General features: G+C 31.1%; 1 protein-coding gene and 1 long non-coding RNA gene across 4 annotated transcripts; both read right to left on the bottom strand.

Annotated features, from left to right (window-relative positions):
• Positions 1 to 14,522: 14,522 nt before the first annotated feature.
• On the bottom strand, positions 14,523 to 89,178 carry LOC121118162 (solute carrier family 4 member 11). 3 transcript variants are annotated; one of them, XR_005864356.2, is made up of 16 exons: positions 88,775 to 89,178; positions 59,121 to 59,161; positions 52,927 to 53,131; positions 52,771 to 52,855; positions 52,138 to 52,261; positions 51,005 to 51,088; positions 41,834 to 42,161; positions 40,771 to 40,884; positions 40,505 to 40,711; positions 40,228 to 40,450; positions 22,759 to 22,865; positions 22,520 to 22,688; positions 21,704 to 21,877; positions 15,893 to 16,117; positions 15,293 to 15,593; positions 14,523 to 14,930 (listed from the first exon to the last, which is right to left on the bottom strand). XR_005864356.2 is itself a non-coding variant. In XM_040712712.2 (15 exons), exons 1-15 carry the CDS (start codon positions 88,965 to 88,967, stop codon positions 15,386 to 15,388), a joined length of 2,487 nt encoding a protein of 828 aa, XP_040568646.1. In that variant the 5' UTR covers positions 88,968 to 89,178; the 3' UTR covers positions 14,523 to 15,385. The 3 variants fall into 3 exon arrangements, 1 of the variants encoding a protein (XP_040568646.1); XR_005864355.2 differs by having other exon boundaries at positions 15,324 to 15,593; XM_040712712.2 differs by having other exon boundaries at positions 14,523 to 15,593.
• LOC139905499 (uncharacterized) lies at positions 44,070 to 44,822 on the bottom strand. The gene is made up of 2 exons (XR_011780301.1): positions 44,562 to 44,822; positions 44,070 to 44,505 (listed from the first exon to the last, which is right to left on the bottom strand). It is a non-coding gene; the product is annotated as an uncharacterized lncRNA (long non-coding RNA).
• Positions 89,179 to 135,043: the final 45,865 nt, after the last annotated feature.

The raw sequence follows: 135,043 nt of genomic DNA, 5'->3' as shown, positions 1-135,043 counted from the left end.
TTTACATATTATATTTGTTTCATTATAAAATAAAGTTGAATTAAAATTATGTGTTAAGTTTTCAATAAAAAAGATAAATTTTTAGTAGTTTAAAAGGGGTAAGTTATGACTTATGAGTATAGTTGATAATATTGTAGAGAAAAACGCGTGCAAGGAGGAGGGGGAAAAAAGACATATGGTATCATTGTTTAAAATACTGATGTGATTATCATCTGCCTGCTTTATTATGATTTTTGAGGGTATAACGAACGTATTTATTAGCAAAATGTTTAATGAAGATATACTACGTATAATTGACTTCGACGTTTTTCATCCGTTACAGTAGATTTGAAAACGTCACACTCCATGAAATAGTAATTTATTGTGAACCTTATTCTCAGAATAATAGCTAATGAAACGACAAAGTAGAGTATTTGAAATATATTTGAAGCTCAAAGTTTAAAAAAGAAGGCTTTAACTAAATATAATCTACATACTAAAAAATAAACCATTAAACATTTAAGTTAAATATACAAAATTAAACAATTAAAATCATATAACTATTAATAATAATAAATTATAAATACAGAATATTGAAATAATAGATTGATCCAGATAATTTTTTCTTGTTTTAACATCGGAATTCAGTTAAATATGTCATAACTTTAGGTTGCAATACACAAGCGAGACGTGGAGTTTAATCAAAAAAATAATCACCCTTCTTCTTCATGTGGAAGTTGCTATATACAATTGTGCACAGGATAGATATATCTCTACCGATGAGATCTAACTAATTATTAATAATAAAGTAAATGTCAAAATCATAAAATTAGACAATAAATATACAAATAAAAAAATTTTATAAATAAATTCATTGTACAGATTTAGAGCAAAAGCTAATTATGTGGTAATGTCCGGCGATATTACTCCCTATTAAGAGCATCAAAAAAGATTTTCCCCCGTTATTTAGGTATGCTTATATAACAACATACTATTATCATGATGGATATACACAATTGTTAATTATAATGCAACACCCAATGTAACTACCCTCGTTGTTGTGACCATTTAAACAGTTGTTTTGCCTTTTATGAGTTTTCTGAACACCACTTCTTGGAGCCCATCAACCATAGCTAAGCCTTTAGTGATAAAAAAGTAATATTTATTGACTATGTAATATTGGAAAACCTAATTATCATACCCAAGTCTTAAAGCGAAGTAAGTAGTCTCAGACAAACTAGTTGCAAACCATCCAAAGCTACTACCCCCGTTGTTGTGACCATTTAAGCAGTTGAATTTTGCCCTTTACTGAGTTGTGTATCATAATTCTTGATATGTTTAGCTAAAATAGAATCATATTTTATGGTTAGATTTAAAAAAAAATTGAATACTTACTGTGAGATAGTACAAAATTCAGAGTTCCATTTCGATATTCGTAAATACTTTTTACTGATAACTTGATCATCATTTGGTGTGGATGACTCAAAACATTTTTATATGTATTTCTATATATGACATCAGTACCAACATCCTCCATTAATTTAATGATGGTTCCTCGGGAACCAATATGTTTACCTTTGTATTTCTCCATACATTTTTTGAACGTAGATGATTAGCAATGGATAAGGTTATATTACATGCAATAAGCATCGTTGTGAGATCAAAGTTAAAGTCTGACTTGATGTATTCATCGTCAAATTGATTTTATAGATGAATATCCATACTCTTGTTATGAGATGAGGATAATGAGTGGAGTGTAATTCTAGACAGGGGACTAAAGGCACATTTATATCGACAAATCCGACAAACCATCTGTTTCTCATCCGGTAAGTATTTTCCAAATTCCTGGGCCTCCATTTTCATAAATCCAGACAGAAGGCGACGTCATTTTGGGGATTTTATTCAGTTCTCTATCGACTATCACCATCTCATATTATATTAATATTGAATAATAAAGGCGGGAATGATAACGTTCATGATTGATAGAAGAAGATGTATATTATTTAATCAATGATGCCATAAGTAATTCTTCTTTTCTCCTCGTACGCTTTTCTATTCTTACCAAAATTATCACCCTTACTTATGAGTAAACAGATGGTTTGTCGGATTTGTCGAAATAAATGTGCCTTTCGTCTCCTATCTAGAATTACACGCCACTCATTATTCTCATCTCATATCAAGAGAATGGATATTCATTTAAAAAATCAGGTTAATGATGAATACATCAAGTCAGACTTTAACTCTGATCTCACAACGATGATTATTGCATGTAATATAACCTTATCCATTGCTAATCATCTACGTTCGAAAAATTTATGGAGAAATACACGATTAAACCTATCCCTTCCCGAGGAACCATCATTAAATTAATGGAGGATGTTGTTACTGATGTCATTTATAGAAATACATATAAAAATGTTTTGAGTCATCCACACCAAATGACGATCAAGTTATCAGTAAAAAGTATAAAATATTTACTAATTTCGAAATGAAACTCTGAATTATGTACTATCTAACAGTAAGTATTCAATCTTTTTTTAAATCTAACCCTAAAATATGATTCTATTTTAGCTAAACATATCAAGAATTATGATACACAACTCATTAAATAGTAAAAACAACTGCTTAAATGGTCACAACAACGGGGGTAGTAGCTTTGGATGGTTCGCAACTAGTTTGTCTGAGACTAGTTTCTTCACTTAAAGACTTGGGTATGATCATTAGGTTTTCCAATATTATATAGTCAATAAATATTACTTCTTTATCACTTAAGGCTTAGCTATGGTTGATAGGCTCCAAGAAATGGTGTTCAGAAAACTCATAAAAGGCAAAAACAACTGCTTAAATGGTCACAACAACGGGGGTAGTTGCATTGGGTGTAGCATTATAATTACCAATTGTGTATATATGTTGTTATATAAGCATAAATAGCGGAGAAAAAAATCTTTTTTGATGCTCTTAATAAGGAGTAATATCGCCGGACATTACTACATAATTAGCTTTTGCTCTAAATCTTACGATGTCATGTTAGAAAACTACAATAAGTCAAGAATGGTTGCCTGAATTGTCTTATCAGTTAAATTTGACTGCATGGATTAACTTTTCTTTTTTTAGATAAATATGAAATAAATGAAAGTGGGATTCTAAAAACTGTTTGGAAGATTGGAAGAAGATATGGATTGAAATCTAACATTATTTTATGATTTACTTTCCATTTATAAATAATTATTAAAATATCATCGGTAGAAATATATCTATCCTGTGCACAATTGTATATGCAACTTGCACATAAGGAAAAAAGTTGATAATCTTTTTGATTAAACTCCACGTCTGGCTTGTATTTTGCAACCTCAAGTTATGACATATTGAACTGAATTCCGATGTTAGAACAAGAAGATATTATTTGGATCAATCTATTATTTCAATATTCTGTATTTATAATTTATTGTTATTATTAGTTATATGATTATAATTGTTTAATTTTGTATATTTAACTTAAATGAATGATGGTTTATTTTTTAGTATGTAGATTATATTTAATTAAAGCCTTCCTTTTTAAACCTGGAACTTCAAACATATTTCGAAATACTCTACTTTGTCGTTTCATTAGCTATTTTTCTGAGAATATGGTTCATAATAAATTACTATTTCATGGAGTGTGACGTTTCCAAATCTACTGTAACGGATAAAAATCGTCTAAGTCAATTATATGTTATATCTTTATTAAACATTTTGCTAATAAATACTTTCGTTACACCCTCAAAAATCATAATAAAGCAGGCAGCTGATAAATACTGATGTGATTATCACTTATGAGCTGTTAAAGTTTCTATTTACTGCATATACTTTATTAATATGAAAAATGATAAATCCATTTGCACTCTAGTAAAAAAAAGCGCACGCCAAAAGAAGATATCGTTCCATACTCATTTCAGTGTTCCCTGGATAAATGATAACTGAACTTTAAGAATCCAAGGTAATTTATTTGTTTGCCTCTTCGATTTGGCCTATTGAATAGTACGAACTCCTTCCACTCTATTTTACCACTGTCTCTTCATTTTTACGATAATATCTTGGTGCGTATCAACGAATACACCATTTTAACTACACTTAGCTAGACTTGGAAATTTGGCAGTCTTTTATTTTTATAGGGAGTATGTACATTTGTTTTTACATTTAAATGAGTGTTGATTTTATTACACTTAACCCAATTTTATGGAATCTTTTATCTGATCAAATACTAATAGTGGTGGCAAAAGTAAGAGCTAAATGAAGCTTTGATTGCAATATATTAGATAAATTAGTATTTGAAGTCAAAGAATAGTTTAGGTCAGTGGCTCCCAATGCGGAGGTCTCAAAACACAACGGAAGAACCATAAGACGATTTCTAAACAAGAAGGATATAATTTAAATTGCGGCACAAACCTTAAATACATAATTATAAATGTACATATTTTTATTATTTATTTTATTTTAACTTTATTAGTGGCTGTAATAGTGCTGCCTAGTCCTTTATATGAAGATCCCCTGGAACTGGGAGGTGTAGGCTGATTCAATTGTTGGTTAGCATTTGATTGATGTAGTGGAGGAGCAAACTCTTTGATAATTTTGGAGGACGCATAGACATAATCAAAGAGCTTGAATTAACGTTTTGAAGATTTCCCGTCTTTACGGACGGATTCTGAATCAATCGATCATATTGTTGACCAAGGAGTAGAGTTTGGAATCGATGCAATGTCTCTATTTAAGCTTTTGTAACATCCTCTCTATCATAATGAAAACGTTTCTTTTGATGGTTGAGTATTCTTTTGACTTGACCTGGAGTTTGGATTAGTTTCAGAATATATCAGATGGATTTTACTTTTTGTACTTTTTTGACTGCAATTGTTTAACCTCTTTCTTCACATTTGAAGTCTCCACCTTTGACAATTTAAAGTCTTCTTGCAATGTGCATTTTTTTTCTTTCAGGGGTAGTGTTTCATCGTTCTTGGAGAACATGTCACAATCAACACCACAACTAATATTAAATATATGAACTTGTAGACTTTCTACAACTTGAGGGATCATTTCACTCGAATATAGATACTCCACTGCCAATAAAGTTTTAATAGTTTTGTGGATCTCCCCGTTCAAAAACCTTTCTGTTCGCTTAGAAAGTATATTTATTGTATTTAAATGCTGGATGTGTATAAATTTAAAAGTGGAACAGATCCTTTCTTTAGCAACTTTCATGAAGTCCAAGTAATTCATTACGGAGATCTCTTTCATAACAGTTTTGGCTGAAATGGTTGCTCCAGATGCAATATGTTTTTGGATTGAACTTGTATTTTCTTAGCAAGGCTTAACCCAATTTTGGAGCAATACTAGATTCTTTTAAAAATTGTGATAGGATGTATCAGCTGGCGATGGACAAGAGTCCACGGCATACTTGACACAATTTTAAGGTAGTTTCTTGACTGTTTAATAGTTTTACTAGTTGTTGAAATTTTACAGTGGACATTAATATATCCAGTCTTATCAATTAATCAAAATCCCTGTGTACCCCTTTGTCCAATCAATAAAATTTGAATTTTGAAATTTGATTTTTTGAGATTAATTAACCTACAGAATTAGTCGATGACACATTCAGTAATACAGGTGGGCGCGTCTAAAACTGAACACTCCTTATAATTTTATGCCATGCACATATTCGGGATTTTATTGAATTGAAACCGGTTCATTCTCCGAGGTAAGGGTCTTGGCTAGTTATAACATTGAAACAACAGCCGATAATATGGAGAGACGTCGAGTCAGAATTTTGGAGCTTTCAGCGCGGGGAAAAACTCCCACTTAAATTGCCAAGGTTCTAAACTGCAGCTGCACCACCATTTACAGCGTGGTAGCCAAAGGGACTCCTGAGGCGACCACAAGATCTAAGTCGAGGCTTCGAAGGTCGGACAAAATGGTTGCTGCCGTGAAAAAGTCGGTCGAGGACAAGAGAGACAAGGTCCCTGTCAGCGGCCTCTCCAGGGAGTTCAACGTCAGCAGAAGGGCCATGGACCAGCTTTTTGATAAATATTTGACCTTAAGGTCTACAAGAGAACCCCAACCTGTAGACTAGGAAAAACACTTTGCAAGGTCAAAGATTCTTCTCAATAAGCTCTGACGGAGTCTCCCGGTACCAGGGATGATGACTTGGTGCATGTGGGTAAGGAACGGTACTTTTCCAACCTCCAAGTCCTGGCTGGTGTTGCGTCCGACGGTCACAAATGTGATCTCATCTTCTTGGAGGACCACGACAGGCTTAACTCCGAGACGTACTACCAATACTTGAAGGACAAAGTGTTCCCTTGGCACAGAGCTACTTACGTGGACAGGTGGTGGTGGCACCAGGACGGTGCCAGCTGCCACACTAGCAACTTTACCCAAGAGTTCCTTCCGATCGAGACTCTAGCCTTTTTCGATCGAAATTCTTGGCCACCTCACTTGCTTGATTTTTCGCCGTCTTCGCAGTGTTTCGGCATTTAAAGGGGTGCTGTCCAATACAAGTCCAAGGACTATCTGAAGTCTGCCCTCAAGAATGCCTGAGTCAACCTCAACCAGAGCTTCATTGCCAAGTCATGCAGCAAGTTCAGGTCCAGGCTGGAGTTGGTAGTGGAGAACATGTGTGGCCATATTGAATAGACATGTGTATAAGACTCTTATCTTTCATGTTAAATAAATTAATTCGTCGACCACTTTAAAAATTACAGAATTATTTAACTATTTTTAAAAATTTCAGAGTTTTAGACGCGCACACATGTATAATTTGAAATCTATAGAAGGTCAAAAATAAAGTTTAATTACTGAATATTTGATGCTTTTGATATTTATGGCCCAAATAAGGACAAACCATAATTTTAGTCAGAACTCTTTCCTCACATGTAGAGAGCTGTGACTCGATCTTTGCTGATGATTTTAACTTACTTCTTAAGAATGATGACTCCTTAGCATAGGGATAAGGTGCCGCAGCACTCAGGATTATGATGTTGAAAAAGAAGATTATCGACTGTGCAGATTTTTTAAATAACAAGGATCATACATCCTCAACCAAGACAAAGAAAAATAAAATAGTGACATCAAGGCTGAACATGTGCCTCTTTCGGAGCAATGGGGGATGCAAACCATAGAAGATTGATATTCTTCCAAACTTTATCATTGAATATAAATAAATTCTTATCGAATTTGCAAATAAGAATGAGAGGAGACACAATAAAAGATGGATTCTGAATAGAAAGAATCAATCTTGAGAAATTGTTTGCGTATCAAGTAGTGACAGGAGCACTGGAGGTATCAGGATACCTATCAGATAACCCTAATTACTATTTCTGCAACTAAGAAAGAGATACAGCGTCACATCTTTTGTGGGAGTGCCCAGTTTTAAAACTCGTTTAATCTACTCTTGAAGAGTTGGTAAAGGAACACTTCAGAGATGCAGGGATCGTGAAAATTCAATTCTGCATCTACGTCATGAAAGCATCTAGCTCCAAGCTTGATCGTAGCATGATAAATATTTTAAGAAGCTATATTAGCATTTTAAATACAATTAAGCTTAAGTCTTGAATATTTTAATTAAGATTTGTTTGTGTTTTATATGTTTGTTTTTTATTACTCTATTGTAGCATTATGTATTATGTTTTCAGTATTTCAAAATCTTGAAATGAAATAAATTCTGGTTATCAAAAAAAACCTACGGAATTACCCCTTTGTTTGCTCGCCGAAAACGGAGATTCACTCAAGAAGGAAATTGTAGAGGCAGATGGAGGCATGGATGAGGACCTCCATGCAGACAAGACTGTAGAAGCAGCAGTAAGTTTAAATGAGGTCACAATAGTGGATACTGAAGTTACTACAGATGATGTTGCTGATGAACACACTGATGACTTTCCCACGTTGGAAACCTAATTTGGGATTTGATTCTGCTGAGTGAAAGGGGTCTTTAAATTCTCAAATCACGTTTTCATATTTTTTTGTTAATTTCTAAAGTAATTATATACTTGTGACGGCACTCAATTCAGCAAATTAGAATGCATAATATATGCAACGCACCTACCCCTTCCACCACCATGGTTTAGTCAACTAAAACGAATTCAACTTGGTATTTTACAACATCACTCTATATTTTTATATCTATGTTACTAACACATACTTTCGTGGGGAAGTATATTTCGTCGTAATTAAGGATAAATTCTTTATTAAATTACAAAATGTCTAAATGACTCCTAAACGTAGTTAATCACTAAAAACACCCTTTTAAAGACAAACTATGAAGAGAATGTCCCCAAACTTGTAACATACAAATTCCTAAAATTACAATAAATGACCATAACATATTTAAAATGTTATGGTCAAAAGCTTTTATTAAAAGTGCTGTTGTTCTTAAACTGTGAACAATAAAAAGGAATGATCATCCATTTAAATAAAACGTAGGTTTAAAAGTTCCCTGTTGTACATTTTTGTACTTTTATACATCACAAATAATTTTTGAAAAAATATTTTTTTTTAAACAAAAATTTATGAAGTGAAGAAAATTAAATTTTAATTGACTTTGTTAGACATTTGCAGCATGAGAGAAAAAAAAAGCCTAAAATTTTACAAATTATATAACAAAACCCTAAAGTATATGTTGTCCGTCAAAATAGAAGCAACCCAGAAGAATTGTTTAAACAACAACAAATTATCGTCAATTTATATCAACAAACTGTTATTATTTACCCGTTGGGTGTGTCTCAAATTACACTTAAAATATCCAAAAGTGATCATCGCCATATAAGAATGATAAATTAAAGGATTTTTAAAGGAGTAAAAATTCTACGGTATTTTAATCCAGAATTAAAAATTTGAATACTTAGCCTACAATTGACTCAAGCATGTCCATTAAATATTTGAATGTCCTTATGGATATATGAAGAAAGAAAAAATCATTGGGATTTTCTCCTTTTGTTATTTTTGTTTAAGATTGTTTCTATGTTGACACACCACATTTGCATTTTAAACAACATAAATTATATACTTAAAAACATAAAATAACTTTTAAGTTCCATAATAAAAACTAGATTATAAAAGGTAAAACTTTTGAAACCGGCAAACCTCATCCGTTCATGGCATCGAATATACTAACTACTTGTTTTGTGGGTATGCTGATGTAACATTATAGCAATAACTACTAACACTTACTAACTCGTTCGTTGTATACGTTAAACAGTTTTCAGTTTGACACAATATCGTTTAAAAATATATTACAGTAAGCTACGCATCGTCGGACACATCTAAGAGGTGTTTATGTTCCTATATTTTATATATTTTTATATAGAGCGTTATATTTAAGATTTTTTTAAATAAACACATTGATAAATATGTTAGTAAGAAGTTTTGTATCAAAAAAAAATTCATTAAAATATCGAATAAATAGGTTATTAAAGATTTAAAAACACTATCAAATAATAACCAAAATTAATAAATTCGGACAAGTTTCAAATCAAAGATTTTAATTTAGGACGTTTTTCGAATCATGTTTCTTAATTTCAAACACCATGAAATACCAAAAATATAGAAGATAAATATACATAGGAGTTCAAATGCTGGTTGAATATTTATCTCTTGGGTGGATAAAATTCAAAATACAACGTACCTACTCTTGTACGCAGGGAAATCCATGAGATGAAGGATCTCATAATATTTTATGAGAACGAATAGGGGGAGGAATAGACACACGGTACATAAAAGAAGAATCATCACTCCTCCTTTTTTCCTATTAATAACACTGTCCAACAGCAAAACTGTTACAAAAACAGTATATGCTCTATTCTATAGAATTTGATCCCTTGATTGCAAATTTGGCCTTATTTTTTCTCTCATAGCCTCGTGGCCTTCGGAAAAATGCCAAACAATTTTTGTTATTTTTGGCTATTTTTAAGGCTCAAAGCTGTAAGTAAAGTAGGTGCTTTTAGCTTCAAGACAAATAGATTCAAAAAGTATAAAAGTATTGAATTTGATAGCTGAAAGTATAAACTTTAATTTTTAAAAAGAGCCTCTCCAAAAACACTCTATATCGTCGGCAATGTAAGATAAGGCCAGGACAATATTTCAAAGAAAAAACTCATTTTTGAATTGATCTCATAGTAAAAGTCCATAAGTATTCGTATGACCCAACTACAAGATATAGAAACATAGACAGAGAAGAAGAAATAGATTGAAACAAAGACAGAGAAAAAGAAAGAGGATTTGCTCCGAGGATACCCTTGAATGTCCGTTTTTGGAATCCCTTACTCACTACGGGTATGCAACGAGTCCTCTTGTGTCCATGAAGCTTGAAATAATTTATTTATACAGTTTGAGACATGAGGCTTTATTCTATAACAAATTGTATAATCTATTTTTTCTTTTTCTCTCTTTGTTTCTATATCATTTATTTTTTTCTCTCTCGGTTTCTATCTCTTGTACTTGGGGCATAGGAATATTTATGGACTTTTGTTATGAAATCAATTCAAAAATGAGTTATATCCTTGAAATATTGTCGAGGCCTTATCTCAAACTGACAAAAATATAAAGCGTTTTTGGAGAGGCTCATTTTTTTAAATCTAAGTTCATATTTTCAGCTATCTAATGAAATACATTTAAACTTTTTGAATCTATTCGTCCTGAAGCTATGTGCCTCTAAATAAAAAATACCTATTTTCCACTTTAAACAAAGATAATTCGAGTTAAACGTATGATGCAGACATTTTAAAGATGGTTTTAAAATTTTTTAACATTCTGCTTTACAATATATTCATATAATTTATGCCTATCTTCAACACTGAGTGCTTAAAACAGCTTTGAACCTTAAAAATAGCCAAAAATAACAAAAAAGTTATGGCTTTTTTCTGAAGGCCACGAGGCTATGAGAGAAGAAATAAGACCATATTTGGAATCAGGGGATCAAACTGTACTAAGTGGAGCATATGTTGTTCTTGTGCATAAAAAGAGTGTGATTTTGTTGGATAGTGTAATTCATATAATTTATAAAGGATCACGTCTGTGTTTCCAACTCCGTCTCAGGAAAGAATATAATGGACCCAGTTATGCGATATGATATAATTTATTCCATGGATACCTCCAATATTCGATTCTCTGTTAAATCTCTACCCGGATTTCAACTCTAGCCATGTATGTATGGAGTCTTTAGAAGTCCGAGTTGCTTCACTTCAACTCATGGAACCTCGAGTAGTAATCAAGTTTGCAAAGATGTGCTATAATTATCGTGTTTTGTTTGGCCTTATCGTCACCTCAAGAAAGTTCATTTCCAACATGATCCTATATTTCATTAAGACTCTGATAAATTGTTGGGTCAATTAAGAAGATGAATTGTCTCCAACTCTAAATCCTTCATTCACATCAACAATCAAGAGTTATCATTTATATTCCGATAGATGATGTTGATGTTATAGCCTTTCACATTCTTTGGTTTCATTTATCAATATTAATTATTTATTTCAACATCACTATCTGCTTTAGACATCTTTGTATTACCGTTCTACAAAATTCAAGTTAAGCTCTTTTTAGAGAAAGGCTTCATTCACTAACTTAAAAGATCCATATTCGATTTATTAATAAGCAAGGAAGTCAATGGACTTCCTCACACCTCAATAACTTCAATTTATTTAAGAATACAAAAAGAAACTGAGCTCCTACAGGATTAAGTAACTAATAAATTACAATTTGCTACTCCCTAATTGCTAAATTCAGTTTCTCATTGATTCAATGATTAAAGATTGTTTCCATATTGTCTAATTTATTGTTCTATTAATCAATTAATTTAATATTATAAAATACAATTCATAAAGTAATTAATTTTTGTTCTTAATTGATTAATTAGTTCAAATACATCGCCTTGATTGCGTAATAAACCATTAGAAAAGGTGGAGCATAATATTGGCTAAAGATTCTTCTATCGCCATCTCACATTTTTTCCTCAATGAAAGGGATTCATCCAAATGACTTCAAGATTCAACTCCCACATTGACAATGCTTCAAGTGGAATAGTTGCGTTAATCCAGTTAGACTTAATGTTAAGGGATCCAAAACAATTATTTATGTTTGAAAACGAAATGTTGATAATTTCCCAAGTGATGAGTAGGAGTGAAGTGCCTCGAACTCTGAGATACTCCATATGATCCTTGGACAGTTCTAATTCGGAGAGAGATTTAACTGTCAATCAAATATGTATTGGAGGTATCTATGGGATATATGACATTATCTAGCCGAAGTGGATCCGTTATATTCCTTCCCAAGACGGAGTTGGATGCACGGATATAAACATGATCCCTTTTATTAATTATTAATTTACCGTACGTCTCTTCCTCCTCTCCTTCTTTCTGATCAACAGCTATTTGAATGATTTTCTCTTCGGTATCTAGCTATTTATTTGGCTATTTAGTGAGCTATTTGTTATTTTATTCAATTCAATACACTGTCTGGTAATATGAATTTGTCAATTATTTGGTTCATAGTATCAGACAGCGATTATTTCGCATAAAATATGACAAAATTCCACCAAATAAATAAAATACAAATGTCAAAACTCCTATTGAGCTCGAACATGTGAATTTTGTTCTAATATAACCAAATGGAGAAAAAGTATATTCATATTACCACAAACCATAAAATATAGAAGTGTTGAATTTTAACAACAAATAATTAAAACCTCAAACTTTAAACTTTTGTTTCTCAAAAACTATAGCATCAATCGATTCGAAATTTTACAAGATTATTCAAAAAGGTGTGATGATTCCATAACGATCTCTTTTGATATCCTTGGTTGAAGTACTTAATAATTGTTGTGACTTTACCGTTAAGTGTCTTACAATTTGAAATGTCAGACGATGCGTAACTTATCCTATATGTATTACAAAGAATTATATTATTTTTAATTGATTGTTTTTTCCAATAATGTTTATATTCTTAGCAATAAAAATAGCTTACATGACGGTGGTCTCGACCATTTCTATTATTTTATCCACATTATCGACAATTGCCCTTCCAGAAGATAATTAATCTTGGACAGTAACAGAATATCCATTAATTTTAAAATTTTGTTTTCCTTTAATGTTTATCTCTTTATCAAACAAAACAGTGCTCACATGACAGTCAGACTAAACGATTTCCATTATTTTATCCACATTTTCGACAATTGGCCTTGCATATTTGACATAAAAATTACCCGAACAATTCGACGAAACCAATTTATTGTCTGTTACATTATTCAGACACCCTTCACATGTTCAGCCACCTGGCTTGCGTTTTACCCTTTATCGAAGAAAAACTATAAAATATGGCAAACTTTCTTTTTACTGGTGTCTTTGACTCAAACTTTAACTAATCTGAATTAACAATCACAAAGCTGTATAATAAGTTTTTAGTACGAAATGTTATCGTTCTAACGATCACAAAAATACAAGGTACTAACACCCCTCTATTGGTTAAATAGTTGATTTCTGATTACTACATACCTATAGAGTACTAAATAGGCGTTTTAAGCGAAATCATTTAAGGGTTAAATATCATTTTGAAATCCGTAAATCATTTTGATCATGTTGCTCTTGTGATTTTGTTGTTTTTAAAGATTGACAAAACAAATTGGAACAGAGTAAGCGTGTGTTAGATGTGTTATATGTATATTTATATGATAATATATTTAAATAAATAACTATTTTATAATAATCTTCATTACTAAAATAATTCAGCATTCTTAATTATCCGAGATATATTTTATAGTACTATATGTTAATATTAATTAATTATAGAAGTAGAAGATATGAATTATATGTTTCTCTGTTTTTAAACTACTATGTATTTTGTCAAATATAGAATTTGCACTTTTTTCAGAACTTTATTTTCAAATAATCTAAAAAAGTAGGGAGTTTTAAATAGAAGTTATTTTATCTAGCCATATCTATGTAGAATTTAATTTTAACTTTTTTTTTTTTGGTTATCTTTTTCAAAAGCTCTTAAATTGTTCTATGGGGCTGTTTATAAAAAAAAAATATGTAATAGATTCTATATAGGACCGATTTTAGGGAAACGGGGCTAGGCACCAATTGCACTAGGCCCTGCGCTATGTAAAATTTTAAATATATACCTACAGCGAAAAAAATTTCTTTCAAAAATGCAAGAAATAATTAAAAAAGAACGTCATTCAATGAACTATGTAGAAAATTTATTAAAAAAGGCCATAAAAAATATTGATCTTTCAAATAAGGTCAATAGGGAAAAAAAGCTAGACGCGTATTAATTGTCTATAAAAGTGAATTAATTTTTATAAAAGGGCATAAAAAATTTTCACCATCTAAAAAAGGTCAATAGGGGAAAAGGCTAGACGCTTATTTATTTTCTATAAAAGTTTGATATTTTTGAAAAAGGACACAAAAGATTGACCTTCAAAAAGGTCAATAAGAAAAAAAAACCAAGATCCATTATTAGTTTTCTAAAAAAGTATTTTTTTTAAAGCCATAAAAATGGAACTTTTAAAAAAGGGAAATTGGAAATAAAGAAAGACTCTTAATTTATTAACTAAAAAAGAAAAATTATTTTATTACAAGTCCAATTATAATTAACGACATAATGAAAAAAGCTTTTCCCTAAATGCCGCTCGATCTAAAATCGGTCCTCGTTCTACTTTTTGATAAATATTTTCCTCATCATTTGAAAAGTCATCAAAATTTGGGCGTGTGAAGAGACGTAAAATAATCTGTAAAATATAAATGGGTATCATATTTCCTGTCAGATCTGGGAACTCGTTTTTCTGTTATTTAACATTTGTCTTCTTTTCCCCCACTATTCACAATTTTGAAATTAATATTATGTTGTTAAATATAACTCTAAGTCTGTAATTTTTTCATTTCTTATATATTTCCTCCATTGACTTTGTTTGATTTTAATTTTCATTCTTCTTCCTAATGACGGAATTTAACATAGTGAGACATAATTAGAGTAACTTTGAAATTATTCTGGGGACAATTGTTTAAGAGAATCTGCATATTATCACGATCTTTAAACCTGAATAATTATGAGGCTTTGTGACGACGAGAGTTTACTATTTATGCAAGGAAAAATACTACAGAGGTTTTTTGGTTTTTTTTGAAAGACGTCAAACACTAACGAGATACTAAATATTTATTTTTTTTCAACTTTTTCAAAAATGTGAAATTTTCTCGTAATTTTGTTTATTTTTTAAATGAAAAAAATGTAACATTTTGCAGATTATAATTTACAGAATCATTATAAAATTTAGTCCCAAAACGAGTATCAAAATTACAAGAATCATAGCACTCTAAGTGAAAATCCACCTTATTAAATCGAAAAAAAAAAAAATTGGTCAATCTCATAATTGAGATTAGAATGGCGAAGGTCATTGATGCTCTCCATCCAGTACTTGAAGATATTTGCGATCGATAAAACGTGTTGTTATTAATTGTCGAATTGGCAAAAGACAAAGAAGGAATATGGGAAATATAATTTTGATATAAGGCCAGGATGTAAAGCCGAAAATGGAAAGGATCCCGAGTTGACATACTTGTATTGCGGTGAATTGATGGATCTTTCGCTGAGGAACTCTCCTATAAAATAAAAATGGATAATTAATCACTATGCAATGGAGTAACAACAAGTAAGGCTTTAGTGCTATTCAATAAATTTTGAGAGCTCCCTTGTTCACTACCCCATTTGACTAATCCCTCTCATTTTTTTTCAATCAATGATTGTTTTCCCGCCTTTGCTCAATCGGACGTTCATCTTTATTATTTTCCAGAAAAAAAGGAAAAATTCTTTAAAGTTGAATGAGCAAAGTATATACTTTTTTGTGTACCTAAATTCCTGAGCGCCCCTCTCCCCACTGATGAATTGTTGCAAGGCTTACCGTATGTAATGATTGGGTGGATAGGCCGTCTGCTCCATAAAGAGAAGAGTGAATCTTTCAAAGAGTTGATTTCCATTCAAGGCGGTTACAGCCAAATATAAGAAGAGTCCATCAAGCACAGGGACAGGAATGAGCCGGAGATAGTCCCCAAGGAAGAAAATGGACAATCCAATAAGTAAATTTGCCACCAGACTTGTAATACGTGTTTCGCGAACTTTAACTATTCTAAGAAATAAAAGGAGAGCAGACTATAATTTTTAATCAAGTAAATTATGCAAAGAGATAATTTTAGAAAACGAACAACAACGTTCATTTTTTATGTTAACGAAAAAAACACATGATATTGCAAAAAAAAAAAAAAAAAAAAAAAAAAAAAAAATATTTCAATTAAGTAATTTGGAATCTGTTTTAATGTGGGTTGTACATTTGAATATGCTTGGAATGTTGCTTACAAAAAAAAAAGATTGTTGATAATTGGAAGTATATTTGTTTGTTGTCTTGTTTTATAAAAATTGATTATTTATTTTTACAATTCAAATAGAAATCAACTTTTAAGTAATACAGGGTTGATCTCATCTATTTTCAATCCGGAATGATACTAGTGCAAAACCTCGAACAAAGCAAGGTAAGACGGTTGGAAAGGACAAAGAAGCTTCTTAATTTTTTCAAGGCCAACAAAATTTTGGGCAAAGTTTTCCTCTTTTCTGTAAAAAAAAATTTCACCGTTGATGCCCCAGTGAATAAGCAAAACAGCCGCTACATCACAACCCAACATCAACACAATGTCTCAGCTTCAGTGGCCAGCACAGGCAAAGTATGCCATCCCGTTTTTGTGGAGAGGAAGTAGCAGCTCAATGTAGATACTTCTGTGTAAGAAAGTACTACTATGGGCTAGAGAAAAGTTCGACGACAACTTTAAGTTCACTTAAAACGGAGCTCCATGTCATCGCGCTTTAAGATCCATGTCTTCCTCAGAGACAACTTTGCGGACTTTCGAGGGCTCAACATGTGGTCGTCCTCCTCTCCAGACGCTAATTCCTTAAACTACTCTATATAGGGGCGGCTTGAGGAGAGGGTATATGCTACTCCTCAAAGGAATTTCTAGTGTCCAGAGGCTTCCATCAAGAGGCAGTAGACAAATCTCGAGTTTGACTAAATCCCTACGTCTTTATGCGTCCAATTAGGCAATTATTAGAGATGGGGCTCTTATATTGAATAAAAGTTGCACTTCGATTGAATAATCTAAGGAATTAAAGTATGGGCTCTACGGTGGCTAAAAATCCTTTGCCCAGAAGTGCATGTTGCCCTGGAGCCCCTCTTGGGGTTTCTTTGGGGGTGTGGGCAGGTTCCCTATTTTGTTTTTGTTTTTCAGGCTGTATCCTAATGACAACCACCCGGGAGTCATGGCCTTCGCTTTAAATGCAACCATATTCAAATTAATCACTGAAGCAGGGCATTGGGTGAAGTGAGACATATCTTCTCTGCTACATCCCCCAATGTCAATATTCAATCATACTGCCTGTTAATCAACAGGATCAACAGTAAAGGTTCCCTTGAGGTGGTTCATGATATTTTTGTTTGTTCTTTTGTTCTGTCAACAGAGGCAACAATTTTATACATAATCTTTATGCGATTGAAAATATAGTCTATTATTTGTAGTTCACCTCCAATTATTGATATATCTAGATATTCCTTTCTAAATATTCATCATTGTGCTTATATTAAGACCAAAAGTTTTTTTGTGTTTTCGTTTTAATTAAGTTTTTTTACTAGTATCTTCAGCTACATTATTGACAGATTGTAAATGTTTGAATGCATACTAATAAAGGGCATTACAAAAAAAGAAAGAAGGTGCCCATTTAAAGTAAGGTCTAGTTTTAGTATGAGGTTGCAATAATATATTAGCTTTAGACACAAAACATAACATATCATTATGTTGATGAGGGGAGGCAACATATTTGTTTTCAACTGGTCACATCATTCTACAAATAACCAATTATTCATCTATGAAAGTTGTGGTCACCAATCTATTTAAAAAGTCTATGATTAAATTTTTAATAATGTACGATCAATTAGTATTGACGACTGTTTGTTATTATGCTGCAGAAATATGCCTCATTGGTCTATGGACTTTTCACTATTGTCCGTATCGTTTTTCGTGGTTTATGTGGAGTATGATTTCATAGTTATATCTTGCCTCTTTGTCCGAGACTCCACCAAAAATTGACTTAAACACTCAAACACAAATGCTATTGTGAAGAATGAGGCATAATTTTACATTGTCCGATACTCCATAACAAATCGACCAGTTATCTTAAACTCTTACTAAAATTAGCGAAAAAATTTAAAACAACATTGAAGAGTTTTGAAAAGTCAAAATTATTTTTCTATTACATTTTCTATACATACCACATTCCTTTTAAAATTAGTGATCACTTTAAATTGTACATATATTAGCGTTCTGTTTCGAACCGTAAACCAATTTGTTCCACTATTGTCTAGCAGAAAATAGCATAGGATAGTTTAAAAAAAAGACATTCTGGTTAATGTGTAAATATAATAAATTGGCTGAAAAGACCCGGGCTCAACAAAGAAAACATTTTTTTTCGTTCAAAATTAGCATTTTTAATATTATTATTACATAGGTATTTTTTTTAGGGTATAATATTTGAAGCAGAGTCCACAAAATACTTTTCAAGCCATTGCTTAGCTTAAATTAAATTTTCCTTATCAAGAACCAGTGTAAAGTTAAACACACTTTTACTTATTGATCCATTGTTATTAAAATAACAAAAGTAGCGTCTCAGTTAGCACAATAATTCAAAAACTAAATAAACAGATTGTCATTGAATTTTGACAGCTGTCTTTTGAAGCTTGGCACTAGCTGAAAAATGAGGCGAATTAAAAAAAAAACATACATGTTTGAGGTCTGGTACTTTTCAGTCCAGTTGTTATAAAGACCTTGAGTGATTTTTATTATCGTTTCTGCTTTCTTTTTTTTTTTTTTTTTCATTTTTCATAGAATTATAATTTTTGAGAACAAAAATTTGTTTCAAGTATAGAGTGTATATAAATGCGTAATAGTTGTTAGGCAATAAAAAAAAACTCCTTAAGAGAGTTTTAGTGGCTATTAAATGATAATTATTTTTATCACTATTATGTCTATTACTTCTGTAATGAAAGACAATAAAAAAAATAGATGAATAAATATTATTCTACTCTTGGACTGTGATATGCTTATATAGTGCGTTAACATAAAAACAATCTTGAATAGAAGAAAATTCAAATTTATGGTCTTACCTATATACATCCCATTGTTTAAAAGACATATTATTTGATTCAATAGCAGTTTTTTCTTGAAATTTGTGGGATGAGTTATGATAATAGTAATGGGACGATTCACCTCCCCCCCCCCCCAAAAAAAAAAAATAATAATAATATTTAAAAAAAAATGTCATGCCGATTCTGATGCAATTCCAGCAAAAATTCTATATTCCGATTCTTAAAAATTTTAAATAGTAATAATAAAATACAATTTTGCTATCAAGGAGATCAACAGGATTATTTTAGGGGGGAGGAGCTTAATTTTGAAATAAAAAAAAATTTCAAAAGCCCTTGGCTATTCTTAAAAAAAAAAATTTCTGGGAAAAAAATTCAAAAATACACATCTGTTAAAAAAAATTTCGAATAACTATTCTTTTAGAACAAGTTCTCAAATATCCTGAACTGTTCTCAAAGATAATTTTTTCGGAAGAAGATTTCAAAAATAAAATTATTAATATAAAATTTTTAGAAATAAAAGTTCCAATATTAAATTTTTGGGAGAAAAATTTTAAAAATAGTTTGTTGCTGAAAAGCTATGGATTTTCGAATTATTTTTCTAAAAAAATTAATTTTTTGTATTTATTTTTTTTCAAATTAAAGACATAACTTAAGAACAAAAAAACAAGTGGCCAGTAAAGGCGAAGTCTGCCCTTCTATTTTTGTGAAAAGGAAGGAGCGGTTCAATGCAGATGCTTAGCTCAAAATTCTGGATAAGAAAGTGCAATTTTGGGCTAGAGAAAAGTTCGGGGAAAACTTTGATTTCACTTAAAACGGAGCTCTGTGTCATTTAACCGCTTAGACCAGCTGTAATGTGTAGTATATGGATGATATTTAAACAAAATCACGGTCCATCCAAAAATATGCAAAATTTCAAAACTGTAAGGTCGTTGAGCTACCTTTGTTTGTTCATAAAACTTGTTCAAAATTTGTTAATCGTATTTTTGATCAGAAGGAAAGCATTTGAACACTCACTCTTTTACCTTTTCACAAAAAGCGATTTTATTGGCACCCTAATAATTAAGGTAGTTGGAATACTGAGCTAGGCGTTACTATACTAAGACAAAAATATCCTAGGCCTATGTATTTTGTTGCCATGTGTCTATTCGCTTGACTCGCATGATACGTCATGGCTATTTCATATTTTTTTATTTTTGGTAAATAAACGAATTAATAAGTTATACTGTACTTATGCTCCGTTTTCAAAAGGACAGGAATACAATTTCTTGTTGATCCCTCGTTGCATATATAATGGATATATTTGCCATTTTATTATTTCTAGGAATACACAAATACTAATGTATAACTACACTTTTTATAAAATATTACTCAGCAATATTTTAATACAGTATCCAATGTAGGATTTTAATACTAAAAAAAAATATATGTGTAATTCATTTTAATAATTGTGAAGACATAATATCACAGAGATAGTCTAGGAGTACTTAAAAAATAAAAAGCAGAAGTTATGATTGCCTTATTTGGCTAACAATCAGATGGTATGATTGATTTATTTGGCTAATCATTAGATGGATTCTGGCCTTATTTCTGTTTTCTCAGGTAGAACATGTTGCGTGATGCAACAAAGGTCACGCCATTATGTTGCCAAATGGGCTAAATACAGCCCACCCTGTACTAATCGAACTAATTTTTTACTAGCTACGGCCTAACATACCTGTTGAGCCATGATTACACTCAAAATTTTAGTACTACTTAAGGTTAATAGAAATACATGGTTATACCATGATACTTTTTCCACTGATTCTTTACTTCCAACAGGCTTTTAAAAAATGACGTCAAAGAATATATACAGTTACTGTTAATCATATAATTTGTAATATTACATGATTATATAAGGTAACAATATACTGTTGTTATAATCTTTGCCGTCAAAATCCGGTTGTCTTGCCCAGCAGTCGGTACAGTACATCAAATAGAAAATTATAGCAAGCCCCATTAAATAACGGTCTAACCCAAGATTAATAAAAAACAAACGTTATGCTATCATCTAATCCGGCTTGCCGGAATTTCAATTTAATGTACCCTGACTAACTGCTAGGCAAAAAAGACAGATTTTGGCGTTATAGTGTATAACAGTGGTACTCTATTAGTAACAGTACAGGAAGGCACTCTTGGTGACAATTATACTCGATGATGTCACTCTTAAAAAGTGTGGGGGAAATCAAATATCCGTTGGAAAAGAGTTAAGGTATAACATTGTTTTTCTATTGATCTTGGTCTAGCCTACTATTTCTATTAACCTTGGTACTACTCTTTATTCAACAAAAATAAGGAACTCATTCTTCAATTATATTTAGAGCTCTGTTTCTTTTAACGAGATAATTAGTCATCAAGAAAAATATACGTAAATACAAGACATAGCTATGATTGTATTAGAGAAAAAAACTCTCCAGGTCTCAAAACAACAACAAAATAGCTTCTATACACGCAATATCCATTTCTTCATGCATACATATGTTTCTAACTTACATATCATAGACGTGGCCCTCTTCAACGTGTTCCTGAACATCTGCAAGGGATCGGACGTGAAGAGGTGAGTGAGGTAAAACAGCATGCATCCATGGTAGACAAAAAATTGAGAAAGGAATGTTTAGCACACCAATGACGAATAGATCCCAATGATAGGATGTCCCCTTAACCAATCTATATGAGGTCGAATTATGAAAGTAAATTAGGTTTGTTATATGCATGATCAATAATTATAACTTGAGATCGATAATTTTGAGCCGAACATTTTCGCTGCCTTTAATTTTGCCGCCTATATTTTCGGCACTGGTAATTTTGCCTTGGGGAGATTTTGCTGCATGGCATATTCACTGACTTTTTATATAATCTGTTCGAACTTTACTGTTGTATTTTTATAATTATCACTATTGATGAGACATTCCTGTTGGTCAGCTCATATGAACTTTTTATAATTATAAAGCTTCAATATTTGTCGTAGTAATAATTTGATATCAACATTACGTGGTATTTTATGTAGCTCTTGCATTTTGGGATATTTGAAATCCAAAAAAATGATAGATTGACTGAATGAATACAATTCAAAATCTAAGAAGAACATAGCTGACTATAAAATATATTAATGCATGATAAGTCAGTTATATTGATATATTTTTTCCTTTATTTTCTTCTTCTCATAGCTGATTAATTTGATAGAGATTTAAGTTCAATCCGATAATATAAAAAGGCGGCGAATGTGTCATGCAGCAAAATCTCCTCGGTACACAATTACCAACGGCGAAAATGTTCATGGCAAAATTACCTAAAACCATTATAACTCACTTATTATCCGGATTATTAACAATAGAAGCTGTAATATTCTGATCCATAAAAAATAGAAGGGAGAGAGGAAATCCGAGGCTGGAGGCAGTTAGAATTAAGTTGAGAGTAATGTTGCTCCAATTTGGAGTAACAAAAGCCTCAGAGAGGTTTATCAACTTAAATGGCGCCACTAATAAAATAACAATCAATGAAGAACAAAAAACTGACACTTCAAAAATGGGATTTCCCTCTAAACTTACTTTTTACATCACGAAAGAAATGTGAGCCAACAAAGCTGAAACAAATCACTGCCACGGGTAAGGCATAGTCTGTCAGGACTTCCCTCTTTCCAGCTTGTAAATAGGGCCTATAAAGAAAATAAAAAAAGGTATGATTATAAGACATAAATAATAAAGTATTGTACATATATCAGGGTAAAACAACTTTATAAATTGTTGTGTTGTATGTTCCACGCTATACAACTAACCCATAATAATATAATTAATTGCAATAATCATCATAATTCTTATACCATGAGTCGTTTTTTCTATTTATTTCTTTGCTCTTTTTTTAACAATCCATTACTTATTTTTAGAGCTGTAAATTCTAAGCTTTTATTAGGGCGACAGATTTTTTTGTTGTTGGCATCCCAAACTATTGTCTGTCTTTATTTTTGAAAGATGCTATCATCATTTTTTCATTCTTGACGAGAAAAAATTTAAATATAAAGCATAACTTTGAGTGTTTGTGCTTATACCCGGAGGTCAATTGAAACCTCAAAACATACTAATTCAATAATTAATGAAGGTTGAAATAATTAATAACACAAAACGAATCTGAGATTTCTAGCTTACGTAGAAGTTGAGAAAAGGAAACTTGAACAAAAAGGCTAATTAATGTATCCATTATTATCTATCTTTGGCGTATATTGTTATAAAAATGCTTCATAAAATAAATAAATATGAACTTAAATATAAGCAAAGTATTCTCCATTCCCTAATGTAACTTTAAATGTAGAAGTTTCTCCTCTTTATAGTAGTAGTTCATTTTTTACCCTCAAAATCATATACCATGCAGCTGATCTTAACAAGGGTCTTAGTTCAGGTGTACCATATGTCTGTCTCTTCCATTCTCCTCGGGCTCTATAACGCCGCTATCTTTATTGTATCATGCAAACTTTCTCAGACAAAAAATAAAAATAAAATAACAACTGCAATTTATCTCATATGTACTTCCAGACTTTCACTGACATATTATTTCTTCACAATTTTAAAAATGAATTTGCAGGTGCGTTCCCAGGACTGAATAATAAATATATATATATGTTGTTGTTTTTTTCTTTGGGGGAGGTTAGGTTTTTAGAATTTAAAAAAAATTGCTCTGGAGCATAATTTGATCGAATTACCTGTATAAAACAACTCACTAATTCGTTTATTTTTCAAAAAGAATAAATTATGAAATCAAGTCAGATGAGGGTATTTTTGTGTTAGCAAAGTAACACCCTGATGTATATTAATATAAATATTCAGCTATCTTATTATTTCTACTTCAAAAAGAAATTTTGGCTATCCTATAGTAATATTATAATACAGTATCGAATATTACTAATAATGTAGGAATTTAATATTATGAAATATATACGCGTATATGTAATTAACTTTAAAAATTGTGGATAAATAACATAACAATGATAGTTTGGTAGTACTTCAGCGATAAATAGCAGTGGGTATGTTCAAATTATTTGGTTAACTACCAGATGATTTCACCCCTTTTTTCTGTTCCTTTTTCAAACAAGATTGCGTGATACCTTAAAGATAACGAGTGATATAGAATGAAGCATTATCAATCTCATTCCAACTCTCTCATTTTTCATATTCATCGTTGGGGTAAATTCATAATAAGAATGCCTTAAAAATATTATTCGATACTTCAATAATTAAATCCGAAATTAGTCAATAACACCGAAGCTAATAAAGTACTTTCACAGAAAAAATATAATCATACCAATTATGTGATAAATTAAGCATTTACATAGAATTAGTATTGTGTCAATACGTATTCATTCGGTCCAGTTCCTTTAACTGTCTGAGCTTGGAATTTTTCATAAAAACGTCGAAGGTTTATTAAGGCAAATAAGATATATGAGATATGTATTACGATCATCGCACACATCTTGCAAAATAATATTTCTATTTACATTATAACAAAAGTAGGTTTGACCGAGGTTGCTCGGGACATTAAGAAACTAAAATTTGTTATGAACTCTTCTTCTTCCTATAAAACAAAAAATAATCACCCTAAAGTCTTAAGAATTATTATTGCTGCATGTTGGTATGTAACTTTGCACACTTTTTTTAAAAGGAGATTTTAAGGTATAGACAAAGGTACTAGAAATACAAGATTAGACCATAGCGCTTCTCCGTTTGATGTTTGACGTCCACAACACTTTTTAATGGTGACATGAAAGAGTACAACTATTACAAAGAGTAGGCATATATCGCCTTCCTAGACTGTTATTTTTAGAATACCGCTGTTATACTCTAAAGCGTCAAAATCTGTCGGTTTACCCCATAAGTCGGTACGGTAGATCAAATTGAAAATTCTTTGGGAAGCGCGATGACATGATGGTCTGATCTTGTATTTGCATTAAACTTGGGTTTAATGAAAAAAAAAATCTAACGCTGACCGTTGATCTGTCGTCTGCTCAACTTTCATATTATTGTCAAAAATCCTTTTCTTTATTCTCTCATCTTATTTTTCTTCTCTAATCCTTGTAATCTCCATTTAAAAAAGTGTGCAAAGATATATACCAACATGAAGCAAGAATAATTCTTAAAATTGTATTGTCATGTTTTTTTCTTTGTTTTTTGTTTTATATGAAGTAGTCGTTTGTTTTACAAAAATTCGTTTTGAAAAGAATGCTATTTAAGGACCGCTATAGACTTGAATTATTTTAATTTATTTTGTTATATAACAAAATAAGAAAAACACGCTTGATGACATCGAGAGGGATCCATTTTTCTTCTTTAAGGACTGACAAGTGTAACTGTACTGGATCAGACCAGACTGGACCGGGGTTCTTGGTCCTAAATAAGGACCAAAGCAATACTACATAGATTTGATCACAAATACGACACACAAGGGATATTATAAGGAAACTTCAGACCCAACGAAGTTACAGAGTGTTAAACCCTACATCATTTGTGTCAATAAAAATAATTTTTCTTAATGGGACTTAAAAAAATCTTATTGTTAAAAGACAAATCTTTTATTTAATATATTTATATTTTATCATTTTCTTTTTCTTTTTTACAGATTAACTGAAGGAGATGTCAAGTCATCTCCTTTTTCTCAGTTCTTTTTCCTGTTCTTCCCTTTATTTTTTCGAAAGCATTCATGATTTTTTTTTGTTGAGACATTACAATTAAATGTTAATTAAATAAGGGGGCCTCTCCCTTATATATATATATATATCAAACTTTGACACGACGAAGGAACTCGAAATTATGACAATTTATTTCTTTTCTCTAAAACACGTTACGTACACACATACTTATAAGAAAACATTCTTATAAGTTTTTCAGTTCCATTAATTTATTATAACAAAACTTTAAAAAAAAAAGGATTTTCTTTGCTACTTCTTTTTCAGAATTGAATTAATTTATGTACATTCTAAGAATCAATTGTCTAGAAAGGTGGGATGGGGAGGGGGGGGGGTCTAAGACCAGAAAACAATGTTTTCAGAATATCTTTTTATTTAACTTTATTGTTCATTTAAGGAACTTCAAGCTTGTAGGTTAAAATGATAAAATATATTATTGGATTAAAATACATATTTATGAGTATAATATGGGTTTCGGTTGTAAGTTTAAGAGTGGGCAATAATTAATAACAAGTGATAAAAATCCAAAAAATAAAGAAATTAACAATGTGGGAGAGAAGGAATAATGCCGTTTCATCAAATCAGGTTTAATTAGCTGCGACAAAGGAGGAAGGAGAAAAGCATATAAACAAGGACATTTGTTATAATTACTGCGATGTCTATCCTCAACCTGCAACAAATCTTCAGGGTTACGTTCCGTCTTTTATGAGTACAAACGAATGTTAAATGAGGTTTTGAATAGAATTAAGTATACTAGGAATAGATGTTCACTACTCAGGAATTAAATAATAATTACAACTGCTAAGGGAAAGGAAATTCATTCTTCAGATTACCAATTCCAAAAAAACGGGACATCTAAAAAATAAGCAGAATTTCATCATTGTTATAAACCCAAAGAATTATATTACTAGGGATGTGCAAATTATGCAAATCCTCATGAGCATTCACTTCAAATAAAAAGCTTATGTTAGTTATCTTCAAGATATTAGTGTTCTTATTAATCATTTCCCTTTTTTTGAAAATTCTATAGCATTAGCGAGTATTGAGCATTATTCTTTATTTTGTGATTTTTTTTAGTAGATATGTCGAGTGTTGTGTTAGTCCATATTTATGAGGGAAGACTGTAGTCCGGACTATTTCAGTCTTGTTCTGGTATTACATATCAGTCCTAAACTTATAAAGTTCGGTCCTTGATGACGTCACTTAACTTATTTCTTTTTTAATCAGTTCTTGTGCTAACAGTTCGAAAGACCGACAGTCTTAAGGTATCATACGACCAATCATAACAAGGTACTGGACTGACCCCTCCAGATAGACTACTATAAAGTAAGTCTATCAAAGTTTCCATCATATACTTTTCGTTTTAATTTTCACTCACAAAGATTTAGACAATTTTCCTTATCTTTGTTCATCACATCTCAAATTATTGATTTCATTTACAATGTCACTTAGAGCTTGAAAAGAACAATAGAGCTGTGCAAAAGGGTTTTCTGATAAATAATTATTCTTTGATTAGATATTAAACCTTATAACTCTTTAACTTTATTACGTACTCTAATTTTGCATTCCTATTTTGGGTTTTTTGACCAAAAAAAAAAAAAGAAGTTTTAGTGTACTCTGCGATTTTGTATTACTGTATAAAGGGTTTCCGGATAACTGAGTATACTTCGTCAAATAAGTTAATAAAAGTGATAAAATATTAAAATATATTAATATTTTTGGAACTTTTATTAACCCTAACTCTTTAAGATATTTAAGTACTTTAATTTTGTATTGCTAATTCAGGATTTTTGACAAATAACAAGGTTAGAGTCTTTTAGTGTACTCTACAATTTTCTATTATTGGAAAAAATTGAGGGGAGGGGGGAATCAATTTAAGTGAAAATGTGTTCCCTTCCACCAAGGCCAAACTAATAGACGTATGTTCCTTAAAAAAATCATTTAGGTTCTTAAGGATCCAGTAACGGTTCTGCTAACTGATTTTTTTTTGCCTCCAAGGGCATGGCGGCCTTTAAATGATTTTTTTATCGATTCACCAATATATCTTAGGGCAGGTGGGTATTTTGGATAGTAGACGGGTCCTTCGATACTCAAGGATGCATTATTCGAATAATTTAACCTGCCTCAGGGACAAGCAGCTCATATACACATCCCGTGAGGGGGGTGTATTGTAGCATATTAGAAGATGTTATTTATGCTTTTGCGCCAGTGCAGTAAAAACTGAACCTGTACAATTTGAGGGCCGGGGTTTATTTTGGGATATTAGGAGGGTTCCTAGATGTTCAAGGAAGCGTCTGTGAGACTGCAAGTTCGGTGTCTGACAGAAGAGATCATAACAAATTTTAATTTCATAAAGTCCCTGGCAATGCCGGACAACCCTACTCTATTCCCTAATAAAAAAGGTACAGATAAAGATACAGCAACATGCCGAGAGAATAATGCTTAAAACTCCCGGGCGTAACGTTGGGCATACCTACTCTAGTTTTGTTTTTTTAGAGTTCAAGTTGTTTTTATAATCAATTAAAGCCTTCTTTATTGAATATGTGGCTTTTAAATAGAAATAGAGTCATAATGAAGAACGACTTCTGGAAAATATTGTTCTCATGCCAAAAATAAAAAAAAATATATCCCACTTCATTTTTTTTTTATATTCCATTTGGAAGATTCTTCCACTGTCAGACCTAAGTCAGAGAGGTTTATTTAGATATCACTATAGTAAACGTATGCCAAAAAAAAAAAAAAGGAAATAAAATAAAATCCAAGTGTTAAAAAAAATACCTTTTTAATGAAGAGTTTGAAGTAAAAATAAATAAATACAATAATGTAAGCATTATACAGAGTAAAAATTGAATTATTAATCTACATTCAACGCAACCTAACCAGCTTATTTTATGAAAATTCCTTAAAAGATATTAAAAAATAAATTGACCAAAATCAATCAAAATTGACCTTTTTTAAATTGAAATGTAAGGTATACACTATAACTTCAGCTAGGATATAAAGCACTTGAAGAAAAAATAAAAAAGATAATAGCTTCTAACAGAGGTCCTTTTCTTTACTCGATTTTTTTATGTAGTTATATATCTTTTTTATTAATTGTTATAAAGATAAAGTAATAAATAATTCATTTTTCAAATGTTGATATGGTTGTATCAACTTGTTATTGACTTTGATTTTCATCTAAATAAGTCTTTCATGACGAAATATTGACGGAATCGTAGTTATATTCTAAAAACTTAATTTTTAAAAAACTATGAAGGTTGAAAGTTTTAATGTTCATTTTCGTGCTCTTCAGCTTAAATATCAACAATAATAAATGTGGTTTGAGTCTGCGCTTTTGCATGGTGTAATTATCGAATGCAAAAGTTAACTGAAGAAAATCTTTCTAAAATCTGGATTTGTTGACAAAATAAAGCAAATTTTATAAATTAATTATGATTAATATAAAACTGCAGTAATTACGTCAAATTATCCTTATAAAATTGTATGATTCTTTCAATACAAATAACTCAATTTTGATATTTTCGCTGTTTATTTATTAAAGCATTCGAGCTCTTTATTTTTACTCATTTTGGCCATGAAAATAGATCAAAAATTCATAGTCTGCTAATTAACTTAAATCTAATTTTCCACAACAATAAAATAAGATATGTTGTTTAATAAATATTACATCTGTTTGTATAAAATAAATTATTCCTTTAAAACCTATTCATAAAAAAATCAAAGAATTACCAGGTACGAAAATACCAAAGTTTGATTTATTCAATGTATAGATATAAGTTGGACGTCATCCATATAATATGATTTTTAAGTATGTATGTGTAAAATAAAACTTTAAATGTGTACTATCGTTATGAAACAAGAATAAAACTTTTCTGATTTATAAAACTGGTTTTATTGCCTTTTGGAAAAAAGAAGATATGTAGTTGCACTCTTTTTGATAATCCACTAATAATTATAGTGTTCATCAATTAAATTTTAATTATTTATACTGATACACCCTGGATTCTAGATAAAAAATGATACAAATGTAGATATTTCTTTTGTCATTCCTGAATGACAAACTCATTAAACATTCCTTTTTCCAAATGAATGATGTTCATTGATTGATTAAGAGGATCATATGGAAGGAGAAACGTACATATATATATATACAAGAAACGTGACATTTTATTAAAGATGAAGAGATCTTAACAAGGTTATGAAGCACGCCCATTATGAGTTTATGATGAATTATTTTAGACATGCATGTGGATATGGGGCAGGAGCACTCTAGTTAACGTTGCTTCTATTTGTTCGTTGTCGAATTTGATATAGTTCAAAGTTGTGCTTATTAAATTATTAGCCTTCTATTACTTTATTAGCTATTAATTGGTAAATATAAATGGATTGATAACATATAAAAGTGAGATGGTTGTCCTGTTATAAAAAGAGACAATCTTGTAAGCCTTCGTTTTTAATTAATTTATTGTCAAAAGTTTTTTAATTATGTAAGATGAAAAAAGGGATAAAAATTCAAAGTTGATAATAATCAAGACTTTACAATTATTGTGCGTCATTATATAATGTAATCTTTAACTAAATTCAAGAAAAAGGGAAAATCCTTATTCATTTTAAATGATCTTATTGTACTTACAGCCCAATATTTCATAGACATATTTGATTGAGTTATAGCTTTCTTTTCTAATTTTTGATATGAGTTAATATATTCAATATTTTTAACTATTGTAAAGTTCCTTTATTTAATTTAAGAGACTTATTTTTAAACGTAATTCATTCATGTATCATTAAGTTATCGTGGAGATTAATTTCGTCTACTTTGAGGAGTAGAACACACTAACAAATTTCAAATAATTAATTTTCAATAAAACAACTATTAAGAAAGAGACAACAAGGAGAAAATACTTTCAATATTTTAATTATTTTACGTGGATTGGACAGCAAAAATACAAACACTTCAAAAAGTCTCACATTTAAAAGACTGAAATTGAAATCGTGAATGTTAAGAGTCGTGCAATCCAATTTTAAAAAAATTACATAATGCAGATCTTGAACAATTCTATTGTGACCATTTTTTTAGCTTAAATTAATAGCATAGATAATACCTAATAGCATATTAATTTTCAATATCACCTTTATGGGACTCAATCCTCCCACAGAGTATTTATATTTAGTTAATAAAGTAATGCAATATCTTGCATAAACGATTTCGGAGTTGTTAATATTCATTTTACAGTCAAATTATGGTTTTAGCATTTGCAAAGTAAATTGAAATACAAGGTTAGACCATCATTGAATCGGGCTTGCTAGAATTTTCAATTTGATGTACCGTTCCGACTGCTGGGCAAGAAAATAGATTTTGACGTCATAAAGTATATCAATGGTTTATTAACAGCATATCATAGTTAGAGTATGTAATCTGACGTCAATATTTAAAATTAGGAAAATTGCTCTAGAGAAAATTGCCGGTATTTAGTTCATACTTCTTGATGAATAATAACACATTATAAATTTGCTTAATATTATTTATGAAAATATCTAAACATATTTGTTTTTTTCCATCCCCCAAGGGAGTGCCTTCAAGTTTGAGTAATGTTATTGCAATATATGAGGAGGAAGGGGGGTGGAATAAATAGGTGAATACCACTTAAAATATAGTTGAATAATCCCTGCCATCGGTTTGGTCAGTGTCTCCGTGGTAGTATGGGATTATTAAAAACCCACTTTCAATTCATCCAAAGAATCCCTCTAATAACACAAACTAGTTCAAAGCCCTCAGGTTGGCTGGGATTTCGGGAGTACAGTGGGATAGTTAAAAATAAACCCCAATACATCAGAACCCTTCTGATATCAAAAATAGTTCCAAGCCCCCGGGTTGCGCGAGGAACTTGAGGGTATTAGAGGTTTATTCAAAAAAAATATTTGGATTAGTTTCGACACAACTTGAGTTTAAACATAATAAATATCGCGCAAACTTTCGTATAATTATATTAAATAAAGTTAATTTAACAGGACTTTCCGTGGACCCTGTAGATGGATAATATCGTATTTAATTCTTTTTTAGATATGGAGTACTTTTAACGTTGATATTTGTAACTTTTATTGATAGGATTTAATTAAAAAATGGCACACCTAAAAGTGTCAAGTGTTTACCACAAATAGTTATACTAGTCCTGTAATAGTTTAAAAATGATCCAATATTTGTGGTATTCTGAATATTTTAGCGAACACAACTCTAAAATTATTGCAAATTCATTTGTATTATTTGACTTGTTTTTAGTTTATTATAGTGTTTTCTAATAAATTTTTACAAATTGATATATGAAACTGTAAATTGAGAATAAAAAATGTATATCCAGGGTTGATCTTATGTAGTGGTACACATTTAATTATTTTCAATAGTAAAATTAAGTCGAGAGGTTTCTGACAACATTTATTAAACAAAATTATATGAAAATAGTGCTTGGCATAACGTTTATTGAATATGTGAGCCCTCAGCTCTAATAATGTCCTAAATACAAGGCCTAAATCCCTTGTAGACTTGAGCTTGGTCCACTCCTTCTTGATGGAAGCTTCTAGCGACTTGAGTAGCACATAACCTCTCCTCCAGACGCAGCTAGATAGAGTAATACAAAAGATTTGCGTCTTGAGAGATGAACAGACATGTTTTGATGTCCCAAAGTTCGATGTAAGCATTTGCATGGAGTTGATCCTTCCTCTTCACAAAAATTGCCGGGCAGACTTCACTAGTACTGGACACTTGATTCTTTGTTATAAAGTTATGTCTCACTGAAGCTTAACCATTGTCTGGATGTTCGGTTGTGATGTTGCGGTTGTTCTGCTTATTCCCAATGAGTCTCAATAGTAAATAAAATGTATAACTTTGCCGGAATTTTTTTGCCCTTGAAAAAACTTAGAATGTTCGTTCTATGATCTATCCAACCGTCTCAGCTTGCTCTGTTCAGAGATAAAATGATTTGTTATCCTACTCCGTATTTTGCACCAATATCATTCCAGAATGAATATACTAAAATGTGTACCACCAGATAATATCAACTCTGTATTATTTTTTTGTAACTAGCCCTGGTGGGTAGTGGTTTTATTAACGACCGTCGAGGCATGAGTCTGATTCATTGAAGTTAGTTTGAGAACAGTAACACATAAACAAGCTAGAATTATTTTTCACAAGATAAAATATTGATTATATTTGTAGTCTTCAACGAATGATCCTTAATTTCTAACAACAAATTATCAATTTTTTTTCATGCCCACAGATTTTGACCCGTCAATTTTCATCAAATTATGTATAAATACTTAACAACGACAACAAATTCTTTTAAAAACAAACATATAAGCCTTTCAGATAATTAAAATGTAGATATTTGAACCACACAAGTGTTAAAAAGCAGAAAAAATATTATTTCCATATTTAAAACTTCCTTACTGTAAAAAAATATGTTACTCATCAGGGGCGTGTAATGATCCAAATTTTAATTTTTGGAAAAATAATTCAATAGACTATAGCTATTAACAAAAAATTAAATTTCTTAGAAAAAAATTTATAGTTATTCCCAGAAAATTAATTTATTTGAAAAAAAATAAAACAAAAATTGAGTTTTTTCCAAAAAAAATCATGAAAAATCCACAGATATTTCCTAAATTTCAATTTTTTATATTTAAATTTCATTTTAGAATTTTTTTTCCAATAAAGATTTCAAAAATATACTGATTTTTTTGGAAAAATTTAATTTGGTCGAAATAAATTACAGGCCTTCCAGCCCAAATCCCTGCGGACGCCATTTTTACTAGATTTAATTATTCTTAAAACCTGATTGAACATGCTTGTGCACACATAAAAGACGGAGAGTACCCTTGGGGCTTTGATATTGCACTGAGATTTAAATTGAGGATCGACATAGGTGTAATTCTTGCCAAAGTCCTTGTTCATTTCCTTCTGCCCCTCCTTCCTTTTTTTTAAATATTCTTTTAATTACTGAGATCGAGTTGCACTGATTAAGTATAAGTAAACATTATATCATTACATTTACTCCATCTGACTTAGGAATCTTCTTTGAAGTCCATATACAACCAGGGCGCGTACCTACGCACAATGAGTTCAAGTGGATAATTTATACCGAATGCGTTGTTCATTGAGCTACGTTGTTCCCTGACATTTATCCTATTTAAACAGTTCTATGGATCCTCAATAGGTTAAGTTAGATCGGCAATTTGCAACACACCAAATGGGTTAGTAAGAGTTATGTGTTTACAGAAATTGCGGATCATTCATGGAAGAAAACAAATTTAATTCACAAATAATTTTGAGAAAAGTCATTCTAGCTTCCTTTTGTGTTGACTAAGATCATTTTTATAAATAGTTTTAAAACTTATATTCAGTAAAAAAAAATGTTGTATTGTTCTTTTGACGTATGTCTTATGTTTAAACAATAAACTAAGAAACATTCGTTATTATCATTCCTTGTACATCAGAGTGAAATGATAAATCAAAAAAACAAAATTTTAGTTTATTTCTTATTTGTTCATTCAAAGAGCAAGGCCCCCCCCCCCTCTTCACGTCATATCTTTGACCCGTAGGCACACATACACACAAAGGAAAGGACATTTTCATTATATGCACAAGTTGTTGTTTATTTTTGTTGTTACAAGACACTAACATTATAATGCTTGTTCTTCTTGTTTTGGCATAAGGACACAATTGATAGAAATGGAAAGGGAGAAAAAGGCTCTTCATTATATAAATATAATCATTTTATAAATGTTGTTATTGTAGGATCACTACACATGTTTGTACACTTTTAGTTTGTCTAACTTAGTTTGTTATTACAACGGTTATTTTTATTTTCTTTTTTATATTTTCTACGAGGAAAATATCTAGTTCTCTAACTTAGGTACATTTGTGAAATGAACATAATAATAAGAGAGGTAAACTAATACTTCCTAGTGATAGTTGCCAATCTGCATTACTAGGGTTGTAGAGTATGCAAAGTGAAATCGTGGACTTAATTTAAAATCAATCCAAATTACTTAAGGGGTAAATATAATAAAATACTAGTTGCGTGATTAAAAGTAAGGTCTATTAATAAACAATAAAAACAAACTTTTAAAAATCAATTTTTGTCAGCATGTATGCGAAACGGCAAAAGATATCTGACTTGCTCCACCCCTAAGTGAATGTTCAGGAGATCAAGAATGTCACAAGGGACTCCGGAGTCTTGTTTAGAAGATTAAAAGCATGGTGACTTCAGTTCAGATCCTTAAAAGGTCCCCAAGTAGTGATATTCGACATAAAACCGGAATCGTGGAAGATGTGTACACTGCAATCATCAGAACTGCGCCAAAGTCAATGTGACAGGTTGCCAAGGCTATGAATATCAGTGATGATGTATGTAAACGATTTGGGGAGGCCTTATATGTACAATGACATCAGCAACCCACCCGGGTCAAGAGACGCCAGAAATTGTCGACTTGATCAGAGCATAAAAGCCGGTTTGGCCACCTTCCTCCCCCCCCTCTTTCGACTATGCCATTTAGTGTGTAGTCTAGAAGAGAGCCAGTGCTACCCCACAATGAAATTTGGATAATCTCAAGAATATGTCAAAAATGTCTGAGGTCTTCACCAAGAAGTGCTGTAGCGCATTTAGGCCAAGGTTGGCCGCCATTCTAGCAGTCTAAATATCATTTTGAAAAATAGAAGGATATATCAATAAAGAAGTCGCTGATGAAGCCTCAATGTCGTACTTCCTTTCATTCTTGTAAAAAAAAATCCCATTTGTTCGTTATCAAAAAGTCCGAGATTATACCTCGCACACTGTAAATAATAAGCCTTTTCAGTATGTAAAAAAAAAGATATCGAAAATTAACATGGTTTGAGAAGAGAGTAGCTTAGCTGTCATGATGTTTCATTAAATTACCTACAAGAATCTGTGAGATAAATAAATAAACAGAGGTCTCACTTTGGATCAAGTAAGAACATAAAATAGAATTACTCCGATGTCGATTATCAATTTTAATCCGATTTATTTTTTATTATCTTTACATCATACATGTAACTAGATATATAGATAGATGTTTACAAAACGTAAAATAATATTATATGAATTGCTAGGAGGAATTGCGTTATATTAACATGAATAAGCATTTTAGCTTAAAATAAGACTGCCTAGCCAAGACTTACACCTAATAGAATCAAACATTTTAATAAAACGAGCACATAAATAAACAATCCCATACTAAATATTTTCAAACATACTAATCAAACCATTGGTATCATTCGATGAAAGATTGGATACCTCCGAACAATTATTTTCAAACTATTAATGTATTTAGTTGAACCTGACCAATCGTATTTGACAAAGTCAATAGTATTATCCTAGGGATCACTAGCAAATCTAGGGTAGTTTTAAAGAAAAAACAACATATCTAGCTGCAAATGGAAAAAATATTACTTTCAATTTTTCTCTGTGAATTCTCTGTGAAAAAGGACTTACACTCTACGTTATTCATGAGCACGCATACTCGTGGTTATACTTTATTCTTAGATGTTCTCTTCTTAAGAATTAAAAAAGAATGAAAACAGCTTTAGAAATTAGAAAACACGGTAAAGGATGACAAATACAACATCAACAATCGAACACTAAAAATGCTAAGGATTTACAACTTAATGTATTACTTTCACACTGAAGAGGTTTAAATTTTCAGCACTGTTTGCAGCGTATACGGATAAAGCATGGAAAATTGTAGGAACTATGTAACATAAAATTTGTATTGGTGAGGTCATTTTGCTTCTTTTATGTTTTTTGTTTTACATACCAGCTGTTTTTACGTAACATATTTGTACTACTCACCAGCATAACAGGAAATTATCTGGTTTTTAGATTTTCTTTATTTTTAAATATGTTGTACCCCTTATTATAAAAACTATCCTGCCAAAATTTGAAGTCATTACGATGAGGCGATCCCGAGTTATCGATGTTTTCTTTTAAGGCCCCATTTTCCAAATATGGGCTGGTTCACATAAGGATCAAAAAACGAATTTGGTAATATTTGGAGAAGTATACGTAGAAAAAAAACAAAAATTGCCATCTGTGATCATTTTTTTGACGTAGAATCCAAAAAAATACTTTAGAACCCCGATAATTGAAGGCATTACCTTCCAAAATTACTATTTATGTTTCACTGACCACACACCCCCTCTGCGGTCCATATTTTAAAACACCCCCAATTTAAAAAAAAAATGAAAAAATTATTTTCTATAAACTAAAAATTAACTATATGGAAAGTTTGATGTCTGGGAAATGTCTATTAAATGCTAAATTAACCATTTTAAAACAAGTTAAAAACTACTCAAAATTTTCCCTTCAAAAGATTAAATTGAAGTAATTTATGCAAAATTGGGAAAGAAAAATTATCCGCTTCAAATTAAATTTGCGTGAAATTATATGTTGAAGTTGTATTAAATGATAAAAATCATTTGTCATAACAATAAAGTCACAAACATTAAAACTTTGAACAAAATAAACACCATTTTTCAACATTTTTCTCATTATCTTTCTTGGAGATGGAGTAGCTACGTGCAGACTCCTTTGAGTCTGGAACGTCAATGATTTTTAATATAGAGTCCATTAGTATCAAGCATACATCAACACATTGGGGGCAATAATATTTTTTGATAGACCTTTTGGGGGTTAGAACTTGACTTTAATGTCAATGTCTGAGTTATTTTTCTTTAAAACCAAGCAGAGTCAAAAGTAACTGTCGTGCATAACTTCAGCATACGATCCAACAGTGATCTCATCCAAGCAGAATGCAACTTTAAATTCATGAATACAGGCAAAACTCTTTATCATCACTACACTGTTTTGCCCCAACTTTATCAACACTTAGTGCAATGAACTGGTGTTAAGATCTGATTCCAGCATCATCTATTCTGTCTTAACGATCTGCATACAGATTTCACCATTATGCCCTTTCAATCTTAGGTACATACTTAAACATAATACTGGGAATTCTATCTTGACAAAATTCAAACATTTCTTCTGCAGATAGAATTTGGTTGGTGTATGCCTGTTTAAACTTTCTGCAGCAGTAAGGCGTTTGACAGATCCGCCCAACCCATGAGAAGTAGCAACGAAATTCCAGTTAGCTTCAATACTAAAATCCCTTTCAAATTAACATAGGTGGTAAAGCATCTTCCTATCTTTGTATTGCCCTGTACAACCATCATTAAACAAATTCAATAACTGCAAACCAGGTTGTCTCACGTTCAAATCTTTCAAGGTGACATCGATGATTTTATATATAAAATCAGTTGTGCAAGTAGATTTTTGAGTTTCAATGACTCAACAAGAAGTTTTATGTTCTGGTGGTAGGTGCAAACACATATTGAATATGTTCCACTAACTTCTAGTAAAATATACCATTTGAGTCTCAATATGCCAAATTTTGAATAACCAATCTCAATCTCAGGATGTTCTTTTTAAAAAACTGAAACAATTCTTTCATGCTACTTAGAACCAATTTTTTTTTGTTTTTGAACATTTTATAATGAATTTCAGGGAATATTTGATAAAACTTTACACAAATTGAGCATTTATTTCCTTCCATTATTGTTGTATGCTCTTCTAGATAGCAGATAAGGTACTGATTTCTTGGAGCTAAATGAAAAATATACTGTATAAATGAATTAAAGTATTATAACTGCAATCCATGTAACTCATCCAACACCATTCGTATATGAATCTTGATTTATACTGACTGATAGAACCTAACTACTGGAACTTGATATTATTATAAATTCATATTAAATATTATAGAATAAATATAAATAATATAAAACTGATAAGAATATGAATATCTGACTATTTCTGAATGTAATAAATATAAAATATAGTAATTCCCTTAAACAGTAATTTATTCATACCTATTTTCCCCCAAGTAGATGATTTTATTTCGAAACGTTACAGAAATTACTTGTTTTTGTCTCAGAAAATAATTTTTCTTAACTAGATTTCACCCTGAACTAAAATAATTAATTCTATATCAAATAAATATATCCCAAACACCAAACTTTCTATTTAGTTAGTTTTGAGTATATAAAAAGTAAATTTGAGATTTCTTTTTTTTAAATTGGGATGTTTTGAGATACGGACGGCAGAGGAGGGTGCGGTCACTGAAACAGAAATAGTAATTTTTGAAGGTAAAGCCTTCATTTATGGTTGTTCTAATGTTTTTCATTATTATTCTACATCAAAAAATGATCATACATCGCAATTTTTATTTTTTTCTACGAGTACTTCCCAAAATATTTCCAAATTAGCCATATGAACCAGTCCATATTTAAGAAATGGACCTTAACATCAATAACTCGGAAACACCTCATCGTAATGACTTCAAATTTTGGCAGGGAAGTTTTTACAATCAGGGATAAAACATATCTAAAAATGAAGAAAATCGGAGATACTTGGTGTAAGGCCTTGGCTGATTTGACATAGAATGAATCATTCCTTTAGAGTAATATGATATTCTTATTATTTAATCCGTACTGGGAAGTACTTGTTATTTATTTCTAGAAACATAATGTAGCCTGCTACCCCTATTTTGACGTAAAGGAACCATTAAGGTGAAAAATCAAAGTTAATGATAACTGATGTAGCAAAACATTGCAACACAAAAAATAGTATTCCTCAAGCTTAGTTACAATTCCTAGTATATATACTTAATACAAAAATCATCGGTCTCAATTAATATCTAGTCTATACCGCCCTTTATAATTTTTGCTGATGTCGTGTGTGATTCAAAATTATAAACATAATATAATAAAATAATATATATTTATATAATAAATCAGGATAGAGGAGAAAATTGGTCCATAGATTGACACCAGAAAAAAATGGCGGATATATTTAAACCTTTAAATTTCGGTCTACAATCTGAGATCGCAGTCTGGATCCAAAAATAACTTAATACCAAACTGAAACAAGTTTCAACACTAATATTTATTACCAAAAATAATAATATATAAAAATCAAAGTATCAAAAATATCAAGAACCATTTTCTTAATGGTCTGCTCTGCTGTGTATTTAATGGTTTTTTAGCAACACCCGAGTTAGTTTTTTTACTTCTATATGTTTCTTCTAACTGAACAAAGTCCTTTTAAGTAAGATTTAAAATTCGAGGGAAAAAAACAAATCATAATCTATAGATAAATAAATTAACTGAGATGGAAAGATTTTTTTATTATTACACATTTTGCCTCGAGATGTGGGATCAAACTTTCTCATGCATATATTTTATCGAGGATTTTTCAAAATAAAAATCCCTACTTACGTTTTATTGAAATTGTAGAGTGTAACTGCTAGCCAAAGTGTCCCAAACATTAAGAGAAGAAAGAGTATGGACACCTCTCTTTGACAGATGGATGGACCAACGCCGTCGCCACTTAATTGTGACGGTACACTAGAATTCAATAAAATTGAAGTCATGTTTCCATTGCTAATCGGGGAATGATCATCCACCTTGCATGCTGGAGAAAAGTAATATTCTTGAAAATCTGTTAAAGAGAAAAATAGTAAAAAGATATATTTATAATGCAATTTGTGTCTACTTTTGACTGCATCTCCAAGAGCGTCCTTTGTAAAAGCCACACAGATAAAGAGAGAGAAAATCTCTTCTGTAGATCGAGTGGAGTAACGCATGAGTTTTGAGGCATTGACAAAGGAGTAAAGAATGAGATAAAGGGAGTTAAAGAGACCTACAAAGCAGTAGAGTGTTCGAAAGTCAAAGCCACTCTCTTCGGCCACCAAATATATAACTATGGAATTAAACAGACATGATTGAGGAATAACACAGTTAGAGTTAAGTTAGACTTACTTTTTGTATAAAGAGCAACTGGAGCTGTTGTCATTACGACAAGAAGAGGTTGACCCGAAATAAGAGCGTAGATAACCCCTCCTAAGGCTTGGCTCACAACCACTCCAGTGACTCCTAGGGGGAAAAAAAATCATAACAATGATAAGTTAATTTCGAATCTTTTCTATTCCAAGGGTACTTGACGCGCTGATTATCAATCAGTTATTATTTTTTTCATATCAAATGATCCAAATTAATTTTTTGATTATTTTTACCCTTTTTGTAGGTTTGACATAACTTTTGAGTAAGATTTTTTCAAATCCACATAAAATGTAGTGCATTTTTAAAAAATTTCTTGTTGCTTTCAAATATGTATTTATATTGTATATGTAATCATCCAATCATGAGAAAATGCAATTTAATGTTTAAAAACCACCTTATTTTAGGGTTATGTTTGAAAAGAAAACCACCTCGGGTTTTTAATTGTTTTTACTATAAAGGAACTTTTTTGAAGTATATTTAATACGAGTTTCATTTAAAAAAAAGTAATTGGTTGACGAAGGTCTAGTTGAGCTGTAATATTGAATGGTTTTCAATTTTTTTGAGGAAAAATCAAGACGAATTTATAAAAAAAAAATAATTACAGATTCGTGTACGAATAGAATTGAATACGGAATTCAAATGATATAGAAAAATGACAACATTGTTTAGTCATGTCATCTTTGAAAATAAAGTTTTTTTAACTAATCTAATGATAATGTAGTAAAAAAAAACCCTAAACATAATTTGTAAAATGAGAAAGCAAGTTTCATATCGATAAATCACAATTTTAAGAGTTTGCATTTTATTGACTCTCTTTACTTATATATTTCATAGATGGACTTTCATACTGTCTAAAAATACATGAAACATTTTGCAAAAATAAACAATGAATGGCATTTGCTTCTAGATTTATGAGGGAATCTCTCTCTCTCTCTCTTAAGCTCAAATACTGGGAGAAAGAAATAGCAAAGACAAATACATTTTTTGACATTGGCTTTTATATAAATTTTACCTTTATAATATTATCTAAAGAACGTCTTACCAATAAGCCCGTGCGTATTTGCGTCATTCAGTACCCCAAATGCAATGGCCGGAAGGATGCATGCAAAAAATAGAAAAATAATACTGGACACGGTTTTGGACAAAGTTTTCTCTCCAACAAAGCCATCCTTAAAATCTGATAAATAAAAAGGAATACGCGTAGTCAAATCCTGTACAAGGCCACTTCCAAAATAGAACCATTTGCGACGACGCTCACAGGAAATATCTGTTGCTGGAAAAGGCTCAAAGTTATTTGTCTTGGACTGTCGGGCTCCAAGATCCCGAGCCTGATTTGCAATGAGTGTTTTGAATATCTTTTCATTCGGTGCCTAAATTCAGAATAGAAGCATTAAAAAGTCAGGTTGTTCAACAAAGTATGGGCATGCGAAAAAGACATCAGACCAATTTCAATCGTATTTTTTGATCATTTTATGAAGTTTTATTGCAAAAATCAATTCACTTACCCAAAATATTAGATTCTTGGATTTCATTTGATATATAGAACATAAACAAAAAAAGAAATACAATCAGAATGGTGGATAAATAAGTTTACATTTGTTTTAGCTTCAGCGCCAGGAAAAACTAAGATTTTTTATCCTATTGATGCAGTAATCCCTAACTTCATCACTGAGGCCGTGTGCTTGGTCTTGATGAGAGTCCTAATTTTGCTGCTCTTATTACCAATGCAAACCCCCCAGATCATTTTGCTTGTTGTAGACATTTTTCATAAGGAAAAAATTATCCGATTTCAAGTGTGATTTAAGTCTTTCAAAAGTAGTAGATGAGGCTCCTGTCGGAATTATGAAGTAAATGTGAACGTGAGGGTCTTTAAATTCCCTTTAGTTACTTTCTGCTAGCTTTATTTACGATTTACATTCTTCTTCTTGGTGTACTAGGCGGACTTAATAGCCGGTTCTTATGAAAGGCCTTCCTGACTTCAACATGGTTGGTCTACCACACTAAGACTTCTCCTTAAAGTTGTCCCATTGACCAAACGATTTATGACTCAACATACACTAGACTTAAGAGGCTTGAATTATATTGTATATGGTCAGGTTGACACTGACTAAAATGCCATTGCAAGCTTTTTGTTCTTCCACAGTGATTAGTGTGCTTGTTTTATATATGTTCTGTACATCCAATGAATGTTGAAAACCTGAGACCTTAGTTATTTATAAAATCTATCAAATTAAACTCACTAAAATTATTAAAAAATACGATTGAAAATGGTCTCAAATCTATAAAAATATAAAGCAATTAATTGTGTCTATTTTGGATTTGTTTTTGTATTGGAGGGGACAAAAAGGAAAAAGAATAGGGGAACAATAACTTTATTATCCTTAAAAAACCATTAGATTAAATTACAAAGAGAATATATAATTTTATTGTATTGGATTCTTGCCAATAGAGATTAAAACAAAAGGGGAAAAACTTCTTGACAAGGTGTATATTTTAAAAAGAAACTTGTACACATAGTTTTTCCCTTTAAACTAGGAAAGAAAAAAATACTTTTTTCAATAAAGGACTTAAATAAAATTTGAAATAATCCGGGAAAGGGGATTTCTAAAAAAGAATAATATGGATATAAGTCATAAGCATTTTCTTTATTGAAAAAGAGAGAAACCAAAAATTAATATCGCAGCTATGACAAATTGAAGAATGTATGAGAGGAGAACAGCTTAGCTGTCATGACGTTTCATTAAATTAGCTTTGAGACTAAGGAAATAAACACAAGTTCTACTCCGTATAAAGCAGGGATTACTCAGTTTCCGATCCTCAATTCTACTCTGAGTTCAAGATGGACCTACCCTTATAACTCTCAATCAAATCATGAGCGTTACTCTACGTGCCTTATATACAAACACACTCTCATCTACACTTGATACTTAGATTTTCACCCCTCAAGAATGAAAAATTGATGACAGCGGCTTTAGAAAATATACTTCCTAAGTAGCCAATTACAAAAAAAGCCCGTATGCAAAGAAATGCTTACTATTTAATCCTTTACTGATTAGCATGTATATAAGACATCAATTCGATCTTCTGACTTCATTCGTCATTGAATAAAATGAATTTATAATATCTGTTTATTTAATGAAGAGATGTAAAAGGGGCGAAATCGGAGTGAGCGTAGAAACATGCAAATTGTAATGTCGTACAAAATATGATAACTTTGAGGGATGACATATCTGCTGACAGAGACCAAGTTATAATCCATAGTCCTGCTTCCTTGCTAATACTTTATTTACTTATTTTATTTTTCTTAAAGCTGTACTCATTCATTTTTAATTCTCGTTTTAGAAAAATTTAATAAAATGAGTCAAACAGATACTGAACAATATTATTTTGCAATGAAGAAATATTTTAAAATTGGTATACATTACAGAGAGCATAGTTTTTTACAACATTTTTGCAGTAGAAAAAAAAAATTAATGAGAAAAGATTTATTAGCTGATATTATGGATCGCTTAAAATTGTATTAGCAAGGAGTTTAAGGTTTAACAACCCCAGAGATTGATGAAGAAACGGCTACTTCATAGTCACGGTGCACTTGACGACTCTATTCTGAATAGTGCAAAACGTATTTTAAATAACCCCTTCACAAACTCGCATCAGAAGCTATTTCGATACCGATTGGCGACAGGCTCTCTCTATACGAATTCCTAACACACCCTGGAAGAAGAAAGGAAATGTATTTTCTGGAAAGATAAAGTGGAAAGTCATCTCACCTCTTCATGGGTTGCCGGAAGTTATCAGATATACGGGGCATGTTCGAGGAAGGGTTAAGGAAGGCTACAGAGTAACACTGGAGTAAAACTGAAGGAGAGGGACTTGCTTTGTTTTATGTTTCCAGGAGCTGTAGAAGGCATGAAGATAGAGACACTTATTAATGTTTACAGAAATAAATGCCCTTGAGTCCAGTTAAACAGTTGAATAATACCGGAGTGGATTAAGGAATAAATGCGTGTACGCACACTGCTGCGTTAATCCTGTCAGAAGTATTTACAATTATTTTCTATTATTATTCAGTGTTCTTCTTTTTTTTTCTTTTATATAATAACTAAATAATCTGCTTTATCTACGGGGTGGGGGAGAAGGGAGTGAAAAAGGAAAAAAAAAATAAGGAAAAAAAATCTTATCAATTATATAGTTGTTCATTATTAAGGCAGGGAGTACTTTAGTATTGGAGTGTGAATTATATCTTACACGCCCCAAAAAAATCAAGAACTTCTTACTATTTTTTATACTATATCCGAGTATTATGTATTTAAAAAAAAAAATTGGCTGATATCAATATCATATCTTATAAAAATAAAAGTGGGTTTACCGGCGAGCGCTGATTATTCTAAAAACATCAATTATTCACAATAATGATTATATATACGTTTGTGCAGTTATATTCCCTTTTATTATTAAAATTACAACGTCACTCTTGGACAATTTGCCTCTCAGGATTATCATCATTTCAAATATTAATTTCATACGCATATGGAATCACCTTTTTTTCTAATGTCTAACTATTTCATCTTTTCATGTACATAGAGGGTGTTACAATATCATGGGGGCATAACCGTAAATATTTTTTTATCGAGAAGAAGAATAGAGGAAATATATAGGAATATTGTTTATAATGGTGAAGGAGCAAAATATTAGTGCTGGGAATTGTGATTCCTTTTAGTGAACTGATTCAAGTGATTCAGTTCACTAAAAAGATTCGTTCACCGAATCAGTTCTTTGATACCTCCTTCAAATAAAAATAATTTTCTACCATTTTTCCACATGATTCAAATGGATATTTATAAAAACATGTATTGAATCAATATAGCAAAATTTGCTTGGATTAAATTGTAACGGAAACATATATAACATGAATTTAACATCTTTAACTTGTTCTATAGTTAACCCTTTATTAATGTAAGCCTTCATTTTTGTTAATGAATTATTGTTAGTTAAGATCACATAACCACACATGGGCAGGAGTTGTATTTTTGGATATTACATGAGGTCCCTGATGCTCAAGGAAGCCGAGGATCATGAGTCTATTTTTAAAGGACTCATTGACTATTGACACCTTACTCACATTTTATAGAACTAGTGATCACCTTAGTTGATCTTATTTTAAGGCTTGAAGAAATGTAAAAAACTCAATTGATACAAATAAATATTTCAATCGCTTAGACTAAAGTTAAAGTTCGAACATATAACATAAAAAAGATATGTCATGTAGTAAAACCTCCTAAAGGTGTGTCAACATAAAGACAATCTTGAACGAAAATAAAGAAAAGGGGAAAAATTTATTTTATTTTGGAAAATATACCGAGATACAGTAGGGTGATGCAGTTGCCCCAACATGATCAGAATCGGCAGAACCTAATTTTGGTATTGCAACTAGGTAAGTAGAACACAAATAAAAATTTTGAGCAAATCTAGTTAACGTTTCCCTCTCGAACAATTGCAATTTTTAAACGTGTACGAAGCAAAACTTCTTTACTATGTGGCACGTCAGCATAAATCTTGAGCAATAGAAAAGAAAAAATCCCAATTAAGTATTTTCCATCATATGTACATACAGATCAAAATTCCATAGAAATATTTGATTCAATTATTTGCTTATTAGTCAAATTTATGGGATGAAATAAGATAATTAAGAATTTTAACTATAATTTAGAACCTATATTTTATTTAATAGACATATATTTGTCACAATAAGTTCAAATAAAATTTATCAACTTTTCATTATTTTATTGTGGCGATTTAATTGTAACTTGCGACGCAGCCAAAGGGTTGATAATAACAATTTGTAATTTATCAAAGAATACTCAACTTTGAGAAAATCATATCAGCTTGTTTTGTGTTGAAAAGCTACATATTTAAATGTCTGCAAAAAATATCTAGCAGGGGCAGTCACCTATCAAGAACAGAGCCTGGAACGAGTTACCCTTCCCCCAACAATATAAGCTGAGCAAGCCACTCCATGAAGTACTTTATTTTTTTGTTTTTTTACCGAATAACACTAATAACTAGTGATGCAAATCAGGGATATTTTGTAGCTCGACAGTATTTTTGGAATTGGTAATCTGAAGAATTAATTATCTTTCCTACGTTCTTATTATATTTATTTATCTCCTGAGTAGTGTTGGATCAGTTCGGTCTTTATAATGTTTTCCTGTCCTAGGACGGATCCTTATCAATCTTTCATTGTAACTACACCAGCTGAAATTGTGGTGGTACTAACAATGTCCTTTCAGTTATTGAAGTTTCATCATAAACGTATTTCCAATAGACATGATAACCAAAGTTTAAAGTAAGGGGCGTGCGCCTAGCACTTATTTTTATACTTTTTAGCTATAATATATTGTTTGCTTCCTTTTATATTCTTATCTCCTAGATAGGAGTGAATAAAATCAAAATTGGTAGTCTGAATAAAGAATTTTCCTTTCCTCCACTATTTTTATTAATATTTAACTCCTGAGAAGTCAACTTCCTTTCCTTCTACATTCAATTATATTCGAAACCTTATTGAACATTCGTGTGTGCATGTAAAAGACAAAGAGTAATCTTGAGGATCTGTTTAAGAGTTATAATTTAAATTCCTTAATAGACTTAGGGTAGAGTTGAGGATCGACGTCGGAGCTTAACTCCTTTTCTCTAAAACATTTTTCAAATTTTCAGGGTTACCATGTTGATTTTCGTTTTCTTTTTTTAAATGCTCAAAATACACAATATTTTCATACATTCTTATACGGTCTATGTTTTACATATGTATATTTAATTATAGAAAATATGTATGCCAATATTTAACTAATGAGGAGAATAATAAAATATGGTCTTTCATACCTTTAATATATTGTAGTAATTTTAAATCAATTTAATTTTGATGCATATATATATGTAGGTATTTGTATTTATATATACTTTAGATAAGTACAATGTCCAATAGAATACAGTATGTTGATCCATATTTTGTATATGCCTATACATTTATATCATACATAAAGGATAAAAGAAAGCCAGCGAGGAAAACTTGTTAAAAAAGTGTTAAAAATCTATTACCATTTATATCTTTTTTTACAAACACACAAAAAAAGTCAAAAAATATATATAAATGTAAGGATATATAAATAAAAGGTTAAAATTATGTAAGAAACTGTCAAGATGAAGCAAAAATTACTATTTTGATTTCGTAAGTTTTTTTATTTCTTCTCCTCAAGAAAAAAGAAATGTATTTAGCAAATAGATCGGATTGTAAATCCTAAGCTTTATATAGCGTGCGAGTTTTTTTGTAATTGGTGATATGAACAGTGCTTCTTTATATATTTTACAATTCTGTTTTTATTATTTTTTAATTCTCTGAGGGGATAAATCGAATTATTCAAAGAAAAAAAAAACACACACACACACAGCAGGAAAGACTGTAAAAAAGAGATAGAAATTTAGAACATCTACCGGACCATCAGAAAGTCTTGGAACATAATGAACGTTGAACAATTTATTACAGCTTGTGGTTTTAAATGAAATTCTAGAGAATTTTTTTAATTGGAACTTGTTTATTACTCATTAGAAAACATTATTTATGAATTTGAGCTCCTTTGGCCTCAATCACAAGCTCCACGCGACCTCAGAACGCTTTGCACACGTTGACAACGTAGTGCTTCGACATTGATTGCTGCTCTTTCTCGACTGATTACTTTAAGGACTCAATACTTCTGTGACGTTGTATACAGGCCTTGCTTTCCATTCGTCACCAGAGGTTGTAATCAAGAGGATTCAGGTTGGGCTCTGCAGCGGGTAGAATTTCATTTTTTTTGTCCATCCAATTCTGCACGATTTTTCCTCACGTATGTATGGCAATAATCGGCTTTCTTTGATTGGTTTCTGATTTTCCAAACCTAGAGAGGCAATTTCATTTTCAAAACCTTCAAGTAATCCTTGCTTGTCAATCTTTATCCAAAAGGGAACCAAATTGGCTTCATTTTATGACCTTCAGATGAGTCAATGGTGAGCATCATTACTGAGGCCGGATGTTTGGTAGTGTAGTAGTGTACACTTCACGGAGGTTGTAGATTTCTTCTCCTAAACATACGATTTGATTGTTTTTGCTTATTGTACACGGGATCCACTACAACTGTCTTCTCGTGCAAGAAGTACAAAATTGTGTTTCCGTGATAGTAGTTTTTTTCTATTATTGTATTCTTTGATCATTAGATGAGTAATGGTAATGATTTTATTAGTTACTGTGAATAATAGTTTAAGGAAATTTTAAGATAGGTGGCGAATGAGTATTTAAACCTTTTATTTGTGGATGGTTGAGTACGAGCTTTTTTTTTTTTTTTTTTTTTTTTTTTTGGTGATTTCCGAAGTTTTTTCTTTTATTTGCCAATGCTTAGATAATATTGAACTCAAATTGTCCTTCAAAAAAAAGTTATTTGTCGTTAGGAGATTTTTCTTCCTCTTTGTTCTTGATTTTGCTCCCATGTCACCATTAATTATCCTATTATTTTTCTTTCGATGCGCATGACTGATGATTAAGGTTGTAAATTTTAAGTATTTTTAGCGTCTGAGTTTTTTGTAGTTGGCCATTTGAGAAGTGTTCCCCCAATGCTATAATAATTATTCTTTCGGAGAGATCATCTAAGAATAACGTACCACGAATGCATGTGTTCACGAAGGACAGAGACTTATTATTATGGCTGTAAATTTCAAGCATTTTGACCGTACTAGTTTTTTTTTTTTGTAGTTGGGAACATGAACATTGTCATAAAATTTATAAATCTATTATTATTATTCTTTAGGATATAGCATCTAAACTTAAAGTAACCACCACGAGTTCATGATGACTAATTATTAGAGTTGTAACTCTAAAGCATTTTTCGTGTGCGACTTTTTGTTGTAGTTTGCCCGATGGTTAGTATTTTTTTTCTTAATTTTTTTTATTATCTCATTCTAGAGGGGACAATGTCTAAGTTATGAGTAACTACATGTGAGCATCTATTTATAAATGCACATGTATGTGTGTGTGTTTTTGTCTGGGAATCACGCCCAAACCAATGAATGTATGTTGCTGAAATTTTTCATGTAGTTCTTAAAGCTCAAAAAATTTCTGGCCTTAAAGGCCATAGAAGTCTTTAATTAGCATTTTCAAACGAGTATTTCAAATAAACAAAAAATAAAGAATGTATAATTTAAAGTATTATTCTTGCTGCATGACTTGTTGAATCTTTGCAAACTTTTTGTAAAGTAGATTATAAGGTTTAGAGAGAAAAAAACGAAGGAGAGAGAATAAGACAAAGGATGTTTGACGTGTGATATGAAAGATGAGCGAACAATAGTTCAACTTTCTCTGTAAGCCTTATAATCTCCCTTAAAAAAAGGCATAAAATTTCAACATTAATTTTAATTTATTAATGTGTCCGGCAACGCCTGACAAACCTAATATAATTCCTTATAAAAAAGGGTGCAAAACATTCATTCTAACAACAACATGAAGCAAGAATAATTCTTAAAACTCTACTGTCTCTATTTTTTGTTTTATACTAAGCAGAAAAGTTCAAAATGAATTTTAATTTCTTAATGTCTGGGCAAACCTACTCCAGTGCTCATGAAAAACGAAGAGTAACACTTAGGAGCTGTTTTGGGAATTTTAGCTCCTATTGAACTCATATTAGAATTGAAGATCGAAAATGGAGTAATTTTTTTCTATGTTTATGGGACTGGGGTTTATTTCCTTTACCTTATATTTGATTGCAACAGCTTAAATACAACGTCTTATAGCTAGTCTGGTCACCCCAAAGTCTTTTTTCAAATTGTGACCTTGTTGATTTCAGTTTTCATTTTTTAAACACCGAAAATCCTAAAAATATGCAACACAACTGAAAATTTGTTCGAGGAATTATTTTAATGATTTAAAGATGGATTGTAACAATAAGGGCTGGCTCGATAGAGGTTATAAGTTTAATTTCTTTTTTGACTCAGTGTAGTATTCAGGATCGACATTGGAGTAATTATGCTTAACTTCTTGTTTAACCCCCCCCCTCTTATCATAGCTGCTTGTACCGCATATAACGAAACGTTAAAGTATCCTAAACATATCACTTTTTAGAGTTACACATAATTTCAAATGCATAATTTAAAATGAAAACATATAAAAATAAATAAAAATATTTTAACATACTTTGAGCAATTGGGATCGAAAGTTAATATCCGCCAAGAGGGTTGCAAAGGTTCTTCCTGTCTCCTTGGCTGACTTTGTTTCCTTCTGTAAAAAAAGAAATATATATATATATTATAAGGATAGACGGAGCTACAGGGTGTTTGGAAATTAAAGACGTAACGTAATAAAATAAAGTGTATTCTGGGCAGAGATTTTGTTATCTATGTCAAATAAAATGCCACGGGGATTTGTAAAAAATTTTGGATTATCAAAAATAGTTGCAGATAAAATTTTCAACAAATTTTGGACTAAACACTTAGCCTCTCTCTTCAACTGATCTTAATTCTCTTGACATAACAACTATGCAAGCCATATGGGCAAAAGTTCTAGAAAACGTTGTTCTAGAAATCGTGAGTGGACTATTGCCCAAAAATATTTTTGCCTAAAGAAAATTTGTAGAACGGACATTTAATCGAAGGACCATTTCAGACATTAGACAAAAAAATGATATTTAATTTATCGATATATACGTTTTTAATTCAATTTAAAATGTTAGTATGCTTAATCAGTATTGATCATCTCAAAATTTGTAAATTAATTAGGGTTATTTTGAAAACAAATATTTTTTATTTATTAATTAATGATCATTATATAAGCACATCACAGTAGTATGTCGTTCGAATGTAGTTCGAATTGTTACTGTTATAGTACTTTAAATAAATTAAATAATAAACAAACACGATAACGATTCGAATAGAAAAAGTACGAATAACTTCTTTGTTAGCAATTAACTATCATTTGACATGATGAAATTGACAAACAAGCGTAATATCATAATTATATAATGACCATTAATTAATATAATTAATAAAAACATATTTTTTTGGAAAAAACACCTATTAATTTACCTAATATCATATATATGTATAGCACATGAAGAATACTTATTTATCATACTATCCTTTCAAATTGAATTAAAAAATACAATCGTACACATCTATACATTAGATATAATTTTTTCTTACAAAAAAATATACATTCGGCCAATTGTCCTAAAACCATATGAAATATTTGTCAATATTAAGACAATATTAAATTAATTTTTTTTTTTACTTTAATTCAGAAACACCTTTTTCATAAAAATACAAACTTACATCCTTTGTTTTGCAAAGAATAAGTAAGAGAAACTTAATTTCTTCATGTCCAGGACCAAGGTTCTCTGGATACTTTAATCGAACGATTCCCAAAGCTCTTCGAGGTAGGGCATTCACTGTAGCCCTAAAGAAACATTGATAAATTAGTTTTATAAGTATAGTAAAGAAAATAAGATCTTGACTTGATCTCTTGTCGATTTTGTAAGTTTGCAGACGGACAAAGAAAATAACGTTCTATAATTTGAATGGTAGGTATATTTTAAGAGTACATTATATGAATAAGAAAAGTGATAAGTATAAACCCCAGAACACTATCCCAACGATCAGTACGGTGATGGAAATATTATGCTTTGTAGGTATTTCTCTGCTAACAGGAAATGACGAATTCGCTGCATCGAAGGGATGATAGAGGGATTCTTGTGTTGGATTTTCCATCACGACAATGCCCCAAAACATATCGTCTAATTGAAAAATGAGTGGCTTTAGAAGAAGTACAATTATGCAACTCACTAGTCTCCGGACCTCCATTCCTAATAAAATCTTTATCAGTTAGCAAACTTAGAAAATCGGCAAACCATCAAACACTTATTTCCCCTGTACTGTATTTAAATTATCAATAATATTCTCATTTACACTGTAATTATCCAGGATTGATCGCTCTCCAGCATCTCCCCGTGGAATCCAATCATTCCTTGTATAACCTTGGATAATACACTTCCTACAGAAGAAGTAAAGACTCAAATGCTCATACATAAGTTGAATAAATATTACAAATGTACACATACTTACCAGATTCTGGAAGGAAAATGTTGGAGAGAGCCTCATCAAAAAGGAATGGAACTTTGAGAGTTTCCAGAAGTTTGTAGAGGAGACTATTAATGATACCACGAAGGGAAGTTTCGCATGTGTCAAGAAGTATGATGGCTTCGTCAAGGAGGCAGTCCATATCCATAACACATCGTACCTCAGTTGAAAAGTCCTTAAATCGCACCGTCTATTTGGCAGAAAATGAAATGCTTGTTATTTAGTTTTAAGCGTACTATGTATATATATATATAGAAAATAGGAGAATTAATAGTGAACTATAAACCAAGAAGTGAACTGGAATTGACATTTCCAATGGTTTCAATACAGAGATAAAGTCATGTATGGATATGTGTAGGTTTTTATTTTTTCTTATTTCTAATTAATCGTATTATCTACCTAGAAAATGGTATACATGTTTATATTTTTATAAAAGCTAGACTCATGTCATTTACATTCGTGTTTTTGAATGAACCAAACAAGAGATACATATATAAAAACTTAGTCTGTAAATTCGTGTAGCATCCAACAAACACTAATATACTTATACATACAACACAGTGTTACCTAGCTAACACAAAAATACCCTATATTTTATGTTGTCAGTCGTTAATTACCTCGTCAGACCTAATACGGCATTGACATATCAGAATTTATTGATTTTGTTAAATAAACAAAGTAATAAAGAAAGACTTTTGATAATATCAGCTGGATAGTATATTATTTTTTGAGGGAAAAAATGAATTACTGATATAAAGTTAAAGGATAATCTTCTACATTCAAAATAGAACTTAGTGCAAGGTAATCATTAAAATTAAATTTCAGTTCATATATAAAGGGTTGATTTTATCTAGTGGTAAACATAATTTATATCTTGGTGAATCTTAATTTTATTCGTCGATTTACGTCAAACTCTTTGAAAGATAGGTTTTGTGACTCAAGATTCCTTATGTTAAGTTTCGACTCAATTAAAACAAAGTAAACGAGAATAAATAAAATAGACTAGCAAAGGAGTGGAGTTTTGAAGCTTCTATCACCCAGCATCTCCCCCATCACCATATCCAAGGAGCTCAGGTGCAGAAGTACCACTGTTGAATCGTGCCAGGGACTTATTCGTTATTCCCAGGATCTTGGACGTTGTTACCAGCAAGACAAAGTCAGCCCTCCTATTTTTGTGGAGAGGAAAGAGCAGCACTTATATTGACCTTCTGGATAAGAAAGTGCTACCTGGGGCCAGATAAAAGTTCAAGGACAACTTTGTTTGGAAATCAAAACGGAGCTTCGTATCATTGCACCACTAAGACTCAGACCTTCCGGAGAGACAACTTTACGGACTTTTGGGACCTCAACATTTGGCCGCCCACCTCCTTTGGCACAAACACTTTAGACTACTCCATTTCGACGCGTCTGGAGGAGAGGGTATGTACTACTCCTCACAGGAGTGTCCATTCTCTAGAGGCTTCCATCAAGAAGGAATGGATCAAGTTCTTGTCTGACTACATAGTCAAGGCATGCTAGGGATTTAAGCCTCACATCAATGCAATAATTAGAGCTAAGGGCTCACATATTGAATAAAAGTTGTGCCAAGACCTATATTCAAATGATTTTGTAAAATAAATGTGGTTAAAAAAAATTAAATTACATTTTTCAGGACTGGATAATTCCTATAAAGTATATATTGGAAATTAGCAAAAAAATTTGCAAAAAAAATAAATTATTTTTGGATTATTGATGTTATTCATATAAAAGAGTTGGATAGAACTTTAGTGTTGTCTCAGTCCTTTTTATTCTATCCAGTCCGGTTTTGTTTTAGGACTGGTCCTATCAGTCATTAGGACTGGTACTTAAGGCCAATGGTCAGTGCTAAAACTGATAAATAAAAGAAGAAATACGCTGAGTGGCGTCATCAACGACCAAAATATATGATTTGATTTTTTTTTTGATATATTGGACTGTACAATTGGTATATTTGATTTTTTTTTTATATGTTAGTACACTCACTATGCGTATATATTTACTGATTTAGCTATATTATATGTTTATTTTGTTTGTGTGAGGCATAACACTTAGAATTATTTTGTATGTTCAGCGATTTTTTGCTATCTCCATTGTGCTTTGGTGTCGATACCATAGCCATATTCCCAAGATTTATCCCAGTTATGACCCTTTTGAACAAATCAGAATTATTATTGACATCTGTCGACAGTTTATGAGTGATACTCATGTGACGATTATTTTTGTCAAAATTAAGTAGTTTTGGAACAAACTTCGCTGAATCTCGTCTCATGGCAAAAACGTAGAAAAAATTTTCAATGGCTCGAGCCAACTGACACGTAAATATCCTCAGCAACTTGCCTGATAGTAATTTTCTTCACTGTCTCAATGTTTTCATCTGCTGTTGACGTCCTTGGGCGTCCAGAGAGAGGCTCGTCATTTGTATCTTCCCGGCCATCTTGGACTTATTCGTACAGGCTGTAAACATTATTTTTTTTACTGGGAACAGCTTCACCTTACACCACTATCAACATTTCAAGTGTTTTAAAGCACTTCATTTCATTTTTACAAAAAATTTGATGCAAGTTTTTTGATTCATTTTTTCAATAGTAAAAAATCGCCAAACACACAAAATACTTCAAACTGTTATGCCTCTCACAAACAAACTTAAAATAAAGTATAGCTGAAGCAGTAAATATACGTTCGTGACGAGTGCAATAAAAAAAATCACTCAAAAAACTTTTAAGAAATCGCTTTTTCTGAATAGAAAAAATGAGTTTTGAAATGAAAATTATTATATTTTCATGTTTCTTTCATTAGTTAGATGGAATTACATTGGCTAAAAATAAGGGAACATTATAGGGTGGTCCATTGAAATCTGAACAATTATTAATAGAGATATTAATATTTTTTATAAATACGACTACGTTGTTATTTCTCAGAGTGAAATAGGTTTATGATATACATCATAGAACGCTATATACAGTGCACCCAGTGACTCATTTTGATATATTCATACTGATGGAATACAAACTTTGCCTCATTAATATAGATAATAAAAAAAAGACAAAGAAGAAAGAAATCAATTTTCGTTACACAGTACAATCAAACAAAAGACTTCAGGCATCATATTTTAACTTTTATCAAAAATAAATTGATTCATAAACTTATATGTATTCTAATGTATGAATAATAAAAGGTTCATTCATTCTCATCTTGATTTTTTTTTGTGCCAATTTTTATTTCAATATGAGCATTTTATTCATAGATTTGCATGATTTTCTTTTTGAGTCCTGCATAGCATAGCGCCTTTATATTTTAGTCGTAACAAATAAATTATAAATTAAATTTGTATGTCACTTGGTAACATGTAAATTATGTTTCTATCTTCAACATGAATTAGGGAGGGTAGAAATAAAGCATATCATTTATTTGGGCAGTGTTGAATCGGTCCTTATTTATTTGGTTTCGTACAATCCAGTTCTAGATCAGTCTTTAAGACCTTCGGTCTTAAAGACTACCAGTAATTGAGTTTATTAAAAGAAGAAAAAATAAAGTTGAGTGACATCATCAAACATCGTACATTTAAAAGATTTTAAGACCGATATGCAAATCATTCAAATCTAATATCAAAAAAGGACCTACACAACAGAAAATACTCTATTAATCATGACTTCGCTGTTTTTGTTTGATTTTCATTGTGTCATTTTTTTTTAATAACTATAATTTTAAGTAAATAATTTTAAAGTTTTGAAACTTTGGAACTAAAATAAAATAGATTTTTTGGATCCAGCTTGCATTGTGTCGTTAGTATTTTGTGAGACTTTTAGAATTACAATCTTGAATTTAGAAAAAAATATCTCTCAAATGTAAAGTGCAGCCTTAAACTATCAAAAAACATGTTATATCATTTCTGATAGATTAATATAATTTTTTTTGTGCTATTAGAAAGGGATTGGGAACTTGGTGTTTATCCAATATCAGAAAGATTGCTAATCTATCATCAACAATATCACTCTATCTATCCCAAAACAATAAAAACCCTTTTGTGCAAAGTTAGGTCAATTTTATATTTATGTATTATACATACTATATCTTTAATTGAATAAATAGGATCTGCCAGGATGTAAAAATAAAAGAAACCAAGAATTTAACTGAATTATCCAAACAACTTGAAGGATGTTAGGGTGAAAAGTAACTTAGCACAGGGGCGTCCGCAGGATTATAAAAGTATATATTTGTGAATAAGGAGGGGGCGGGGGACCTTGTTTTTAACTTTCAAATTTTTATTTTTTGAAATAATAAAATTCAAAAATCCAAAGGTATTGAAAATTATATTTGTTGAAAAAAAATCAAAATTTCCAAAAATTTAATATTTAATTTTTTGAAAAAAAAGTTCTAAATATTGAATTGTTTTCAAACAAATTCAAAAATCTACAGTTTAAATATTTAAAACTTTATGTAATTTTTTTTCAAAAATCCATGGTATCTTAACTATGAGTGAGACAAACATAAATCCCACTTCGTATAATGCAAGTGTATACATTTTGTCTCAAAATAAATGGTTCATTGAACAAACACAAATGATTCAGTGTAAAAAAACATATGTTTCTATTTATCTAACAACCTTAGACCCTTTCCTATGAAATATAGCATATACACGAGCAGGCATAAAATTAATTATATTTTAAATAGTCTCCAGAGGAATGTTGTTTCCCTCTCTCATTTTTTTTTGAATTTTCTCCAACTCTTTCAAATTATGAATTTTTGATTTTTTGAAATTCAATACAATTGAACTTTTACTGATAAAAATACATCATATTTAACTCTGAGTATACAATTTCTATCATATAATTTCAAACCTTTTAAATCATAAAAGATGTTTCGTTGGCTTAGCGCAGGGATAGTAAGATTTTTCAGTTGGTGTGTCAAAAACTTTTTTTTTTCACGTGTAACTACTAAGGGATAAATAATTTTACTGTACCACTGCTTCCAATTCTTTAATATTTGATTTAAATGTGATTTTCTTACTGAAAAACAGGCTGAGCTGATATCAGCAGTTAATCAATTTCTTTGTTTGTTTCAGATGCAGTTTAGAGAAGAAGAAATTTTTTCACATGGATTAGTTGAAGAAAAATGTTACACATGCATTGGTTGAAGAAAAAGTTGTCTACGTTGCTTTTTAGAGGACCAATTGTTTCAAGAATACTATTCAAGGCAAACAATACTGATTTATCTAGATTACAAGACCTTGATCAATGTAACACCTGTCTTGCTCACGATTTTCTAGAATCCTACTAATACTGAGAAACTTTTGTTGCCAGGTGAAACTTGATTAACATTCCACCAACTCAATTTACAAATAATCTTTGTTTATCTATTTCATCAAATATATTTTTAGTTTGTTAAAATTTGCGTTGTCATGATTTTTATAAAATAACTAATAATTCTTGAAGCCCCCAAAATTGTTTAAAGTTGGTCTTCCAGAGAACTTAAAACTTATGTAAATTAAGCTTCTTCAGTAATCCTGACAGACTGATTTTGATCAATCATTTTCTTACCGCACTTTTTAATAAGTCTTACTAAGTATTCAAAGACTCCAGAGAAGACGGGGGGAGTGGCCGTAATCCTCCCAAAAAATTTAATCTTTGAAAAACCAAGCCCTACAAAAATATAATCCGGCTGACACCCCAGGTATTTGTTAATTTTAGTTTCTAAATCACATTTGAAAATATGGAGCTTACTTCCAAACGCAAATATAATCCCAAAGATAATATCAATACTTTTACCATATTCATGCATCTTAACATTTAATTAATTTAACTCCATGGATACATCAGTACAAAATATTAGTGAGTTAGCTAGACATCTTAATTTAATGCAACAAAGTAGTTATTATTTTTCATGTTTAGATATAGTTTTATCTCCTCTAAGTATTCGAAAAATCGTTCAATAACTTTTCCTCCATTAAACCAAAGTAGATTATAGAATTAAGAATCCATGATCAAAATTTTCCATCAGCTTTTCACCAGCGTGCAACACATAGTCCCTCTGCTTCTCACAAGTGAAACGTGTGTAATAGTTTTACCAATAATGGTTTAGTTGTACTCGCGTATATAAGTATGCATTTCATTTTTTTGTATATTTTTATATTTCATATTTGTGTTTAAAAAAAGGGTACTCACGTCTCTTTCTGTATAAAGAAGCTTGACTTCTTCTCCATTATCTGAAAGATAAAAGCAATTTAAATTAATGAAAAATTTCAAATTTTAAAAAACCTACAAATTCTTGTTTATTATTTAAATCTCTTAAAAGTTATGTATATTTAAAAATATCAATATATATTTTTCAGAAGTTGACCACTGCTTAAAATGAGAGGGCGAAATTAGCTTAGAAGGGATTTGTCATGAGTAATATTAATATATATTTTCTGCTAACTCAAACAGCAAAATGCCATCTTTTAATTCTTTAGGAGTCCATAAAAGGCAATTTTTAAAATTGATAATAAATTATGGGTTCTCATTTTTACCTTCCCAAATGATATTATGAAATAAATAGATTCCACAAAATAATTTCATATAATCACGTTAACTCTCTCATATATTTATGATGGAACAAAGTTCTAAAAAGTTATAGGAACACTTTTATCAAGAAACTTGATCACGCCATTAAATCATTTCTAGGAATAAAAAAGAATCATAATTTCGAGTACAAAGTTTAGGAATCCTAAAAACTTTCAGTTTTATTAGTATATAATGAGTTAAGTGTTAGAATTCTATCCCCTGGAAACTCACTTTCTTTGGGTTTTTCACCTATGATAAATTAATAAGAGAAAAAAACTATCCAGGAAAATCTTACAATTAAAAATCTATAGTAATAAGGCAGTGTCTCTATCTGTTCGTTTATTTGTCAAAGGATGACTCAACTTTAACAACGAACCAAGATATGTGTGTCCTCTCGTTAATGATTTTAAAATTTGTTTTTGTTTTCTGAAAATGCTAAGAATATTACTTGGATATTACATTCAATATCTCATTCTGGAATTTCTTTGGGAATGATAATCCCTAGTTAGACTTTTTTTTAAATATTATTTTTTAAACTTTCTAACGACATTTAATTATCTTCTCTGACTCTAATAATGAGTTGATTTTTATTTCAAAAATAAAATATACGGCTTTTCAATTATTAATCATTAATTTGGGTCATTTTATATCGAACGGTGTTTTTGAAGGCAAATTGTTTTCATTTCATTTTATAATTCATCTTTTTATTAACCCTGCATTAATGAAGTGTGATTTTCATATGTTATAAGCATATCCTATATTCCTTTTAAATAATATTTCATCTCTGTGCAACACTTTTTAATTTATTCCTGAAAAGTTTAGTCAGTAACAAGAAAAAATCAATTATGTTGTTATTGTGATAATGGCTTTTCTTATAATTATTGGGAGTAGCTGCAAATTTAATACAAGTTGTTATTTTATGTACCAGACACAACCTGATTGAAATTGATTGGTACTTATTTTGAACCAAAAATATGTTAAAAATAATGAATATTGTATAGAAATTTGTATCAAGTAAAATTATTTTATTTTAACTATGATTACAAAAATTATATCTTGTTTAGACCCTAAACTCTTACTGTTAACTGTTTAAATAAATGATATCTTTCTTTGCAATACTTGAACTCATAGTTATATTTTCAGTATTTTTCACGGATTTTACGAAATTTAAATAATTTATATATTTTTGAATAGTGTAACATTGAGTAGCGTAAAGTAATTTTACCTTAGAGCCATTTTACCTCAAGGATATTTCACCTTAATATATAAATAAATGAAGTCTATACCTCGTTATTGTTTATTTTTAGTTAAAATTGATGGTCCCTGGGATTTTTTAATCATAATATCTAATGCATATAAAACGCAATAAATGGTTGTTTTTTATTGTAAAAAAGATGGAATCATGCCCTAGTGCATACATCAATAAAATCTTAGTATGTAACGAGATCGAACCAGATAAGAAATAGGTAATAAAATAAATGTAAATAGGAAAACAAAAATAAATAAACACGACAATGATTCAAATAAAATAATTGCTAGCCATTCATTAGGCATGATGGATTATTCATACTAGAAAAGACTCATGGATTGACGAACAAGCATACTATGACTGAGGCAAGAGTATAGTTTTCTCATTAATTCAAGAGAAAACAAACATTTAAGGCATTTTATTGTCACAAATATTGCATATTTTGATTTAAAAATTGAAAGGTTTGATTAATTTCAACCAAAACTATCAATAAATTATGTATAAACTTCCTTGATTTATAAAGCAAGCCGAAATATCCCTGAGAAAAATGGCTTTAAGGCAAAATAGCCTGAGGCAAAATAGTTTTAGGCAAAATTACTTGACAACACATTGAGCCTATGTCGACTCTGTATAGTGCTATAAAATCTGTTCATTAACTGTTTAAAAAAGTAGGTTCAAATGTTCAACAACATAGGGCAAAAAAGGTCGAGCCTTTTTTGGGTGAATTTCTAGACTATGTGGATGTTAATGTTATTTTAACCTCCAAAGTCCTTTATATGGAAAAAATTATATTTTATTTTTTTCTGAAGTCTTCCTGGATAAACCTACAAATTTGTATAATCTCTCTATGTACATTGAAGGGGTTACTTTTCTTTTTCTGAATCTGTTAGAACAACGTAGCCAAGTCTAGCTATTTCATTGATTTTTCATAGTAAGTTTGTCTCCAAAAATGAACTCAAATAAAGCATATTACACAGAGGAACAAATAGGGGCGGTGGAATTTAGTACAAAGGAATTCAAGACAATAATCGAATTTATCTATGAGCACAGAATCCGAAACTGGTCTCAGTTTTCCTCTCAGTCTTGTGAATTCGCAAATATCTGGGATTATAGTAATTTGGGATTATTATTATATTTGTACAAAATGAGTGTTCCCCTGTGTTATCCATATAAATAAGTATTTCGAAGGTATCGGTGGAATCGGAATCTGATTACAAGACTTCAAAAAAATCAAATTCCGATGCATAGGTACATGTTTATTTTCTGAACATCCCTATGAATTATTGGTAGTAGTCATTCCTTCCCTCCTTTTTTAGTGATTTTACGAGAGGAAAATAATATAAACGAGTCATTTTTTTGATTATGTTTACATACATAGACAATTCCTCTTAAAAACTATTAAAAATATTATTTCGTTATATTCTTAATCAAATATCTCAGCATGAAAATGGGGAAAAAAGGCTGTTACATCATGCTTTGTATTTCTTATGAAAAGTAAGAAGAGACAGTATATAACGTTATATGTAGTGTGTGAAATACATACATATATTCAAACAAAAATCGATGAGGAACGAAATATTTTTTATACTATAGAGTCTAGCTCATCAATTTCATATTTGTCAATAAGATAAATGTATTATATATATTTTTATTCACAATTCTGTTGAGTGTGTATTTTGTATTTATGTATGTAAATATTTTGTATGTTATTACATAGTTAATTTGACACCCTTGAGATTTCTCACATTTTTTCATTATACCATCAAAAAAAATATATTATTATCTACGGTGTGTTTAAAAAAAAAAAAAAAAAACACGGAAAATTTACCTGCCCACGGAAATTCTCAATTTTTTGATTACCTTAAGACATATTCAGTGGCGTTTGTAGGATTCTATTTTGCGAGACGCCAAGGGGGGCTTGATTTTGGATTTTTTTTTTTTCTGAAAAATATTCCCAAGTGAGAAATTTTTGGATAAAAATTAAATTGTATTAAACTTTTTGAAAAAAAAGAAAAATCAAATTTGTTAGAAAAAAGGAAAATATGTACACCGTTATTAACAAAAAATAATTCTAAAATTACATTTTAAATATTAAATTTTTCCAAAAAAAACCTTATATATTTAATTTTCTACTAAAAAGTAAAAATTCCTTAATTTTGGGAGGGCTACAGCCCACCACCAGCGGACGCCCCAGATATACTAATACCATGTGTCATATATAAGTTTAAACTGAGGATTGTCTATTCAACTTTATTTAAACTAGTTTGTGAAGACAGTGATAACTATATCCATTGAATTATGACTAAAATCTATATTTTAGCCTTCCCTCAGTTTCAATTATGGCCTCCACTGTCTTTATGAAGACCGTACAAACCTTACGTATGTAGCTTTTGGATAATATAGCACTTGCAGCCCTGTGAAGATTGTTGTAGGTAGCTCCCATGACCTTTGATTTAATGGTCAAATCCAAAAAATTAAGTTCGGGGAGCTGGGAGGCCACATATTCTTGGACACATTCAAACAAAGCTAGGCTCTAAACACCATCTTTTTCGTTTGTGACAATATATTATCTTCCACCTTGATTTTACTCCTAAGTCATAATTAAAGACTTATCTCTCTCACACTTATCTTCTTGGACATATGTAGATTTGTTCTTTCTGTTCGTTTCCGACAATGTCCATAATTTTTGGAGACTGCTCTTTGTTTGTCAAATCCCTTTTTTAATGCCATTGACAATCTCGATTGGGGTCTTCTGGCGCGTGAGCATTTCCTCCTCAATAATTATTTTGGATTCTATTAAGTCATTTTGAAAATAGAGCCGAAATTTATTAATAAAAACAATTGCAAATTATTATCAGAATATAACGCAATCTCACTTTCGTAAAAAGTTCCTATCGAAACTCGGGCTGTGAGTATTTCTTTGTGTGTAAACTTAAATATGATTCATGGAGTAAAAAGTCAATTTATGCTTTATATAAAAGGTCTTAAAAATATCTTTCTAAAAGTATCTTATTTCTCTAATACTCTTAAATACAATGTATGAAAGGTTTAGTTGAATATAATTTTCAAACTTGTTGTTATTAATAAATAGAAAAGTACAAATATAATGTGAATGTCTTTTTGCCAAAGAGTTACAGACAGACATTTACATAACGAATATTAGACTTGTGGAGTTAGGAGAAGGACTTAGTTGCAAGTTTCGGTCCTGCCGACTGTCCAATTTCATAAATTGTGATTAAAACATAGCAAATAAAAAATGTGTTGAAGACTTTGACTATGTAGTCAAACTCGAGCTTAATCCTCTAGAGAATGGACACTCGTAAGAGGAGGAGCACACACCCTCCCCTCAAGAGGCACCATAATATGTAGTCCAAAATGTTCATGTCTGAGTGGAATATAAGACTCAAGTATTTCATTCGTGCGAGTCTATCTCTAACTGAGATTTCTAAGCTAATTGTAGTGGCCAGGAACACTGTTTATAATGTAAAAAATACATTCGAAGAGCATGGGAATTTTCACAAGTTCGGAGGCAGTGACAGAAAACGACTTATAAATAACCCAGATAAATTCAAGAAAATCCATGCAGATTCTGCAGCGAGATACTATAAATGTCTTTACAAATTCCCTACGAATGTGTGAACAAAAAATAAAATTCAATCTACAATTGAGGATCTCAAAAACAAACTGGATGACGGCCACGGATCTAAAATTTCCTAGGGTGTTTAAGGTAGAGGGCATCAATATCAAAATCAACCTTTCATAGTTTTGTGTATCATTTTTCAATAAATTATGATTAAACCTTAAATGGTAAAAGGTGGGGCGGGCGGCAGGAAGAAGCCAAAGAAAAAAAAAAGATTTATACCGTCAATTTTTTTTGTTTTTTATTTTTGTTCTTTACCTATGTCAGATATGTTGAGTAGTTGTATTTTATTTACTTAAATTTTTGATTTTGTCATCACTAAGCATAATGATATGGCTGCTTTAAATAGAAAAGAAAAAAGAAGAAAATCATTGCTACAAGTCAGAGTGGTCATCCTATATCCCAGATACTAATCCTCTTGGTCGTTCCGTATAGCTGCATGTAAAGAACGTCATATAGGTGTAGAGTAAATTAAGGCAGCCGTCAATTAGGCTTGTATTTTTATGGATCTGTACTACATTCGTAAGTCCTGTATATTATTATTAGAGGATTACTGTCATTGTATCAATTGATTGTAAGATAATTGAATGGGGAAATGGTGGAGTATATTGGAGATATTTTTGTAAAATATAGAAGGGGAAATGCATAAAACATTTAAGAATAAAATACAAACTTTTTAAGTTTTTAGTTATCACCCAGTATGTGGTACATTAACTCTATAAACGATTATATTCCATTTCAAAAATTGTACTTCGTAACTATGTAAGTATTCCAAAAATGTTTGATAATCATCCATTTCTATTGGATTATATTCGTGAAATTACCGATAAAGTAAGTGTATATATTGTCTGTAACACATGTTGTTACCTTTAATGTATCTCGAAACCTTGTATCCGAAAAGAAAGAAAACCTAAGGGCAAAATCAGTTCGTAGTTACCCTATTCTAGCTGTTTGTTTTCCGGCTATATATTTATTATTAAATAGTTGTTGGGTATTGTTCACATTTTAAAAGTAATAAATAGTAGTTCAACCAATCAACGCTCACAACAATGGTTAGGTGAACAAGCAGAAATATTGATAGCTGACAATAATATATTATTAGTGAGATAATACCGTCGTAGCAAAGCTAAAAGCCAAGTTGTAAAATAAAGTGATATTCGCAAAAGGTTTTGTATACCCTAGGGCGGTCGATTATTCTAGAATGTTACGCTAAAATTAACACTGCAGCTTCCATAAATTCAGTCTTTTAACTAAATTAACCACGTGAACTTTGAGAAGAGAAGAAAAATTTGCGTAATTCATAAGAAAAAGTTACAGAAAATGATAGATTGATATCATATAGGCTATCACAAATAGCGACATCTTGCATAGTGAAAAATATATCAGTAAGACAAGGAACCTACTTGATCTGACAAGCATATTAAACCTCTTCGTTATAACCTTAGGACTATAGGCAATTGACTTCTCACTTCAATAATACTAATTTTGTTCAGATTCTTATCGTACGCATTAAGAAATAGTTGTGTCTCGTCATGATATACATATTATCGGCTTCTAACTTCAAATGACAAAATATATGTTGTTTAGAAGTTCCAATTTATTGACAAGTTATAAATTGAAAATAATTGATTGTTATTGGTTTTACAATTTCGTTGCATTTTATATAATTACATCAAGGGTCATTTTAATTACAAATAATACGTTGATACACTTCTCATTTTTTTTTTCAAGTAGTTTATTTTTTTTGTACTTGCAAGTAGAAAATATAACAGTAAGCACAGAAACTTCATATTTGCCACATAATACTTATTATTAATAAAAAAGGTATAAAATTTAGAATTGCTATTACACAAAAAAGTTGCTAAAAAAATACACTCTGAAATGAGCAAATATGCCTTAAGTAGTGATGTGTAAGTACTAATTTATTCAGTTAAGTCCATTCTAGGACTGGTCCTTAAATATAACTTAATAAAACTAATTTATAAATAAAAAAATTACCTGAGTGACCTCATAAAGTATACTGCGTTCTTTTTTAAGACAAAAAGTGGAACTAGTCGAAACTGAGATGAACAAGATAGCAGTTCTTGGTCTTATATAAGGACCAACAAACTTCAAGTATAAGTGGAAACCGAATTTTTTGTGATAAAGAAGAAAAGGCGGGAGTGAAAATGTATTTTTCTTTAAAAAAATCTCAACAAAAAGTATAATTTGAATATGATGTTCGACAAAGGGGTATTCAATTATTCTACAGAGATGTAGACACTATTTTTCCTTAACCTTGTGCCATAATATATTAGCTTTACTACAAAAAATGTTACGATACAAACTACATGGATAATATTTTTATTTAGAAAGAAAAAAACCTTTCATTAGAACTTTAAAAAAAAATTAAAGAATTGTCTTGGGACTACAAAACATTATAATAAAGGCTGGTATAAACATGTTCGTCAATGCATAAATTCATTGAAACACTTTTTATACTACTTTTAAGTAAAAGTGCTCTTAAACTATATAAAAAATCTCTATTTAATTACTGAGAGGTCAGGCTCGAAAAATCACGAGCATATGATGACATATAGAGCCTGCAAAAGTTTATTACCCGTTTAATGGGAATGTTTTGTCCACGCAAGGTCCCCCGGGCTTACCAAAGCTTATGCCGCCATGTGGCTGAGGTTATCAAGAGAGGCAAATATAGTTATAAATAATCGATTTTCATTAAGTTTAGCTTTCAAATGATTAAAAATTTATGGTTCTATTCCATCCAGTCCCTTCGTTATAATCATTTCCCAGTTTATCTAACCACCTTGTAAATGATCTGAGAACCCTACAAATCTGTCCTGTCTTTTGATTCTGTTGATACTCAGTCCATCACTCTTCCTTTGTGATGGATGATTTTAAAGCAGGCATTTTAAAATTCGCAACACTATGATTATGGTAGTATAACACTTTCCTTCGTAGACTGCTGGTACCAATAACAAGTCAACCTGCTTTTAAGCAGAGCAAATTTGGAGGGGAAAAAATCATAATTTATTTTTATCTTCAACCAGAGGCAATAATCAATGACTATAACTGTCAACTTATAATTAGCATTTATAAATATCATTGTTAGTAAAGCAAACATTTCAGATAAGGATATTAAAATGCTGAAATAACGTAAAAGTTCATAGACAAAATTAAGTAAATATTGTCAATAATATACATATAATATGTCACACTGGAAAATACTTAACTAAAAATCAATTAAGGTCAGCTTCACTTCCCTAAAGAAAGTAAAGACATATAGAATTCCAAAGACTAGCCGATTGCTTATAAAAAACTATGGTTTCAAATGTACAGAGGGTTTATTTTATCTAGAGTTATATATTTTATTATATTCAATCCGTAATGACATTGGTGCAAAATCATGGAAGAGGACAAGAGTACATCTTATCCCTGAACAGAGCAAGCTGAGATAGTTAGAAAGAGGAGAGAAGATTAACAAAAAATTGAAAGCTAACAGAAATATGCCCAAAGATTTACTTTTTTTTCTGATGAAATTTTTTTTCACCATTGAATCCACTGTGAATAAGCAGAACAGACACTACATCAAAACGGAACATTCAAACAATATCTCAGATTAAATGAAACGTGTTTTTAGAACAAAAAATCTAATGGCCCAGACAGACGAAGTCTACCCTCCCATTTTTGTGAAAAGGAAGGAGCGGCTCAATGCAAATGCTTACATCGAGCTTCTAGTTTAGAAAGTGCTACCTTGGGCCAAAGCAAAGTTCAGGACAGCTTTATTTTCACTTAAGACTGAGCTCCGTGTCATTAAAACCTTGAGTTTGTTAGGTAAGCATAATTGTAGGCACGAACCACCTCCTTTGGAATGTTTTTCCAATCAAATTCCTAATTAGATAGGCTTTCTGTACATCCATAGTTAAAGAGGGCGTTTTCTGATCCTACACCTCAAAATGAAACATATTCAAAGATCATTTAGACTCAAATACGGACTGAATGGATGTTAAAAGTTGTTGTTCCAACGGCTAGGATTTTTTCATCATATAGGACGTGTCTGTAGGAGCATCATCTTCCCTTAAGTGGAATTTGGCTTATGGCTAGACACCTTTCTCAAGGATGGACATGACGTTATCACTGTTGTTAATTTTGAGCCCTGATAGCAACAAAATTAAGATCGTTTTACAGGATCGGCTTATATCACCCTATATCATCACTGACTCTAATTTATCCTTTCAATAGATCTTATATGACGAATCAGATCCTATTTATATAAAACCACGATCATATTGTGATTTAAATTATGATCTTCACAGAAAAAATATAGCATCACTAAAAAAACAATATTTGGAGGCGTACCAGACTTGATCAAACTGAAAGATTTACTATTTCTTCTGACTTTCTTTTTTCTCACAAATAAAGGATAACCAAAAATGTTTTTAAAACACTAGATCAATTATTTAGTACGAAATGTTTTACAATATCTCTAAGCCTCTATGAGTTATATAAGTTTTGTTTTAACTTTAATTTTTATAATAATTAGTGTCCACACTCTAAGGGATGTAGCACTGCAGGGCCGTCCGCAGGGTAATTTTTTTTTTTTTTTTTTTTTTGGAGGGGGTTGGTTTTTTGAATCTTTTTTTTTTTTTAGAAAAAAATATTTCTTTGCACAAATATTAGAAAAATTAAATTGAAAAAATTAATTTTTTTGGAAACACAATTTGAAAAATTAAATTAAATTTTCTATTAAAAACAAAAACACCTTATTGTGGGGTACCTCTTAACTTATGTAATGAAAAAAAAAAAAAAAAGAAGGTGCAGCCACACAACCCCTCCACTGGAATTGAGTAAATGTGTAAATGTTTAGTTGACACCCAGTATATTATGTATAAGTAAGTACAATGGTGCACGCACAGTTCTTTATAGTTTTTCCTTTTATGCATATGATTTGACGAATATATTACATATATATATCTACATACAAACATATTCCTATTTTTTCAAAAGTGAATTTAATCTATACATTTTTTGGTTACTGGAAATAATATTTCATATTAATTTGATATATAGAGTAAATACCTAAATATATGTAGATAATATAATGTTTGATGCAGTTTTAAGCATTTAAAGAGAGGTTTTATTATCAATCTAATTTGCATTTGTAACTTCTCCTAAATCTGTCTTATACCTCATACGAAAAAATATATGTATGTACACATAATTTAGCTACTAATTCAGGTAATTAATGGCTAACATGATATTCGAATGCCCAATTTTTCACCAACGACTTTTTAAAGTCTTTATTTTCTTAGTTACGATTGGATAAGTACTTTTATTTAACGATAACTAGAGTAGGTTTGCCTAGTGTTTTTTACAGATGCCACACGAAATAAATTTGTTTATCCTAAGCTGCCGTCGTTATTATTGAATTTCTGAGAAATGAACTTCCTTCTCTACTACATTCTATTATATTTAAAACTTGATGGCACATTTGGGTGGTCACATAAAAACGGAGAGTAACCTTGAAGATTTGTTGCAGAGTTATAAGGGTAAGTCCTGGTTGGACTCAGAGTAGAATTGAGGATCGACAAAGGGAATTGATTGCAAATGTCCTTGCTTACTTTCTTTCCCACTCATCACAGCTGCAGGTAGCTGATCTAATGAAACGTCATAACTTCTAAGTGTTCTCCTTCAAAACTTGATTTAAATTGTCAGGGGTGTCATTTTGTTTATCTTTTTTTTAAACATGCTCAAAATACAGACGATTTTCATCACTAGTAGCATAGTACCTCTATCCACCGAAAAAAAAAAACCTACCAAAGATTCAAAGCTGTGCTGAAAGAATGATATTTGATTAATTTCTATGTAATATAGTTTAAATACAAGTATTAACTTCCTGCAATACATCAATAGAATGAATTCCGATATGTCTGAGACTGAGTAGATGTTTGAACAAGTTCAAATCGATGGACACATAAATGCTTCCACCGTCTACTGGGATAGCATTTGAAGATAATTAAAAAGACTATAGCTCCAAAGTTGAATTAAAGAGTTAATAGAAATTTGGGCACAATATATTAATAAAAAAGGTCATAATTACAGCTTTGCATTTAAAATTAAAAATTATTTTAAAGAAGACCTTTAGTTAAAATATTATTTGAGTATGAAAAATGGGATAGTAAGGAAAAATAACAAATGTCTTCTCTAAAAAAAGTAATTTTGTATTAAAGTCTGAAATAGTCCAATAAATAAAAATGGTGTTGATTATTTATGCTTTTTTGAGTAAAGGCATTATTAAAGAACCAAATTGAAACTCTTCCAAAAAAATGATTATGTCAACTTTAAGATCACATGTACATTTTATATATATATATATGTATCATTAGTGATTTTATATCCCTTTCTTTTTCTCTTTATTGATTTTTTTTCTTGAGAACTCTTTGACTATGTTTTTATCAATGTTTTTTTTTTTTCAAAAGACTACTTTACAAAAAAAAAAAAAAAATATTTTATAATTATGTAAGGGTAATTGATAGAACACGCTGATAGAAAGGTTCTAGAAAGTGAAACGAAATTGATATTGAACAAAAAATTATTATTAAGTTTGACTGGGTCCAAGCTATGATGTTTCATTGGCTATGATCCACCAACTGCATCCTTCAAAATGTACCACTTTAAAAATGTAAAGAAAATTGATTTTAGAAAAGTATATGAATATATATATATATAGGTATTTGTAATATATTAAAACAGGTTGGGTAGAAATGAAAAAATGGATATAGAAGGAGTCGTCTTTTTTTTAGATATTTTAATTGATACGAAATGGTTTTATAATTTCTTACAGACCACTAAACACTTCAGAATATTGTCATCAGAAAATTGTCTGCGGAAAAATTACGATTAATATGAAATTGCCCACAATTATATTATACCGAGTGGTCCAATAAAATCTAAACAATTTGAATTTTTACATCAACAACATATTATTAATTAATTACCAATGAAATTTCAACAAAATGAATACAATAAATAAATGTATGCCTTAGCTCTCTTCATCATTAATGTCGCCGCCCTTAGCTGCAATGATACCTTCCAGGCGGTGGCAGAAGGCCTGAGAAACCGCTGCGGATGTAGTCCTCTGTCATAGCGTCCAAATAATGGCTGAAAGGGGCATTGGGGGCCTTGGTGTTTGTATAATGGACAGTGCAGTCCTTCTCTTTGACATTCACCCAAAAGTTTGAGTCGATGGGGCAGGTCTCAGGGTTGTAAATGTGTCAAAAGTATCGAAAAAGAGTTCAAAAGAACTCTAAAGACGCATTGAAAAGAGTTTTACAAATAATGATATGGGTTACTTTCATTACTCTCCACCCTTACAAGGCTGTTTCACCCACTTTTTTATAGCCCTCTCAAGTCAGTATGCTATGAAATCCCAAGATCTCTTGCATACTCCCTAATTGAATTAAGAGGATTGGCCTGAGCTGTTTATATATCTCATCCGGGTCTGGTTTACCCTTTCTGATATATCCCTTCATCCTCTCCAACGTTTGGACTTGCTAACGGCGTAGAAGCTGGTCTTGGAGACGCCCAAATGCTTTGACTGCGCGAATGGAAATTTGTCAATCTCGTTCAAATGTTATTTTCTCGACTTGAAGGTAAACTAGAGAGCTAAGGGTTGTTTTGTTTTGTAACTAATTGTTTATGCTTTAATATATCGAAACATGAATTAATTCCAATAACTTCACCTTCATTAATTATTGAATAAGTAAGTTTACATATTTTAATGGATCACTTGTTATATGTTTTGATTTATCTACCAATCCGAAGATAGTTTTCCATTCTCTAGAAAACCTTTGAACATTAATATAGGCCGTTGAAGCCGCCATTGTGAAAGAATTTTTCCTGTGGGCAATTCTTTGCCCACGTATCCTTCCTTATATCCCTAAATGTAATTAGATATGATAGCTAAACATTGTAGCTATTCGACGATACTTATCAGCGTAAATTGTAGACCTTAAAGGTTGTACTCTTTTTTTTTAAATCAATGCCAACCTATTTACTGTTTAATATTGAAATTGGATTCTAATACCATGATAAAATAGTGATTCCATAGATTATTATGTATTTTTCTAATAAAATCTTCTCTGTATTTCATTTTTCCTCTATAAATTATATCCAATTTGTCTATATTCACGTCTATCTTGTCCCAAAGGGGTCCAAATGAGTTACGTGATTCAAATAACGAAAACCAACCAAAAGTTATTGATTTTTAACACAATGGTTTTACCATTTCTCTAGATTGCTTGGATGATTCAAAGAACCATAATTTTTTAGTCTGTTGATTTTGAAAAAAAAGAGGACATTAAAGATCAAATTTTGTGAAATGCAAAAGGTGAATAAAAATGAGGAACAGAAACACTGATAGTAACAAACGACGAACAAATGAACCATTTTTGTGATAGTCTATTTGAAGGTTTTTTAGCGTAATTGAAAGGTTGTATGTCAAAATACTTTTCTGTATGTAAAAAAGAGATAACCAAAATTTGTTAATATAGTATCCTTGATAATTTTAATTTTGTTTCAGAGGAGATCAGATTAGCTGCCATGACGTTCCATTAAATAATTTGTGTGCAACTGTGAGATAAAATACATAAACCTAGGTATCAGGAACGAACTTAGGTAAGAAGTACTCCATTTTTTATCCACAATTCAACATGGTCAGATAGAATAGTTGCTATACTATAATGTTGACGAATACTTTATAAAAGACGGCCTTGACTCAACTAACACTATAAAACATAGCTATTTATAGGATAATCGATTTTGTCTCGATTGGAGACCTCTTCAGAAATAACAAAATAACAATATTCTTAAATTCTTAAGTTTTCACAAAAATAAAAATATTAAAATTTAAAACTAAGAATACATAAAATAATATATCAATAATATACACAAATAGTATTAATAATAAAATATCAAAATATAGGATCGTACCCTTACATAAATTCGTAATTATAAATTTAAAAAAAGAAGAAGTTTTTAACTGAAATTGGTTGTTCCCCATTTTTCTCGAACCAAAAGTAACTGTATCATATTAGTATCGGATTTTAGAGGTCAGGCTTGTTCTAGCACCTGCACTTTCATATTCGAATGACCTACTCAGAGTTTCTTGAAAAACTTTTGCACGACAAAGGAGATCCCTGAGATTTTCTTTTTCTTTGTAGGCAATTATAGCTGGCTTTGGAAACATTATTTCCATTCTAGGGGCCAGCATTAATACTCTCCAATGATGGTGAAGTACAGATGAAATTTGCTTGAGTTGTGGATAATAAGTTATGACAAACACTTGGCAATCATTATATTTGGGTTTGGTTTTCTTGACTGATTCATTCCTTTCCATTAACTTTGCTTTATCGATGGAAGAATCCATAGTTTTTGGTAGATAATCTCGTACTATCAGCATTTCTTTAGGTTCTTGAAAACAATTTTCTCGCTTATTTTCATTGCTGTAAATTCTCAAGATTCTTAAGGACAGAACTCCGACACACGTGGGATAGACGAGGGGAGAAGATACATAATTTTACAAGCTTATTTTGGTAAAAATCCGTATGGATTTTCCCGTCTCTTATGTAAGTAATGGTGTTCAAAAAATGAGTAGATTATTTTATAAAGATGCCGTGAACTTTATTGCGGTATGAACTGAATTCAAATATGAGATGAAATTTTCAAGTTCTTCTTCTGTTCCATTCCAAATAATAAACAAATCATCAATGAACCCACGTAGAAAATAAAAAGGATTGGAAACTTTTTGATTTGAAGATTGTGCTGCCATCTGTTTGATAATTTTATCTATTTTGACCATGAAAATATTGGTAAACGTGGGTGTAACTTTGTTTCTCATGGCCTTGCCCCACAACTGGATGAAGAGCTTCCCATCAAATTCAAATATGTTCAGACAAGAAACTAGTTTCAACAATGATATCAGAAACGATGATGGAATTGATTTGTTGGTTCCAGTTTCAAGACCTTCTTTAAATGTGTCGAATCCCTCATTAATGGTAATATTGCTATATAAACCAGCAGCATAAATGGAGATAGGTGTCTCGTTGATGGATCTCGAGAAGTCTAGAATATCCTGGATGAAGGTTTCTTGACACTTTACGGAAGCTATTGAATGAAAATCCACGAACTCATTTAACTTCTCAGTGATGGACTTATAGCCGGATATGATGGGACGCCCTGGGGGAAGACTCCATTAAAGATGGTCTTTGTGAATTTTAAAAAAGATCTCATAAAATCTAGCAGCGTTCTTTTCTCTGGGTTTATACATAAAAATTCATCTTTATCGATGAAGCCTTTCAATATCTCATCATTCAAGACTTCTTTGATTTGTTTCTTGGCATTTTTGAATTCCTTCTCCGTGACTTCTTTGTAGTATGGATTGGCATTGACTGTTGTAGACAAGAGATGTTCATCGAAGATTCCAAATAGTTATGAAAATTGGCTAGAAAATACTTTTGTCTGACACTTTGACGATCAATTGTTGGTTCTTTTGGAGTCTAATTAGTTCTTTCAAGGCTACTTTCTCGTCTTTTGAAATGTTTGGATGAATAAGTTTGGGATGTGTTCTGATGAGTTCACCTTTGATTACGGATAAATATCCTTCGACTTCTTTAGTAGTTCTATTTGGAAGATTAGATTTCTGTATCTTGAAAACAGGTGGTACATGCTCATCTTCACTAACATCTTCTCCTTCTTTTTTACGTATATTAAAGAAGAACTCACGCCACTTTGTGGAACTTTCAAACTTTTGGAAGTCAACCAGAATATCGGCGAGATTCAATTTCGTAGGGGTAATCGAAATACAATCTTTTTTCCACGAATTTTTTCATTCCATTGGTTAATTCAAAGGTGAGTAGTTATGGAAGATTGAAATATATTCCTTTCTTTTCTCATCTGTAGCCGTCTGAATTTATTATGTTTTGTGAATCTCCTTCTTTTCTTTTTCTTTTCTGATCCAGAATTGGATACAATCTTTGATGTTAGATTTTCATTTGAAATACTTTGAATACCTTTGAGATGAGAAAATCTTTTCCTGGCTTAGTTTGTGGCAACTCTTTAATTTTTTTTTTCCATTTGCTTCGATTACTTTGATTATGGCAGTATTAATTGTTTCAATACAATTTTCCCGGAGACTATTCATAGCTTCAGACAGTTTATCAAGGGGTTCTTTAACTTTCTTTTCTGCGTCTCTGATAGCAACTTTCAAGATCTGGAGATATGCTTTTATGAGAGTATCGATTCCTGACCTGACCTTGGAATAATGCTATATCGTTCACTCGGATAGTTTACTACTATATTTTCCATGCAACAATTTTTCCTTATTATAAAAATAATATGCTTAAATGTAATGCTATTTAATACTTAATAAAGAAATTAATAATTTCAAAACCATTTCAAACTAAAATGTGTTATATATGTCTTAAAGGACTGTCTTAATGTGAGTTGTAAAAATCACAATGTATCTAAAAAAAAAAAAAAAAACGAAAATCAAAATGATAACCCTGAAAATTTGAAAAATGTTTGTATAATGAGCAGCTTTCCTATCATGAAGTTCTATTATATTAGCTACAAGCAGCTTTTAGAGTTCAAAGAAGGTAATAAACACAAATCCCACTCACTTTCTCGTAAACGCATACCCGTGAACTAATCCGAAGTAATCTTCCATTATAGTCCAAGTCAACAGGGACTAACTCTTGTAATTCCCTGAGAAATGTGTGCTTTTATGAGCACATAAAATTCATAGTTGGTTGTTCCCAGCTCAAGGATGAGAAATTAATCATATTAGCCTGGAAAATTTTTGCAGTTGATGTTTGTTTCATTTTTCATAGCTGCTATTATTTATTCTTGTTGAATTCCTGAGAAATGAACTTATTTTTCTACTATAATTTAGATACAAAAACGGATTTAATATTTGTGTGTTCTCATTAAAGACGGATAATAACTTTGAGGATTGATTGTGGAGTTGTATTTCGAAGTCCTTGTTGGACTTAGACTATAATTGAGTAATTGTTGCACATGTCCATGTTTATTTTCTTCTCCACCTTCCCCTCTCATCACAGCTCCTTGTAGCTGATCTAATAAAAGTCATGATAGTTAAGCTGCTCAAAAACTGTTTTCACATTGTGAGGGCTACCATTTTGATTTCCGGTTTCTTTTCTTTTGACATGCCCAAATTGCTCACTGCACATTTGTATATATTTTGTACAAAATAATAAATTTTAAATTTCCGTATAAAAGTTAAAATAACATCACTAACACAAAAATTTAAACTTTATTTTCTTGTCAGCAGTCGATTTTTCTTTTTCCCTAATCAATGCCTTGAACGATGATTAATTAAATTAAAGTACGATCTTTTTTGCTGTGAGCAATTTAATTAGTATGATTTAACAATAGTTGGGAAGAATTGTCTAAATACCAAGGGATTTTGGGCCTTTTTTAAAATTATTTTCGGAGGAAAGATTGTGGGATACAATCAAGGTAACGGCGTAGTATATCCTTTCTTAAATTAATACTAGACATATTTAATACTCTGTTGTCCGGATAATTGATTAAATATTAAAAATATGTCTTGTTTACTCTTTCTTTTTATGTTGTCAAAGCTATTGAATATATAAAAAAGATAATTAAGGTGATAGTGCTGTTAGAAAGATAAAATCTTGTTAGCCTTAGTTTTCAATTAATGTTGTTTTTTTTTGTATTTTTTTTAAAGAGATAAAGATTTAAAAATGATAATAATCAACTCGGTGTGTATATTATAAATGCTTTGCGTCAACCTGAAAATAATATTGAACAAAAATCAAAAAAAGGAGAAAATCCAAATTTATTTCTTGACCTCTTTTTGTTTATGACGCCAAGTTTTTTCAATATTACACATTCCAAATTTATTGGCATGGGGTTTCTGTGACGTCTGCTGGAATAAAATATTTCATGTATTTTCCTTATGATAGTCTCTACCTTAAAAGTTCTAAGAAGATCTGTATCTGTGGCCATTACCCATTCTATTTTTAAGCTCTTGACTTATAAATTGTATTTTGTTTTGTTCAGACATTCGTACTAAAGGATAAATCCTATCAAAATCGTAGATAATGTGTATTGACGTTTTGGGTTTCTCACTACAGAATATGCAATTTATAGCCTCATCTAAATTATTCGACTTATTAGTATATATTGATGAGGTAGCGATTCTGTAATGAAGCTATTTTTGCTTAGAGGAAGTAAACAATTTATAAAAAGTGTTTTTGAATCAATGTCTGACCTCAGGGGACCTAGGTTAACCAGCCATTTGGTCACTAGTTTTTCCTGTGAGTTCTGTCCCCAACCAAGTAGTTCCTTCATTAAATCTCAATTTTTAAATTACTCCAGAGCTTTAAAATAAGGAGTTGATAGTCCAAACAAAACGAATAGTATATGTGTGTTTCATCACATGTGAGCTTGTCTTTAGGTGGGGCATAATTTTTAGAAGCCTTACTTCTTGTATATTATAAAGCTTGAGTTCTACAGCAGTGGTAATATTGAGGACCTATTAGTATTCATTCGTTCAAACTAGTTTCTGAGATCACTTTCTCGTCATGCCCTAGGATACTGTTAACCTATAAAAAGGTTTTTACCACTCTTAAAGTATTTTTTAACGAGCAGAAATATGGACATAGGTTTAGCAAAACATGCAAATTATAGTAGTCTATCCTCTTTTTTGCCAAATATCTCTAAATATTAGTAAAAAAAACTATAACATATTTTCGATTGCAAATTTATTTAGCTAAATTTATTGTACATTTTTTTTGTTGAAACACGTGGGGCATATATGGTATATAGGTAAAAAAGCTCTTTTGAAAAAAATCGTAAAATGTCAAAAGTTTGGAGCCATTGAGTTACCTCTGAACATTTTTTATGCCAGTTCCAAATTAATTTACAATGTTTTTATATTAGAAGAAAAAAATTTCAACTCTCAGAGCTCAAAATTTATCGAATTTAAAATAAGCTCCACAATATTGTAGCATGCTCACTGCAGAGCTCTAATAAAACAGTTGCGACAACTGGTAGGGTGCATGAGGTCTGCTGTCGTTAATTTTTGCCCAACATATGATTTTTTTTTAAATAAAAATTTACTTATTCAAAATTACATACAAGAATTTGAATAGGAGTGTAATTCATATGCATTTACTTAGTGTTAGGAGCTCTTTCGAGGCATGAGCTACAGGATTGTCTCTTTTTACCTTTTCTAAAAAGTAGAAAAAATATTTGTTTTTTTTTTCACAAACTCGGAGGAAAAGTGACGATATTTGGTACAAATTATAATTTCAAATAGTTGCACAATGGATGAAAGTAAAATGATGGGGAAGTGCAGATATATGTGATACGGTCAAACCAGGCAACAACGTAAGTATCAGGTATAAGGGAGAGGAATCTAACACAAATTCAATTTTGTATTTAGCAATATATTATCTGACATAGCCAGGAATTACTCCATATTCGACCCTCAATTCTATTCTGAGTACCACAAGACATAACAATTATAAATCTTCAATAAACTTTAAGTGTTACTTTTTCTTAGAAGTGCTCTCTTCAAGAATAAGAGAATAATGATATCAGCTATTTAAAATAAAAAAAAGATATTCAGATTGCCAAAAAAGCCTCGCACACCTTCTAAGTCATATTTCACACAGCTCTATAATTATAATTGTTAAAACCATGTCTTATCAAGGTAGAGCTAGTAAAAAAAATCAATGGAAAAAGGTAGTAGAGATGGTCTATATACTAATGTATCCTTACAAGCCATATAAAAAAAGGATATAAATCATGTAACAGACAACAAACAAATGCTTTTACGTATATTTTTATTTATCAACCTATTAGTGTAGAATTATCACACACAATAAATTGGTAGTTGATGTTTCACGAAACCTCTCTCCGATAAATACTCAGATTATTATAACTCATTTATACATAGCTTTATGATGATAGGGTAAGTACAAATGGGCCCTCTATCTAAAATGCAACACTTTTTCAAATAGCACAGCTTTATTGTAATATTTAGATGTTTAACCCAAATAACTGATTGAAAATAATTGTCTGAAGAAACTGTAAATAAAAAAATAAGCAAAGTTAACCCAGAAATACGAGGTTCATAATCGGAAACATGGAGCAACGCGGAGCTGCAATTCTGAATATATCTGAATTCCTCGAAAGTCACCATCAGAGATAAATAAAGTGCTGGACTGTAACTGCTCTGCTGTAATAATTGGTGTATTCAATTAAAAGGATTATTGAAGACAGAAAGGTAAGGTGACCCAATGACATCGCTCTTGAATTTGATAGTGGCCAGACTACCATGAACCACTTGGTGCAGCAAGTCTTAAGCCTTAATGCCTACAAGAAAACTTTTTTTTAGGGTTTGAAGCCTACGGAACGAGTAAAATGTGTGACACGGTGCAAAATCCTTCTCAACAAGATTGAACACTGACACTCTTGGCTTTCCCACAGCCCTAGCTGTTCCCCATGAAATTGGTTATTTTTGGAAACCTCAATGGGAAGCTATTGAGAGTCCAATACACACAAAAAAAGACCAACTGAAGACTTCTACAATCTCTGCTTGAGCCAACCTAGAGCCAATCTTTGTAAAGAACTGCTGTACAAAGTTTTGCACCAAGCTGGAACTTTTCACTAAGCCAAAAGACTGAAAATGTAAATATGGTGTTTTTGATTGTATTTACGAATTAAATTTTCCAAATGGGATGATAATTTTGAAGTATAACAATTTTCGTAATTTTCAAAAAGTGTTCCATTATAGACAGAGAGTGTGTATAAGATGTATTTAGTGTTGTATCCGTCCTTATTTAGAAACAAACACGGCAGTTCCTTCCAGTTGAGTGTTTGTTTGGTCCAGTATAGTTCTAAAACTTAGTAAGTTCTATCTCTGAAGACGTTAGTCAAATTCATTTTTCCTTCTTTTAATCAGCTATGTATTGGGATACCTAAACATCGACAATCTTAAGAACCTGTCCTATAATTGGATTGAACTGGACCAACACAACACTATACCTGAGGATACAGAACATAACAAGATACCCTGCAGGTAAATTCTAGTCTTGGGGTTTGGTCTAGAAATCCGAAATATTTCAGTACTTTAATAAAGTTCGGTTTGAACTGTTCTCTTAGAAAAATTCGGTCTAGATCGGTCCTAATATAAAATTCACTCTGGATCAGTTTTATTTTTTCGATAGATTAATGGTTGATGACGTCATTTGTGTTTCAAAATTTTAAACATAGGCAAAATAATGTCTATATATAAAAATATGTATAAATCATGTTGGTACAACTTATAAATCAAGAAAGGGAAGGAAATGTAGCGAATAAAATAATCTAAATATATTTATATCGAAACAAAAAAAAGAAGTCCACGATGACAAAATGATTAAATTCCGGTATACAGTATAAAATGACATTACGGACCAAAATACCGGTCCAAATATGTCTAGAGAAAATCAAATATGCTCCAACACAAAAAAAAAAAAAAACAATTTTGAACCGAGTTTCACAACTATATTTTTTGGAAAGTACTCGGTTTTATTCGTATATTTGTCATATATCTATCACTTTTTGTTGTATGAATAACTATTTCACAGCATGACATCACTAACTCAAAAATATACAATGTATTTTGTTATCAGCTGTCGATGTTTCCACTTTTTTTCTCGTAATTAGTATTCTACATTGTGATTAGTTGAAGATGAATGTGTATCTACTGAATCCGTAAAGATTTTCTTGGAATAATGTTAAAATTGGAAGAAATTGGCTTACAACAAACTTATTTTTAGTCTTTTTCTGTTTCTTTCAGAGTAGAAGTTTCCTAATGCAATAAAGTTGTACGTGTTGTACAACTTAGAGGTGAGGATTGATTTTCATTATGTCTTGAAAACTCATTTTTTCTTCTCAATTATTTTAGAAATTATTGAAAATTTTTATTCCATGTTATTTGATAGCATTGTCCATGTGGCAACGTTTTTAAAAGGATGCTATAGTTTTTATATTCAAATTAAAAAAAAATCGCTTTCTCCAGGAAATATCAATCTGTTTTCGTGAACTAAGCTTGACAGATCTTCTCCTCAAGACAATTAAATTTTTAAAAACACATGTTCAGGTTAAATATTATGATATATAAAGAACTGATAATACCCCCTTAGGATGAAATTAAACGTCGCCCTTGTGGATATAAACCCAAAACAGGGCAATATTATTGGCTTAAATATGAATAACTTGTTGGATATTTAAAAAAAGAAGAAAAAATTATTGTATTATCTATATTACAAATCTCATCAAAATTCTTCAAATAAAATTATTCGTATCATTTTTGGATTGCAACTTGTACAAGACCAATAAATATGAGGCTTCTTATTTATCATTCTATGTAGAATGTAGACAAAAAATGATTGAGCCCATTGGATTGGCTTCCCATCTATTTCTTCCCCTCACTCGCTCAAAAAAGAAAGAAAGAGAACTTTAATCGATTCATACAAAATAGTTATTTTCATAGCTCTTAATTTTTAATTAATTTTAATTATTTGGAAATTTCTATTCATTCTTTTAAAAACACATTGATATATTTGATGATACATCAAAATGAGGCCTATCAATATAAATTCAATTCCATTACTATCAACAAATTAATCCTTTGACAGCGCCACATGTATCACTTGAAGCAGGAAAAGTTCATTATTACACTAAAATAATTAGAAATATACATATTTTATTTAAAACGTGTCATATAAGTCTATTAAATCAAATAAAGATTCCATGCTATAGTTAATTTTTTTGGAGTATCTAAACTTTGTTTATAACTTCAATGTGGTCTATTTGTCTTAGATCCAGAGGTGTGACAAGGCATGAACTTCCAGAAGGACTATAATTGGTATTTAGCCTACATCATATTATTTTGCAAATATAGTTCTATAGATACATAGTGATGAAAACCAGTTGCATTTTGTAGCAATTTTTTAAATTGGCGAACTGAAGAGTAAATTTTCTTTTTATAAACTTTAGAATTGGAAATTTAATACCTTAAGAGCGAACCTCCTTTAGCCTCAATTAGCGCTATAGTAACACCAATACACAAAATTACTAAAGCAACACATTTTAAATAAGTAAACTGAAATATTCATTTACTTGATTCCCCAATAGATAACTTTGGTGTTTTTAGTTGTTTTCTTACAAGAGATTGGATAATAATCAGGTCTATTTTTTATGTCTTTTGTATAGCAACTAAATACAAAATATCATTGATATACATATACGAAATCAGATTAAACGTTGATAGTTGATGAGTACACTTATGATTTTTGGGCAATTTTTTGGCAAAAAAGAGCGCTAAAATTTTGAAAAATGATCATTCAAAATAAAAAAATTGAGCAATTTGCATATGAAGAAAAATAAAGGTTTATTAGAACTATATAAAGTAATTAGTGTTCTTTGTTATTTATCATAATCTATTCCTAAATTTTGTTCAATCAGTATAGGTTGTTTTAAACGTACTAAAAAACGTCCACATTAGTAGTTGAATGAAATTTGAAGCTGACAAAATCTTCTGGAGTCTTGTTAGATGGAGGCATCTCATCATCACCATCACATCCAACCATTTGCATAAATTAGATACCAGAATTGAGCAATTTGGTACAAAAGTATTTATCTTATGTTGCAAGATTCTATGGAGATTTTTGAACAGTCCATTTTGCGCTAAATTTATCCTTCCTCTAATTGGATGTTGTCGGCTCACTCACATATCCAATCATGTAATCATAACTATTATTTCATCATATACATATTTTACCTTCAAAAATAATCAAATAATCCTCAAAAGCTGTTGTATAATCCAACTAGAACCCAAACTTTCGATATTTATTTCACGCCAATTTAAAAAAGATGAACAATTTTTAGAAAAAAAAGGGGGAAATGATCAATTTTGACACAAAGAAAAGAGTAAAATGAGCAGTTTTTTTAAAACAAGTCAAAATCAGCCATTTGTGAGGAATTGATCGATTGTTACAAAATCCTAAGTCCATAAATAACCCTAAGGACTTGTTGGGAACTTATAATTAAAAGTTTTTGTTGCACTTTGATTAAAATTAAGGATCGACCTCAGAGTAAATCCAGTCTATATCCTTGTTTATTTCCATCTCTCCCCCCGTTTACGGCTTCTTGCAGCTGGTCTAATAAAGCTTTATGACAGATAATCTGCTCAGAATTAGCATCACAGGGGTTTAAATTTATAATTACTCCTTAAACATTTCGTGTCGACTGTGTGCATAGGTGGATTTTGAAATTTAATAGAAAGTGGCAAAGAGTTTGAAATTTGTCTGACGCAATTTTTTCTATGACAATATTCCTAGTGGTCTTTTTACCTTTTTCTACAATTATATATATTTTCTTCTTTTTCAATTAATGTAATTAGTTTTTTTCTTTTAATCTATTTGAAATTTAAAAATAATTTCCCTTTCAAATTTGGACTTAAACTAGTCCCTTACATGCAATTTTTTTGTTCCTCTTCGTTACATACTACGAATTGATGCATATAGCAAAAAATAAAAAAAATAAAAGGAAGATTATTTCGTCAAAATATCAAAATTTGTTGTGAAATTCTTGTACTTTCTTCCTCTTCATTAATAGATGTAAAGTATAAATAGTATTTATTTTTAAGACCTTGACATAATTGCTTCAAAAATACCCCATGTATTTATTTATGTATGTATTTTTAAATTCATAGTCATAAGTCATCTCCCATTTTCTTTTTTCTTTTTTGCAGTAATTTATTTCTTAAAAAGAAATATATGAAAAGGTAATAAAATATGTTTTTATATATTTAAAAAAAAAAAATTATATATATATATATATATAAAATCAGGGAATGGCCATAAGGTAAAATTTTATGACAAAATATTATTTTATTTATATTAATTCTTTATAATACAAATGGACAATTATATTCGAAAGCATATTTTTTTAATAAAAAAATTAAGAAAAGGTTTTTCATATTTTGAGTTGAGGCCATGAGGGTATTAAAATAGTGGTGGATTGAGTATCTAAAAAACAGCTCATTCAAATATAAGTTGGGGACGGAGGAGGAGAAAAAAGCTGTGGTATTAATATTCATCTAAGTGATGTACCCAATGTCGATAACTTTAGAAATTTGCTGATCTAGATGTGAATAATATTATATGTATAAGTCTACTTGACATAATGATTCCACTTGGACCGTTTTTGGAGGGACAAATGGGACAAGTGCACCAGGCCCCCTTCATGGCTGCCTCCAAGCTGGATAATTGTTTTATATTTAATGTTGTAAATATACGTGAAAAGATACATTTTTATGCCTATAAAAATGTGGAAAAGATGCAATTTCTACACTTCAAGTCATATAAAAAAATGAATATTTTATATTTTCCCAACAAACATCATAAACCTAAAAAGATACATAATTGATAAAAAAAGTTATTAAAAGGCATGGACTTTAAAGAAAATGGTCATTTGCTTGTGATATCATTCTATTTCTATAAGAACTTTAAAAAATTGATCTAATTATTATTAATATCCAGGATTCTAAGAATCTTCTATAAATTAAATCTTTTGAACTAGTTTGCAGGTTTTTTTACGTATAGACTAAATCATGGGCCTGCTGCACATTCCTTGCCCCTGCTTACAGTCAGAGGTTTTAGCTGGTTTGTATGTTTATCTACATTTTATTTTAGATTTTGCATATATATATAAAGTTTGGTTTTTAAATAAACAATGTTCAGCAGTGTTTATTTTAAGCATTTTGTTCGTTATGCTCAAAAGTAGGGAATTTTAGAAAAAGTGAAATTAAATCATTATAGATTTTGAGAGAAAACAATGCAAAAATAAAATGGTATGGATAATAAATATAATTTAATAAATTTTTTATTGGGGCGCACATTTTTTTTGGCCAGGCCTTTCTCGCGCTAAAATCGATCATGTGTATCAAATATATAAACTGGGATATACGGATGTGAATACAAGTATTTCTAAACTGCTTCGCGAGTGCGAGTACACTGGATACATCAGTAATATATTTATATGTTCTGATGGCTTTCATATATCAGATTTTGTCTCTTGACCTTTGTTTCACATTGCAAAATACTTTCTGCGTATATGAGCGTACACACATACGTATATTATTTAGTTAGTTAGATATATATGTAGATGCCAGGATATATTTTTAATTACGAGAAACGCACATTACGACTAATCTATACATTTTAAAAAGTAATAAGAATGAATTTTCTAATGAGTAATTAATATGGACAGATTTTTTCTTCCTCTTCTTTAACACTAGAACAACAGAGGTTGCTGATATCAAAAAATGAACACGTCTGTTTTTTAGTAATGTATTTTAATAAACAAAATTATTCTAAATTAAGTAAACTTAATAATAATTGTTTAATATTAAAAGCTGCCAAAATCGTCTGAGGTCCTACTTTTTTGATGAAAATAGACAAAAAAAATTAGAAGGATCAGGTCCAAGTGATGAATGCGATCCCTGTCCAGTTCAAATGTACATTGTGCCATCAATGAAGACCTACGGTGCCATAGCCATACACATTGCAAGGTACAGGTTCTATACCCGTCCAACGGGGAGAAAAGGGTAATTCGAACCATGGCTTTGATAAAGCTAAAACAGATACCTCCTGTGTATGATCTTGCCTGGTTCGTCTCAGATGAGAAACATTTCTGTCAAGTCCAGAAGTATAACTAAAGGAAAAATAGTCTTTATAACGTCCCAAGGATGATGAAAGCCAAGTACCCACTGCAAGTTATGGTTCTTGGCGTTGTTAGCAGTGAAGGCCACATTTTGACGCTCTTCATCTTCAAACAGGGTCTGAAGATCTCCACCAAGGTCTACATTAGTGGTTTGCACACTGTATTTCCCTGTATCCCCAAAATCATGAAAGATGGACCTTTTTTTGCAACAAGACGGACACCCTGCCACATAAGCAGAAAAAACCTCCATTTTCTTTATTCCCAGAGTGTGATGTACGCCCCACAAGAAGATGTGAACGTTTTGTCCTAGCTCACGATCATTTAGATATAGCACCCTTTAGTACCTACATGCCAACGCATAATATCATCGTCGTTTTTGTGTTACAGAAATGGATAAATATATGTATGTAAAGACTATTATTAACTTATTGACAAAGTCAAGGTTTGGAATAAAATTATTATTCCAAAGATTCTAGATCTGCTAATATTCATTCCGTAAAACGATGGCGCCTGTCAAAAAATAGTTAGTATACGGGATGACTTCTTCTGAAGGAAAATAATACTGTTGATATCAAAATGTAGAATTGAGGCCTCCATTCACGATTGGGGCTTAGGATGCTTAAACACAGAATCCCTAGTGAAATTCATAAACTACTCGTGGTTTTCAAGGATGTTGAAAAGAGAGGACCTTTTGGTTCGAAAAATAAAAAAATAACTTCTTCATTCGCAGGATATCAGCTGGACGAAAGAACTTATATGGGTCAATTAGAAATTACAAAAAAAATAAAGACTTTTGACTCCTTCTGGTCCAAAATGGTGCACTCTTGGAATTCTGTTTTCCCGTCGGTTCTTCCTTTATTAGGGCCACACGAACCCCTAAATTATAATATAAGGATACATAGTGATGAAAAACTATACATATCATAAAGGGTAGGAAGTCCTCCTTGACTTTCTACAACTTCTTAGTGAGATGTTGTGCGATTAAGCAAAGACGTGACAAACATCGGGACTACCTGAAATTGGGGCCCTAAACGCCGGGTATTATTAATGTCTTGACTTTGAGCATCAGCATAGTCAGGAAGTTCTTTACAGGAAGAGTACAGGAGATTCACCCGAGGTATTAAATAAAAAAAACCATCTTGAGCAGTTAGGTATCTTCCCCGACCACCCTATTCTAAATAATGCGGGATGCATTCTTCAAAATCCCTTCACAAACTCGAAGCAACAGTAGTTTCGCTATAAAATAAGATATTGGGCTATGATTTAAAAATAATAATACCTCGAACCCACTGAAGAATTATTGTACATTGTGTAAATTGTAATAGAGTCCTTTTCCCATCTATAGTTGCCCATGGTTGGTCCCTTCCGTAAGGCAGCAGAAAATTTAGTTTTTTACGCTTTTGGAGTGCGACTGGATCATAATGATGAAGCAAAATTGTAAGAAAATATGAAGTTGGAGTGCATCATAACAGACTTCCTACTATTAATTTATGAGAAGTAGGTGTCCCACGCCACTCTTAGTAAACACATTAGAAAAACATATTAACATGATGCCCTTCTTTGATGCATATCGCTTGTTATATCATCTGATTAATTTTATAACATTTATTTTGAACACACGCGCTAGCCTTTACTTGCTTACCTGTAGTTTCTTACTTGTTACTTGTACTTTTTTATATCTCACATAGGAGTCTTTGAAGTTTTTAAGATAATGATGTATTAAATTATTATTGTTCTTCCACTTTTAATATAATTGGAATTATTCTATTCTTACTTTATAATTGTCAATTTATTATAGCTGTTTTTTATAAAGTTAAGGATGTACCTACATAAATGGTAATTATATACATATATAAAGATTACTTAAAGTTTTTTTAAAGGACATTTTATAGAGTTGCTTTGGTTTGATCTTGATAATGAGACTGAAATTAGGGAAAGATATTTCACGTGAAGATCAAAACTTTGAAAACCCAAGAACAAGAGTTTAAGGCATCGAGACCAAGTCGACAACAAAAGATAACAATGTGTCTAGTTGTTTTTTTAAATTAGAAAAAAAAATTCGCTTGCTCAATTTACGATCTCTCCTAGAGAAGGAAATCAACACAATATATTGGACGTCAAATACAATTTTAAGTTAGATGGAGTAATTATAATACTACCACTACCATGCTTTAAAAAAATTATTAATTTAGTTGTCTTGTGTTTATTCTTAAAAATGAATGCAACACCGATCATGAGAAATCAATACATACTGGTTTCAATTTACTTTTATTGTTGCAACATTTTTCTATAATCAATTGTATTTCCACCTCACAAAACTTCCTATTTTGAAAGGAAATATGTCATATCTGACTTTGTAGATCCCAAGGATAGTTGGACGTAACACAGAAATAAGTGGAAACAAACTCTAAATATGAGTTGTCAAATATCAGCATAAAATCAATATTGAATGTGTAAAATTATGTCAAGATTGGTTAAGATGAGATTTACGTAATAAGGACGCGACACAAAATATAGAATATGGGGATCAAAGTGATAAAACATTCAAATGAACACTCCACTTACCATAGTGCAAGTACCAAATCTTTCCAGCAAATCCTTCTGTATTACACCAACGAGAATGAGAGCCACTCTGCGCACCTCCAGGACGAATATGATGATTCTTTTTTAAACTACGTCGAGGTACATTTAGTGAAGCAGGCGAGGATGTTATCTCTTTGGCCTCACGGAAGGAGCTAAACCGTCGACGAATGCTCATAGTTTCGAATAATTTATATATATATATATATGTAGATTTCCCAATAATTTTTAAAAACAGGGGAAGAAAACTAATTTTTTTTTCTGTCAAAAATTTATATTGTGACTTTCACATATTTAGAGGGATTAATTTTGTGATAAATTGAGATGCTATTATTGTATGCTTTGTTGTACAACTGATGTGTCTTAACATGGAGCATATATAAAGGGGCATTTTTTTCCTTATAAATAAAAAGGAGGGAAGATGGTGAGGGGGGAAGGGAGGCACATTTCACGATCGCGCTCTCTAAAAGTGTGCGGAGGTTAAAGCGCTTTCTTTCTTTGCTTTTCCCCCCATATAGTGTATACGTTTTTCCAATTTTTATATTGACTATTTTTTAAAAAAAATATATATTTGATTTTAACTTCTTCATTCTTGAAAAATGTGATTTAGTGCTACAATTTTGTCATTTTTTTATTTTCAAGGTGAGATGGTTTATAAATATATATACATAAAGATGATTAGAATTGTTTAAAATATAACCTTCCGTTTTACAAAAATAAAAGAAACCAAAAAAAAATAGTAACTCTCACAATTTGATGATTATTGGGGAGAAGATTAGCGTAGCTGTCATGATTTTAGTAAACTAATTACAAGCAAATAAACGAACAAACCTTGCTACGTATTTAGTAAACACATAGACCACCGTGCATTGTGTCATGCGCAAATGGATACAAATTTACGGGAAAAGCTTTTGACAGCATTCATTGCTACAAGTATAGGTATAATTGCAGCATGTGAAGGAACTTTGTGCAATGAAAGGTAATGACCAGAACAAGCGAGTAAAGAAGGGTATCAGGATCTTCAAAGGGATAGGGACAATTCCAAAGTACCTTAAATGCATGAAGCCTACAGTTGGTACATATTTCAAGATGTTACGGAGTGCAATATGTAGTTAACATTTGTAGGCAAATAAGAAAAACAACAGCTAACATTAAAAATTGTTGACATTTAGGGATTAAAAGTATTTCAGACAAAACCTTTTGTTTTAATTTGCTCCTTTAATTTATTGAAAACCTCAATTTACATGCATTTTAGGAGCGTAGTTCCTGCTGTCAATTTTTATCTGTCTCTTAAGTACAAAACTCACGGGTGAGACAAGAATTACTCCGATGCCGACCTTCGATTCTACTCTGAGTTCCACGAGGCTTTACACATATATCCAGGGTTGTAATTCCTACATATTTTTTTGGGATACGATTTTGAGTTTTTTATTTTTATTTTCTAAAACCGTTATCATCATTATTTTATTATTGAAGAGAGAAAATATAAGTATAAAGTGTGGTCTCATCAATGACAGATAGTAACTCTGAGGAGGAAAAGAAAAAAAGACAAGGCTCTGTTTATTGGTTCAGCACCTTTAAAATAAAGGGGAACAGATGGGCCTCCTCTTTCAGTGCAAGTAGAGGAGGCCTATTCACAATTATAGAAAGCTTTGAATACAAGACCAGTGCCCAGGGTCAGCTGCAATGAACAAATCAATATCACAGAAGCGTAAGTCCTCGTTGAAATATAATTGAAGATTGACATTGGATTCATTCCTACCTATGTCATTGCCTGATACGAAATGGGACTTGTTTTTATTTCCTTCATATCACATTTTATTTCAGGTAATTGAATGAAATGTCATGGCTGCTAATCTGCTCTCCATGAAATATTCTTCAAATTGTCAGGGATATCTATTTTATTTAACATACCGAAGATGCTTAGAATTTACAAACTAATTGTGGACTTTAAAAATCGTGAGATGAGTGCTTAACTGTCGTAACTCAAATATTTACTTAACTGAATTAAGTGTAAATTTTTTCATTGTGAATAATGATGTTTTCGCAATTTTACAAAAAAATTAATTAAAAATAGATCTGAGAAATTCCTTTCAACACTATGAAATTTATCATTTTTTTTTAAATTAAGCTTCTTAGATGACATGTAGACAATACGACTATTGTAATAGGTCTCTTAATTTATTATTTTCATTAAAATAAATCTAGCTTTGACTTCTAACCTAGAGGGACTGAACCGTAGGAATAATATTTATTTTTAAGGATAAGTAAAAGGCCAGTGGGAAGGAGACAATATTCCAAATAATCCTGTATTTACTCGACATGGGTTATTTGTTTTAAGATTAGAAGACAAACTTATTCAACAAAATAGGTACTAATTATTTATTTTGCCCCAAAATAATTATTAAAAAAACAACGTGTCATAAAATACTTTTGTTACCTAAATTAATTCGACTTTAAACTAATTGATTTTGAAACGACTTAAATTAAATTCAAGTGATTTTAAAGGGGCTAGTATTAGAAACGGAGACATATTGGTTGCACATTCATAAGTCTCATTATATAATATATTTATAAAGATATCCCCCAAAAAATGAAAAAAAGAAGACATTTCAATCTTTTCTCAAAGACAATTGATAACATGAAGTAAAAATCTTCTTTGGAAATAGAACATTAATTTGCCTACTTTAAAAAGAGGTCTAGAACTTGTCTCTTTCTATGAAGACCAACATGCAGTGGGTATAAAATTGTCATGTATAATAGATGTACTTTCCTTCCAAAAATATGGCTTTAGTACTGAACATATATCTCGTGTATCATAAGTCCTGTTGGTTTACACAAGATACAATTAGAACCATAAGATTTTGCACTAAAAACATCTCAGTTTTGTGATTGTTTTACTCAGGTTTGTTTGAGGGGGTGTTAAAGATGGACACCAACAATGCAAAAATACACCATATTCTACAGTTTTTCTTCAAACAAGAGGAAAACACCAGCCAAGCGTCTGAGAATGTGAAAATTTTATGTGGTTCTAACACTATACCAGTCATTCACGCGTAATTTCGATTTTGCCGATTCTATTCTGGTAATTTTTATGTCAAAGGAGCACCACGCTCTGAAAGGTCATTTATTGAACTTGCAGATAGAATAATGAAAATCGTCAACTCCAACTTTCATATGAACACTATTTTAATTGCTAAAAACTGGAAAAATAAAATAAACAAAACCTTTCAAAATAAGGATTTAATGCTACTACACATAAATTATTAAATTTTAATTTTTGTTATAAATTTACTATTATAAATTGACATTAGAATCGTTGCATGCAGCACCTTTATGTCATAAAAATATTGACCTACCGATGACATACAAAAAAAAAGAATAAAAAAAATGGATTTCTTTTTGTATTTTTGAATTACTCTCAACAATAATATTGTTTTATATTTGCAATTTCAAAATTACTTGATACCATATACTCATACTGGAATTTGTGCAAAATATTGGTAGCGTGGCAACACAAATCTATATTTAAAATAATTTAATTTAGGATATTTATAATAGAGTAGATGTCTTAAATAGGTATTTTTCCACAGCTGAATAACAACTTAAATAGCTCAAAGACATATTAGATGTAAATCAGTGTTCATCAAACTTTTTAATCCCAGAGTGCATTAACCTTTAATTATTTTTTTTGTTAGAGGAAGGGGGTGGGGGGGGCTTAAAAAAGTAACTATCTAATGGAAACGTTCCATTGGTGTAATATAAGGTAAAATAAGTGATCTTTAAAAAAAAATGACTAGTTTATAAAATTGTTTTCCTTTTGAAACAGGGAACCGTTCCACGCTCCCTTTCACACAACATTGGACACTATCCAACAAAATCACACTTTTTTGAAGTAAAGTAACAACATATGCTCAATTTAGTAGAGTATGATACCCAAATTCAAAATATGGCCTTATTTTTTTTCTCTGAGCCTCATGGCCTTCAGAAAAAGGTAATTTATATATTTTTATTTTTGGCTATTTTTAAAGTTCAAAACTGTATCAAGCTATCTGTGTTGATGATAAGAATAAATTATTTTTGTACATGTTAAAGCTGAATGTTGAAAAAATTTAAAACCATTTTCAAAATGTCTGCATCATAATTATAACTCGAGTTATCTTTATTCAAAGTGGAAAATAGATGCTTTTTATTCAGAGATCCAAGAAAAATAAATTCAAAAAGTTTAAAAGTATCTCATTGGATCGCAGTATGAAATTTAATTTAAAAAACAAAAGCTTCCCCAAAAACGATTTATATTTTGAGATTAGGTAACATAATAATTTTTCAAGGATAAAACTCGTTTTTGAACTAATCTCATAAGAAAAGTCCATATATTTAGACTGTCCTAATTAGAAGGGGGAAAAATGGAAACAAAGAGAGAGGTAAGGCAGAGTGTAATAATTTTGAGAGTAGGAGCACCAATTCAGTAACGATGTTTATCAATGGAGCAGAGATCTTATGCGCTAAGGAATCCCCTTCAACGAAATCGCCTCTAAACTTCCCCTGGCCAGTAGGATTTGCTCTGATGACTCCCTTGAATGTCTGTATTTTGGAATCCCTCAATCCTAACAGGTCTACAACGAGTCATCTAGTATCTATAGAGCTATAACATTCCTGGATTTGCCTCCTTCTGTCACAATTATTCCCCCCGTTGTTTCTATCTCTTTTTTCCTGTTCTTCTTCCTTAGCTAGGGCTGTCTAAATATATCGACTTTTCTTATGAGATCAATTCAAAAATGAGTTTTATTCTAAAAATATTGTCGTGACCTTATCTCAAATTGACAACAATATAGAGCGTTCTGGGGGAGGTTCTTTTAGATACTTTTAAACTTTTTGAATATATTTGTCTTGAAGCTATGATTATCTGCATAAAAAACACCTATTTTCAACTTTAAACAATGATAACTCAATATATTAGCATGATACAGCCATTTAAAAAAGAGTTTTAGAATTTTTTTAACATTGAGATTTAAAATATATTTACAAAAACCAAGAACAAAAATGTTGTTTTTATTCTCTTAATACAGAAACTGAAATTTTATAACCAATTGCTCCATGGAGCACAATAAGTCTTATCACTGATATATATTTTTTCTTCAATGTATTCCTCTAAAAATACCATTAGATACATTAAAGATGATAAATTATTTGAAATAAGTTTAAAAATACTTAAAGTGAAAACATAATACGGAAATTCATAAATATTAGCATCTAAAACATTCATCGGAAGAATAGTCTAGTTTGCGTATTTCTAAAAAAAATTGGAATAATGAGATTGACTAAACTTTTCATTGTTTATAAACAACAGCATCATAAATATTATGCTACAAATTTTATAAACAGCGAGCTCCAAATTTTCAAATGACTTTATGATGCCCAGACTCCGATTTATCAATATCTCTAATTTGTTATCAGTTTGTGAGGAAGTTCTAAAATTTAAAACACAGTTTCTTACAATGCATTATTTCTACTTACAGTTTACAATAAGTTTACTAATCGAATTTGCTCAGTAAAAATCTAATACCATTTATAAAATTTGAATGCATAAAATGCACGAAAAAAGTTTCCCATTATTTCTAACTTAGACTTTATTAAAGTAATTTCTATTATAAGTTATCCTAGTTAGCCGAAATAGGTTGATGATAACGTCATCTATCATAAAATCATTGAAAAAACATTTTTTTAATGGGGGACGCTAAGATCATAGATATTGTTTAAATTTGGTATTCTGTGAAGAAATGTCTTGTGCATGCGATTCAAAATGGTGCATTTAAAAATATTGAGTATAACTAATTTCTTGAAACATTTTCTGAGCGCATCTTGGCAGTTTCTTTCTTTTTTTCACATTAATTTGGAACAATATTTTTATTTTGCAGTACACTCGTTACAAAAGTTGTGATATTTCTTTCATTATTAAAAAACTTGATTCAATTTTCTTTACAATACAAAAAAAAAAAATATCTAAATTGTGTTTACAGAATTGCACCCCAATGAAACAGCCATTTCTTGCCATTAAAATGGTAGCAAATTGGTCCAGTACAAGAGTGCGTTCATTTTGGTTTCATTTTATGTAACTAAGGATCCTTACGGACCCTTCAACACTAGATAAACTGCCCATTCAGCTCGCTATTGCTCATTTGTTCAAATCCAAATTCAATCAAATGCTTATTTTTCGGTCTATTTTTACTTTTTAGTCTATGATTAGATATACAAGTTGACATATTTATATTTGAATAATGCAGATTTTATAATAGAATTAAACGTTACCGAGGGAAAAAAAGATATTTCTTTTGCTTCATAACCACTTTCGGAAAAAAAATCCCAGTCGAAAACACATGTTTCGTTCAGTAAGTTAACCCTAGTGTACAATCAAGCTTGGTATTGCTTGAATGATGATAATCCATTGATCATCAATAATACTTCCAAGGATTAGGTGATAAAGTTCAATGAAAATAGTAACGAAATCTTGTTCTATGTATCTTTGTTTTTCTTGTGTACACCACAAAAGAACCCACATACTCTACAGAACTTCACGGAATGTATTCCTCTGACAATCTACATCGTAAGGGTACCTGTTTTGGTATTTGATATTTACATAAACTTGTGGTGCAGTTGGCGAGTCATCTTAGCATTTGTCATCCAACAGCATCACGTCCAGCTCAGTTCTCTGAGTATAACATGTAGAAGGTAAGGACTTTACTAAGAACTTTTCTTTTGCCAGCTCCATCTCTTTCTCTCACAATCACTCATTAAGCCAACTAGTTCTCTCTCTGATCGAATGATAAACCAGACTGATTTCTCACTCACTCCTTACACTCACCAACAGTCAAGGTAGGACTACCTCGTCAGTACAATGTACATGTATAAAACAAGTATTGAGTTCCTTAACTCAGAAGCTTAGCATGTTTCCTTATCATACTATCCGTTAACCTATAATAAAGGACTCAAGAAAAAGAATGGACACTCAGTTGAAGAAGAGCTTGTTTTTTCCTTCTACTTACTGACTGGTTTGAAATTGTCAGCCGCAATAAGGTCTATTTTAAAGGTCTTAATGTCAATTTATGTACTACTTTATGGGCATAATTGATTATTATCTATCATAATTAACTAATAATTCTTACTCATTACAATATATTTTTCACAATAGTAAAGTATAGTTTAGTGTATTGTAATAATAGATCCACTATGAGTACAAAGTGTTCAGGTTCTTCACCAATGAAAATGCTTTTCTAAAAGAGATCAATAGAAAGAAGCAGTAGATCAATGCCATTAAACGTGCTAATTGAACTCCTGCCAAAAACACAAGAGTTTACCAAGTAATATGATCAACTATATTGTGAGGGATGTAAAAATTATATTATTGGGTTGTTTTATTAGGACGTCACTAGGCTGGATTTTATTTTTGATCGATGTTTTATATTCCTATAAGTATTTTTCATGTTAATTAATTTTTACGAGTGCAAAATAGATTGAATAGTAAGAAAAATAATATATAACTAAAAAAGACGTATTTATTATAATCGTTCAACTATGTTTATCATGTAATTGATTAAGTTTTATTTTGGTTTTTTTTATCCAGTTCACTAAATGCGTTATAAAAAGGACAAGGGGGGTAACAAAAAGGTTATAGAAAATTAACAAATTTTGTTTGTTGGATATTTCCTCCTTAACACTAAAAGGACCATATTATTTTCTGACAAATTTTAAACTTTATTTAATTTTTTTCCAGTATTAAATGGCGTCAATTATAATGTCACTGGGATAAATAGCCAATTTGAGAATAGATGATAAAAACATTCACTCTAAGTGGCACATATATGTAGGAATTAGTAGATTAGGGTAGGAAATTAAATTATATTACATATTATGATATTTGTTTCTTGTCGACAACTTCCACAGAAGTATAGTAAATATACAAATTAGTGGAGTGAGACGAAGCTGAGTTCTACTGTTAGAAATTGCAATGTAAACAAAATCCAATATCCTATGTATACCAGTTTTATTTTTGTTTAAAATAATTGAGTGAGCGATCAGAAATGGAATAGTACGCTACTACTCAAGCTGTAAAATTTTTGTTCAACATGTCATTTCTGATTATATTTACATTTTTTTTAAATTGAACATATACGTTCCAATAGTATTTTAAAGATTAAGAATAAAGAAATAATGATAACAGTTTTAGAAAAGGAAAAAAAACACAACACTGTTCAAGTTTCCAACAGCACCAAAACTTGCAAAGAATGCTAAGGATTTATAGCCTGGAGATGTGCTCTTCGTTTCTTTTATGGTATGACGTACAGAATGATTACGACACAGCTCTTGCTCAATTGTTATTTCTTAGATCAAGTAGCAACACTCAAAAATGAAGAACGGGTATACAGGAAGAGCAAGCTATCTATACCGTCAAGTTGGGCGCTCTCTTGGATGAACGCAGCCACATAGGTAGCTGATTTTCATTTCTTAGATAGCTGGTTCAAACTTGCATCAGTTGGAAAAAATGAGATAAATTGATAAATTCGCCGTTCCAAATCATTAGAAAAGCACAGAACCCTCCATGGAATCCGTGCCGGGAGCACAACCTGGACGTGGTAGAGATGAAGATGAAGCCCTGGATATGCATGGTTGCCAATGGCTGATCTTACATGGGAAACAAGACTTGGCTTCCTGCCTCAATTTGAAAAAAAAGTATCAAATGGCTCCAATACAAATTTGACATCTCATCTCCCGGACTTTTGGACTCAAAACTCACAAGATCTTGATCCAATTGATTTTTTTGTTTAGGCCGCAATAGAACGACAAACCAACCAAACCCCTGCTACACCAAAGACAAACTTGTCCGTCGGATCAAGAAGGAATTACAGGATTTACTTAGGGGGTACAGTGGCAGAGGCCTGATCGCACTTTTGGTCACGTAAGAGACTGTAATTGAGGCTGGAGGTGATTTTATTAAATAATTGGCAAACGTGTTATCTAAGAAAATTCTAAAAATACTTGCATAAATATAATATAATCCATATGTAATATTAAATAATTCTTAGTGATTTTAGTTTAGGGTTTCAATATGATATAATTTTGTGTTCTTATATTAAAAACATTCATTTTTTATTTTGGATAAAAATGTATAAAAAATATTGTTTACTTAATGCGAATTTTGTGAATCAATTTAAAACCCGTAGTTTGCCTGTAGTATAAATTAATATCTACAATATTATAATTTTGTAGCAACCTTTCTACGCCTCAGTTCTCACAGTGGAATAAAGAAGAACCGAAGAAAATCAAAAGGAAAAATATAGGAACATAACATTTATTTAAATTCAGTAAATCTCAATTCAAAATTGCTTAACATACGAGTACATACTAAATAAGACAATATTAAGATAAATATAGAATTACAAATAATCCAATTTAAAATTCATGAGCATACTGAAAAGTATTTGTGATAAAATGTAGATTCAAACTCTAGGGGTATCTAATATCCAACTGAACTAACTGAGGTTTAAAAAGAGTGATTTAAAGGAACGAATCGTTAGAAATCTTAACATAGGACAGAATTATAATCAACTTTATTTTTATTGAAAAATATAACTTCTATTAATGCTCCAAATTTATTTGTTTAACTTCAGGTCATCAAAATTAAGAAACAATTTTGCAATGTTCAACGAAAACAAATTTAATGAAAGACTGTTTGTAGGACCGCAAGAACTTTTTCAGACCACTGTTAAGTATGATAACTTTTGGAGGGAAATGACTCGCTCACGGAATTCTTCTATTGAAATAGTCCTCCCTTTCTTGGCTTTGGATGAACCATTAAAATATAATCCCAGGTTTATACAATGTATATCATATTTTTCAACATGTAGCTTACTTCTCTTGGCAACTGCGTAAACAATCCGTGATGAGGTGCTCCTGGACGTTTTTACAACTTAACATAACTGATAAGATTATAAAAATATTTTATTTTTACTTTCTATATCTTCCAATTCCTTTTTATATTGGAGACAGTACCATTGAAGTAAGTTTTTACTTCTATCAATTAAAGCCTTATAAAGGAAACTCCATCAAACTTAGTCAAGGGGAGGCTCCAACGTCTTGGATCCCTTGCCAATAAAAATGTTGTCAAAGGCTCCAGCAAACTTTTTGGAACCCCTTTACAAGTCAATAGGAGATATTATTTTGCTACAGGTTGTCGACCTCTTAATTATTCACCAATAACTCTTTGAAAGAGAAGGAGATGAATAAACGTTCATTCTGTAGCTGGGGGAGGGAAAACCTTTTCCCTATTTTTTACAAATATTCGAAAGTAAGCCAGGCTTTAAGAATGATTGTCGATCTCTTTTAAGGATATGTCTCAAACATCAATCTCAAAGACTGATTGGTTGTTGATGTCATCCCCTTGCTATAAAAACTTAAACAAAATCTAACTTATCATTTTCAAAGTCATAATTGCCCTATATGTACTCTGCAAGCTCAAATACGTCCATGATTTGTACAAACCTTGATAAGTTGGTCAGAGAAAAACTTCATCTTTTGGAAACGGAAACCCTTGTTTTGTGCACGGATAGACTCAATGATCAACCTGCTGCATAGTACTTTCTCGAGCTTAGAGTGAGAAGTCTTGCCTCGTTTTTTTGTATTATCTACAACTAATCCAGTTACCATTATATAGTATTGTTTTTTAAAGAAAGGATGTTAAGTCGGTATTTTTAAGTATTTTGTTCGTTATCTTCGAAATTAAGTCCTTTTATAAATGTTGAGATTAATCATTGTTCATCTAAATGAAATAAAAAATGAGTGGTTTGCCATACAACAATCATATTTTTGAACAGTAAGGAGAAGAATATCTAACTTGAATATTTCACATATTAGAATCGTACTTCTCGGGAGCTAGGGGCCTGGCACCCAATAATTACTTCAGTTGTATGATTTATTAGTACATTAATTGTGAATCATGTATAGTTAATCCAATAGGGCCCCAATAATAAAACCGTAATCACAACGAGCTGCATCTTGATGATACTTGTAGAATGTACTACTTTGTTAGATTATATTCCTTGGATTCTGTAGAAAAGCAAGTCTATACATACATATAAAACCAAATATACAACAATATTTACTTACAAATATTTTTTTTCTTTTTTTTAACATATTTACTTTGTAAAATCAAATTACGTCATGATATTGACCATTATTGGTTTTTAATTTGAAAACTTTCCTCGTAAGAAAAATAAAACCAGATAAATCTATTGATCGAAAAATAAAAATATTTCGAAGAAGTTTGTTAATTTGAAATATTTTATGTTCATTTATGTAAAGGTCAAACCACGAAAAAATCCATTCATAAAAAGATTGCTCTGATCCAATGTAAAAATCAAAATATAACTTAATTTCAAAAATAGTAATAAGTCTGCGTCAACCATTACTAAAGTCTTGTTGTCAAATTTGTCAAAAACAATTTTTTTATCTTTTATTTGTAAATTGCTGTCACAATTTTGAAATTAACAATTTTGTTAATTCAAAACTGTGGCTTTCATGAAAAAAAATAATGTCAAAATAATCAAGTCTTTAGTTAGAAACACTTAACTGACATATTGTTAAAACAAAAATAATATTATTCTCCTCTAAAAAAAAAGTTATTAAATGAAAATTTATATTATATTAGTTGTAAAATTACCCCAAAAAGTTTTAGAGAAACATTTTTTTTGTTTTAATTTTGTCTCTTGGGACGTTTATTACTCAATTTTGGCACTTAAAAAAAAAAAATTATATCATCCAACCAACACCAATTCATTTATGTTTTCGGTTTGTTTGTTTATAAGAAGGCTTACTAATAAAGTTAGTGACAGACTTTAAGAAAGAGACATTTAAATTCTCAGAGGTCAAGGTTAACGTTCAAGGTCACACAAAACGCTCAAAATGCTAAATAAACCGTAACTTTTGAACTTTTTGTGATCTGATCTCTCAAATTTTAATTTGAGAGGTGAGATCACAAAAAAAAAAATTAAAACGCAAAATCGAAATTATAACGAAAAATCATTTTAGGGAAAGGGTTAGCGCTCTAGCGAGTCCCTATTTTGGTTAAATAAGTATTCATTCTTAATTTAAATAGACAAATGATCTTAAGAATGTCTATAATTTGTAATTGAATATATTTTAGAGAAACTTTCTATATTTTTATTTTTCATTTATACAGGATGGAATTATAGATACATGTTAGTCTATTAATGTCATTTTTACCCCTTGAGTCTTGGACCCTTATTCTTAAATATGTTTTGTACAAGTTATGAATTTGTTTTAGTTTCAACCAAAAAAATAGAAAAATAATTTTAAATATAGGATTTACAGTACTCGGGATGAAGAAAGTTGAATAATTGAATATTACATGGATGATTAATAGTGTAATGTTTGACTATTTTAATACAAATGACCAAAATCTAAGTATGATAAGGCCCATCATCAAGTTCTAATGCCAACCTTTATATTACACTTAAATATATAATAACCATGTCATTTTAATAGATCAAAATAAAAAGATAGTATCATTTAATAATTAGTCATTAGAATTACCCATGTATTAATTTAATAATGCATTTTAAGACAACGAAATTGAAACTTGAACAATTTGCTAATACATGTTACATCTATTACAGTTTTGGTACATAATTTCAATTTATTTATTTTTCGTTGGTTTATTCTTTGGAAATAAGGACATTTAATGATATCCATGATAATTAATTAGTTTTTTTGAAGAATTTGAAAAATAAAAATATTTGTCAAAAAATTATTGTTAAGATTCAAATTTGTATTTATTAAAAGTTAAGAAGACGCATCTGTCTTACAATTTGGATATTGACATTTTAGAAATTTCAAACACCATATATTCAGCTCTTATTTACTATATTAATTATATTTTTTTACTTATATGGAAATCAGAAAAAAGACCGTCCAGATATCTAGATTTCCATGGTTAGTCTCATAAAACTTATATGACTATACTATTTTTTTTGCGTAATGACTAAGGTCACCTAAAGTTGTCTTGAATGATCGTGCTTTACCAATGCATAGTTAATACATGTAGAGTGTTTTTTCTCTTTATTTTGATGGCATAAGCCACCATATATTTTAATCGTTTATACGTAATATGCAAGACTTAGGCTTTTTAACTCTTTTGCCCCAAGGGGACACCAGTGTCCCATAAATCCAATATTATTTACCACACTTCTTTTTTACATGCATTTTTTGTTTGTTTGATATTTAATATGGAAAGATATATTTCATATTTTTATTTCCGCCCACGAAATTGACAAAGGTTATATTATGGCTCTGTCAGTTTCTTTATCTCTTTGTCATTAAAGCAAAGGTACAGATCGATTTTGATATGAGTATTATATATGATAAAAGTAAGATGCCATTAAATTTTGTGGAGGGTTAAGTTCAAAGGTCAAGATCCATATTGCACAAAACGTGTAAAATACATAATTGAGCATAACTATATAACATATTAAGGTACGAAGCTCAAATGTGTGTCCTTATGTTGTTTAGATAAATGTGGTTCATATAGCAAAAAATCATGTTGAGGAAAAAAGGCGATAGGCGGAAGTTTGCGCTCTACCATGTGCCCGTTCTAGTTTTGAATATTTAGTAAGCTACTGAATATCAATGATTACATAAAAGTAAATAGATCTCTGACCATAATTATTGTACTCTAATTATTCTATAGACATCTTATTTTCTTCTTTGTCTTCAGAGCATTCCATAATTTTTTATGTAATATCAGATATTATGGACTTATTCTTGCATTAGAATATATAATATCAAAAAAAAAAAAAAATGTGTAAGAAACCGTTATTAACTTTTTATGTCACAGTTCCTACATCCAACAATGTGAGTCCAATAAAACCTTCACTCAGGCATTTAATAAGTTTCTATCTGACAGATTACTCAGTTGTTTATTTTCATGTGACGTAGCTAGTATATATGTTGAACTAAAATCTAACTATTTTGTTTTTCTTATCCTATCAACAGAAAATACATAGATTTATTGATATAAAAAACTCTGATGCACTAATATATTTTAGTGAAATTATGATTAATATGTATGTTTCCATCTATCTCAGATGATGTAATACATCTTTCTTGAATAGTTGAGAGTAAATATTTAAGATATCAATAAATAACAAATATCTCGGCTCAAACGGAGAAGAACGCTTTTGAACATTTGACTAATTTAATAAGAAATAGGGTTGTGTCAAACTTGAATTGGATATTGTACTCTCATTTCTGTTCTTGTATTTGTTCATGAAAAACGAATTAAACTATGAAGAGTTTTTTATTTGGTAATATTTACAATTAGATTAGAGCGGAGGTTGGATAACTTTTTTTAGAGTTACCCTAAAAGAACTTGCAATAAAATTAATTTAGCCCAAACTTGTGCAGGGGCATCAGCAAGATTAGGATTTAAGGAGGCTTGGTTTTTCAAAAAATTCAAAAATCTGTAGTTGTTCACAAATAATTAAATTTTTTGGAAATTGATTGTGGGATATCAAAAATAAGAGACATAAGAGATTTTGGAAATATCAGTGTACAGCCAACCTGTTTCCTAACCTCAATCGGGATCATAATTCAATTATTAATATCAAAAATTTGAGCAACGCCACTGAGCCGTTTAGCAAGGTTTTCTCTAAGTAAACTGATTAGTTTTATCAAAAAAAAAAAAAAAAAAAAATATTCATATGCTTAAATAAAAACAAATCAAACTTAGAAATTTAGGAATAATAAATAAAAGGTTTATTTTTTTAAAGTTTACTGAACAGTTTTTGTGTTCCAAAATCATAAAAAAGTAAAATAGGGTGTCTTATTTGGCATAGATCTAGAACCGAAGTGAGGTAATATAAAATTAGCAACACTCTTAATGGATATTGAAAAAGCTTTCGACAGTTTATCTCATAAGTTCCTAATACAACAATTGTACATAAGTGGATTTTTAGATAAATTTGTAGATATGATATCGGCTATTCTCCGACATGCGTCGTCGAGAGATAATATTCCGGGAGCAAATTTCAAATTTCTAAAAACACAGAAGTGGCAGACAAGGAAACTTGTTATCTTCAGCCCTATTCATAATCGCTATAAACGGTTTGTGGAATAAATAAGGCTAAATAATATAATCAAAGGTCTGCAAATCGAAAACTACCTGTTAAAGTTGGTGCTGTATCCTGATGACCTTACCTTGTTCTTGGCAGGATCGGAAGAAGAAATTGTACAGTCTATTAAAGATTCGTTCGAGTCTATTAATAATTTGAAAGATATTTCGGGTCTCTCAATATATCTTACAAATACACAAATTATCTCAAATTGTGATCCTGAATTAAGAGTTTCTTTTGGTGGACTATACATCACTCGATCAGCTGTTCTACTTTGCGTTGGGGGTTCCTTAGATTTGTTGGAAGATACGAAAATAAATTAGGTAAAAATTCACAGAAGTTTTATGAATGATACTAGCATCACTTAAACTCGATACGAAAAACTGAAAACATGGGATATAAATATACTTCCCAGGATTTTCCACTTATTAAGATATGCAACCTTTTCCAGTCAAATAAATCAAGAAATAATCAAGATGAGAGATGGTCTAGTATAGGGTAACTCAAAAACATATATTTTACAAACCAGAGTAGAAGCTTCAGTTCAAGATTGGGGCATTGGATCCCCTTGTATTACATCAGTATGGAAGTCCTTCAACTTCTCTTGAATTTAAAGAATATAAATCCTGATAAATATTTTTGGACGATGAGCATTAAAAACTGATTCTTGTAAGATACGGGACGTTGTTTTTCTGAGTGGATTGCCATGTATCCGTTGGAACTATTAAAACAATAAAAAAATGTGGACGACATTATGGGGAAAGAAATGGGATCATCTTTGAACTCGATATTGAACATAGATCTTCCTCTACTCAGAACTATTGTACCCGCCAAATTTAATGCGTAGGGACAAGTTCCTCAATGAATATAATATTACCTCTGTTGGTCAGTTTTGGATCCAGAGAGAAGGCAAAATTATACATTACGTTTGAGATCCAGTAAGGTATTCCATGTAAAAAAAAAGTGATTTGACACAACAAGGACCTCTGGTCCCTGTGTACATAACTTAAGAGAGACTACAATATAAGGATATTCATGTGGGCTTAAGGAAGGGTCAGGAACACATGGGCCCAAAAGGAATCGTAGAGAGAAAATTGATGAGACTTGGACTCAATATGAAGCTGGTACATTAGTAATTATGGGGAACCCATTCACGGACTCACACCAAAAATATTGCAGTCCATGAAGGACCATTTTTTTGGACGTTTGAGTGTTATTTTCTTGTTTAGAGGAATAAAATGTTAAATAAAAAATATCTGGTAGTACCAAATCTTTAACTTTTATCATTACAGTACACTGTAATATATATATATATATATATACAGGGTGGACAAGGTAAATCTGGAACAAGTTTAACTGCTAATTATGATACTTGTATAAGAGATAGAAATATTATTTTTTATTCATTAGAAAACTAATTTAAATATGAAATAATTTTTTATAATGAAAGCCTTCGTTCTTGATTACGATCTGTAGTAGTTGAGTGGTTGCTCAGTTTTGCTTAAATGTATATGGCTTCCCATCAGTGATCTCCCTCATTCATGGGAAAACCACTATCGGACCTTTTGAAAGAAGTGGGGGGAGGCTAAACATGTTCTGATGACAATCAGAACCATAGAAGAAGCCGGACTCTTTGTTTGTATGACTGATTGCACCTCATCTGTGTCTAGAGAGATTCATTTATCGTTTCAATGGTTATGCTTTGCGTCAATGGTGAGGATTTCCTCGTCCGAAAAAAAATGCTCGTAATCACCTTTACTCTTTATTTGTTAAATAAGAATAGTGCCCTTGCTCCTTCTCTCTCCCTTATTTTGCTCTGTTAGCAGATTCTTTGAGGCTCTGATCCTAGACAAGTAACCCAGGTAAATCCTGATTGCATTTTTGACGGTCCCTTTGCTCATGTTGTGGTCCTTGGCCAGCCTAGCCTTGGTATGTCTGAATGAGTGTCAATTGACCGTTTCAAGGCAGCTATCACCCTTTTAGTCTTTATTTCATCATATCATCATTTATCACATATAATCTACAAGTCGCATAATTTACTTAACCCACGCTGTATATGTATAAATTTAAATATAGTAATTATATTTTTCCTGCAATAATGCTATTTAAAATGAAAAAAGTTATACTCTTTAAATTAATGATTCATTTTCTTCCCCTCCTCTTAAAAAAAACAATTATAATAATAATAATAGAGGCAGCTGACAGCAACAATGGTCTTATTCAGTAGTATTTTATTTCTCGCTGACGCATTCTCCTTTTACACATACACAAATTCTATTTCTACTCATTCTAATATTTGGGATCCACACTATCACTTTATGTCAAATCATGTAATATCCCTCTTCAATGTTTTTGAAAAAAATTTCAGCATTTGGTGTTAAAATATAAACTAAAAACTTGTATAAAAATTCTGGAGATGCTTGCTCCCACAACCAAAAAAAAAAGATGATCTTGTGATACAAGATTGCTCAGCTTTTTAAACATTTGCAATGTTAGATATGCTAATGACTTATTACCTAGATAATCGGATATTTTCTATGGTTTCGAAGAAATCTATATAATGGATGAATATGCCATTCGTTAGTTTTCGTGTATTAATATGTTTTTCGAGATTGATCTTGTCTCAATCACAATTTGTGTAGGTATTGTTCTTTTCTTGACCAAAAACCTTAAATTTCTGAAGGTGGTTTACCACATTTAAAGTGAGTGTACATTTATATTCTATATATTACTTCAATGTTTTATAAGAAGTATGACAATCATCTGTTTTAAGCCAAGTATGCCCTTTCTGTTTGATAACTTGTTGCCAATGACAATTCAACTTCAACTAGTGGCAAAACAAAAAATGGGACAACCAATTTTTACAGGGCTCTATTGAGGCCAAATACCCTTAAGGGCGTTGCCCATAGACAGGAACAGGTGTTAGTCACTTGGTACAAGGTCCAAACATATGAACTTCACATCTGAGCTCTTAGAGCCCACATTTGGGTGAGATGTCTGGTTAGCCTCCATCTCCAAAGTGCCCCACACAGCAAAGTGCAACAGGTTCAAATCCGGCAAAGATGATGGCCACATGTCCTTGTGCCAAAAATCAGCAATGTTGTCGGCGCAGAACTTTTGGGATTTGGCAGATGTATGTGAGGGTGCACCATCTTGGGGTCACACATAGTTGTCCTCTGGGTAGGTGGCATTGAGCCATGGCAGTATGGTGAACCTCAGCACCTTGTAGTAGGTCTCCTGGCTGATTTTCTCCCCACCCTTAAAAAACAAAGGAGGCATCTTCTTGACGTCAGACATCACGACCCCCAGGACTATTGTTTGGGGCGGATTTTTTGTAGGGAAAACCCCCTTTACCTCCTCTGGTGATCCCCCAAACCAACAGTCGTTCCAACGGTTGTAGACCTGGTCCACGGTCAAAATCTTCCAGTTAGAGTATCCCTTTTTAATTTGTGTCCCCCACTTCCTTCTTTCCTTGAAAGGTATTTTACATCCTTTTTCATATATGGAGCACTTAACAATGTCCATAATCTCTGCCACCTCAATTTTGTCGTCAAGTAGGTCTGAGATCCTCTGCCTTTTTGCTTCCTCCTCACTCATAATGAAAGATTTTAGAAATATTTATTTTTGTTTACTTATGCAGAAAGGACAGGAGATTCGGAATATGCAGGAAAAATTACAAAACCTGTCTATTTTAATTACATAATTAGCATTTATTTAGAGTCCTTGTTTTGCTTCCGAACCCTGTACACGTATTTTTTTACATTAACAATAGAATTACAGAAATATTTTTTCAAAAATAATCCTATTTAAGTTTTATATAATTTCCATCCATTATATATAAGTAGCAAAGGGTTATCTGGTGTTTCTTGGCCAAAGAGGTAGCGATGTTTGGACAACTTTGATGCACCCCACCATTATAATATGACTCTTAATATATACCTATATATACATATGTATTATTATGAATTTAAAAATAAAATTGCATTATAAACTTCAAATAAGATAACAATGCACGAAAAAAGTTTTCTTGATGTGCAGTCCGCCTTAAATGTTTTTTAATAAATATCCAAATCAAATTCGCAATTTAAAAAACTGATTTGCACTAATTTGGCAAAAAGTAGTAAAGTGCTTCTATGAAGTTGTGTAAACAAGGGCACAAATATTCTTATATTTTTTTCGTACACGTAAAAACAAAAAAGTTATAAGGAATAATGTCGTCGAAAAAGTTTCCGTAGATAACTGTTTCATTTTTTTTTAAATTTGCAAAAATTATGAGCCAATATGTTCTGAAATTGAAAATACTAATTGAGTATAAATTTTTATTTACAAAATGCATCGTTTTTTAAAAATTGAAAATTGACAGATTTTTCAGTACCACATCAGTTTCTATGTTTCAAGTTTATATACAAACAAATTTCCAGAATACGAATATAATATTCCATTGTAAATAAAAAAATTTATACCTGAAGAAAAATGAAAGTGCAGCTTTCACTGAATTCTTATTTTGCTCATAACTTTTTTAATTTTGAATGAATGTAAAAAAAACAACAACATTGTTATTTGCATTGTTGTTGTTTGAGACGGTAGTCACTTTTTGATTGATAAATTAACTTCTTTTCTAGTCTCCAAATAACAACTTTTGTGTTTTGGCTATAGAATTAACCTTTTACGAATTTTTTGACGCACAAACAACTAATTCATATAAAACAAAAAATAAAAATCATAATATTGTTTGAATTTCCATGTTGCTATGTAACTTTTTTTTAAATTATTCTTTTGTACTTCAGAATATCACTTACAAGTAAGTAAAAGTTAGAGCAAAGTTGCTATTTTTTCTATAGAAAAAGGAGCTATTAGATTTATAATATTTGGAAAGTAGTTCCCCACCAGTGTTCTGTGAGAAATTTGTATGAATAAAAAAAAGTATGTTGGTTTTCTCATTTTTGAGTGATGGTTAAGCTTAGAAAAAAAAAAACACCGTTAATCACGTAGAAGGCGCTATGAAAGTTTTCTCAAATTGTGACATTTGTTTTAAAAGAACAACTGGCTAACTAGCACATCACCCAGCATATGATATAATATAGATATTTTTTGATTTGCTCATGCCCTATTAACAGTAGAAAGGGTTTATACATATATCCTAACGCACGCCAAAAGTATTAAAATCATTTTTTTTAAATAAGTCCTTAAATATCTGTATTTGCAACATTGAGTAAGTTTTTAGAATTTTATAAAAAAATTAAATTTTCCTTAGGACACTAATAATTTTTAAAATAAGGTTAAACTTTGGCATAATTATTCAGGGAGACAAAAAAAAGGTGACATTTTCAAATTGATAATTCAATAAATGTGGGTAACAAAGGTGTTGAAAAACGCTTTGTTATTCTTAACAAAATACTCCGAGTAATGCAATGCAATGTAAGTAGATCACAAATGAAACATCCCCCATGCCTGGAAATATAATAGAGGTCGGGAGGAGAACTCCTGTTACAACAACATTTCACAAGGAAAAGGAAGTATTTTTTGAGGAACCTCGCCCCTCTTGGTTTTCAATCCTTATAGATATCTTAGAACTTTATTTTTGTATTTGATGGTTGGGAGATTTTTTTAGTATACATGGGAGGTCTGAAAAATTTCCAACCTATCAGTTGTTATTCTGCACACTTCTCTCAGTGGTGCTCCCATCTCTATAGCACGTCCAAATAGTACTCTTTTTTTCTCTCTGCAAAATAATTTATTCACAAAGGGGATTGCTTCTTTTTGCCTAAAATTTCACTCTGGTAAATGAAGGAGCAAAGTCCCCTTACATAGAATCCGACTCATCTTTGATTTCCGTAGGCCTATTGCCTTTCAAAAAGAAATATATATATATATATCTAATGACCACTCGATACTCTTTTTTTTCCATTTTCACAAACACACTCACAGCAAGCAACTCACTCAATACTAGATGGATGTGCTTTAACTTACAAATGCTGTCATCTTGATGTTGAGATTGTAAATTTTTCAGAGTAGGCGATCGATCTATCACTCAATATATGAAATTAAAAAAGGTTTAAAACTGATGGGCATCCCCTGTATGTTCTATCCTCAAGAATAAATGCATAATAAGAGTTTAAGGAAAAAGTATTGGTATGATGTGATTTATGCTTTAGTCTCTAGAGAGATCACTAACAAACCAGTGCTACATATTCAATGTCACATGGGCACGCCTAGAATATTTCATTAATACAATTACATTGTCATTGCTTAGATCAAAAATAGGTAAATGATATTAATCAATGTTCGCTATATCTAAACAAAAAATCAATTCTAAAAATGCTAAGGTCTACCCTATATAGACATTCTTTGCTTGATTAAGAACCACACCAGAGCGTAGATTTTAAGCACATAGTTGAAAAGCACTTCCAAGTTTTTTTAAGGATTATGAGTACTTGCATAAAGACTGAGTAAACAATTATCATTAGTAAGTTATCTTGAGTGTGCCAATTTTCCAGGATTACAGTTTGCCAGCTCTAGTGTACAGGAACCAGTTGAAACGGCTTTACATGGTTTATACAAATATTTTTGATCTGCACTTACTTAATTGACCACATTATTTGGCAAGTTAGACAAATTACCAGTCACTGCAGAAAAAGGAACGAGAGCTTCATTTTCACAGCCAGCCAATAGTTTTCCAATTGTGCCGGAATATTCTTTAGGACCCAAAGTGCCACGCCACCATTTAAACTCAAAAATAAATGACAAAGGTGGAACTCATTGGCATGAATCATAAAATGCACCATTCGAACGGTCTCTCTAAATATTGAATCACACCACCTTTCCAAGCGGTGTTAGTTACAGTTCTGTCACATCCAACGGAAATTATGCCATCTAAATTACAACCTTGTCCCTCTAATAAAATTTTTATAAAAGTAAAAATGGTCTTACATGTAAGACGACTGGGCGTTGTGTGTCCTAAATAAAATGATTCAGGCTCTGATGGAACTGAGATGTGATCTTCTATAACTTCTTTGCGATGGTAACGGTCCCCTATTTTCTTATTTATCTGAGTTTTGTCTTTTCGTCCATCAAAGTGAATACTTCTTATGACAACTCCTTCAAAAGCTTTCGAAGCCTTTACGCGAGCTATAGATACAACTGTATGAATCTTGTTCTATCAATGACAAGAGTAGAGTTTTCGACAGAATCTAAGCCAAAGTCAGGCAAAACTGCAAATATAACAGAAGCAACATACCACGTCGATAAACCCTATCTATCAAAGGCTTTTGCAAATGTTGGCAACAGAAAATTTTGATTTGCCGTTAAAGTCGATGGTGTATCTGTCGGGGAAGCCTCAATTATTGGACACGTTTCCCAAAAAAAATACACTCTCTAAATCATTATGGAAATTTTATGTGATTAAATCCGTTCCTTTAGTGAAACTTAAATGTTCGTTCTTTCTCATTACTTTTCATCCTGTCGTTGATGTTGTATATTGACACAGTAAGGAGACATTACATTTTGAGAGGTCAAAGTCAATGTTCAAGGTCGGTCATACCAAACAATGTCCATCGGTGGAGGGTTTGCACCCACCGTGTGCCCATTCTTGTTTTCATCACAAAATAACTGTCAAAACTCATTTTTGTATTATTTTAGACATACGGTTCAAATCTGTGAAGACGTAAATTTTTACAAAACTTTGAAGTGCGGTAAATCCCTTCAAATAATGCACAATTTTTTAAATATTTTTTTTGTAATATGTGCAAAATTAAGAAAAATTTGATACCTCTTGTGTTTGCATAGCTCAAAAAAATACATTAACGCTACATCGTAATATACAGTGTACGCTGTATACAAGTTTGATGATATTGCCTGATTTCAACAATACATCTTCAGGTATATTTCTTCGATAAATATATATATATATATTTTGTATATGATATAGGTATATCAAGGTAAACTATATAAAAAGTGCACCCTTTGACAGTTTTTCACACATTTATACAGAAAGACAAACTTTAGTTTGTTAATATAGATGTCGTAAGATTTTGAAAAAGGCTATTGGACTCTGCTAATATGAAAGGTTTGGAATCATTCTAACAGGTGGCGATTATCACGAGTAAACAATTGTCCATTAAAGAAGAAACACACAACTTTAATTTGAGAATGTAATAGAGTTACTTCAAATACATATATATATTGACGTTATTAAATATTTAGTTCCTAAATCAAAGTTAATGTCAATTAGTAATTTGCTATTCAATGTCAAAAATTAAAACCATAATATATCAATTTTTTTGCTGAATATTGTACCATTGCATCTTTTATCAGTATTATAAATTCCTCATTAAATTTTTTGTTGAGACTTGTATAATTTGATCATACAATCTACAACTTCTACATGGCATTTAAAATATTATTAACTATAAAAAAGAAATACTTAAAAAAAGTATTTCAAACTAAATTGATTTTTTAAATTTATGAAAAAGAATGGATTATTCGAAATCTATTCCCATAGAAACCATGAGTCATTTAGTGGAAACGTGATTCTGTGTGTGAATTGATCAATCATTATATTATAATAAACAAGACTACTTCATTAATAAGGAGAAAAAAGTATGTACCGGTTGAACAGTTTTCCCTATACTAATTAGCTTAATAATATTGAATGAAAATGACTTACTTATTAATCAATGTTTATTAACATTAGTCAAAATAAATATTCTTAATCAATGCTGTTCAATTCTTTCCTCTGTTCAACTGTTTGGGTTAGTGATTTTGTGAAAAATCTAAATCGACTATTACTTTTAAATACGTCAACAAAGTTTAAAGAAAATCATAAACAAATATCTTCAGAGTGGGGGTCCAAAACTTGCAGTAGCTCGCAGTAGAAAGACCAAATTATAATAAACGTGATTTCAAGAAAGGACAACTCAAAACGAATTTGTGATATGTTTAATTAATATATTTTGCTTTATTTTTTATTCATTATATGCTCCTTCACAAGCAATAACAGTCTCGACACGAAGCCCGGCGAACAGTTAGGCAGCTCATGACGATGAAGGCCTTGTCCATGCTGTACCGTGTTGCCAAGATGGTAGCACAAATCACATCTAAATTTGAATTAAAGGAACCGCAGAAATTCTTCTCCAAGACAAACCAAACTGCAAAGTCCTGAGGATTGATGTGAGGGCTAGATGATGGTTCAATGGCGTTCCACGGCTAGGCGGATGGGGAAACTCCAAAAATTATCCCTATTGTTGTTGCAGAAGCTTGTGTTGTTCTTGACTGTAAGGGGTTGTAATGAACTTCTTGATATTGTAGGCAGTCGGGATGGAAATGCTAACAATCTCTGCAGCCTTCTCGGCACTGATAACAACGTGTTGTATTTTTTCGTTGCTCTGACATGTTAACACTTTGAAACATTGAATGAATACATAACATTTTTTTTTTTTGTTTCAGGTGCCGTTTGGCTTAAGGCATTCATCCTGTCAGTGAGGTAATGTCTTGGACCCCTGACAAATATATAAAGGGCAAGGCCATCATGAACTGCCCTCCTGATCGTGATCCCGTCCACGTTGAACTCGTCAACCAATGTGACGCATTGATACTGTTGGATCTTCCTTGATCTTGGTCTCCAGGGACTTGCCTTCTTTTTGATCCCTTTCCCATTCTCCTTGGCCACCCTGAAAATGTTTTCATCTCGCTTCAAACCATTTCCTGCACTTCCTGCCTTCTTTTGGAACCCTTTCCCATTCTCCACCCTGATATTCTGGACTGTCCTCACGGTCAAGCCGACAATGTCTGAAATTCTTTTTTGATCAATATTCGCGTCGATAAGATCTGAAAACCCTTTGTCTTTTGTATTCCTGTTGACTTATTTTTCATAAGATCAAATCAAAACAAGCAAAAAATATATAAGACATGTATTGGAAGATTCTTGAGATGTCACCTAAAGCAACATCATTTTAATAAAAACATCTTTTAAAAAGGAATGGAGTAGAACAAAAATTAATTTTAATGACAAGTGAAAGCTTGTATTGAGGCTAAGGGAGGAGTTAGCAGAACATAGAACCTAAAATATATTCCCCTTTATAATAATGTAAATAGTATTAGGTAGGAAAAATAACAAATTCGTATTTTTACCATTTTTTTTAAACAAGTATATCTTGTTCATTATTGATCACATTTGATCATATGATGAGGTGTTCTAAAGGTATGCGTGTATACTACAAACGACAATATTGCGCTTGGCCGGTTCATTCGTGAATTATCGTGTGTCATTTTGGTCAAGCTTCTATGATTATTACTTAATTTCTCAGAAGTGAAATACTTTTTCTACAGCATAAAAGCTATCCTTTATTTATACGAAAGGGAATATAACTTGCATGTGCTCATAAAAGACGCAGGGTAACCTTGTAAGATTTGTTGTAGAGTGAGAGTTGTAAGTCCTTGTTTTATCTTCAACTAGACTTTGGAAAGATTAACAGGTCTTGATGACAGTCTTCTTTGACAGATCCTGCAATTCCTCCCAGATCCTTGAAATCAACTCGGATTTTGTGTTGCAGGATGATTTGTTGGTATATCACTCAACTGCAGCCACACAGGAAAGGTGAGAACGGAGGCAAACGCTGGATACAACAAAGTAAAGACAAAAACGTTTTTAAATTTTTTTTATTATGAGATGGACCAGAGTCTTATTGTCATCTTTATACTTTTTCTGTTCCTTCTTGACTCTCCAAAGAGAGAGCTATTCCGTGTTTAAGAAGTTTGCAAAGACAAACTTGTCTCGTCCAGCAAGGATTTCAACAAGGACACTAAGCCTTTTCCACGATTTTTGAATAAATACGTCGTTGATCGATCCCATTTTTTTAAATGAAGCCACCAAAAGCACATCCTGTATGTGCATGGCGAACTGTTGCAGTTGCTTAAAATTCGTTGTGAAACGATATTATTATCTAATTCCTGATAAGTGAAATTCATTTCATCAATAGATTCAATTATATTGAAAACCTGATTGAACAATGGTGTATATTCATGCAAGACAGAGAGTAATCTTGAGGCTCAGTTGACAAGTTATAATTGTAAGGTCATGCTAGAGTAGAATTGAGGATCGACATGGGATTCATTCCCACCAATGTCTTTGTTTTTTTCCTCTCCCCCTCCTCTTCCCTTGTCACAGGCAGCTGATCTCCACAAAAACATTCTTCAAATTGTCAAGATTATAATGTTGATTTTAGGTTGTGTTTTTTTTAAACATTCTAATTATACACTGAATTTTCATCACTAAGTGGAGTACTGTACAGGATAGCAAAATTGTGTGATCAATGTTATCTCATTTTAGCAAGCTCTTATTTATGTTTTTCCTCCATAGAATATTGAAATTGAGGTATGTATTTATTTTTTGTGTATAGACAATCTAATAAGATGAAAGGAAAACGAAGAAGATTGGGCCTCCATTAGAAGAAACTCTTTGTTCTACTTACATAAAGGAAGAAATTAACTCAGGAATCAAAGCAAAAGAGAGAAAGAGGGAAAAGATGATTAATAGTTTGGAATGTTATATTAATAAGAAAATTAAAAATAGCTACAATACGTGTAAAGAAAGTACTCACAACAAAAAGCAGACTTATCTGACAACACGAATATACATACATAAAAACATTAATAAGGAAATATGAGGAAAGAAAGCAAAAGGAAAAAAAAGAAGATCCATTGTAAGGATCCTACCCATGTTTGTAAAACATAAGTTATAACTGTATCAATTATGACCTGTCGGTATGTTAAAAAATTAAATTGAATATCAACGTGATCACTCCAACAATTTAAATAATGTTTGGAAAGAGAAACGCTAAAAGCAGCTGTGATATGGAAAGGGGAAAAGGAAATAAACAAGATCAAAGGCAAGAATTACTCTGCCGTCGAGCTTCAATTATATTCTGGGTCCAACAAGGACTTATGATTATAACTCCACAACAACTCTTCAAGGTTACGTAGGTATTTTATGAGCACGCACGAATGTTCAATCAAGTTCTGAATATAATTGAATGTAGTAGGAAAGGAAGTTTTCTATTCAGAGATTAAATTATCATGATAAAAGCAAAGAAAAAGAAAAATCATTCTTCATATCACCAATTTCAAAAGAACTACCCGCTTCAAAATACACACGATTTAGATCACTATTATACTTTGTGTGCAACAACTCAGCAACTAATCATCAGGGCTACTCTAAATATTTTATGAGGGCACACAAATATTCAATCCGGTTTCGTATATATCAATGATAGCTTGCATGTTGTAGAAAAGGAAGTTCACTCCTCAGGAATTTAATAATAATGATAACAACTGAGGATAAAAAATAACTCTTTAGGTTGCCAAGTACAAAATAATAAAACGCCGAACTAAACAACGCTACTGATTAAATACTCTACAGATTGTTTTGTACTTTTCTTTTAAAATATTACCTCCTGGTATGTTTTAAAAGATCGAATATCAACATGATAACCCTGACAATTTGAAGAATGCTTGATATGAAAGTAGTTTAGCTTTATTGACGTTTCATTAAATCAGCAAGAAGCAGTTGTGAGAGCAATGAAAAAAACAAAAATCACATGCCGTATCTACCAAAGATATAGGCTGGAATTACTCCAATAACAACAGAGAAGATCCATATAACATATAGGTACTTATTAGGCTGATGAAAAAGTGATTTCGTATTTCCCGCCTTTTTTTTAACAAAGTATATCTTGTTCATTATTGGTCGTCTTGGATCATACAATAAGTTGTTTTTCAGGTGGGAGTGCATTCTACAAACACTTTTTGTTATTGTATTGCTTTTGGTCGGTTCATTCATGAATTATCGAGCGTTGAGTATGGAGGTCTCAATGGAAGAAACCCTACATATTTAACTACCTGAAAAGGAAAAACACGTCAAAAGTAACCAAAAAATATGAGATTTATACAGAGCCAATACTCTTTTGGTTCGTGTTTCACAGCAGTGGTTCAAGCAATTCCCCCCGATTAATTCTGCCCTGTAATATGAACAACCCTACCCCGCCCGTTTGAAGCTGGCAATCGAACAAAAGCGTCCAGCATTGGTACATAAAAGACAGAGAAACATCATCAAGAAAACACCAGGCCGCACACATATTTAATGACACGCCAGAAGCTACAAGAGCTCGGATGGGGAGTTCTTATGCATCGACCTTACAGTCCGCACCTAGGATCAAGTGACTACCACCTGTTTTTGTCTATGGCAAACACGCTTGGAGGTTCAAATTTGACATCAATAAAAGCCTGAGAAAACTGTTTAACCGAGTTTTTGGCCAAAAAGCGACAGGGGCTTCAACGAGAAGGGGTTCGGGGAGACGATTTGAATAAAAGTTGGTGTCTTTCATGAGATACTACTAAATAAATATAAACTCGATACACGCCAGTAGTGCTATCTCCAAGACTTTGCCAACGTCGATCGTATAAACATAAGTTACATTTTTAGCTGCCTGGCAGCTAAAAATGTTTTTCTCTTTGCTGGTGTCAATCGCCCACTCAGACAATCGAAAGTCAAACAATAAGAAAGCTGTCGATTTTTTTTTCAATTGGTAATATTATCTTTTAGCGCCATCTAGCGTTAAAAGATCGTACTTACATATCACATATATTGAAATATATATCATAATTTTATAAATATGTGGATTAGATTACTAAATCTGTAATTAATACAAAAAAAAAAATACATTGTAGATGAAACATATTTAAATTAATCTACTTATTATTTAATTAAGGACCTTTAAGATCCTGTTTGGATGGTTGTGTAAAAGATAATCAGTAATAAAATAAGAAAGTTTCCCGGGTAACATTAAATTAAACTTTGGTTCCTATTTTTATTTATATATATATTTTTTTTGTTATAAGTAATAATTTTTATTACATAATCAATTTAATTGTTTGCTGAACGAAAAAAAAAGTTCTTGTTTTATTAAGCCTTTACCGAATATTTTGTGTCAAAATGAACAATTTTTCATGTTTAGAGTTGGAAAAAAAATATGATTGGTAAACGGATGCAAGACTTCTCCTAGTTGAAAATTGAATTTTTTTTTAATTATCTAAAGCTGTTATCATTATACTTTCATTATTGAGAAGGAAACAAAGTTTAATTTTGTTCACTTGTAGTTTTATTCTGTCTGTGATAGTGAAATTGAAAGTTTAAACAAAAATTATTTTTAGATGTTTGAAGATTAAGTATACTCAATATTGCGAAGGGATTGGGACGAACAAAAACTATACTTTCTATACACTATAAAAATACTTAATACCTTGTGAAAATTAGATTTCCAGCCAATTTGGAAAGAGTCCATCAAAGATTCTTGCTTTGACGTAGAAAAAAGTTAGTGAAATACCTGATTTGTCAACACAAAAGTAAGCTAGAATGTTTTTTTTTTTTTTTTTGAAAGTTAAGCCTGAATTACATTTGTATTCTTTGTTCAATTTATATCAACAAGCTATTTCCCTAATCGTTTAGAAGTGCCCTGAAATTGTATCAAACATACATAATCAAATTAAAACATTATAATGATGTCCATAGATATGTTTTATAAGGGATTCTATCAGCAGCAATTCAAGACTTATTCATCAAATTGAAGTTTCTAAAGTACATATGTATGAATAAGTCTACACATGTTGGTTATCTTACTTTAACTTATCATTATTAGAGTCCTTCTATGAGACATATTCACACTATCTAAATAACACGAGCTCTAAGAGGCCCGTCAGTGCTCCCTCTAGATTCTACGCCAAGTTAAAAAAAACTAATCAATTTAAAACACAAAATAAATGAAAACATGGAAATGAAAAACATTGAAAAATGAGAGCATTCAAATAAAAACGTAACATGATAAAATTGGAATAAATACGTAAAATTAGAAAATGGAAATAAAAGCGTAAAATGAAGTTGCTGTTGTTTTTAAAATAAAATAATAAAATCCGTGGTGGAGGATCTAAAATACGTTTTTAAAAGCAGGAACACCAAGATCAAGCTTCAAACGGTCGACCGATACAATGTTGCACCGATGACCCGGGTGTGTTTTGAAAGTCCTGTCGGACTTAGACAATACTTTGAACGATCTAAGGTACGAATGAAATATAGCTGGCTTGATTAGACTGTTTTTAATAAACACATGACTCACCTTTTTGAGGGTATCTACTGAACTCTGGACTCGACTTGAAGGCTGATAAATAATTCTCGGTGGAATATGCTTCATATTTCTCACTTTATTGAAAAGGTCCATGTTCTTCAGGGCATCAGAGAAATCACCCAGTGACAATGGTAATCGAAGAGCTGATCCTAACAAACGGTGCATTGGCGAGAATGAGGTTTCACGTAGAGATGAGATGAATGCCCTAATGCCCATGAGCATAAATGTAAGTGCCTTAACCCACGACTCGCCTTCTTGGTCCATCTTTGCAGCCAAGGCTACCTTAACAGTTTTATGAAATCGTTCTAGTATTCCATTCGACTTGGAATGATAAGTCGTAGTGAACAATCTATTTGATTTCAGAACTTCTCCTATCTCCTCCAAGGCCCCACGTAAATTGAGCTACTCTGTCGGAATGAACAGAAACTGGCACTCTGAATCTTGATATCCCCCCTGAAAAGAAAGACTCCACAATGGTCTTAAGATTCAAACTTGACATGCTTTTGCAATAAGGGAAGCATAATTCCAGTGTAGTTAGAGAGGCTCGGTATGAACCTTCTATAATATTAAACCATCCCCAAGCATGCCTGAAGTTCTTTACGAGACTTGGGAGGAGCTAAGACTCGAATAGCCTGACTCTACTTGAAAGTGGTTTAATTCCCTCTACCCAAACGTAGTGTCCAAGAAAATCTCAAACCTTCCTACATTCCTCAGACTTCAATTTTGCCTGAGCACGTCCTGTGAGTACGGGAAAGATCGTATCACAATCTCCCTGCATAAAACATCACGCAAGTCAGGTTATCTTACTTCAACTAATATTTATTAGTCTTTTTAAAAGACATATTCCGACACGGTATAAACAAAAAAGAGCTCTTAGTGGTTCTTCAAGTATAATTCAAATTTTCTAGTACATGTCCAAGAAATTTGAAGAGAATGCCTCTTAATTGAATTATACATTTGTTTATGAAATATCTTTATATATCATGTAAAAATAAAAGAGATTTTTCCTTTTATTGATTTTTGTTCAAGATAAGTTTTTGGTCAGACTCACCACATACACAATATAGGAACCAAAATACTACTTAAAAATAATGTTATTACAATGAAATCAAAAACAAACAACTTAATCACTAATTTGTGAAATGTTTTATGTGAATTTTAGCTATATATTTTTTTCAATATGACCTCTTTTACAAGCTATAGTAGCCTCGCCAGTCGATTGGCTGCTCTTCACGATGAAGGTTCTTTCCATGGTGTACCATGCTTTCATTTGAGCAGTCAGAAGCGAATCCAAATTCGGAGGATAGGTGCGGTAAATACTTTTTTCCAAGACACCTCAAACTGCAAAGTCTAGGGGTTAGAGGTCAGGGCTGGAAGAGGGTCACATGGAGGCAGAGTAAAAGTCAACTATATTGTTGTAATTTTTATTAATCATTCCTGCATGGAGCTGTAATATACTTCTTGATGTTGTATGCAGTTCGGATGGAAATGCTAACGGTGTTTGCAGCCTTTTCAGCACTAGCCAAGGCGTAAAGGGGATATCAAAAACGTTGCCTTTTGTGTTTTCTTTACGACATTTATGACAGATGGGATAAAACCAAAACTTTATTATTTTTGTTACAGCTGTAGTTTGGTTGTGAATTAGAAATGTATTTAATGTTTTTGGGTCCCTACTCTTTTTTAATAAGAAATTCTACTTAAAAATTAATATTAAAGTCTCATGAAATATTGCAACGTTTACTTCTAGTTATTTGACAAGTTCAATTCCTCCTGTGTATACTCTATGTTTACGTAAATTCAAATAACAGGTATTTATATATTTATTTTTCTTCATAGCGTGTCCAAACTATAAAACGTTGATGAATCGGATAACCAATGTATCCATTAATAGTTTCCCGATCTTTATAAATTTTATTTACCTTCATGTATAAAAAAGTGATGTCAAGAATGCTATAGGAACACCTTATATGTTCATCCTTCAAAGAGATGATTTTTAGGGATTAAGGGGTTATCCATTGCGTGGCTATACACCGATGTCTTTTATAATCAAAGCTTTAGCTTGGATGGGGTCAATTGATGCTTCTTCAGCCCGCTCAATATGTTGTACTTTGTTATTAAAATTCAGTGATTGTGACAAGTTGGGACGAAGTTTTGGATATCATGAGTAGATAATTTTTGTAAGAATTCGAAGAGGAGGCAGGAGCGATACTTATGATAATACTGAATTACGAGCCGCGTTAATATCAGCTGCCTGTTATATGATTTTGGTAAGAGAAAATGAACTACAGCTATGAAGAGGAGAACCTTCTGTATTGAAAAAATATTAGTGTAGGGAAAATATTATATATATATTATTTTATTATGTATTTTTAAAATAATTTACACCAAAAATACACACGAAAGCTAACTTCAGAGGATGAAGTTAACACCACAGAGACCCAATACATAATGAACAAAAAAAAAAAAAAAAAGTACATTCAACAACCGTTTTTCCGTTTCTTCCTCCCAAACTTAGTTTTTTTTTTAACTTTCTATAAAACTACCTTACTCTCAGTTGTTGCTTTTTTCTGGGGTGTTTGAATACCCAAGTTTTCAATTAAAACATGTGCATGTTTTAACATTTTTTTTTTCAACAGAAAGTTCTGATATCTTCTACATGGCTTTTATATATATTTTTTTATTGCATTTTATTTATGTAAATAAGAAAATAATCTTCAATTGTCCGAAAAAAAGGTATTTCATGGACGAGTTTTGATTTAAAAATCAATAAAATATCGAAAAAAATAATTGTCAAATATTGTTCTTATAAAGTGATTGAGATACAGGATTTTTATTTTGCTAAATATTATAGATTAGACGCATTTTTTTTTCAACAATATTCAAATAACATTACTTGAATTTGTCTTATGTTGTGAATATGTTGATTCTAAAGATGTTGCAAGTAAATAAATTACCTTTTTTGGTACTGCGTATTACGCGCAAGTATTTTGCTTTGTTTCTTAATTTTTACTACTCCAATCTCGTTTTTTTATACCAAATGTCTTAAATATGATTATCAAATATACTTCCAAAGCTAATTTCGGCAAATAAAAATAATATTATATTTATATCATTTTCAACTACAATAATTGTTTTTTAAATTTTTGCAAATTCAGTCTTTTCGTCGTTTTGGTACAGTCTTGTAAAAATATCACAGTAAATAAATAATCAAAATTATGTTAAATTTTTATCATAGGAACACTACCAAGGCGTTTTATGTATTTTTTCTTTCTTTTTTAGTAGGAAAGGTGTAGGCCCTAAAAAGACCATTTGTTAATACATGCTCCATTTCATATAAATATGGATATATGAAGAAATTACTGATAGAACGAAAGTTTTACAACTGGAGTAGTAGCTTACTATTCCTTATGATATCCCTCAGTTAAACATTCTAAAATAAAAAAGGGCTATATAGCGTCTTCCATCATTGTTTACATTGCAAGGAATAGTAGAGCTCAAGTGATTCTTACTACACAAATATGTATATTTACTCCACTTCTATTTAAGCTAAAGACACGAAAAGGTTATAATAATATCCGAAAGCATTTAAAAATTTTGGCCTGCGCTAAGTATTTGTATGTATATGTGTCATTTAAAGGTAATGATTTAATTATCCATTCAAAAATTGGTACTCATATGTTTTATTTCAATAAAAAGGGAATTAATTTGTCCTTTTTTTTTATCTCAGTTATATTATAAATGACGCATATTAATGGTAATAACATTTTAATTTTTATTTTAAATTTCCCAGAAAATAATTTGGTCCTTAAAGGCTTAAAGATGCACAGAAAATGTTAAATATATTATGAGTAAAATGTAAAGCTAATGAAAGTAAGATTCTAAAGTTTTTATTAAGCCTATATCATTCAAACCTAAATTAAATTACAATATTTTATTTTGAAAGTAAAAGATGCTTATTGGTCTTTAATTATTTTGTTTTATTTATCTTTTAGTTTTGGTTTAGGGATTACTTACTTCGTTTTTGTTTTGTTGTTGTTTTTTCAACTTTAGAAGCCAAACAAAGCAACTCCTCAATTTATTTTTCTTTTGTATTATATTTAATGTTTTTCTCTTTTTGTTATCATTTCTAGAAACTAACTCTGTCATGTAATATCTGACAAGGCTTGTTAAAATTTATTGACATCAATACAGTGGTCATCTTATATTATGGTACACATTTTATTATTTTCAATCCAGAATGACATTGCTGAAAAATCAGGACTGAGGACAATAAGACATTTTATCTCTGAACAGAGCAAACTGAGATAGATTGAAAGAGCAAAGAAGATTCTGAATTTTCTGAAGGCCAATCGAAATTTGGGCAAAGTTTTGCTCTTTTCTGATGAAATTTTATTCATCGTTGATGCCACTGTGAATAAGCAGAACAGTCGCTACATTACAACCAAAGTTCCAGACAATCTCTTTGCTTCACTGAGACATGTCTTCAGAACAAAACATCCAGCCTGAACCATGGTCTTGGGCGTTATGGAATCTGCATTTTTGTTTGAGAGGAAGGAGCCCCTCATTGCAGATTCTTACATCGAACTTCTAGATAAGAAAGTGTGACCTGGGCCCAGAGAAAAATTCGGGGACAACTTTATTTTAACTAAAGACGGAGCTCCGTGTCATTGCACCCTTAAAACCAAGGCCTTCCAGAGAGACAACTTTCCGAAATTTTGGGATGCAAAAAGGGCTCCCCTCCTCTCCAGACACAAATTCCTAAAACTACTCTAACTGGGTGCATCGGGAGGAGAGGGTGGGTGCTACTCCTCACAGTAGATGCTTTCGTCAAGTAAGAGGGGATCAAGCTCGAGTCTGACTACATAGTCAAGTTTTACAAGGGATTAAGGCCTCCTATTAGGCAAATATTATAGTTAAAGGCTCATATATTTAATAAAAGTTGACTTTTTTCTTAGATAAAGCTCTTCAAAAAGTATAACACAAAATTCCATGGCGTGAAATATTAAAAAAACGTTTTTGTAAAACACATATACTCAGCTATACTATGATAAAAAATCAGCATGGGAATCAAACGGGTAAAGCACTTAATCAAGTTATATTTTTGGATTTACTATACCTAAATAAATATATTGAATAAAATATCCTCCACCAATGAAGTTAAAAGGAGGTTATGTTTTTGCCCCTATTTGTTTGTTAATCACCTGGGCTACGGCAAAAGTTACAGATCGATTTTAATCAAACTTGATACAAAGATTATATATGATGACAGTAGGGGAACATAACTCAATTTGATTTTAGGCGGAGGTTTTACGCTCTAACGAACATAAAATGAGCAAGATATTGATGTTGAAGTAAAAATCAAGTCAAATTTTGGTGCCTTTTCGGAGGTAAGTATATTTGATTTTAGAATCTTTAGATGCTCTTACCTCTAAAATTAATGAACTTATTGATCTCAAATGCATAGAATTTTTAATATAAAAATAAAAATAGCAAATTGTCAAATATATCGTTTTATTTTTGTACACTTTGGATTGGAATGATACATCAATGAATTAGTTATATCAAACGAATTTTTATTCTTATTTGTATAACATGGAAGATTGAAAATATAATTTTACTTTCTCAACCGAGTAATATGATTAGAAGTGTATAAAATATTTCCTAGAAAGTGGGATCAGTTTATTTTTCTAATATTCCTTTAATTTGACAGATGGAGTTGCACTGATTAAGTATAAGAAAATATTAGAATTACTCCTTCGGGCCTAGGAATTGTCGTTTAAATCCATATACATCAAGTATATATCCTTCTCTAGGAACTAACAAGTATCGAACCTACTTATATTGAGTTCAAGATAATAATTTATCCTGAATGCATTGTCCATTGAGCTATGTCCCTCCAAGAAATTTAGTTGTATAATATGGATGATTGCGAATTTAATTTTACCTTCTAAATACAATAATATGCCTAAAGGTATTTACAATATGTTTTAGAAAGCAGCTTTTTCTAGTTGGTAATCGGACGTAATTTGTTACATTTTAAACTGTTGAACATTTATTTTATTTAAATCATATAAGATTTAAGTCATTTTTAGGAGCAATAGTGGCGCCTGGTCTGTATGTTGCACCTTATGTCTCAGGAACTTGTAACCAGAGGCATATATAGCTTTTATCATTTGGGGAGGCTTCGTTTCCAAAAAATATGAACACTATAATACGATTACTTATATCAATTAGTCTATTATGATTAAAAATGGAGTGGGGCTTGCAACAATACTGCTTCTAAGAAGGACTTACATTTTTATAAAGTATTTTCATGAATATTATTTTATTAGTGGTAGTACCTGACATTGCCCCTGGTTAGGATTACTTGAGACCTAAGGTGCAAACATGTAGGTGGCCCAACGCTTTGGGGGGGGTCATGAATTAAATGGAATATTCTAGGATTAATTAGGAAGTCGATTTTTGATTTTTTTCCCCCCAAATTACTACCAAGATTTGTGGCCAATAAAAAAGTTGATCTCAATCTGAATTTGCTCATTATCATAAATTAACACAACTTTTCTACCCCTTATTTGTAAGGCTTTAATAATATAGATTTCCTTTATAATATGAAAAATAACACCCAAATAAATCTTGAGTGTTACTCTCCATTTTTGAGAATAATGACAATGACTTTAGAAAATAAAAAACGTTGATTACATTGCTAAAAGAACAAAACTCGCACGCTAAAAAATGCTAAGGATTTGCAAACCTAAATATATGAAGTCTAGTTGTCCTCTCCCTTTGAATAGGACATGCTGAGCCTTCACACAGTTGTTGCTATACCTCAACTAAAATTACATTAACTTTTTTAAATTAGTATACAGGGTAAGGCAGCAAAACGTGGACTGTTAGTTAATGTTATTTTCTCATTAATATGAGAGATTTAGTGATTAATATTGGTACACTGTTTTCGCCGACCTTTTTACATAAACAAACTATTCTAATTACTTAATCATTTCATCAGCAGCAGCAAGCCACAAGCAAAGAGGAAACGCATCTCAGATCTCCTAGATAATTGAGTTGATGTGATGAAGAATACGAACATTCTTAAGTGTTCTAGGAGCCTGTCTTTTTTTCAAGATGAAAGCAATGGACAAGACCTCTTGAGGATGTCAGGATGTGGAGGGAATAATTACAAGAGGGATACAAAGTTGATGATAAGTTTGGGGAAGAACCTAAAGGAAGATCCCACAAAGTTGATGAACAGCCTCGCCAATGGCTTCTCTACGGCTCATAGGATCATTAAGAGGGCTATAATATACAACTCGGGATTAGTTTCTTTCACAAGGATCCCACGCTACCTTCTGATAGAAGGCGTGAAAGCAAGGAGGCTTAAGAAGTGTAACAAAATCATCAAGTGGATCTAGGTAAACGGGTCAATTGTGAAGATTTTCACAGTTGATCAGTTCCACAACCACCGGAACGACCGCTGGCTTGCAAAACAACAAAAGAGGTACATGTAGTTTACTAAACCAAACATCCAGCCCCAACAATGGTCCTCGGTGTTGCACCCTTTGATGGAAAGAAGATCCCTCTGTTCTTTCAAGGCTGGAAAGAAAATCAGCCAGGAGGCCTACCATAAGGTGCTTAGGTACACCATCTTACTATGGCTGAAGACCAACCAGCCGGATTGTAACTATGTGTTGCCTCAGGATGGTGTCTCCTCTTACACATTTGCCAAAAGCCAAAAGTTCTGCACAGATAAAATGGCTCGATTTTGGTCCGAAGAGATATGCCCCTTCCTCACCAAATTTGAATCTACTGGACTTTTCGATGTGGAACACATTGGAGAGGGAAACCAACTGGACCTCACACCCAAATGTGGACTCACTGAAGTCCTCCATAGTGGTTGCATGACCTGTTCAGGCGACGTGTTAAGACGGATTGATAATGAAGGTGGCCATATTGAGTGAAAAAAGTTTTTTGCAAAAACCTTGTCTACATAGTTTTTTAGTTATATTTTAATGTCTATAATTGAAAATATAAAATTATTGATGTATTTTCTAAATCCATGTCTGGAATCCACATTTTGCTGCCCTACCCTGTATATACAGCCCTGTTCTTTTTGACGAGCTGAGCTAAAGTTGCACACGTTGTTTTTAAAAATGAGTACTCCCAGAAAGAAAAACTTCGCTTCATTAATTTATAATAATAATTTTATATTTTGGAAGTAAACATCAAAAATGCTATAGGGTAAATGGTGTGTATATTTCTTGAAGGAAGACCACCCTGTACTTTCATACTACATATATTTTCCCTTTCTAAATAATAGTAAGGAGGTTTGTTCATTTGCAAACTACTCACTAAATTGTATGATGATAATAATTGAGGTACTTCTCATTTCCTCATGCGTGTGTTTATATTTCCTTTTTTTAATGTACTTTTTTTAACAAGAGCCAACGTTGTTCACTCTTAGATGCACTTAGTGTATGTAATCTATTTCTTTCTTGAGTTAATCGTTGTCCTTATTAGGATATTCATTCACAAACTTGTAATCATATGAAAATTTGACTGGAAATATTCATATATTAAATATTTATTAGTGTCAAGACTCAGTCCAAGATCGATTTTTTTTCTGATTTGGTCTTCAGCGATTTTTTATAGACTGTAGAATACAACTTAATAATTGTCAATTCATAAATCATCTTTTGGGGTATCAATTTATGGACCAATTTTCTCTTCACTACTGATTTAGTAGATATACAAATATGATTGTTATTGTGTCGATATTCATCATTTTAAAATAGATATGACGTCATCAGCAACTCATCTATAAAATTTGTTAATAATATAATTTTAAATGTGATCGATCTTCACCAATTTCTGTTAACTCGGATCGATCTTAACCAAAATTTTCTTTCCAACTCGTCCTAGTCAAACTTTTGAAATGAACAAATTACTTCAAAATACTAAAACCATAAAAGGATTTTTAGAACGAAATCAAACACCAATATATATTGGAGTGCCATGAAATGCCTTCACGGAGCGTTTAAGGCCTACGAGAAATTTGGAGTGCGTTTTTTATCGCTTCGGAAATGTGGGCTTCAGATATACTTAATGCTCGTTCCAGTGGTTGTAGATGTCGTATACTGTGTTTTTTTTTGGATACCCAAGCATCTGCTTGATGTACGCTAGGCTTTGTCTTGCAGAGGCTCATTTAATGGTGATGATCCTCCGGTTCCCCTCCATCGTCAATACTTGTTTTGAATCCAAAGTTGTGCAAATAACTTAAAGCTAATTCTCAACTTCTCGCTTTAAAAATGAAATAACTGAGTATATGCTTTCTTTATTGTTCAGGATGTAGTTAAATATGGTCCAGATTTACCTAAACGACCTTGTAGTAGATGTAGAGTAATATTTTGGTTACACACACTATACAATGATTAAGAGAATAATAATTACATTAATTAGGAACAAAGACAAACTATTAGCGAATATAAAAAGTACTTTGAGCTACTAAGTCAAAATTCCTTTTTGTAGAGTGTCTTTTAATATTTGTATTTGTAATAATCAATAACAGGGATTTTAATTATCATATTACAGAGTGATACAGTTCTAATGTATCGAGAAAAATTGAGAGACAAAAAAGTGTGATACTGATTATGAAACATCTTTCACTTTACATATAATTGCCTCAATCTTATACGTTTTGTGATTTGTTGAGTAGATAAATTAGTTTTCTCTTAAGTGAAAAGCCAAAGTTTAGTATGTATATTTATTTTTAGAAATAAACTAATTTCACCTAGTGCTGGAGAGACCGACGTGTTAACCTGTTTAGTAAACTACTAACCCCTTTTTAGTTCAAATTCTTGTGAACTCTCAACGATCTTTGTAGTTCTTTGCATTTAGGAATGTCAATCATCTTCTTAGTTTTACTAACTCCACATTGCACTCCCAAGAACCTCCTGTTTCTCCAAACTATTTCCCCGGGGTAATCGGGCACGGTAGCTTCTATTGACTCACTTTGCTAAGACTTCACCTATATCTGACCATCTCCGAGTTTTATAATTTTGTACTATTAAATTAGTTCCCAGATCTAACTCAGATAAATCTCGTGTATTTAAATTGTAATAATTTAATTCAATTTATGTACGTCTCTCCTCATCCACCGATGGAGTCCAAACTGTTGTATCATACATTCTCCTATATTACAGTATACCTATATCCTACTTGATGTCCAAATTACATTTCATTAGGTGATTTTCTATCAATCTTTAGGATATTTCTAAACTCAAGTAATCCAAGAAAAAACTCTTCCGACCCATAATTTCCATTTACTTTTTCTAATAGTGCATTGATTAACTTGACTATACTTTCAACGTGGCCTTTAATTTGATGATAATGAGGAGATAATTGTCCCCATGGTTATGCTACATTTCTTCAAGACTTCTTAAATTCTTTAGAATTAAACTGTGGACCTTGATCCGTCCTCAACTTTGTAGGAATTATAGTCTCCAAAAATATCTTCTTCTACACTACAATTACATCCTTAGAATAAGAAACTCTCTTAAATTATTGTATGTAGGGTAATTCGATAGTCCATCACCATAAACAATATAATGTTTACCTTTACTCTCAAACAGGTCAGCAGATGCAATTTCGAACGGTCTTACTGGAGTGGATCACACAAAAGTGATTCCTTTGGTAAAGATGGTAACCTTTTTATACATTTTTTACATGACCGTACAATTTCTTGAATTTCCATATTCATTCTCGGCCAATAAACCGTTTGTCTGGTCCTTCTCTTTGTCCGTTCTATTTCTTGATGTGCATAATGAAACTTTTCAAAAATCTCTTTCCGTTTACCTTTTGGAATTACCAAACAGCTTTTGTATAAAGCAAGGTCTCCCTCAGTGCTCAATTCATGCAATATTTCACTCAATCTCTAATTATATTAGTTTTAGTTGTATTTACTAAGTCGATATACTATTGATCTCTTAAAGACTCCTTACGAATATCGATTACTATTGGGCCAGCTATTTTATCTTCTTCTTCTAATCATTGCAATTGGTATTCATTGGTATCTATGGTAAAAAACTTCTTCGTCAATATTTACATTTACTTCTGGAGATGATACAGGTGCATTTGATAATGCTTGCGGGATCTCATGATCTTTTCCTTTCCTCGCATCTGCCTTAAATTGATACATGGACCATTTAAGTTTATATCGGAGCAATCTCGTATTTTAACCCTATGTATAGTGTAATTATTAAAATTGATCATAAGAGTTTTTATAGCGTAAATGTAGGTAAGCCAGTCAAAAATATATGGCACTTCTTAATTGCCCACAAAATCCCCAAGCACTCCAATTCGATCATGGCATACTTTATCTCTGAACTAGAAAAAAATCAAGATCTACATTGTATTCACTTCCATCCCTCTTTATGCTTTTGATGTAACACATATCCTTAACCATTAATTTTTGATGCATCTATCTCAACACGTGTTTCTAATTTTTGATCGAATGGTACTAATATAGGTAGTGAAGTCAACATTTCTTTTAACTTATCCCATGGATAAATATCTTGCGCAAGGAGTCATAAAACAAGTCAAATGTCTTGATTTTTCATCCAATTCAATTTGTCAATAACCTTGTCTTGCATCCATTGTCATAAAAAATATGTTCCTGTAGGTAAACTCAAAATCTATTGGAGTCCTCATTAAATGAATCGGTAGATAAACTCGATATTTCAATTTTTTTCTATCAAAGTAAAGTCTAACTTTCCTATTTGATTTTGGAACTTCTACTAATGGGTGACATCTTTCAATAGCCTTGTCCCATACTTTAATAATCACTGCAAGTTTCTCCATATGACGAATTTCTTTCTTTAGTTTACCTATGTAGACAAATGGTATAGGTGTTGCCGAATAAACTGCATGAAGTATATAACCTTTAACTGTGTCATACTTTTAATTTTTTCGAAAATCAATAACTGGTAGTATTTTTTTAATGTTTTTTTTTCACGTAGATTTCAAAAAAATAAAATAATCCTAAGCTATATCAACTTCACATTGAAAATGAGAGAAAATGCTATTTTTTCTATATTTTCTAATAATGGCTTTCTTTATGTAATTTATAGATATTCATATCCAGGGAATGTATATTTATTGTCCTTGAAGTGAAGGGGTCAAATATGAAGAACTTTTAATGATAAATATACATTCAATTAAGTAAGTTTATGATTTGATTATGCTATACTTGGTGAAGATCTTAAATTCATTTTTGAACCTAATTGGTGGATTAAGTTAACTTATAAATATCTTATTAATTCATAGCCAAAACCCCTTTTAGACATAATTTACATAGACTTAATGTTTGTTAACATATATAATTATAACGTCATGAATTAATTTAATAAAATGATAACGCAAATCATTAGCAAAAATAAGATAAGAAGAGCGCAGGAGAAATTGATGAAAGAGATGTGAGACGAGTTCGAGAAGAGGTGTAGAGAGAAGAAGCCAATCTCCTGCATTCTCTTTATGCCCTTACTTCATACGGAATTATAATTGTGGTTATTTCCTTAATCTGACAACTTATCTCTGATAATTTGTTGAAACTTCATGACAGCTAAGCTGCCGCCCTCTCAAACATATTGCCGAGGTAATCCTGTTAACTTTCACTTGTTTTTTTTTTTACTAACCAAAAATGCTTACAATTTACAACTATAGTGGTATCCTTGAGCTCATATTCCGTCTCTCAAAGATAAATACTTTTGCACTCAACTTAATTTCGCAAATATTCACATCCCTAATAATTGTATGAACCAGATGTATATCAGAGTCATAGAATCGAGATTTTTCCAATTGTAAGAATGAATACGATGGATAATTCATTAAGAAAGAGTTAATTTAAGTAAAGTATTTTAACATTAATGTGAGTAACGATATATTTATTAATAGTATGATTTTGTAATACCTTTGTGAGAAAATAAAACTACATAATGATTGGAATAGTTAAGAAAGAAAAATGTAATCTTTGGTTACATAAGCCCATCAACAGCACCATCAGAGCTTTCATACAAACTAAGCTGGTAAGAAGGATTATGATGAAAGGAGAGCGAAAAGAAGAAGAATAGGGAATTGAAAAGAGAGGCCGAAATGTGAATTAAAATGCTGAATTGACAATTTTTATAGAAAGTCACTTTTATATATTTTATTTTATATATTGCTTCGTGTGTCCTTATAAGTTTAATGCGCTTTAAATATATATATTTTTTATTTATTCGAATATAGTTTTATTAAATATGAATCAGCCTACTCTAGAATAATTTAAAACACAACAATATTTTACTTCTTCAAATTTGTTTCATTGATTAAAAGGCAAAGGACAGACTGTGGGGCTCTTGGAGGCTTCGATTCAAACATTGATCTAGGAGGCAAATTAGTTGGTGATGTTCTCAACTTCATATAAAAACTTCTACAAAATTAAAATAACCAAAAGTACAAGTCCTACGTATCCTTTACTCTGTGCGTTCAAATAAGTCCAAGATTCCTTGTTGGGAAGTAAAGAGCTTCATCAGTTGGAGAAATTTGGGAATCCTTGCTTTGGTCACGGATAGACTCAATGATTACCTTACTGCTTAGTCCTCGCTCTTGCATAGGGTCCAATGTGTTTGCTAGTTTTTATGTATTATCTACAACTAATCAAGTCATCATTATATAGAATTGTTATTTTAAAAAACAATGTTCCGTCGTGTGTTTTAAAGCATTATTCCGTTATTTTTAAATAATGTCATTTTAGAAGTGTTAAAATAAATTATTATTGATTGAAAAAAAGAAAATATATATTTTATACAATAATAAATGTTATTCAAATGCACTAAAAAAATTAATTAATTTATAAAAAGGTTAAAGAAAATTTTGCTCAACGGATAGATGATGATGCGTTAAGTATGCGGATTCGAATTGGACAGAGGATTTGCCAATCCTATCTTTTACAAATGTTTAGATGTACTTGTATTCCTGAAAACATTTTGTTTTGTCGCGATTGGTTTATTTCGTTTACCAAAAAATTTATAATCTCTGTTCAGTAATATTAGTTTAAAAACCGTTTTTAAAATAAGAGATATATAGACAACCCATAGTAATGAATACGTATATATATATTAGGGGATATTTTACCTAATTTAATGACCAGGTAGACATACTTTGTGATCAAATCTTTTTAAAAAGTATATAAGTTATAACAGAACATTCATTTAAGTTTGAGTACAGGGAACATTAAAAAAATAGTCCTAAAATGTTTATAGAGAAACGCCCGACAGGGTTAAAAAATGGAAACAGCCATATTAACCTAATTTTCTCATTTTTGGAATGGACATTTTTGAATATCTGAAAAAATTGTGGCTCTTTTAACGGTTAATAAGTTTTTTTTTTATATATATATTAATAATTTTTAGTACTGCTGATACTTCTAGTAGGACAATTAAAATGGAGTACTCCACTATGTTATTAATCAAAAATCCGTGGACAATATCATACACTTGATTTTTAATTTCGGAATCGTAGACATTTTGGAAAAGAGACGGAGAAGGCCGAGGACTACTGTAACTTCGAAAAACATGAATTACTTGCTGAGTGACAACTCTATTCCTATTCTTCATGAGCATTGTCAATATCAATAGGTCGTCCCTCAAAATGTGTTTAAAGAACATTCTCCAGAATATAATCGATTTCAACATATAGTACTAACTACTTTGATTTTCTATCCTTTTCAAGGCTATCAATAATATATATAATATTTTTTAAATATCTTTCACATAAATTATTTTCTGTTTTATATTGTGAAGGTTTCACATATGTAGGTATGTATAATACATAAATATTATGATTTAATCCAAAATGAAATAATAGTGTCACCATATTGACACCTCTTTCAAAATTAAAAAAATATTTACTATATATATGATGTTCATAAAATAAAAAGGATTTTCTAAGTGAAGGTACATTCACAAACCTAAATTAGTATGAAATAGTATGTTCGTAGTCATCAGAATCAGAAGAACTTGATTGAAGTGGTCAGACTTATTCTTCATCTTGTTTTAATTCGAAATCATAACATTCTGAATTGATTAATGATGTGGATTGAAGATAAAATAATATTAATTTAATGGATAATCTTTTTTTGGTCATCCTTGCACAATGTACAATAACAGGTGGAATCAGAATGACTAGTTCTGCAACATCTATGTTTATATTTATACAAGAAAGGTACACGATTCGTTTTCAGAGATGTTCATATATGTCTGAGCTTGCTCAAGAGCCTCGTCTTACACAATGGTAGAACAAAAATATTATAGGTAGTGTTCACTATATCAAAGAAAAGATTACCATTTTTAATTCTTAATGGTTTTTTTTTTCAATAAAATGAAATATGAAAATTCATGAACTTATACACAAATACAATCAAGAATTTTACCACAATATATATAGAAAGTACTACCTTGGCCAGAGAAAATTATGGGGACAACTTTGTTTTCTCTCAAGACGGAGCTCCGTGTCATTGCGCCACTATGACCAATGCTGTCCTTAAAGAGAAACTTTCTGGACTTTTGGGATTTAACAAGTATCCGCCTTTCCCTCCACACCTAACCCCCCTTTTACTACTCAATCCAGCTGTGTCTAGAGGAGAGAGTGTGTGCTACTCCTCACCATATCCAAAAACCCTATAAAGGGAGGGGTAAAAATAGTGTAAAAAGAACCACATGGATTATAAATGACCCCTGGCTAAGGTTTTGTTCACCCTTTAATTAAGATTCGTATCGTGTCAACTCGAAAAATTATCAACTTGGCTCAACTCAATTCAACCCATATGTTGAGTCGATTTTCAAAAAACCCAAGTCGACTTCATATTT

This window comes from Lepeophtheirus salmonis, chromosome 5, assembly GCF_016086655.4.
Source record: "Lepeophtheirus salmonis chromosome 5, UVic_Lsal_1.4, whole genome shotgun sequence".
In the NCBI taxonomy this organism is placed as follows: domain Eukaryota; kingdom Metazoa; phylum Arthropoda; class Copepoda; order Siphonostomatoida; family Caligidae; genus Lepeophtheirus; species Lepeophtheirus salmonis.
This window is presented reverse-complemented; position numbering and strand designations above follow the sequence as displayed.

What these genes read in the sequence shown, in the direction of transcription:
- LOC121118162 (XM_040712712.2), bottom strand. Translation starts at nt 88,967, where the DNA reads ATGAGCATTCGTCGACGGTTTAGCTCCTTCCGTGAGGCCAAAGAGATA. An exon ending in TTCTTTATACAGAAAGAGAC is followed by an intron (nt 53,132 to 59,120) that starts GTGAGTACCCTT and finishes TCTGCCAAATAG; the next exon opens with ACGGTGCGATTTAAGGACTT. An exon ending in AAATACGCACGGGCTTATTG is followed by an intron (nt 40,885 to 41,833) that starts GTAAGACGTTCT and finishes TTTTCCCCCTAG; the next exon opens with GAGTCACTGGAGTGGTTGTG.